At 40.1% G+C, this 144,179-nt stretch overlaps 1 protein-coding gene and 1 pseudogene across 9 annotated transcripts; both read right to left on the minus strand.

The window, feature by feature from the left end:
• Nucleotides 1–6,421: 6,421 nt before the first annotated feature.
• On the minus strand, nucleotides 6,422–13,217 carry LOC309615127 (activator of 90 kDa heat shock protein ATPase homolog 1 pseudogene; annotated as a pseudogene). The gene has a single exon. The product of its transcript is annotated as an activator of 90 kDa heat shock protein ATPase homolog 1 pseudogene (transcript).
• Nucleotides 13,218–19,157: 5,940 nt separating this feature from the next.
• MTDH (metadherin) lies at nucleotides 19,158–74,256 on the minus strand (the record flags this gene model as incomplete). 8 transcript variants are annotated; one of them, XM_082364332.1, is made up of 13 exons in its annotated part: nucleotides 19,158–22,268; nucleotides 22,915–23,071; nucleotides 25,486–25,626; nucleotides 27,824–27,931; nucleotides 32,727–32,851; nucleotides 38,857–38,955; nucleotides 41,143–41,232; nucleotides 43,787–44,023; nucleotides 45,377–45,442; nucleotides 46,841–47,017; nucleotides 47,739–47,823; nucleotides 61,567–61,668; nucleotides 73,876–74,256. In XM_082364332.1, the coding sequence occupies 13 exons, from the start codon at nucleotides 74,254–74,256 to the stop codon at nucleotides 22,198–22,200; spliced, it is 1,839 nt and encodes a 612-aa protein (XP_082220458.1). In that variant the 3' UTR covers nucleotides 19,158–22,197. The 8 variants fall into 8 exon arrangements, 7 of the variants coding, with proteins under 7 accessions (XP_082220458.1, XP_082220461.1, XP_082220459.1 ...); XR_014236521.1 differs by lacking the exon at nucleotides 19,158–22,268 and adding an exon at nucleotides 26,142–26,185 and having other exon boundaries at nucleotides 22,934–23,071; XM_082364335.1 differs by lacking the exon at nucleotides 61,567–61,668.
• Between the last annotated feature and the right edge of the window lie 69,923 nt (nucleotides 74,257–144,179).

Genomic DNA, 144,179 nt, shown 5'->3' on the forward strand with positions numbered 1-144,179 from the left:
TTCCATTATAGGTTATTACAAGATATTGACTATAGTTCCCTGGCTATACAGTAGGACCTTGTTGTTTATCCATTTTATATACACTTGTATGTGTCTGTTAATCCCAAACTAATTTATCTCCCCCCTTCTCCTTTAGTAACCATAAGTTTGTTTTCTATGTCTGTGAGTCTGTTTCTGTTTTGTAAATAAGTTCATTTGGATCATTTTTTAGATTCCACGTATGAGTGATATCCTATGGTATTTGTCTTTCTCTGTGCTACTTACTTCACTTAGTATGATCATCTCTAAATCCATCCAGGTTGCTGCAAATGGCATTATTTCGTGCTTTTTTATGTCTGCAATACGATGTGATTTTTGAGTGCGGGAGCTCTGTCTGAGCAAGAGCAGATAGGTGGCGTTCGTTTCACTGTGCAGTAACCTGGAACCATCCCTGCATCCTCGTCCCTACCGCCGTAGTTCTCACCTGGGCTCATGCAGCAGCCTTAGGGTGACCAGCTGTCCCTGCTGGCCCGGGATAGTGGGTGGAGAGAGAGGTTCCTGGAATGCAGAACTCCCAGTGCTAAAATTGGGAGAGTCCTTGGCAAACCAGGATGAGTGGGTTCCCCTGAGCAGCCTCCTACCTACCTCTCCTTGCATTCAGCTAGCTCCCTTCTCTGATCTGTTTTCCACACAACAGCCAGAAAGATCAGCAGATCTGGTCATGTCACTCCCGTGCTGGAAAGCCTTTGATGGCCTCCTACCATCATTAAAGCTAAGCCCTTTAACCCGGCATCCGAGGTCTTCCTTATGATTCTGCCCAGCTGTCTCCCCGGCTTCCTCGCTCATCGCCGCTCGCACCCCTGCCCTGCCCTCCGGGCTCCAGTGAGCTGCACTGTCCACTCAGCCACACACGCTTCCTTCGCCCCTGCATGAGGCACACCTTCCCTCCCCGGGCCTTCTTCACTCTCGCTGGTCCCCCTAACCAACACTCTTCCCCACCTCTTTGATTTGTCTGCCAGCGTCTTGCCTTTGATGTTACCTCCTCAGGCAAGTCTTCTCTGATTTACCCTATTTGACTTAGGCGCCTTTATCCTTAGGATGATTTTTGGCTGCTCATTACAGAGGCCTGACTACTGTGGCTTAACAGGGTAGAAGTTCGATTTCTCTCTCGTGTGACATGAATGTGGAGATAGACGGTCCAGGGCAGTTTGGCAGCTTTGCAGTCACTGGGGACCCAGGCTCCTTTCTGTACCCCCTGTGCTAGCATGGATCACGTCATGGTCCAGGCTGACTGTTCCAGCCATCGTGTCCACGTTGCAGGTGAAGCCTTTTAGATTTTGTATTTGTCTAACTGGCATCCATTAATCATAAGACAAAACTAACGGCCGAGGTTGTTTGCATCTCCCCTGTGATCCACTCTGAACCATTTCCTTTATCTCACTCTCACACACCAAGCCAACATTTCCCCTGCCCTAATCAACCCGGGGCCAGGTGCCAGACAACTAAGGACAGCCCTTATGCCCCAAAGCCCACTGGAATTATTCAAGGAGCCAACATTAAGCTTGCCTTTCCCTAGGAAAACACAATAAAGGCTGTGGCCTGTGCTTTCCCCTTGCTCCTGCTTCTGCATCCTGACTGAAACTGGTACTTCTCCACATGGCCCTGGTGGCATGTTGTGCCCCCGCCTCTTGGGAGTTGTGAGTAGTAAGTTCTTCTTCCAACGGCATTAGCCTCTCCACGTCATCGCTCAGTATCCTTTATAAACTAAGACCCAGACACAAATCACAAAGTAAGTCAGATCCCTTCAATCAGCCTTCCCTGGCCTACATACCACTGCAGGGTACTAACTAGTCTGCTCCCCACAACTAGCTCCAGAGGAGGCTGGGAGGGCGCAGTGCTGTCCCAAATAAATCGGGCTCTGTCATGGTGACTTGTGCTGTCCTGGCCTGAGCTCACCTTTATCTTCTTGTCCCACCATTACCTGCTTACTTCTGTGATGTCTCTTTAAGGGCAAGTTGGTAAGATGAGGGATTGATTTGTGATGGTACCTTGCTGACTGCTGTATCCCTGCACCTAACATAGCGCCTTGAACATTGGAGGTGCTCAGCACTGCAGAAGGAAAGTGGAGCTGTTGACTGTTAAGTTAGGAACAGAGGCGACACAGGTCTGCATCGTTAGCTTAAGCATACCTTCTTTATAACATGGGTAACACATGTGACATGGATCCCTTTATATATGTAGTCACTGAAAAAAATTTTTTGAGCACCTGAATCAGGCTAATTACTAGTTCTAGGTGCCAAAGATACAGCACTGAGCTAAACAGACGTGGCTGTTTATTCAGTACTATGTTTAGAATAAATTCCTGGCAGCAGATCTGAGCCTTGCTGGGCTCACCTTCCTCTTTCCTTCAGAGTTTAATTCTATGCCTTTTACAGTAAGTATTCAATAGATCTCAATCGAGCCGCTGGTTGAAACAAGAAGGATAAAGCGGGAGATTTTAAATGTCCTCATTATCATCCCAGTTTCCTCTTTAAAATGTTACTTGGTCATTCTTCCCTTTTAAGTTTTACAGCCCTAAAGAAATGAACAATTGTATAATAAGGGCTGGATATAAATTCTTTTTTAAAAATTAATTAAATAATTAATTTTTGGCTGCATTGGGTCTTCGTTGCTGCGCGCAGGCTTTCTCTAGTTGCGGCGAGTGGGGGCTACTCTTTGTTGTGGTGTGTGGGCGTCTCATTGCGGTGGCTTCTCTTTGTTGCGGAGCATGGGATCTAGGCGCACCGGCTTCAGTAGTTGTGGCTCTCGGGCTCTAGAGCGCAGGCTCAGTAGTTGTGGAGCTTGGTCTTCGCTGCTCCGCGGCATGTGGGACCTTCCTGGACCAGGGCTTGAACCCTCGTCTCCTGCATTGGCAGGTGGATTCTTAACCACTGCACCACCAGGGAAGTCCCGAGCTGGATATAAATTCTAATTCTCTTTCCTGGAATGTATCTTTGTAACACTCTGTACTGTTTTCCTTTGAACTTTGGATATTGTAGAAATTTATGCAGAAGAGGTTTTTAGAGTGAGTTGAGCCATGCAGCATCACATAGTATTTTCTCTCCTGGTCCCACAGCGTCAGGTTTAAGGTCTGGCATGGCATGAAAACCCCCAGCCACCATCACCTCTCTGTACAGATTCTTTAAAGACATTTTTCCTAAGCCTGATATCTGAGAAAATAAGTACACCTCCAACTAGTTATTGGAATAAAAGTAATATTTTTCTATTTTAAATCATTTATATACATTTTTCAAAAATGTTTTTCTCTGCTCATCTGCCTTTCTTATGGTAATGGTGACAGAAGTGAATTAAAGCAGTGTGTCCTAACTTGGGGGTCTCTCAGACAATATATTACCAGTTTAATGGTGTCAATGCAAATGGAGTATAAACATGAAATTGAAGGACTTCCCTGGCGGTCCAGTGGTTAGGGCTCCGAGCTTCCACCGAAGGGGTCACGGGTTCGATCCCTGGTTGGGAAACTAAGTTTCCCATGTGCTGCACTGTGTGACCAAGAAAGAAACAAACAAAAAACATGAAATTGAGTCTCTCAAATAAGATACCGCCATTTTTATGCATTAGTGTCAGAGCAGTGGGATCTAAACACAGAATGGTTTCTTTTGCTCCATCCATGACTTCCTTGATCCATTTTCTGTTGAATCTTCCTTTCCTGTCCTTTAGAGACATCCCTGGAAGGTTCCATCATTTCACAGTCACTTTCAGAAATAAAAGTCCGGTCTCATTTATAGCTCCTGTTTAAACTTTACTTGGGAATTCCCTGGCGGTCCAGTGGTTAGGACTCCACCCTTTCACTGAGGAGGGCCTGGGTTCAATCCCTGGTCAGGGAACTAAGATCCCGCATGCCGCGAGGCATGGCAATAATAATGATGAAGATGATGATGATGATGATAGACTTTATCCCTTGTTCCCTCCACTTCCTCTCCCCACCCCCAAGCACTCACCAGGCTTATGGCTTGCGGGTGTGGAGGTAGATGGAGATTGTTCTGTGCTTTCACTTCTTTCCTCTCCCACCTGGAGTGGAGGAGGGGGCTTGCGATCTACCTTGGGGATTCCCCGCCCTTCCCTACTCCAATTTCCACAATGTGTGAGGGTAGCCAGCTGCGAGAGAGACAGGTTCTGAGTCTTTTTCTGATTGCTGATCCTCTCCTGGGGGTTGTGATGGTTAATTTTATGTGTCACCTCGGCTAGGCTATGGTGCCAGTTATTTGGTCAAACACAAGTCTAGATGTTGCTGTGAAGGCAACGCTTAGTTGTGATTAACATTTAAATCAGTGCACTTTGAGTAAAGCAGATTACCCTCCATAATGTGGATGGGCTTCATCCAATCATTTGAAGGTCTTAAGAGCAAAGACTGAGGTCCCCTCAAGAGGAAGGATTCTGCTTCCCGACTGCCTTTGGACTCAAGACTGCAAATTGACTTCTTCTGCAGGATTTCCAGCCTGCCAGCATGCACTGCCAATTTCAGACTTGCCACCTCCCACAACTGCATGAGCCAATTCCTTAAAATAAATTTCTCTCTCTCTCAGAAATGAGCTATCAAGCCATGAAGAGATACGGAGGAGCTTAAATGTATATTCCTAATTGAAAGAAACCAATCTGAAAAGGCTACCTACTGTATGATTCTAACTCTATGATATCTGGCAAAGGCAAAACTATGGGGACAGTAAAAAGATCAGTAGTTGCCAGGGTTTGGGGGTGGGGGATGACCAGGCAGAGCACAGAGGATTTTTAGGGCAGTGAGAATTCTCTGTATGATGCTGTAATGGTGGAGAAATGTCGTATGTGTCTCCAAACCCGTATAATGTATAACACCAGAGTGAACCTAAAGGGAAACTGTGGACTTTGGGTGATAATTAAGTATCCCTTGTCCTCCCCGAGTAAATGTGCCACTCTGGTGGGAGATGTTGATAATAGGGGGGCAGGAAGTATATGGGAAATATATAATATGTTGATAATAGGGGGGCAGGGAGTATATGGGGGACAGGGAGTATATGGGAAATCTCTATACTTTCTGCTCAATTTTGCCATAAACTTAAAATGTCTCTAAAAAATGAAGTCTTTTAAAAAAAATTTATTTATTTATGTATTATTTATTTTGGCTGGGCCAGGTCTTAGTTGCAGCACATGGACTCTCTTAGTTGCAGCATGCATGGGGGATCTAGTTGCCCAACCAGGTATCGAACCGGGGACCCCTGCATTGGGAGCTCGGAGTCTTACCCACTGGACCACCAGGGAAGTCCCTAAAACATGAAGTCTTAATTTAAAAAATTATTTTAGAAGGCGCATATATATATTTTTTCCCTTAAGGCCGTCAACCGATTGGATGAGACCCTCCCACACAGTTACACACACACACACTCTGCTGGTTCTGTTTCTCTAGAGAACCCTGACAAGGGGTTTTCTCTGCTTTTTCTGCCATCACTGACTTGTTTGTGTCAATGGCCTCCTGGTGCAGTACAGGGACCCAAATCTTCAGAAGTGTTTCTCTGGGAGCTCCTCTTCGTTTGGCTGGGGTGGTGGTGAAGGACCTCCACCATCCACCTCACAAAGAGGGCAGGGAAAGCCTGCTCTGAGCCAACAGCTTTCTTCTCTTGTGACTCTTCCCAACTCCCCTCCCCAGTCTTCTTGGGTGGGCTTCGGGGATTGACTTGATGGGAGGGCAGGGACCAGAACAGTGCCCTGGTGATGGCCATTCCCCTTAGAATGCGTGGTACTTAATGTCCTTTGGTCCTCAGCTGGAGGCCTCAGTAGTCGATTCCTCAGTAGAAGTCAACTCAACAGCAATTACAGTAAGTTTCCAGGATGTGACCAGTAATTCCTTGAAAAAAAAAAAAAAAAAAAAGAGTTCCAAGTCCAAACATATTTGGGGACAACTAAGTGAAACAGAGTTTTAAACACTTTTTTTAAATGCAACGTTTCTCTGAAACTCTAATATGCTGATATGAATGGCAGACTACAAAGGGAGGATACAGTATTCTGGAATTCCTAAACTTTGACTCTGGAACACAATTTTGAGATTCAACTAGTAAGTCCCATACAGTGGTCACACAACACTGGCTTGAAAAATACTGAGTTAGCAAGATGCCTGAGATGCCGGTTCAATTCCTTGAGCCCTCACAGCTGGACAGACTCTCTGGGATTTGAGACTATTACTTAAAGTTCCTTAAGTTAGCTTTTGTGAGCATCTGAGATAGCAAACATAAAGCCCCTGCTATGAAATAGATGTTGCATACATGATAGCTATGACTAAGAATAAGATCTGAGATTTGTGGACTTGGAATCAACTCATACTCCATCCTACCATCAGCAAGTGTATTTTACTGATGGTGCTTTTGTTGTAAGAACAATCAAATGTGTGATGTGCTATTAAGTCCAAATTCTAAACTGTGTTTTAAAAACCTTTCTGCTATAATTATTCTTTACTGGGACTTCCCTGGTGGTCCAGTGGTTAAGACTCCATACTCCCAAGGCAGGGGGCCAGGGTTCAATCCCTGGTCAGGGAACTAGATCCCACATGCATGCCGCAACTAAGAGTTCACATGCCACAACTAAGGAGCCAGTGAGCCGCAACTAAGGAGCCCACATGCTACAACTAAGACCCGGCACACCCAAATAAATAAATAAATAAATAATAAAATTATAATCACTCTTTATCTTTCCATGTTTCAAAATTGGTACGTGGATGAAATCTGGTGCAATTTTCCTAACTTCAAGAAGATCTGAATAGCTTTCCTACTGGCCAAGTCAACTTTAAAGAGATTGGTGAAGGCAGGACTTCCCTGTTGGCGCAGTGGTTAAGAGTTCGCCTGCCAATGCAGGGGACGTGGGTTCGGGCCCTGGTCCGGGAGGATCCCACGTGCCATGAAGCAGCTGAGCTCTTGTGCCACAACTACTGAGCCTGTGCTTGCTCCTAGAACCCTCAAGCCACAGCTACTGAGCCCGCATGCCACAACTACTGAAGCCCGTGTACCTGGAGCCCGTGCTTTGCTAGGAGAGAGGCCACCGCAGTGAGAGGTCCGCGCACCGGGGTGAAGAGTGGCCCCCCCACTCTCCGCAGCTGGAGAGGGCCCGCGTGCAGCAAAGAAGACACAGCACAGCCAAAAATAACTAACTAAATAAATAAATAAATTTTAAAAAAGAGAGATTGGTGAAGGCACAGAGAGTGAGTTAAATAGTAGAAAACTCAATTTCCTAGTACAAACATGCAATGAGTAAACACAATTTCCTAGAACAAACAAACAAGGAAAGCCCAGACCTGACAAGCCCTGAGATAACAGGGACTGAAATCTAGTTAGATTGCTTCCCTCCTCTGCCCAGGCCCCATTCTCATTTAGCAAGAGGGGAATAGTGAAGGCGAATTGTTTCCTTCTTCTGGGGGAGGTTGAAAAGGAACTGCCTTGTGATGATCATTCAACACCTACTCAGACCAGGGTTTGGCCAGATGTGATAAAGTCCCTTTATCTTTACTTTTATGCCTTATGAGACAGTATAGATTGGCTGAAAAAAATAGTGTTTTTCATTATTTTGCAAAAACACCTTAGATTTTATGTGATTTACGTGATGAAATATTTTGGGCTCCATCCCTACATTATGGCCAGTTGTTTACTGCCTTACACAGCATTGATGTTGAAAGCTATACAATACTTATTCATCAGAGTTCAAATTCTCAGAGAGCTTCTGGCAAATAAACTATTTAAATTTATGATGATAATAGAGAGAGTGTGTATACACTTTCCAAGAAGGTCTTTTACCTGGAACTGACCACTGTTTACATTGTTGATGACTTCAAGCTCTCTGACTTGTAATATTCTCCAGCCCTTTGTCCTTATGTGAATAATAGAAGGGTAGGGTGTCGGTGCTTTCTCTTTGCACACCTAACATCAGGCCTCAGAGATTCTCAGTCTCTCAAGGATGTTGCTGTTAGAAGTATGTTTTCTTGATTTTTTATAGGTCACCCATCCCCGCACCGTGCGGCATGCGGAACTTCCCGGATCAGGGATCGAACCCGTGCCCCCTGCAGTGGAAGCTCGGAGTCTTAACAACTGGACCGCCAGGGAAGTCCTTGTGTTCTTGATTTTCAAGGCTCTGTCAAAGAAAGAGCTTCATTATTTATTTACTTATTAATTTCTGTGATAAGAACACAACATGAGGACTTCCCTGGCCGTCCAGTGGTTAAGACTCCGTGCTTCCACTGCAGGGGGCAGGTTCTGTCCCTGATGGGGAAACTAAGATCCCACATGCCATGTGGTGTGGCACCCCCAGCAAAAAATATCACAACATGAAATCTACCCTCTACTTTTGTTTTGTTTTAAATTGATTAATTTATTATTTGTTTTTTGGCTGCTTTGGGTCTTCATTGCTGCACGCAGGCTTTCTCTAGTTGCAGCGAGCAGGGGCTATTCATTGCGGTGCACGGGCTTCTCATTGCGGTGGCTTCTTTTGTTGCGGAGCAAGGGCTCTAGGAGCACCGGTTTCAGTAGTTGTGGCGCACGGGCTCTAGAGGGCAGTAGTTGTGGCACACGGACTTAGGTGCTCCGCAGTATGCAGGATCTTCCCCGGCCAAGGTTCGAACCCGTGTCCCCTGCATTGGCAGGCGGATTCTTAACCACTGCACCACCAGGGAAGTCCTGACATTTACCCTCTTAACAAAATTTTAAGTGCACTATACAGTTTTGCTGACCATAGGCACAGTGTTGTACAGCACGTCTCTGGAACTTACTCGTCTTGCATAACTGAAACTTTATACCCATTGAACAGCAACTCCCCATCTCCCCCTCTCTCAGCCCCTGGCACCCACCATTCTGCTCTCTGTTTCTCTGAGTTTGACTAGTTTAGATTTCTCATGTGAATGGAATCATGCAGTATTTGTCCTTCTGTGACAAGTTTATAAATTTTTTTTTTTGATTCAACTGTGCTTAACATTTCACCAGGAAAAAGTATCTTTGTTACTTTTACTAATATCCCTAATGATCACTCTCAACCCAGAACTCACCAGCCTCACCACATTTTTTATCAGCTACCCATAGGGTGCAGAGGAGATGACTATTCAGAACTTTACGTTCACTTCAGTTATTTCTAACAGGATCAAGCTCTAGGTGATAACAAACCAAATCAACCGTCCCCAAGTGCATTTTCTGGTCTAGTATGCAGCAGCAGGATCTAATAGGGAGACCAGAGCTTCCCTGGGTTAAAGCAAATTTATTTTAATAAAACACGTGGTTTTCAACAGAATTTGAACTTATTTCCAAATTGGCCCTTATTTTAAAAGCTTTGGGACTTCCCTGGTGGGGCAGTGATTAAGAATCTGCCTGCCAATGCAGGGGACATGGGTTCGATCCCTGGTTCAGGAAGATCCCACATGCCACAGAGCAACTAAGCCCGTGCGCCACTACTGAGCCTGCGCTCTAGAGCCCGCGAGCCACAACTACTGAAGCCCGCGCGCCTAGAGCCCGTGCTCCACAACAAGAGAAGCTACCGCAATGAGAAGCCTGCACACCGCAACAAAGAGTAGCCCCGCTGGCCGCAACTAGAGGAAGCCCACGCGCGGCAGTGAAGACCCAACGCAGCCAAAAATAAATAAGTAAATACATAAATTAAATAATTAAATAAATAAAAGCTTTGCTTTTGGGGAGTGGTATATAGCCACTCTGGAAAATAGTTTAGCAGTTTCTTACAAAATGTAACAAGCAATCACCGTACAATGCAGTCATTTCACTCCTGAGCATTTATCACAGATTAATGAAAACTAAAAATATGTACACGAATGTTCACTGCAGCTTTCTTCATAACAGTGCAAATCTGGAAATAATCCAAACGTCCTCAATGGATGGATGGTTAAATAAGCTGTATACAAATATGCCATGGGGTGCCACACAACAAAAACAACAACAACAACAGGAATAAACTATTAGTACAATAGTTTGGATGGATCTGAAGGGAATTATGCTTAGTGAAAAAGCCAATCCCCAAAGATACACACTGTATGATTCCATTTATATCACATTCTTGAGATGAAAAAATTATACAGATAAAGAACAGAGTGTGTGTTGCCATGGGTTATGGACAGGGGTGGGGCTGGGAAAGTGTGTGTGATTGTAGAAGGGGAACATTGTGAGACGGGGCTGTTGTGTAGCTTAACTGGTGCTGATTACACAAATCTACGTGTGATTAGATTGCATAGTGTTAAATGCACACACAGAAGGGCATCTAAAACTGAGGAAATCTGAATCAGATGTTGAGTCATACCAATGTCAATTTCCTGCTTGCCACGTTGTGCTGGAGTTTTGCAAGATATTGCCTTTGAGGGAAACTGGTGAAGGGGTCTGTATTATTTCTTACAATTGCATATGAATCTACAATTATCTCAAAATAAAAAACGTTTAATTAAATAAAAGGCTTTGCTTATAAAGTTGAATAATATATTGCCGAGCAAGCAATTCTTTCATTCGAAAGACTATTACAGAGCAAAGAAAGTTCTCATCGGTTTCTACTGAGGAACGGCACACATTGCAAAATAGAACTGTAGGCCTCAGGAAAGTTATAAATCACTTGTGTTATTGAGAAAGCAATTTGGTGTCAGTATTCTCTGGAAGTCAATGCGAGGATAAGAGCAGCATAAAATGAGAGTAACCTAGATAAATTCTCAATAAATTCTAAAAATGAGATTTTAATCACCTTTGTTATGCTTTGAGCTCAGAATTGGACTCTCCACTGATGCAGGTTCAAACTGCAGATTTGCACATGAGCAAATTTCTGTGTTTAGACATTAACAGTTATTCTGGTCACACTTGAAAAGTGTCTATCCAGCGAATGGCTCTCCCATTTTCACTGTGAGGATGGCACGGTGGAGGCACAGGAAGATAATGGACAGAGAAGGTCTCAAAGAATGCAAAGGAGTCGGCTGAGGAAGACAGGGCAGCAGTGATACGGTGGGCGATGGATCCAGGTACAGGACAGGTATAGATGCAGGCCAGGGCCCTGCAGAGGGGGACAGGACAGTCTGTGTGTGTGTGTATAAAAGAGTTAGGGATGAGGACTGAGGAGATCAGGAAAGGATTCCAGGAGATTTAAACTGATCTGGAAGTGACTGCCTATATGGCTCTTGAGAAGGAAATACGATACAATAAATTGAATTATGTTATCAGTTTGGTCCCTCGGTTGCACTCGCCACATTTTAGGGACTCAATAGGCTCATGTGGCTAGTGGCTTCCATATTTGGCAGCACAGATATAGGACATTTCTTCCACTGAGAAAGTTCCATAGGGCTGCACATGCCTGGAACGGACTATGTGTAGCCAGGGAAGGGTATTCTAGGTGAAGCAGGCAAAGAACAGTCAGGAAGGGGTGTGTGCAGGGAGCAGTGGGAGGCGAAGGTAAAGGTAGTTTGGAATCAGATTGTGGAGCGTCCGAAGGAACAGAAGGTCTAGGGGTATGAAGATCAGCACTTACTTTTCTTGTTTAACAATATATCCCGGTGATCATGAGATATCAGGAGATGGAGATTTGCCTTATTCCTTTCTGCAGCCACACAGAATGCCATCACTGCGTGTCACGTAAGTTATTCAGCCAGCACCTCCTGATGGCTCTCTGTGTTCTTCCCAGTCTTCCACTTACAAGCAGTGCCTAACGTCTAAGGCGTTTTGTGTTTTAGGCAGTGTCCTCCTGAACTCAGGGCTTCCAGTGGTGGCCTCCAGGAGCCCAGCCTAGAACCCACTTTTCTAGTTCTTTCTTGTTTGAAAAATGGCAGTCGGGGGATGGGATGGGTATCGTGGTCCGGGTGCAGGTTGGAAGAAGAATTTCCAGACACGAAGTATTTTAGAAAAGAGTGAGTTTATGGAGAACAAAGAACAGAGCAGAGTTAGTGAGGGCGCGGCAAGTACAGCGGGCCGACTTCCTGGTAGACCGGGGAAAGCCGACCCCCTTTGTGGGCTAGTAGCCAACTTTTATAGCCTCAAGACAAAGGAAATTCCAGCTGGCAGGATGGCATTAGGTGATTGGTCAGGATGCTACAAGGTTACTACATGGTGATTATTTTGCCTAATATGGAGTCGGGGGTGGGGGGGGGGCTGTCCGGTTAGATTAGGAGAGCCCATGGCAACCGTTGCTATGGGGGTTCGGTTAATTCTGGAATTTCTGTCCTGTGTCCTTTTTTTTTTTTGGATTTTTGAATTACGTTTATTTAGCGTTATGTACACATAAAAGAGAAATCACCCTCTGTTCCCACTCAACAGAAAACATGCACAAACCCAAGGTATATATGAAGGGAAGGGGTCCCAGCCCCAAGTTAGTGGTTGGGTGGGATGGTGCAATCCTGTAAGTCACAAGCCCCAGTCAGGAGAGGCCCGGACTGAAGTGTTCCGCGGGCTGTACCCCCTGCAGCTGGCCCTAAAATAAGCGTGCGCCATAGCCAAAGGTCTGTTCGAGGCCCTCAAAGTAGTACCGCTGCCAGCCCTGCCGTGTCCTCTCCTCCTCAGGGCCAGGGATGCCTCGGCCTTCCTTGCACAGCTCAGTCTCTCCATTCTTGTCAATGAAGGTCAAGGTGATGGTGGCAAAGAGCCCTTCTGGCCAAGATTTAAACCTCCACTTCATCACAATATGTCTCTCAGGGATCAAAGAGATTACAGCCTTAACTTTTATCTACAGAGCAGATCAGTGAGTTCTCCAGAGACATTGCCATCTACCAGGTGAAACTTGCCCCCTTTGTCTGCTTCTAACATTGCAGGAGCATGGGTAAAGGCCCGAACAAGCTCCTGGGTGGTAAAAACTCTATGGAGCTCCTCTGGTGATGTCAGGAAGGTTTCTCTAAGGGTGTTCTTACAAGTGGGGATTTTGACACCAACAGGTCTGGCCTGGGTTTTTGAAGGAGCAGGCTTAGCCTTGCGCCTCAGTTTTCAGTGCTGGCTGCCCGACTGGGTCTATTGCCTCTCCGTTCATTGTAGGCAAGATCATACCCCGCGTGAGCTCTGTTTTCAGGGTGCTGATGTAAATTCCCATTGCTTCTCTTAGCGGTTTCACCCCTTCTTCCTTCATTAAGGCCACGAGATTCATGTCAGGCTCACCCTTGACAGGGCTCACACTAATCTCCACTTCATCCACACTATTTTCGTCAGACGAGTTGGGGATCTCCACATGGCCCTTGTACTGCACCCCAGACTTAGAGGTACCTGTCCAGTTTAGTTTGACGCTCCACTCATAAAAGAAGATAAGTTTGCCTTTGCGACTGTAAATAGATGCCTCTCCATCAAGCTTATTCACTTCGGTCACCTCGCACTTGCCTTCCTCATCTTGCACACGCACTGCTAGGAACGGTGTTTTCAGCTTATCTGTGGACCAGTTTGAAGCATCTCTCTCTGTCCTGTGGAGACACAAAGGACACTTCTCATTGTTTCCCTGAACCCTTAATCAGCCATGCTGAGCCTCATGGGAGTTGTAGTCTTGTTGACTGACCTGCCGGATAACCGCAGAAGTGTCCTGTGTCATTGATATAGGGTGTCCTTGATGTAGGGCTGTATAGCAGGGGCTGAGAGCATGCCCTGTATTCTAATTACCGTCTGTATTGGTTTCAGATTCCTCCTTCAGGTTTTAAACCTGCCCTGTGGTAATAGGCAATGGTAGGCACACCAGGCCGGAGGGCAGGGGCCAGTCTCAGCACTTACCAGCCAAATTATTTGCTTGGAGTCAAAGATGCCCTTAGTACCTCTTCAGCACCATTATCTTCTCCAGCTTTTACTCTGACTGTAAGGTCTCGACTGTCACCTAGGGTCTTTTTTTTTTTTTTTTTTTTTAACATATTTATTGGAGTATAATTGCTTTACAATGGCGTGTTAGTTTCTGCTGTATAACAAAGTGAATCAGCTATACATATACATACATCCCCATATCTCCTCCCTCTTGCGTCTCCCTACCATCCTCCCTATCCCACCCCTCTAGGTGGTCACAAAGCACGGAGCTGATCTCCCTGTGCTATGCGGCTGCTTCCCACTAGCTATCTATTTTACATTTGGTGGTGTATATATGTGCATGCCGGTCTTAAACAGACTTCCCATTGCTCTGAGTTTGCATTAAAGCCCAGTGAAGGGAGTAGGGTTGTCCCATATTTGAGCTTAGAGTCTCTGTGGGAGTGCATCTTCAGCCATTCTCTCCTACAGTTTTATTTCCCTTTGCTTCCTGCCTCAAAGGACACATAAAATGCCCCTTTATAACAAGGCTAGATACCTTTGTCTTGGTCCCATTCTGCAATTCTCAGAACAACTTTTTATACTTCATACCTTAAAAATCACACTTCTAAATATTAATACCTTGAGTTTATAGCTTTGCTCATGAGCTGCTATCTGTAATTTACTTTAGAATGCTTCAGCATGGAGAGTGTGATATAAAAATGTGTGTTAGTTTAGCTACCCTAGGGGAAGCTGGCTACTCTAATTCCATTGGTGATCAGCTAGCATCATATCAGAAAGATCCTGCTCCAGAGGAAGTTACCATAAATACTTCCGTTTTCCATATCTTTGATCAGCAGTGAATTCGTCACTTGTCTTTCTTTTTTATTTTTTAAAATTTATTTTATTTTTGGCCGCGTTGGGTCTTTGTTGCTGCGCGTGGGCTTTCTCTAGTTGTGGTGAGCGGGGGCTACTCTTCGTTGCAGTGTGCGGGCTTCTCATTGCAGTGGCTTCTCTTGTTGCGGAGCACGGGCTCTAGGTGTGCAGGCTTCAGTAGTTGTGGCACGCGGGCTCAGTAGTTGTGGCTGGCGGGCTCTAGAGCGCAGGCTCAGTAGTTGTGGCGCACGGGCTTAGTTGCTCCATGGCACGTGGGATCTTCCCGGACCAGGGCTAGAACCCGTGTCCCCTGCATTGGCAGGCAGATTCTTAACCACTGTGCCACAAGGGCGGTCCCCAAATAAAGCATTTTGAAAGTTTTAAAAATTGTATACAGTTAAATATGTCTACCTTCTCTTTTACAGCTTCTAGGTTTCCCATTCTTGGTTAAGAACATCTTCCCATAAAAAGTGATATATGTCAATTATTTCTCAATGAAACTGAAAAAAAATTTTCCTTTATAAAAACAAAGAAAGAATATCTCCTCCATTCCTGGGTTGTACATGTAGTTTCCTGCATTGTCTTTTAAGATTAAAAAATATTTTTTTTCAGTCTTTAATCCAACTGGGATTTATTTTCATATAAGGTATGATGGGGCCCAGCTTTATTTTCTTCTAGTCAGATAAGTTGTGCCAGTACCATCTATTAAAGAAATCAACCTTTTACCACAAAACTAAAACACCACTTAAACTGTATACAGAATTCCCATGAATATAGGAATGTACCTCTGGATTCCCCATCCTGTTCTTCCAACTTATTTGACTATCTTTTTGTTGACAACTTATTAAACTGCACTGGTGTAATGCTCAATAAATTCTGAATATACTTTATGCTTGGAGTTGCTCACACAGCCAAAATTCATTGTCTCGTATCCCTTGCTGCTTGACACACATGGATATGACCTTGCCCCTGCCCAACACTAAGAAAGGAGGGGGGAAACAGGAGGCCTGGGCAGAACCCAGTTGTGGAGGCATGGCCTGCAGCAGCAGCTGAGTCAGGAGTTCAGGTCTGGGCATCCTCATGGGAGCTGGTGGGGGGGTTGTTTCTGCTCCAGCAGACTATGAGGCCAGGTGTTACTCCTGGTAGGTTAAGGGAATCTGGATCTCTTGTGCTTCCAGATTCCTTTTCAGCATAAACTAGCCAGAGGGGATTCTGGGTTTTACCACTAAGAACCCTGATGGATACAAGTCATTTTAAATTTTATTCTCATAACTGGTATTCATGAGGTGGGCCCCCTTGCCCTCTCTTGCAGCTGCTCGCTACTTTTTCTTACTTCATTTTTTTCAAATTATTTGTTTCCATAGTCTTTGAGGTACTTGAAAAATCTGTTTCAGTCTAACTGGAATTGAGCTGAATTTATATATTTGGGAAATATTGATATTTTTGTTTTCCAAATAAAGAAGGATAGTTTTTCATTTGTTAGATCGTTATTCTGTCCTTCAAAAAGACTACAGTTTTCATTTGGTCTTGTATCTTTCTTGAAACATTTATTTCTAGATACGGTAGTTATGGAAATTCCCTGGTTGTCCAGTGGTTAGGGCTTGGCACTTTCACTGCCGGTGCCCTGGGTTTGATCCCTGGTCAGGGAACTAAGATCCCACAAGCCGTGAGGCGCGGGCAAAAAAAAAAAAAAAAAATCATAGTTTTAGTTGTGATGTAATTGGATTTTTTTTTCCATTTCCTTTTCTAGGTGCTTATTCTAGTACATAAAATTCTATTGGTTTCGTGTATCTGCCACTTCAGCGTATTCTCTTCCTAGTGCTCATAAGCTTTTTATTAGAATCTCTTGGGTTTTCTAGGTATGAAAACAGGAAAAAATGATTTCTCTCTTCTTTGATGTTGTACCAATTTAAACATTTTTAAAAAATACAGATGGTTTCTATGTTTTTTTAAAAAATATTTATTTATCTATCTATTTGGCTGCGCCGGGTCTTGGTTGAGGCACGCGGGATCTTTTGTTGCGGCCTGCAGGATCTAGTTCCCTGACCAGGGATTGAACCCGTGCCTCCTGCATTGGGAGGACGGAGTCTTGACCACTGGACCACCAGGAAAGTCCCAATTTAAGCATTTTTTTAACTGTTCATACCTAAGACAATGTTGACTAGCAAGTAACCCTGCCTTGCTCTGACTTTAATAGATATGACTTTAGTATTTCACCTACTTCAAGTTTTTAAAATCTAAATTGGAATAGCTGTTGGATTATAATACTTCAGCTTAGTGTCACGATCATGTACTTTTTCTGCTTTAATCTTGCGATTAAATGAAATGTTAGATTTCTTGATATTATTATACCTGTTTTATTCTTTCGATAAATTTCTGGATTTTGATTGCTAATTAACAGAAATGCCCCCCGGTTTCTGGCATTTGGATGCGCCTTTCCTAGTTCCAGTGCTAAGGAAGGTTTTCTTCCATTGTTCATTATTGTGGTCATTTCAGTTTTGATAAGAAATGGGAAATAGCTCCAAATTTTCCCGGCAATGTATTTTTTAAATTATTGAAGACAGTTTAGAAGAGAAAGAAAGCATTCATAATTCCAGGGTCTTAAGTAGCTAACAGCTCTGGTTGTCCAGCCAGTAAACACCCTTGTGGTGTTTTTCAGAATGTCTGCAGCCCCCTCAGCCAACTTTGCAAGGAACCCTTGCCCTAAGGACACACGCTACTCTTCTGAACCCTGGGGGAAGCTCCTGTCTAGAAAAGAGCCTCGCTGCCCTCTTTCCCTGGGGAAACGCTGCCACGTAAAGCGTGCACTACGCAACTCCGAGGGCACTATTCATGTTCAGATTCACTGTGCGTATGCATATTTATTACAACAATTTCCCAACAGATGTCAGTGGAGTGAATCGAGGAAGCAGTAGCAGTGAGGCTGTCATGACACCCTTCCAAGACCAGGCTATGTGTTACCTGGGACCCCTACTCAGTTGTGGCCCCGAAAAGGAGCTGTGCCCCTGCTGGGCACCTGAGAGCAGCTAGTTTCATCCATGCCTCCTCAGCCCGCCCCTACACCCCGCCTTGGTCCTGTTACCTGACAACAACAAACAGCAAGCTCACCCCCAAGATCCCCCTACTGGTAATGTTCTATTTCTTAAGCAGAATGGTGGTTTCAGAGGTGTTCATTTTATTATGCTTTATAATTTATGTACATGTTACATATATTCATTTTGAATGCTTTGATACAATAAATAAAAAAGGAAAGCACACATACAAAAAAGAATGCCATTATCACGGGGATGACCTTGAATCTGCTTAAAATTTTCTTCAGATTAGCCTATTCATGAACCTCAGTATTGTTAATTAAGTAGGTAGCAAACATCTTATAATGTACCTCATATACCTTTTTTTTTTTTTTTTTTTAAACTCATATACCTTTCTTGATGGTAGGATTAGAAATCATTGTGTTAAAGTATTTAGAATAGTAACAGTGCCTTTTAATTTTTTAAAGATTACATTAGACACCAGGGTAACTTCTACTGAAAATTGTTATAATCTATACTTGCAGTGTAGGTGTGAAAGCAGGCTGCTAAGTTTTTTTAAGCCTCTAGGTCTCTAGAATTTCAAGCAGTCACTGAGTGGCAGAAATTTCTTCCACCATCTATTACATGTAAGTTGAAACACTATCAGCTGCTACTCTGAGCAGCATCCAAGAGATTTTAAAATTTCTGCTCGATTGGAAAAGCTAAAACCTGACCTTAAAAGTGACACTTGGCTGCAGGATATACACAACGTAGTCAACCCTGTGACAGAAGACTGCTAGCTGTTCCTGATAACCACTTCTCTGCTGCTTCCTCAGGAATGAATCCTGAAATGTTAATTTGGCCAATGACAGCCCAGGATAAACACTATTACTTCCCATCCCCCTCTGTAGCTAGTAGGATCAAGTGATTGAGTTTGGGTGGATAAGCCTGTGTGGTGTGAACAACTTGTAAGAAGTGTTCTTAAAGGAAGGGAGCAGAAATGCTCAGAGGAGGTTTCTAGCTGGTGCAGCTGTCTGCAACCGTGACATGAAAGCCACATGTTGAGAATGTGGAAGGGCAACACAGAAGGACCTTGGATGCCTGGCCCTGCAGAGTGTCAGAGTAGCCCTGGCCTGCTTTCTCAGGCCTGCTTTCTCTCTCTTTTTTTTTTTTTTTTTACATGCAAGAGAAATAAACTTCTATATTAAGTCACTGTTGTTTAGGACACAGCCATACTAATACCTAATGCCAAATTTGAGTTTAATTTCCTTAATTTAAAAGGTTGATACAAGTGATACACTACACCTGGTGGCAGTTACATCTACTGCTGTAAGATGGAAGCTGTTTCCCATAGAGAACACTGTGTCACGAACAGGGACATTTCAAGAGATGCTTCACTCCAAGTACCTGACTTGCCGGTGGTAAAGCCTGCAAGTACACCTACGGTTTCAGAGCATCAAGAACATTTGAAACGTTTAGAACCTATAGTTTAGAAACATCAAGAACATCAAAAAGTCACTGCCTTTAGACTAGCTTAGGATGCGAAGTGCCCTCCCATAAGAGAACCGTAAGGAGCAACTTAAATCAAAAATGGTTTGTTTTATTTACAATACTCAATGCATTTTACAAATAACATATTTGCATTCCCTAAGTCTTTCGGAAAGTAATTCCAGTTTGTGCAATGAGTTTATAGGAAAGTCTTAAGACATCTGTTAGACATCTTAAATTCTAAATTTTGAAAGATATTTCACACTCTATTAATAGAGGACTGTTTGTAATTAAGAAAAACTAAACTCTGTAGTTAAATATTGCCCTTCAATATCTTTAACCCAAGTACAAACTGGATTAGCCTATGAAATAATACCATTAGATTCAGATGAGTCATTCCCACTGCCCGCCTAATAAAATGCATGCACAAAGTAAACACGGTCAATTACATTAATGACATTTTATTTCAATACTTGTTTTTTGGACTCTCTCAACTACTGTTTTGCTCAATTCAGGATACAGAGAGGTAGGATTCCAGTCTGGGGAAGTCCTAACCCACTACTCCTTGCTCCAGAACAGGGAAGGATTTTCATTCAGTTAAGTACGGGGAGACAGGTCAGGATGAGGGAGAGTTTTCAGTAGTTTCTCTAGGAGGCTTTGTTTGCTAATCAGAACAAGGGTCCCCTCCAGGCCTGACAAAGCCTGAAGGGATCACTTATCTCCCTACTAGTGGTTTGGGGAGCAACTAATCCAAGCCTCCAAAGGACAACAGGCTCCCCTCTCTCCTCTCTCCCCTGAATCACTACCTTGATTTTATTGCCTTCTGAGTTTATGTTGGAAACAGTTCCTCTGTTCAGACGCCAGAAACTGCTTTCATGTCACATAAACAACTTTATGGAACAAGAGCGATGAACAATGATACTTTGTGTAAGAGTTTGCATCTCATGCATGTGTAAGAGAATGAACTTATTAATTTTATCACTCATAGCTGCCATCTCTTAAAACATAAAAATCCATGCCCTAGTTCTTGAGCCAGAGAGAAGGGACAGGTATCTCCATCCTGGATCCACCCCAATTTAGCAGTGCACTTCTCCGTCTCCACACCGAATCTCCCCTCAAAAGATGGTGTTTCTAACACCTGGTGTTGGTGGTTGAATGAGAGATACTAAGCTGGAGAAATAAACTCCGACATTCGACATAGCCAACACAATTCTAAGATAAAGAAATGGTGAGGTAGAGTTGAGAGAGTTCAATTAAATTTTTTGAGCATAGATCTTTTGGCACATTCTAAAATTACACAGACTCCCTAATTCAATTCTCCTTTGTGATACCTTTACAAAGTGCTGCAATGTAGGAATCCTTGGATCTCTTTAGGAAGCATCTATATAAAGCGAACAGAGCACAGTCATTTGAAGAAATCCACTCCTGGCACTTTAGCTTATTTACCCCGATATTGAAGCAAATAAAAACAATGCTATCCATTTGCTGAATTTATTTAAACAAATCAATTTAGAAATATAGAATTAAACAAAACTTCTGACATGTAAACATACTGCCATGTTCCTGAAACAGATGTTAACACCTGATAAAAGTTAATAATCACTTGTTAGGAAAGCTGTCCATTAATAAGGCCAGTCTTCAGCAAAACTAAAAGCATTTTGTTTCTTTAGCTTTCCTAGTGTGACAATGCAATACTATCAAACCACAGTCAAATATAATAAAGACAAGATTGGATGGACAGATCAGTACCATTGGTTACAGCTGTTAAACAGTTTCATTCTTGGCGCCACAGGAAAACAATTAAGCCAATCACATCGAATAAATCATGGCTTTTTTTCTTTATCACAATTCACTAAGTGATGTTAATTATGGTCCTTGTCAAACACGTTGGTAAAGGCTATTTACAGTGTACATGGCTGAGCATGCACTATTTATAGTTACAAAGATACCTGCCAGTTTATTACAATAGAATTACACAGTGCCTGAAAATGGTGAAACATCTCACACATCATTTAAATCAATACAGTTTCAAGCAGGAAACGTTCCTTATTTGATCACGATTGCAATAATTACATGAAAATTCTTATAAAAACACGAATCCCCTTCAAGAAATTGATGCATATTCTACGCACTACAGGTTAAGGCAGTAAAAAAATGTATTCCTGATAACTGGAGGTCTTGACAATGTCAATTAAAGCTGTCTGACTTTAGTTTTTCATTCTCCATCATGTAATCAAAGTGCTGTCTGTATAACTAGTTTGTGAAAGATTTCATTTTTAAAGTCAAAAAAGTATTAGTAATGAAGAAGAGTTGATGCTGGAAAAAAAGTAATTGCTAGGGAGAGGAAAAAATGTAAGGTGGATTTTGCCTGAAAGTTTTCAAATCATCAACAAGAGCATTATTTGTGAGTCTGAACCTTAAAAGTATAAAACAAATACATATAGTTTACCTTTCTTAACTTAAAATATACTGTACTTTGAACAATTCAAGTAAAGTAAGACTATCAAAAATAACTTCATAAGCCATACAAGTGTCAACTGCATTTTGAATGTTTTAAGAACTTTTTAAAAATTGTAAACTAAACCATGACAGTTTAGTTAAACAAATAATAAATGACTTTTTATTTGCACTTGTGATTTCTTTAATACAAATTGCTACCAACAAATATGTAAAGATATGGCAGATTATGCATTTGATCAAAGCACTTTGATTTAAGCATAAAACAGATTCAAATGGTTTAAGTTCCGTGCATAAGATCCAAGAAGCTGCTTACTAATATGTAGGCAACCCTCTCTCTAATCAGAATCCTTTATTCCTCAGCTGCAGATGAGACAGGGCACAATCTGTTGTAAACAGGGCACTGTTGTAAAACCAGGATAATATTCTTAAATTAAGATCGTTGTTAGATTGAAAAGACTTTCCCCAAGTGTCTTCCAATTCTGCTGACCTCTTAATTTCATAAATTAACTTTCCTTTGATTCCATTTTTACGGTGGTTGTGTTCACAGTTTTGTTTTAAAAATCGGTTTAAATTTATATAAAACTCTGTACATGTTCACAAATTATTGCATAAACAGCATAATCTTCAAGACAGTGTTTGCAAACACATGTCCAATTCAGGAAAAAAAATATTCACGTTTCCCGTCTGGCTTTTTTCTTCTTTTTTATTTGTTTGGGAGATTCCCAACTAGTTTCAGACTTGGCTAAAAGGCAAAAAAAAAAAAAAAAAAAAAAGAGAGAGAGAAGTTAGGACAGTAAATACTGTTCTGTTTCAAAAATATGAAAGTATCAATAAAAACATGCTTTGAAATCCACTAATGATGCTTCAAATTTTATGTCTACATTTTCAAGTTCTAGTTACATGTTTTTAGGTTATTCTCTGGCTGCCTTCCTCTTTTCCTTTCCTCTGTATTATTTGGTTTAACGATATGGATGATATTTCATCAGTTTTGACCTAGAAAAACCATTGTTTAAAAGACTCAATCTAAGTAATAAAAGTGAAAGTGGGTAAAATGGACACTAAAGGTAGCTAAAGGGAGAAAAAGAGGTGAAAAAAAAGGGCACAGGACAATTTGCAGTCTCAAGAACATGTGCACAGAAAAAGGGAGGGACTGGGCGAGTAAGGGTAGGCATAGCCCTCCTTTGTGTATGTCCTTGGCCACCTATTCTTGCCTGAAGTGACTTCAGCTCCCTGGCCCTCCCAACTGAGGTCCACAAGGGTCCAAGGAATCTAGGCTTTGCAAAGGAGGAAAGGGATGCTGTAGTAAGTAATCCATTAGACTTCTAAGACAGTAACACTTATAGACAGTACAGAGAACACCAAAAGAACCAAAAATGAGAATTACTTACTCTGTGAAGGAGGCACACTATTTTGCTTAGTATTCGACTTGGATTTATCTGTTTCTTGTAGCATCGGTGGCACTTGGGAAGAGCTCTTGTCAGAATCACTTTTTGATAAAATAACAGATGGCTCGGTAGAAATAGCAGGTGGAAGAGTCTTGATAGGCTATTTTGAAATGAAATTATCTTAGATTTTCATAAAAAATTTCAAATAAAAATAAGTATCATAGTAATACAAGAGGCTGTATAGCAGTAATATGAACATGGTTGCCAAATAATTTATCAGCAGAAGCGCTACAACTCATGCCTGCCCTCTAGTGACATATAACCAAATAAGTCTTTATTTACAATATCCACAAATACAGGTTGGGATAAAAATGGATAAATGTGTAAAATCACAAGATGTTTACTGAATTTCACATAAGAGTGAATAATTCCATTTTCATTAACTTTTACATTTTTCTTTTTCATTACAAGTAACAGGATTTTTTTATGTTTTGGTATTCAATGGTTCTGTCCACTTCCCACTAACTCTCACCTCCTCAAAACCTTTTCATGTGAAGGCAAAAAGAAAATAGCAAATTTCTGAACTACCAGTAGGTGATACTCCCTTTTGTCCTTCTCAAGAGTTAGGGATATCTCAAAGAGCAGCAGCAACAGGTTCAGTTTCCTCTCCAAGGAAAAAGATGGCCTCAGATACAGCAGGCTATGGCTACTAGTCTTATCTATTAAAGCAACAAGTAAAACTCAGGTCCAAATCGTCAGAGTTCTATTGAGTCTGGTAGTGAAATCATAATGCGTAGGGCCTGAACTCTTGAATCTTCCTTCTCCTCTGCAACCTCAGAGCAGAGACGTAAACTAACTGATTTGCCTGAATGAGGCCTGTTTTTTTTTTTTTTTTTTTTTTGCCTGTTAATGAATGTTCAGGACAGGTAACAACAGAAACCCCAACACTTACAGTGCCTTGAGGCTGTAATAGATGAGTAAGAGATCATCTCACCCTTTAGCTCTACCTGTGATGATTATTTTGGATATAGAAACAAGGGTAAGTCATGCTTCTCTTGCCCCTTGTTCTTCCAGGCTCCATGGGTTCAAGAAAGCACAATGGGAAAGGAAACAAGAGGAAGATGTGTGTACCCAGGTAACTACTAGGATTCCTTCTTCCTATTTCAGGTATCTGAAGCTGCAGTTATGTTGCTTGGTTCAACTTTAATAATGTTTCCTGTATTTATTTCATACCCAAAAGTTTTAGTACTCATTTTAAATCTCTTTCCCTCCCCATTCTCTCACTTACCTATATTAAATCACAGAAGGACTCAAATATCCTTTACAAGATGGCTTCTGAAAATGACTTATTAAGTAAAACATCAAAATGTCATATGACCCTTTGCAGTCTATTAAATTTATGTATGTATTTTTTAAAAAAATTAATTTATTTATATATTTTTGGCTGCGCTGGGTCTTCGTTGTTGCACGCAGGCTTTCTCTAGTTGCGGCGAGTGGGGGCTACTCTTCATTGCGGTGTACAGGCTTCTCATTGCGGTGGCTTCTCTTGTTGTGGAGCACGGGCTCTAGGTACGCGGGCTCTAGGTACGCGGGCTCTAGAGTGCAGGCTCAGTAGTTGTGGCGCACGGGCTTAGTTGCTCTGCGGCATGTGGGATCTTCCCGGACCGGGGCTCGAACCTGTGTCCCCTGCATTGGCAGGCGGATTCTTAACTACTGCGCCACCAGGGAAGTCCTATGTATGTATTGAGACTGCATTCTTTTATGTCAAAATACTCTCAGGGAATTAAAAGCATCAAGTCCAAATAGGAAGTATGGTTAAGATTTTTAGTACCAGACTGTTACAAATTCTTTCTCTTAACAGTAATTCAGGTTCTTGTGTAAAGCTGTCTCATTAAATATGTAAGCTCCACAGAGGCAGAGATTTTTTTGTCTGCTTTGTTCTTTGATGTGTCCCCAGAATCTTAAGTAGTGTGTGGCATTGTGTTAGGTTCTCAATACATTTTTTGAATGAGTATATAAACGAACCATGCAGAATTTCATGGTCATTCATATTTCTTATATTTCTATATGATATAACTTACCAAATTAGAAATCAGACTTTAAAGAGCTATGGTCTTTGTGTCACTGGTCTAGACCTTTTGTAAAACGGTCCCTTCTGACATATCAAAATTTTCCACAGATGGCACACAGTTCAAGACACTGTCAGCAAATTTTAAACAAATGTTACATTCTGAGAGGTCGGACCATAGTCACGTTATATTATGTGCATGCTTTTGGGGGAGTGGAACCAGTCACATTTTCTGTAAGGCATCTATCCCTTGTATGCCTAGATATTTAAGAAAAAAATACAGTCTAGTGGCTCTCTCTAGTTTGGCCTCTGATAGTTATGGGACTTGGGCCAACTTATTCAACTTCTCTAAACTCATTTATATAATGGTTTGCACCTTTCTTGTGGGGTTGTTGTGAGGGCAATTTGGTGTATTTAAAATGTTTAGCATGGGCCTCCATAAAATATTACTATTAATACAATTCTCAAGTCATCAAAATTGTATTCCTTACGTATCAGAAAGTTACCTGGCTGTTTCTGATGAGTGCTTCAGCTGGGTCACTAGTGCTTATGGTCTTCGAAGAAAAAGCTTTTTCCTGTTTTGCACGGACCTTAGAGGTATTCACTGGGAGCTCTTCTCTAATCTCTTTTTCTAATTCTTCTGTGTCCTACAGAGAAAAGTAGTGCATTAGATGATACAAATCACTCATTCTTACTAATTAAAATCTATTTGGTTTATAGTACTACTGTCCAGAAGGTATTCCAAGAAGATAATTTTATTTCAGAAACTGCCCAAATGGCTTAAAAGAGCATAAAAAAATAATTATTCAAAGAATTTTAACCATAGGTACGTTTGGAATATACGTTCATCATCCCTGCTTTCCTCAGGGATTTAAATCAACTGTGAATTAAAAAACAACACACTCACATCCCCAAATGGGAACCATTTAATTTACTAAACCAAACAAGTATTTTTTTCCTTTTAGAAAAAGTACACGGGGAATTAGGTGCTACTTTAAGACTTTAGAAATAGCATTTCACTTAATGACTTCTTCAAGGAATGAAATATTTATAGGTAAGTGCATTTTCTAGATAAATTAAGCTTACACAGTAGAAAGGACACAGATAGGAATTTCAATTTTGGCCATGCCACAACCTAGCTAAGTCAAGGACAAATGCTTACATCAAGGACAAATCTTTGATTTCCCCAAACTGCAGTTTCCTCAACTGTAAAATAAAATTTGTGTAGATAATTTTTATGGTCTTTTCCAAGTTTAAACATTTCCATTCTTAGGTCTTCAAACTTTTTAAAAGACATTACGTGCTTAGGTATGTGAAATAAGTATGAATTAGAATATATTAAATAGGACTATCATTGTGAATGGTAAGGAAAAAAAAAATTCCAAAACGTAATCATTTATGCATAGGCTACTCTGTGCTATACACTTTACACAGAACTTCATGGATATCTCATTTAATTCTCAAAGCAACCTATGCAGTTAAGGAACTTGTGCAAAATACAACAAACAAACAAAAAACAACGCAGTAAATGGCAGAACTAAAATGTGAATACACATCTGACTCTAAAACCTGTATACTTATTCACTATATTTAAAAAACAGATCAAACATTTTTTTAAAAGGAATATCAGAATACCAAAGGAACTTTCACAATTTAATGACCTTTGCCAATTAAGTTGAAATTTAAGGAATACATCTACCCCACAAAATTTCCTTGAAAAGGAACTCACCTAATCTACAAGCCAGAAAAGCAGTATTAGTAAAGGCCATAGTATGAATCACAGAAATCCAGAAAAAGTCTGGCTAAATGGATTTCAGATAGTATTACTAACAAAGTATGGCTATCAATAACATTTCTCATCAGCTAGTTCAGCTAACAAGAAAAGCACACCTACTATATAGTTTTTGCTTTTATGTCCATTGATCTTAGTTATGCTAACCTTAATGCCCACCTATTATTACTGAGAAAAAGCTAATATTGATAATGGATTGGTATCATTTATGAAGGGTTGTGCTTCGCACAACAAAACAGAACTGAACACACACTTCTTTACACAGTCATGCAGAAATCTGTTCCAAATAGAATACGTAGGAAAAGTACAATGTAGCCTATCCTCTAGAAGTTTTGGTCATCGCCTACATTGAAAGGAATGAAGACAATCAGCCACATGGTTATAAGGAAGAAATAAGATTTTCATAAGTTGTAATGTAATAGTGATAATGCTTTCAAAAACAAATCCATGCGTATTTCTAGTAATCTAGTACATTTGAAATTAAAATATCTTTGTTTTCCTCTATATAATGATCTAAAAATACTTTCCCAGATAGGAAAGACCAAAGAAAAGAAAAGGAAAATGCAGGAGTGATATAAATAGAAAGTTTCTGTTAGAAGCCAAAAAATCAGGAAAGGATACCAAGTGGAACAGCCAGCAAACTCAGAGTCAAGGGAAAGACTCCACTTGTTATGCGCATGGTTCTCCTAAATGTGCTAAAATTCTAATTTGCTAAATTCCATTACTCAAAGAATTTCTTTCTGTATGTGTGAAATACTGTACCCCCTGTTCCATTTCATCATAATATAAACTAAAATGCATCTAATTTAGAATTTTAGTTATTTGCTTTTGGTTTATACCTTTGATATTTTCTTTAGAGCAATAACATTTTTATTACAGCATGACATATAAAATCTTTAAAACATTCTATGACTTTTCAAATGCTTCTCAAGTAAATTTGATGTCTCACATGGTGTCTTTATACCTCTACACTTTCTTAGCATCTGCAAATCATCTTTTCACAAGTCAGCAGTAGGCGCTTGATGAATGATGTCTGTTGTTTTATACTCTACCTGTGCAGGAGAGTTATCTTCACCTTGCTTCTTCTTTTTCTTTTTTTTCTTTTTAGATTTCCCTGTTGGAAGAGCTCCCTCTCCCTTTTCTTTATCATCATCTGAAACCTGATGTTAAAAGCAAAAATACTGAAGTGAACCAACTGGTTAAGTTTTCATTATTCAGAAAATTATTATGAAATAATTCATCAGGTGCAGTCTTTTTCTCCCAAATTCTGAATAAGAATTAGTAACAATAAAACTGATCTGAAATCACATACTCAAAAAATAACAAAAGTGCATGGAACTTCACTCTTCTATTACGATAAACCCCTTTTCGTACATCTTTCATCACTCACTACATGATCAATTAGACAGCTGTGCAAACCTTGGTTTTTAAAAACTCGTTTCTTAGGTAATTTATTTTATTTAAACACAGAACTATTTGCATTAAAATTGAACTTGACCCTGTTAAGAGAATGACAAGCTACAGAGTAGGAGAAAATATTTGTAAACCACATATCCAACAAAGGACTTGTATCTAGATTATATAAAGAACACTCAAAATTCAACAGTAAACAAATAAACAATCCAATTAGAAAGTGTGCAAAAGATACGAACAGACATTTCACAAAAGACATTAGAAATGTTCTGTATCTTGACTGTATCAATGTCAATGGCCTGATTTTGACACTGTACTATGCTTTTGCAAGATGTTACCATTGGGAGACACTGGGTAAAGGGTACAAGGGATTTTTCTGTATTATTTCTTACAAGTACATGTGACTCTGGGACTTCCCCGGTGGTCCAGTGGGTAAGACTCCGTGCTCCCAATGCAGGGGCCCTGAGTTCGATCCCTGGTCGGGGAACTAAATCCCACATGCGGGCCACAACTAAGAGGTAGCATGCCGCAACCAAGAAGCCCACATGCGGCAACTCTGAGCCTGCATGCTGCAACTAAAAGATCCTGCATGCCGCACTGAAGACCCAGCACAGCCTAAATAAATAAATAAATAAATAAATATTAAAAAAGTACATGTGACTCTATAATTACCTCAAAAGAAAAGAATTAAACAAATTGAATTTGAGAAGGAATGTCATTGAAAGTAATATTCTGCATGACAAGAATAGCAAATTAGAATTGTTAAATTAGTATGAATGATATTTCTTCACACATACCATATAGCTGAGTTTTCTATGGAAAAGTGCTTTTAGCTTATTCTGTACAGATGACAGCCAAGATTCTTAGACTCTACTTAAAGGGAGAGATGATATAGCTAACTTGCTATTTCTCTGCTCAGCACCACAGTCATCAGGATGATTTTGGAGGTCTCATGAACCATCAAAGAGTTTACAGAAATTACTAGCAGATGGAAAAACAAAACCAAACCAAATCCTGCACAAATCCTGCTAAACTTAGCTAAGAGACTTTCTGTCCAAGTTGGTTGCTAGTTGTGGAGAAACTTCCACAGAAGTTTTTACCATAGGCTCACAATGATTAAAATGTCATATGAAAAGATGTATCCTCTGAAGGATATTCAGGTCACAAGGACTCTGGTCAGTCTGCTTCTCAGCCAATTTATAATCCATCCATACTGTCTATGGCTGCTTTTGCACTAGTGCATGGCCTTTTAAATAAAAGTTTGCTGACCCCTGCACTAAAATCTCTCCTATCATTAAAATACAAACGACCCCAACAAAACCCTTCGTCATACTACAGTTTGCTGTTATCCACTACTTCTCCATCCATACCCAAACTTGCTTAAGAAAAAAAATCTTTTTAAAAAAATTATTTATTTATTTATTTGGCTGCGCCAGGTCTTAGCTGCAGCATGAGGGATCTAGTTCCCTAAGCAGGGATTGAACCTGGGCCCCCTGCATAGGGAGCGTGGAGTCTTACCCACTGGACCACCAGGGAAGTCCCAAGAAAAAAATACCTTATTATTTTTTAAGCATCATTTTACTCAACTTACTCCGACTGGCTACTAGAGTCCAAGGTTTCTAATGAAACTGCTCTAAATTACCAGAGAGCAAATGTCTCAGCCTCTGTGTCCCAGAACTCTCCTCCCTCAGTTTCTTTCACGGGCTTAAAACTTGGGAGTTCCCCAGATTTCTATGCTCATTACATTGCTCTTTTCAACTCTATAAAATTTTCTACACATTTCACTCACCCTCAAAGTTTTAACAACCATATACTAATAACTTCCAAATACAAATCTTCTCCCAAAGCTTTAACCCGTTGCAACCAACTTTTCTTAGGCCTATCTACAAAACACCTTGCATCTAACACATCCCAAACTGAACCAACGATCTTTCCCCCAATTAAGTAGCTTTTGCTTTCTCTGTTGGGAGCACCACTTTCACCATCCCAGTTACCTAAGCTACAATTCTGGAAGTCATTTTTGATGATTCTTTCTCCAATCAATTCTAACCATATGTTCTGTTGATTTTGCTTCAATTTATTTTTCAAATCTGTCCTCTACTCTGTATACCATTCTTACCACTACTGTACAGGACTACTAGAACAACCTCTAAACTGGTATTCCTGCCTTTATTCTCATTATGCCTCCACTCCTTTTTCTACATTAATTGCCAGAGTAGCCAAAACAAAAACAAAACCCAAAGAACCCACAAAAACAAAAAAACCCCAAATCAAACCAAAACCAACCAAACAAAAACACCAAAAACCAAAAAGCACACCACTTTAGATTAAAATTCTTCCATTATTTATAGGACAAAATCCAAGTCTTTTTTTAAAAATTAATTAATTAATTAATTTATGGCTGCATTGGGTCTTTGTTGCTGTGCACGGGCTTTCTCTAGTTGTGGTGAGTGGGGGCTACTCTTCATTGTGGTGTGCGGTCTTCTCTTTGCGGCGGCTTCTCTTGTTGCGGAGCATGGGCTCTAGGCGCGCGGGCTTCAGTGGTTGCAGCACGCGGGCTCAGCAGTTGTGGTTCATGGGCTCTAGAGCGCAGGCTCAGTAGTTGTGGCACACGGGCTTAGTTGCTCTGTGGCATGTGGGATCTTCCCGGACCAGGGCTCGAACCCGTGTCCCCTGCATTGGCAGGCGGGAAATCCAAGGTTTTAAACATGACATTCAAGGGCTTGTAGAACCTGGTTTCTGCTTCCCTTTCCAATCTCATTTCTGACCACTCTTTGCTACACATTCTGCTTTTACCTCTGGGATGCCTTTGCTAAAATGCCGAAGTGCTTTCATAATACCTAACACATTATAACATTACTTTTATCTTCCAGTGTGCCTGTCTCCCTCCTCTCCTCCCTAACTAGACTGTAGGCTCCTCGAAGGCAGTAATTGTGTCTTGTTTCTCTGTTAGCACAATACCTGACCCATGGCAGATGCAATTAATGTCTGTTGAATAATAATGGCCCTAGTATCTTCAGAGCCTCTCTGACTTTTCACCCTTCTTTCTATAACCAACCAGTAGAAAAGTTCAATCAGTAGCTTAATGTCTCTTGTAAATAACCACTTCCATTTACTTTTCAAAGTTATCAACTTAGTTCATTATCTCCTCCTGATTCATGCAATCAAAATAGTACAAAATAGCCTCCCAAACCAGTCTTCTCATTTTTGTTATATCCAGCCTAATTTTTCTTTTTCAAAAAATTTATTTATTTATTTATTTATTTAGGCTGTGCCGGGTCTTAGTTGTGGCACACAGGATCTTCGTTGCAGCATGCAGAATCTTTTTTAGTTGCGGCATGAGTGATCTTTTTATTCTTTTTATATATATATATATATATATATATATATATATATATATATATATATATTTATTTATTTATTTATTTATTTGGCTGTGTTGGGTCTTAGTTGCGGCACGCGGGATCTTTGTTGTCGTGTGCGGGATCTTCGTTGTGGCACACGGGATCTTTTTTTAGTTGTGGCATGCGGGACCTTTAGCTGTGGAATTTGAACTCTTAGTTGTGGCATTTGAACTCTTAGTTGCGGCATGTGGGATCTAGTTCCCTGACCAGGGATCGAACCTGGGCCCCTTGCACTGGGAGTGCAGAGTCTTAGCCACTGGACCACCAGGGAAGTCGCGGCATGCGGGATCTTTTAGTTGCAGCATGAGGGCTCTTAGTTGCAGCAAGCATGCAGGATTCTAGTTCCCCGACCAGGGATCAAACCCGGGCCTCCTGCATTGGGAGCTTGGAGTCGTACCCACTGGACCACCAGGGAAGCTCCCAGCCTAATTTTTCTAACCCTAGCAATGATTAGGTTATCCCTAGTTTAAAAGCTGTCAGTAGGTTCTCATTACTTCTAGAATTCCATAAAAATGTGGCAAGGTATATATATCACTCATTTCATCTATTTATTCATTTACTGAATGTGAAGCATGTTTTGTAGCTCTAGTTTATAGAGCTACAAAAATAAAAACTTCACGGTCCCTTTCTTTAAGGAATGAAGCCTAGAAGGGGAAGACTGACATACAAAAACAATTGATCCTACCACCAACTGATTCCACACGTGTATTATACCTCTCCACCAAACATGTTACTTTCCTGCCTTGGTCCCTTTTTCATAAGGTTCTCAGTCTTATCTTGCTATGAAGTTTTCCTTAATTTTTCATTGAGAACCAATCTACTCTTCTCTAAACACACTAAACAGTTGGTAGGCTGTTATAATAATTCTGATGAGGACAGGAATTGTGCGTTTTTTTTTTCTTATCAGTATATAATAGTGCTTTCCACATAGTAGAATCCTCAATAATTTGTGGAAAGAAGAAACAGTAATAGAGAGAAGGCATGCGGACATAAGATGACTGAAGCAAATATGATTAGAATGTCTCTCTGAAGCAACTCTACCCCTGGATATATTTGTAATACGGAATGTAACCCTTAATAATTCCAGTACAGTTGACTGCACAGAGAAATAAACATACCCACCAATCCCTTTACTCACTTTTTGATCATCAGGAATTGGTTCCTGGGACTTCTGCAGTGAAGCTCTTTCTTCACCTACCCAATTTCCCCACTCTTCTGCTGGCGCATTCCAATCAGAGCTGGGATCAGCAGAAGACATACCATCTAAAATTTAACAGTGTGAATTAGGCATCTGTCATTTCTGCCAAAAACTAAATGCAAAACCCAAAATTCCTTATGTTGAACTAAGCTGTAATTTTAAACCACTGCTCTTCTTCCTCCCAAGTACATTTTAAGAGCTAGGAAAAATACCCAATAACATGACGGTAAAAACCTTTACCCAACTTCTGCTGGGCACATCATATGACTAGATGGAATGTCTAAGAAACTCCAGAAAACTTATGAATGAACCATTTATTCCACTCTCGCTACTTCCTTTATTATCAAAGGAAGTTTATCCCCTGAATTTGCTTTCTTTTCACTGTTTATGTCTAACTTCGTCTAGGACTTGGTCATTTTTTCTGATTCTTCCCCTCAGGGTATAAAATGAGTCAGTCTCTAAGAGTAGTGCCAAAATCACGCTCCTCCCCTCCTTATGAACTGTTTAAGATTAGGTTCTTCTTCAAATTCACCAAGTCATGCAAAATAGTCAACCTCTTCTTTTTCTCCTCTTTTTTAAAAAACACTTTACCTTCTTATATTTTTTCAGATTATTCAATGGTACTTTTATCTTTCCAAAATATGTGAGTCACTTTCAGGGCTTCTATCACCCTCTTCTCAAGAATAATTTTTTTTTTTTTTTTAAGAATAAATTTCTAATCTAGACTTCCAAATTCTTTCACTCTAGGAAGCACTGAATTTTCACCTCCTTTGGGAAGCTATCACTGGCTTATTCTAAAAGAGAAAAACAATCTTTGGCTTTACCCTGGTTAGATAAGTAGCTCTCAAAATTAATTCTTCCCTCCTCTCCCTGGACATCATACACATCCATATATACATCTATAATAACTACTTAATGTTAACATAACAGAAGTTAGGCTTTATTTCTAAATGGTTAACAAGTCATTCTAACATTGCTCTTTATTGAAAAAAAATCCAACCTTTCCCCAATTAACGCCAAATGCTACTTTTACCAAATATTAAATTCTTAAATATATACTTCAGTCTGTTTCTGGAATTTCTGTTCCAGTCATCTATTCCTGTCATACAAAATATAACTTGTAATACATTTTATTATCTAGAACAACAAATCTGCCTGCATTACTCCTATTTTCTTCACTATTCTTATTTTTCCACATGAATTCTATTATTTTTGTTTAGAGGGGACGTATTATTATACAACCTCATGAAGACTTTTAAAAAAATCTATGTTTTGGATAAATATATTATGATCTGGGAAAATGCTCATAGAATAAAAATCATAGACAAAATTGCCTGTGCAACATGATCCCAAATTTATAAGAGGAAGAGATAAAAGAAAAGAATACATTAATAATAGATACATCTTAACAATGGAGTTATAGGAATTTCATCTTATTAAGTACTTATTAAATACTAGAACTTGAGCTAGACAGGTAACAGAGGTACAAAAATGAGTATGAAATAATCCCTCCCCACATGGAGCTCACTGTCTACTCAGGGATGAAGATAAGTACAACAATTAAGTACAGAGTGACAGATTCTGTCATGGGAAGTGCGAAAAGGGAGAAGAGGGGCTAAACCAGTAGAGGATGGGGAGAGACTGAAAACATCATAAGCAAGAATTCATGGTCCAGTAGAGGAAAAACATGGAACAACTGAGTACAAGTGTGAAATGTGTTACAAAAAAGGAAGTCCCTTCCTATATTTCTAAATTTACTACCATGAGCAGGTATCCAGAGCCAGTATTACATAGTAACAGCATAGAGGTTAAGAGCATGGACCTCAGAGTCAAACAGACCTATATCTGAATATTGCTCTACCACTTAATAACTATGTGATTTTGGTCAAATGTCTTAATCTTAATTGGCTATGTACCAACTTCATAGGATTGTTGAAAGGATTATATTAGATACATGTAAAGCAGTTCAGAGCAATGCAGTAAGTGCTCAATAAATGGTACCTACTGCTTTTAATATATCACTGATGACATTAACAATAGAAAGACAGTTTCTAAGCTATCAGGCATACACAATTAAGAATTTATTTCTCACAATCCTGATAAGTCTCTCCATAAGATACACTTGGTTATGTTTTAATGTAGAAGTCATTTTTATAAGTAAATATGTATGTAGCATGAGACCTCCGGTACTAGAAGTATGGGACTTCCCTGGTGGTCCGGTGGGTAAGACTCTGTGCTCCCAATGCAGGGAGCCCGGGTTTGATCCTTGGTCAGGGAACTAGATCCTGCATGCACGTCGCAACTAAGAGTTCACATGCCACAACTAAGAAGTCCGTATGCTGCAACTAAAGATCCCACATGCCGCAAGGAAGATCCCGAGTGCCGCAACTAAGACCCAGCACAGCCAAAAAAAAAAAAAAAAAAAGTATCTAGTAGATGTCTGGAACCAACCGCTCATCTTACACCAAGCATTTATTAACAATATTATTAGGAGATTTGAATGCCAAAGCTGTCAATTGTTTTGCTTAAACCTCACAAATAAGACACCCAGATTTGGAAAATTGCTGTCCATAAGCCAGGTCTCTTAGGGCTTCCTGTCGGAAAAAAACCTTTGTCAAAAAAAAAAAAAAAAAGTTTAAGGAAGTGAATGGGCACTATTTAACATACAAACTCTTTTCTTAATAAATATGGTGGTGGTGGTGGGGGGGGTTAGGGATAAAAATCTAGTAAAGTACTCGGTAAAATTATCTTTTTTTGTAGAAGTCTTAGACAGCCATAAAGTTTGAGGAGTAACTGTAGCCTATGTTTCAACTTCTATCAGAACATTAATAGAAGCATAAATCTCTACAGGCTTTATAAAGCTTTATGGTGATTTTTCCACGTTTATTGATTTCAGGTTGGTTTTTATATAATTTTTAAATTAACTGGGATCAAATAAAACTACTCCCCCCCGCCGCCCCTCACCCTCGACCTATGGGATTTTAGTTCTCCGACCAGGGATCTAACCGGGGCCCTTGGCAGTGAAAGTGCAGAGTCCTAACCAGGGAATTCCCCAAATAAAATTACTTTAAATCAACAGATCAATCAACTAAGCCTAAAAATTGTCACCAGGAGACAACGCATAATTCTTAAGGTTCATGGGCCTCATGAACCTTAGTTTATTAGCACCAAGTATACATATACTTGGTGCTAATAATCTTCTTAGTTTCCTGGAAACTATGTAGTACAGTTTCATTCATAGCATAGTTCCCTCCATTTATAGAGTAATTTCTCATTTCTTAAAATTCTCCCATTAGTTTGCCAAAGTCTTTCCAAAGAGCTTTGTATTAGCTGTCTTTTCAAAATGGTAAGGCATTTGTCTCTCCATTGAATTTGCTTGTGAAATAATGTTTTAGGTTTAAGCATCCCATAGCTATTTTCCTTTTTATCTCAGTAAGAAAATGGTTGTCAGCTGTTTCTGGTCAGAACTTAACTCAGCATTAACTTTAATAAAATAAAACAAATATGACAGAAAGAATTTCTCCAGTGTTTAAACAGATAATTTACAAATTAACCCCACTGAGTAGACTAATTATGCCCCTAGAAGAATATCATCAATAGCATCACAGCACTTACTGAATATTTACCATGTATCAGGCAGTGTTCTAAGGGCTTTATAAATATTATGTCACTTAATCCTCTCAACAAGTCTGTGGGGGAAGAAATATTATATTTACAGATGATGAAACTGAAGCACTGAAAAACAATGAAGCTAAGATTCGAACCCAGGTAGTCTGTCCTCAAAGCCCATGCTCTCAACCCATTCACTATGCTGCCGTTAATTCTTTCACCCTGGTGTGCCAACAAAAACAAAATTCTATTCAAAATCTGACTTTTTACAGGGGTTGTGATGATATTGTTCCTTTATGGTCAAGATAATTGAATGATTAACATCTGTCTTTAAAAAACATTACCTTCTGTACTTTAGCATCTTTAACTTTATTTAAAAATTGTTTTTGGTCTCAATGCGCGGCATTCGGGATCTTAGTTACCCAACCAGGGATCAAACCTGTGCCCCCTCCAGTGGGAGCGCAGAGTCCTACCCACTGGACTGCCAGGGAAGTTCCAGCATCTTAACTTTATATTCAAGTGCTTGGGTAAATTCAATGCCTTTCTGCTAGATAATGATGTTTATGCCTCAAACCAGAGGGTCAATATATTAATCATATCACATTGTTAAATGTAAAGATAGTATATATATACTTTGTGGATTAGTAATCTCAAATACTTCATGCATTACTATAAATTTAGAAGGAATAACTAAATTCACTGAGTACCAAAATTAGCGACATTAAAGAAGATAACACAAAAAATAAAATTCACAGAGAAAATGAGGTTAAAGAGTAACTTTGGACTGAAAAGACTGCCAATACAGCATAACAAACAAAAAAGGCGTTCTGATACTTATTACTTAAGTACAGAGTCCCATGGATATGTTTATTTCAGTCTCTTATTTATCAGCCAATTGTGTTTTTCATTATCACAAGAATAAAAAGATAAAAGTAGAGCTATTCTTTCCAAGCAAGGAAGCCTAGAGCCCTGTTTGCTCCATTTTCCTCAGCTTCAACCCACAGCTGCCCAAGACACCTCAGTGCTATTTTCTTACAATCACTCCTCAATTCTATTTTGCACATAGCAGATCATTCTTCCGGAAGTACACTGTTTCCTCCCCCGCCCCCCACAAAACAGTGCTTTCACATCCTTGTAATACTTTGTATTTATCTGATACTTTATAATTTTCCAAGAGCTTTCATGTTCATTCCCTCATTAAAACCTCACAACACTCTATGGAAGTAGATAGGAAAGATTATTTGCTCTGTTTTACAGGTCAATTAATCTAGATTCCAAGATAAGTGACAAAGTCCAAGACATATGAGGTACTACGCTTTAAAGTCAGGACGAGAACTGGGATCTACCTTCTGAACTAGTACTCTGACCCTTGGCTCCCTAATACTTAGCCAGCAATTCAAGGCTCTTCACAATATGGTCCTTCCTAATATACCTTTCCAATCTCACCTCCCTCAACTGTGCTTCAACTAATCTAACAGAGACTAGTCTAAGACTAATCTTTGGATTGTGTTGCAAGCATACCTTCATGATTACAATCATCATCGAGGCTGTACCATGCAGTGGTTAAGAACATGAACTCCGGGGGCCAGACTACCAAACTTTGATACCAGCTCCTCCACTTAACTGTGTGGCTGGGGAAGATTAGATAATTTTTCTTTACCTCAGTTTCTTCAACTGGAAAGTGTGGGAAAAAAATAATACCTACCTCACAGAATTGTACTAAACAAGCTAATAACATGCATAAGACTTAAACCATCTAGATCAGTGCCTGGCACAGTCAGGTGTTTGCTTTTATTATCATTATGACTATTGAACACCTGTGTATAAAACACTGCAGTAGGTACTGAGGATAAGGAAAGTCAATGAGAGTTCCTGTTTCCAGAGGGTTTTAAATTCTAAGATTTAATGTTGTGGGGAAAAAAAAAAAAAAAATCTGTCTTTTTTTTTTTTTTAAATGAAGATGGTATGAACTTTCTGAACATGAAAACCATATTCTTCTTTTTCCCTTCCTCTTTTTTTGTGACTCTTGCCTTTAACTTTCCTATGCTTCTACTGGAAATTAGACTAAGAAAATGGTTTTCTACCAATATAAAAACGTGCATACCTCATGAATTCAAAGCCATTCCCATATATTCTATTTACTCTATTATATTAAAACTAGGAAAAGAAATAGAACATTCATTTAAAACAATTTAAAAACTAGACAAACTACAGAGCAATTATAAGAAAACTTCATGTTTAAATATTGCCTCAATCATGAAAAGTGAATTTAGTTTTAATTCTACAGGTATTCAATAGTCAGTTTACAAGTAGTACACATTTGGTATTAAACTATATTACTATGACCTAAAAGGTGAAAAATTAGGATTAAAATGAAAACATAAAGCATGAATTAGGGTGCTAGAAAGAAAATTCTGAAAACAAAAACAAAAACAAACTGATAATTTTTAAAAGGACATACTTAACCCAGACCATTCATCATCGATATAGGGTTGATTACGGCTAACATCCCACTGATAATCAGAAGTGGTAGACTGAGAAACTGGCTCAGCAGTAGACCCTTAAATGAAAACGAATGCAATAAAATTAAAAATGGAATTTTCTACTGATGTTTCATAACAATAGTTCTATACTTTGCACACGAAGACTTAATTATTTTTTATTTCTCCTAAAAGGAAAACTGCAGACATTAGAAAAAGAGTTAAGATAAAGAAAAGCAGAATTGAGGGTAATTTTAGTTTAAGCACGATAATCACTGGATTGAATTCACTGATCAGAAATATATTTTTTCCCTAGTACCAATCCATTAGATTTTGTCTTTTATAATATATACTTCAAACCGGGTATCTACAAATTTCAAGAAGTCAAAGAAAGTTGTTTTATTTTTCTTCTTCATGAAAAATAATAAAGCATAAAAGAAATACTGGAAATTTCAGGGTATGCCTATATCCTTAGAACCCTGAAGGACACAACTAGAAAATGTCTGAGCTTGCTAGAACCTTCTGCCTAAGAAAAAATAAAAGAAATAGATGACTATCTAGAGAGGTGAGGCAGAAAGAAGCCAAAGAGAATAAGACAGTTGTGCTGGTGGTTTAGAGACCAAGGTAAGTTCAAGTGCACTTAAAAACAAGAGAATATTATCTTCTAAATGTTTTCCGTTTTTACTTTTTTGGGAGGTGGGGAATAGATGGGGTAAGTGGGGTCACACAGTCCTTTAGCAATATGATGAAAGCTGTGGTTGGACTACTGTCCAGGACTTACACAAAATTTTGCATATAGTTTTTGGGGCATATAAATTAAAGGATGCCAGGTCAAAAATCCTTGGCTCTATAGCCATAAATTCGTTTTAGAATAGAAATGTAAAGCAGTGGTTTTCCATCAGGTATTTATATACCCCAGACCTTCTGAATCAGAATTTGCACATGTTTTGGAGTCCTTCTTAGGTGACTGTGATATTCACTTTGCATTCAGAGCCAGTGATAAAGAAAGGGTTAAGAAGAATACCTGTTAGTATAAAAGACACTTCCCCTCACAAAAGTCCTTACTCACTTATAAATTTTCACTTGGTTATAGATGATCTTACTAGCCTTCCACTAATATGCTTGAAATATACTCAAAACAGTTATATATTTTAAATATAAATTTTGACAAATGGAGTAACCCTATAAAATTCATATATAAATAGCACATTAGCTGCTTAGAAAGACTACAGTAACACTGTTGCTATTTCTTTAGCAGCTTTCTCTGAATATATGAATAGAATAGCATCTGTGTTGTACAAAGTCACCAAATGAAGGAAGAAATTAACTTGTACCTCTGGAACTAAAATGTAGCCTATGAGACCAAGAGTTGGCAAACTACAACTCATAGGCCAAATCTAACCATCCCTTTTTTATATCGCCCATGAACTGAGAACAGTTTTTATATTTTTAAATGGTTGAAAAAAAAAATCAAAAGAACAATATTTCAGAACCAGACACACTCATTTGGTTTATGTATTGCCTCTAGCTGCTTTCCTGCTACAATGGCAGAATTAAGTAGTTGCAACAGAAGACAGTATGGCCCACAAAGCCTAAAATATTTGCTATTGGGCCCTTTACAGAAAAAGTTTGCTGACCTCTATTCTAGACTCGGTGACTCCAGACACTGTGGAACTACAAGATTAGTACTGGGTCCATGAATTCCAACGTGAACCAAACATTACAAAACTAAATGTGTCCCATGTTTACGTAGTATTTGTTAAGTATATATAGCGTCTATATTATTAATAAAAGGCATATCCATGTAAGTAATGCTGAATTATAGTAGTTTAGTAGTAATAATGAATTTTCTAACTCAACAGATACTCAGAGGGTCCACATAACCCGAAAGCTATAAACTCATGATGAATAAGGGCAGATAGAAATAAAATGCCAAACTGCAAGTAGAATTATGGTAGGGGTAAACTAGTAACAGAAGAGTGTCATGACCTTGAAGGGAAGGCCTTCTATTTGCATTCGTCTGTGTGCCAACACACTTTCAGTTAAGTTAGGCCACAGAATCTTCCGATCTCCACCACAGAAAGGAACTAAGCCACCTGCAGGTAAGAATTTAGGTCTTTCTTTATTAAGGCCTCTGCTACTTTATACTGTATATCTATAATTTATGTGGATAGCAGTACTTTGACTCTGATTATTTTTTCAAATAGCAAGTGCTAAAATTAAACAAATTTTTTTTGTTAACTAAATGAAAGACTGTTTTCACATACCAGAAACAGCAGAGTTAAGTGTGAGAGATGCAAAAGAAGCAGAATTCTGTTCAGAGGTATTCATTCCCCTATCCACACTAGACCAAGCAGCTGTTAAAATAAAGAACGTCACTTGGAACCTTCAATTTGCAATGAAACTTGAAAGATACGTACAGATTTATAACTATGATAATAATATTTAAAGATATCCTTAGAAATCAGAACCACCTAATATGGCAATAGCTACCATTTATTGAACGTCTATTATGTACTGGGCTCTTTACACCAACTACTTCTAATCCTTAGGGCAGCCCTGCTAGGCAAAGTGTCAGAGCAGTTAAGTGACCTGCTGACAGAAAACACCCGAGTCATGACTGGAACTTAAACCTACTTTCCAAGCCCATGTTCTTTCTCTACTATAGCAAGCTACCGGATCATCTACCACAAGTAAGCTACCAGTTTGGATCAGGCACTGAAACTTGGTACTTCACACTCATTATAGCCAATCCTTACAACTACTTGAATATGGGATTCACATAGGTTAAATAACTAGCCTAATATCTTAACAGTTTATATGTGGAAAAATAGGGATTCATACCAAATAGGTCTGTCTGAAGTAGGAACAAGCTCATTCCACTACACCATGATATCTTCTCAACATTTTAAAGCAATTGCCTACTTACGTATGAGTATTTTAAGGAACATATATACATCCATGAGACAAGTCACATCTGTCTCTTCTCAGTAACTCACTGCAAACCTCATTTAATATAGTTCCCTTTCAATTTCAATAAAGGTCCTAATCCATCTAGGCAGGAACTCTAATCTGCTGCTTTAAGTTTGTCTACAGCAACATTAAGCAAGTACTACCAACTAATTTATGTACTAATTATGAAAATGCTACATAGGTTTTATAAGTAAATTGCAAATATCTCAAAAGGTCATGGTTCTTAAGATTACTTGATAAAATTTGACCATTTCTTTTATTAAGTGTGAAAGGATGCTTTATAGCATAGAAATTTATGCTTTTATTACTGCTGAAAACGAGGCTAGGAATTTAGGAATTGTCTCTTCTTCCAAATAAATTTTGATATTTCTACACAATTTTTGGACATTGCAGGGGAAGAGGGGAGAACAAGCTGAAGAACAATATTAGCAAATGATATAGAGCCTGCTTCTTAGGGATGTTAGTCAACATAAGTTTTTCTAAGCTTAAAAGTGATGGGAAAAGCAAGTAACATGCGAAGAAACAGTTATTTCTACTTAAACACTAAAAACTCTGTAATGTCTATTGCTCCCCCAAACTAAAATAAACCAAGCAAAACATATCTGCAACAAGCACAACAGAAAAGATTATATGTTTAATGCACAAGGAATTACAACTTAAAGCACAAAAAACAGAGGCCATTACACAAATGGGCAAAGAACATGAATAGACAATTTACAAAAGAAACAGAAATGATCAAGAAAGTTGTGAAAAACACTCAACCTCATTAGTGATTTTAAAAAGTTAACCAAAACAATTTATGTATGTTTTCCTTATCAAATTAGAAAAGATTAAAAAAATAAGAATACTCAACCTTGGTAAGCATATGATAAATGGCACTCATACTGATGCTGACAGGATAAATTAGAACTCTCCTAGAAAATACTTTGACAACATGTCGTAGAGCACTGTAAACATTCATATTTCCTTTAATCCAATAATATCACTTCCAAGAATCTATCCTAAAGAAATAACCCCCAAACAAATATATTCAATGCAACGTCATTTACATTTCTTTAAAAAAAGAAGTTACTTCTCTGATAATAGGGGAATAGTGAAATAGTTTATGCTATGCTTACACAATGTATCACATGGTCATTAAATAAAATACTTACAGAAAGTAAAGAAAATGTTTGAGGCACAATATTAAGTGAGGGAGGAGGAACACAAAAATGCATGTATGATTTGGATTGTGTAAAAAAACCAAATGAAACCCACAGAATTGTACACTGGAAAAAAAAAAAAGGACCATAAGGAAATGTAAAAAACAGTGGTTGTCACTGGGTAATGTGATAACAGTGGGTTTTTCCTTCTCTTTTTGCAGTTTTCCATATTAAATATGGATTTCTTTTCTATAACACATGCACACACAAACACACCTGAAATTAAGTTGCTTTTAACTCGATGGCTCTCAACAGAAATAAGCTTCTCACTACTAGTCTTTATCTTTAGAATCCAGGGGAAAAATTAATTACAAACAGGCATTTTGTAGACTGTAAAATAGTACAGACACCACATTGATGCTACAAACTGTACCTCCATTTACTATTTTTATTTAAACTCAATAGTAGAACTGTTGAAATTAATCAAAAAGTCTGCTCACACATTACTCTTATTACATCACTAAAAACACACAATTATATCAGTTAGCTAAACTGATAATCAAATGTGATAAAAGCAAGTGAAAGAATTAAATAAAGAGTAAATAATAAATGCTATTATTCACTTATTTAGTTCCCATTTTGCTCCATGTGAAGGATCTGAGATGAGCTAATCTATATTCTTTCTGTATAGCATGACTAATTTTTCTACTAATGGATCTGTTTTTCATTCTTGGAAAATTTTAAATGTACCAGATAGGCATTTTAAACAAACTTAAAATTTTCTAACAGTTCTTACCAATGCCAGAAAATATTGATCGGTCACTCCAACTCCTTCCCCAGTCTTTTCCATTTGCATTAGCATCTCCACTGTCTTGACCCCAAGCAGATGGTTCGGTTTTCCTCTTGCCTGCAGAAGCAGGTGAAACAGAGTTCCACTTCTCCTCACCTGCACTGATCTGTGAGGAGAGTTTTACAGACTTTTCATTCCAGCCTCCTCCATTTACAGTGAGGTTTTCATTCAATCCTGAAGAAACTTAAAGAAAAGAAAATAAAGATTAAAAATCGATACACGACTCCTTGTTAAAACTGGGATATTTTCAAGTTTCTATAATTGCTTGATTTATATTTATATTTTTATTTATCCTCTAAATAGCTCAAGCTTTAAAGATAAAATGAAGAATTTAAAAAGTGACATGACCACCATGGATGACTTAATTTAAAAACTACGAGTAGGCTTGAACTTAATATATATACTAATAATGTTTTCAAAAGCAGACTGACTTGCTCAAAAGTACAAAGAAGAAAACACATATTCTGGTATACTCACCCACTAAGAACATAAAGACTTCTCCTTAGTTACATGCTCTTTCCTTAAATATTTATATATATATATATATCTATATCTATATATATATAAAATGTATAAGGCAGTGATTCTAAAACCTGGCTGCACATTAAAATCAAATGAAAAATTTCTTAAAAGTAGACACTGGTGCCTCAGCCCAAACCAATCAAAATCAGAATCTCTAGGGACAGAGTCCAGGCATCAGGATGTTTGCGTGTATACATTTATATGCAGGTATATGTACACATGTGTATGTATGTATCTGTGTTGTGTATATATATACACACATACATAAATACACATAGGTGTGTGTAAGTAAGTACATGTTCCTTTTTATATACGTGTGTGGTTTTCTAAGCTTCCTGGATGGCTGAAATGTGCAGCCAGGATTGAGAACCATGAGAATGAAGGAAGCTGACAGTGTTAAGAACAAGCCTGAAACGAGAAGGTGCTTCTTCATTTGTGAATTTACGTTTTACTACACTTTAGTTTTTAGGTAAGGTATATCATTCTCTACTTAATTCAATCTTTATCATAAACTAGTAAAAAAAATATATTTTCTGTTTGTGAAGTACTGTATAACTCTATACTATAGTCCATTTATTATGAAATATTTGATACTGTTCAGGAAGCAGTTTAGAAGATTATAGGTATTAAGCCTTCTTATTTAATTTCAGGGGTAAAGTCTTTTATCCCATATATGCCTATATCAAACCCAAGTCCAGAAAAAAAAAATCTTTTTCTCTGTTAGCTTAAACAATGCAAGCAAGAATCAAAATTGCATATAAACTATTAACTAAAAGAATGTTTTTACATATAGGGGAGAGGGAGAAACAACCAGAATATACCAAAGACTGTTAGAGTGATTTTTCTGTTTATCTATTTTCCAAAATCTCTGAACTGTGATTATGTTACTTTAGTAATTAAAATCATTTCTAAGCCTTTTTTTTCTTTCTGTGTCATTCATGTGAGGAAAGAGACATACATATAAGTTTCTATCTTGATGGGCCTTCAATTTAAGTTACATGTAATTTCTCTCACCCTGAAGTGTAGAATCTCCTTTTCCAGATTTAAAGTTGCTAACTTGAACATTTAGATGAGAATCACCTGGTTGAAATAGAAATAAAATTTATTTAATACTAAATAGGCCACTATGCACATTAAGTTAGGAGTAACATATAAATTAATTTTTACTAATTATTTATAATAAATTGTTCCTTTAAGTACTAAAGTCTTACACTAGAAAAGAGTCACTTTTTACTCACAACATATTTCACATGTTCTTAAGGAACAGAGTTCTCTAGTTATCATATTCTTAGTCAACTACAATGCCAAAAAAGGACCTGGAAAACTGCCCAAGTATATATAGAGTCTCCTGTTCTACAATGGTTATCAAGATTCTTTAAAGTAGGAATTGGAGAACTGGGCTCTGTAATTGGATTCAACTTTGCCACCTCTCAGCAATACCAGCTAGGTGCCTTTTCAACACTCCTGGAAGCAAACACATCAACTTAGAAGAATTTTGCCAATATTTGGAGCAGGACTTAGGAAATATGGCAAGCGGTAAGACTATATGTTATAACAAAGATACTATTTCTCTGACACTGAAAAGCATAATGATCACAATGTATCAAAAACCCAGCATGACATAGCATTCTGCTAGCGAGGAAGGCATGCACAAGACAGTGAAAAAGAGTCACCAACAGAAACACTACAGCATGGCTAATATGTGACAGTGAAAATGGATAAGCAGAAGTCACTGCTGTACCACAGCAATAAATTCCACCACATCATCAAGCAAAAAAGTAAAAGACACCAAGGCTAAGACAGAGGTTTGGAGACAAGTGGGAGGTGCTAGCAATTAATGAAAAGGTGAAGGAAGAAAAGTCAATGCCTGAAGCAAGATGAACAGCATCACTCCGTAGACTGATGTCTCCAGGGTAAAAATGATGGCAATGTAAGAACTACCAAGAAGCCATCAGTATTGGATAGTTTGAACATTTGAAATACTTGGGAAGAACATTAGCTCAATAATGTTTGCAGTTCCAGTCTAGCTTTATCAAACACCTATAGCATTCTCAAAAAGTTGGGGTGATAAGAAATGCAGATAGAACCTGCATTATCCAGAACATGCTTGTTTCATCTTGGAATGAAAAGAAAGGTGACAAGTCATTTCATTTAATGAATGTCCACTATAGGAAATGGAGATGTTAGGGAGTTGGGGCAAAGCAATACACATGAGAAAAAAGCAGCAATCATTTTCTCATGTGACAAAGCAGAAAGGCAATTTAATTTAATAGGCCATTCATTAGGCAGCATGTAACAAGTAACACTGCTGGTATCAGGTAAACCAATACGTGGTCCACAGTGCTCTCACGAAGAAGGGTATATCAGCACAATGATGTAAGCAGTTCAAAATAGCCAGATTTTGACGTAATGATATTTTGTACATCTGATTAAAAGGAGTTGGATTTGATGTATCACTCTTATGTTCCACTAATATACCTTTATTCTTCTTGGAACCAACAGGAAATGATGCAGTTGTAACTTGCTCGGTGGTAACTGTGATGGTATTTTCTATCCCAGGGATAGTTGAATCCAATGAACCAGAATCAGACTGCACCTTATCACGTTTACGCTGCTGTCGTTTCTCTCTGTGACTAATTTTAGTTTCCCAGGCTCCTGACATAGCCCCAGAAAAAAAAACGTTATTCAGTAAGGGGAAGACAAAAAAGTTGTAGTTTTGGGGGGAAAACATGGTGGTGCATCTGAAGTATCATAATAAATTTAGATATTAAACTAAAAACCAAGAGTGCTGATTATACTAATTTATCCTATGAATTTATTCTAATCTCGCTGTATTAGACAGCTAACTGCCATTATTTATTCTGGTAATTTTTATCAGATCTGTCATCTATGGTTTAGAAAAAATTGAAGTAAGTTATCTTGTATATTTTTTTATCTTGCTGGATAGTACTAGTAGGGGAGTGTTATATATACTTACTAATAAATGGGTTTATTAGGTGAGGACAATAAATGGCTTACTTAAGAATTTCGTACCCAGCCTTCTAGGGATGGTATATTTAAGAACAATGGGAAAAAAACCAAACCACGTTTCTAGGAAACAAAGACAAAATGAATGGCTTTTAAACTGCTCAAGATACTGAGCTAGACCTTAAATTTCAAGGCAGTTCTCTTCAAGGAAAGCATTGTTAGATCCTTAAATAATTTAGGGGAAAAAAGTGTCTCCTAACAATGTCACAGATGTGTACATTAAAATCTATAGTTATTAAAAAGAAGAGCTAGATAAAAGATTAAGCGAAACAAATGCAGCTTTTATATAATGCACCTTGGTAAAAAAGGATTAAAAATTTTTCTACAGTCCTTTCACTTGCTCAAGTACCTTCATCAACTTCCTTTCCATCATGGCGTGAACTGTTTTGCACTGCTTTAGCATCTGACTTTGATTTCTTCTTATTTTTCTTTGACTGAAAGTAAAATAGAATGTTACTTAATATTTCATTATGTTTTTGAAAAGGTAGGAGTCAGTAAAATACATAATGAAATGTATGATGCTGACAACCAAAAAAATTTGTTTGATTAAAAAACTTAACATATTAAATGGCAATAATAGTATGAGGTTACCATTTATTCAGTGGTTACTATATAAGTACGTTACATTCAATTCTTTATTCCTTAAAACAAGCTCACTAGAAAGGTATTATTCCCATTTTAGAGATTAGGAAACAAAGACTTAGAGATGTTAAATATTAAATAGGCTGTCTGGGTTGCATTAAGTTAATAAATTAGGAAATAGGTCTAACTGGCTCCAAAGTGTGTGCCCTTAGACATCATGCTATCCTAACTTACATCATAAATAAGGCACTATAACATGATGTTTTCAGAGCAATAAAACGAAAACCTATTGCTAGTGGTCAGAAGGAAAATGATGTACTGATTATTGGTTTTTTGATTTCGTAAAGCAGATTGTTGGCATACTCTTCGCATAACAAATTAATGAGTCAACTGTACAAAATAGACAATATTTTGTCAGTTTCCAAGCAGTGTGAAAATACCTAAGATTTGTATATGGTAGATGTATAGTAATTCATTAAAGAAAAAACACCTACACATGTACAAGATATGGACATTTTTGGAATGGCTTTCCAATTCCCTTCTGCTAACATTTTCTCCTCTCAAAAGTTTGCTAAAAACTTCATAAAGCCATGATTTCTATATTTAGATGTTTCCAGAAGAGAACTAATATTTAAAAATATAGATTTTATTTATACTTTGTATTCACTCATTTAACTATTTACCAAGATTGGCTATGTATGTATTATTGTGCACTATCTTAAAGTTAAGTTTACAACTAAAAAGAAATAGGGTAAGCAGTAACTGACAGTTTGAGTAAGCAATAAATGACAGCTAATTGCTTCTTATCAAGAAACTACTTGCAAATATTCTCAAGTGGCATGGGAATACATAAAAACTATTAAAATGTTTTCTTACGTTCCCCATAGTTGATTTGCATCTGTTTCTTTGCATGTTCTCATTATCATTAACATGTATCATGTTTAAGGTACTGGTTTATTACCTCTACCAAACCAGGCTCATATCCACTTAAAAAAAATTGAGATATCTTTTTCAGTGTAGTTCAGCGGTTTTCAGTATCTTCAAAGTTGCACAACTATCACTGGTATCTAATTCCAAAACATTTTCATCATCCCTAAAAAGAAACCTGGGACCCATTAGCAGTCACTCCCTACTACCTTTTCCCCACCGGCACCCACCACTAATCTACTTTCTGTCTCTCATATCCACTCTTAAGTAAAGATGTAACACACTGAGCATCTATCAGTTACAATCTAGAGCAAGGGTCAGCAACCTTTTTCTTTCTTTCTTTCTTTTTTTTGGCCGTGTGGCCTGTGGGATCTTAGTTCCCCAACCAGGGATTGAACCCACGTCCTCGGCAGTGAAAGCGCAGAGTCCTAACCACTGAACCGCCAGGGAATTCCCAGCAAACTTTTTCTATAAAGGATAAAACAGTAAATATTTTAGGCTTTGCAGGCCGTATGGTTCTATATGTAGCAACCAAATAATTCTGCTGCTGTAGCATGAAAGTAGCCATATACCATATATAATTAAATGGGTGTGACTGTGTTCCAGTAAAACTGCATTTCTAAAAATAGGAATCTGGCTGAATTTGGGGGTCAGAGTTTGCCAACCCCTGGTCTAGAGTAGTACTGTCCAACAGAATATAATGCAAGCCACGTATGTAATTAAAATTTTTCTAGCAGATATTAAAAAGTTAAAATATGTAACATTAATTTTTATATTTCACCCAACACATCCAAAATACTATCATTTCAAAATGTAATCAATATTAAAAACTATTAATAAGACAGTACAAAAAAGAATGTTAAATAGCCACATGCGGCAAACAGCTACTATATTGGACAGTGCACACCTACAGAAACTAACTAAAGTAAGTATCCCCGCCTTACAGATAAGGAAACCTGAGGCCATAAAGAGATTATATAAATTGCCTAAGATATAGTGTTAAGTGTTGAAACCAAGACTAAAAGCCAGTTCTGACTCCAGAGCCTTGCCTCACAAATACTTTCCTTTCTGACTCTCTACATATAATGCCAAATATAAATTCAATCATGTATTAGCTATGTGATTTAGGGTTGAATCACTCTAAACCCTTTTCCCCAACTGTCATATGGGACAAAAACTCCTACTAACTTCACGTAAGGTTCTTTTAAGGATTAAATAAGATGTGAAAGCAGACTGCTGACTACAAAGCCGCATGCATAAATCAGCTTATTTATTTATTTATTTATTTATGGCTGTGTTGGGTCTTCGTTTCTGTGTGAGGGCTTTCTCTAGTTGCAGCAAGTGGGGGCCACTCTTCATCGCGGTGTGTGGGCCTCTCATTATCGAGGCCTCTCTTGTTGCGGAGCACAGACTACAGACGCACAGGCTCAGTAATTGTGGCTCACGGGCCCAGTTGCTCAGCGGCATGTGGGATCCTCCCAGACCAGGGCTCGAACCCGTGTCCTCTGCATTGGCAGGCAGATTCTCAACCACTGTGCCACCAGGGAAGCCCCTAAATCAGCTTATTTTTAAAAGAGGGAAGCTATGGAAAAAGGACAGGAATTACATTCACACTGAAATATACTATGATTTGTCATTAAAATAAAATCTGCAGAAAAGGGAAATTATCTTGATTTAGGCTTCCATCTTGTTTGATTTTATACTATTACCTTTAAAAGTAACCTCACTTTAAAAGTAACCTCTCACTCAGATGAGACTTAGTAACATAATATACTATAAAAAGCTTTAAAGTAAATATGTATACACACTACTAATTGACCCAGCCATCCTACTGAGGTGAATGTCTTACTTCTGATCAGCTCCATTACAGCTAACAGTTGAAGGAAAACTGAGAACGTAAGTTCTGCCTTCCTGTTACCCATAGTTCTTCCCCCCCGCATTGTTGTCAGGCTTCACCATGGAGCTGGGTGGACTATTAAACTAGCCTCTCTTGAATGGTCTTCATACAGTCAAGATTTATTAAATACCTACTGTGTGTCAGACATTGTTTTAGGAGCTCAGTATATAGAACTAAATAAAACTTTCTACTTATGGAAAGTGTTCTATACTAATCTAACAGGAGAAACAGACATGTAAATGAGACATTAGGAGAAATTCTTAACTTCAAGGGCTTCCCTCCCATTGTTCATCTCCCAACATATCTATACCAGTCCAATTAATTTACATTCCCATTTAAAAAATCCCTATCATTTTCTACCATCTATAAAGTCTAATATAACTTCCTCATATGATACAGGTCTTCCACAAATTAATCTCAACCGTATATTCTTTTATTCACATATATAATCATTTGGTTCCAACACGACTGTCATCTCTAAATATTCTTGTCTTTGCCCAAACTTTACTGACCATGAATTTTCTTTCAAAATAAAGTACGGTAGCCTGGGTGCTTAGGGTGACTTTCTCTGTACCCTTTACCATGTACCCCCTCCCTCTACTGATGTCCAATGCCTAAAATGATGTGCATTATTTTTTCTTAACCCAGCTCAAGTTCCACCCCATTTGCTTTATCTCTGTCATTTTCCTCTCCCCAATTAATTAATTAATACCTTTTAACATCCTAAATAAGGATGCCAATGACTATATATAAAACATGAGTAAAGCTTAATATTTTGATTAAAAAACAGTATAAATAGAAAGCCTAATCTTTTCTTCCTTCATCCCAATGGATCTTCTTATGTATTCCAATTTGGAGAGTACAGTCTTTAAAGCACATGCTAAAGTAGTTCTAAGACTATGAATAATTTGCTCTCAAATTCACAGAACTTAAAAAAAAAAAAAAATATATATGAACTGGTTATCAAAGAAAACACACAAAAATAACTTCCATAATTAAGCTCATCTTTTAATCTTAACATAAATGAACACTCCCTAATATTAGACAATACCCAAATAAGTGCTATCATTTATTAGAGTGGCAAAAGGTATACCTTGACAGCAAAAGCAGATCTATTCAAATGGCTAACTGCTCTCTTAACAGATACTGCTATTTTAAAGAACTGCAAAGTATAAAGAAAAGCAGAACAGTGTCCAATTAATGCTTAAAAGATTAACTTAGGGAGTATAATCTAATATTTGCATTGCAACAAAACTATCAGAAGACGAATACTGTACAAATTTTTAGTTAAATGATACTTTATTTTGCAATTAGCCAATTACACACAAGGTAAGTTGCCAGGTTCTGAACGTAATCCTTATTCAATTTATTAATTCTCTAATCTGGAAAGTACTAGTCCTTAAAATTTGGGGGAACTGACCTCTCTAATACTTACAGCTCTGTAATCATCTAAAGTCTCTGCTGGTAATGTCAGGAGTGATAAAGTAAACAGAGCATGAAAAAGAGGAATGCTGAGTATTTTCTAAAGGTTAGAAATGGATACTAGAGTGCTCTGGTCTGCTGACTAGCGGCTGGTGTATAAGGTTTTTCATTAACTCATGGCAAAAACTTTTTTCCGAGATTTTTGTTCTTCTCCCATTGTGTCAAAATTCCTTTCTTTTTTTGCAATGGTGACAGTGGTTTTAAAAATGTACTTGTATAATATCGCCTATATGTGGAATCTAGAAAAATGGTACAGATGAACTTATTGGTAAAGCAGAAATAGTCACAGATGTAGAGAACAAACTTACAGTTACCAAGGGGGAGTGGGGGTGGGACAAACTGGGAGACTGGGATTCACATATACACACTACTGTTGTATAAAATAGATAACTAATGAGAACCTACTGTTTAGCACAGGGAACCCTACTCAGTGATCTGTGGTGACCTAAATGGGAAGGAAACCTAAAAAAGAATGGATGCATACACGTATACGTACACATACACGTATACACATACATATACATGTACGTATAACTGATTCACTTTGTTGTACAGCAGAAACTAACACAACATTGCAAAGCACTATACTCCAATAAAAATTAATTTTAAAAAAAACAGCAAAAAAAATTAACAAATTAAAAAAAAATGTACTTGATGGGATTTCCCTGGCGGTCCAGTGGTTAAGACTCCGCGCTTCCACTGCAGGGGGTGCGGGTTCGATCCCTTGTCAGGGAACTAAGATCCCACATGCCAGGAGGCGCAGCCAAAAAAATAAACAAAAATAAAAGTGTACTTGACAAAATTAAAAGTTGTTAGTGAAATTTATTTTGAAAAGTTTTAGCAATTGCCACTTGAAAAGTCTGAAAACCATTGCTTTAGGATCAATTTCATCCACCTCCTGCTTAAATGTGGCAAGTCCCTAATTTTATACTGCTCCACATTTTGGCACTATTTATTTTTCTCACTTGTCTCAAACATACAGATGAGTTGGGCATGGTTAAATGGCAAAGGATGAATGGCCCAAGAGGCATACGAATTCCATTTCTCTACTCTGTCTGAACTAGCAGTTCTTCACCTTAGTAACTTGGTGACACAATACCAGGATGAGATTAATTATGAAAAGTATCACAAACCTTTTTAAAAGTAGACAGGCTTGCAATTGATTTCCCCCATTTTGGGGAGGAGGTATGATTTAAACTAGACTCAGCATCTCTCCACTCACCACTATTCTGATACATTTTTTTTGAATGGAAGGAAGGAGTAGAGATGCAGGTGCAAGGAAGTGCCCACAATTAGCACTTTACCTCTTTCTCCTCACCCTGGTTAGTTATTTTCTTTCACAGCATTTAACACCACCTGACCTTAGAGACTATACTTGCTTGTTTTTAGTTGTTTTCCCCACTAAACTTCATGAGAATAGTGACTCTTTTATCAACCATTTTATCCTGTTTTATCAACCATTATATTCCTTGTGTTTAGAATAGTATATCCTGCACATAGAAGGTATTCCATTAATATTTCGTTAATCAATGAAAGAGCCTAAAATTAGACTGCATTACATATAGCCCTGTCTTCCCAACTCTCATTGTCCCCCCAAATAAAATCTTTGAGCTATTACATTTGTATACTTGATTCACCATCCAAGCCATTAAATTATTTAAATGTTTGGTGTGAGCTCGTAAGTTATGGAACACTGCATAAGCAGCATGGTTATCAACTCATAATCTTAAAAAATTCACAAGAAACATTTCTTAAGAACTTCTTTTATCTAGCCCTGAACTCTTTCCCAGATTTGGTTCTCACATTTCCAATAGCCTAAACTAATTCCACTTGGAGATTCCACTTTCATTCTCACTTCAATCATAGCATTATAAAATACAAATTCACCATTTCACTTTTGACCCCCTCTTGCCACTTCCTGCCTGATACAACCATAGTATCGTGGAAAAACGATGGGTTAAGGCAGATGTCCTAGTTCTGGTCTCAGTTCCACTATTCATTAGGTGTTTAGACAGAAAAGTCTACGGGCAGAAATGAGGCTTCTCTGGTAAGATATTACCACTTTTATTTAAAAAACCACTTGGTTTACCTTAAAGAAGTTCTTGAAAACTAATTCCTTGGGTGAAACCCAAGAAATCACAAAGCTATAGACTGCGGCACAAGGGAGCCTGGAGAGTCAAGAGTCCAAGACCTAGAGAATCAGATGATATTAAAGCACTCCAGATAATGAAACATTTTAATGAACCCAAAACACTGTATCAGGAGTTTAAAACAGGGGTTCAGCAAAAAAAGGGACCAGATACTAAATATTTTAGGCTTTGTAAACTATAAGGCCTCTCAACTTTGCTGTTGTATTGCAAAAGCAGCCACAGTCAATAAACAAATGAATAAGTGTGTCTGTGTTCCAATAAAACTTTCAACAATAGGCAGAGAACCTGATACGGCCAGAAGGTCATGGCTTGCCAATCCCTAGTTTGAAACTACAGTTTCTAAGATGTATTATGGAACATAAAAAACAAATGTATGTAAGCTCCCTGAGCATGCAGGTTCTTCTCTATTTTGCTAACTGCTAGAGTTTATGCCTGTATAAAATCTATGCTGCCTCAGAATAATTTTGTCTTTGGTCTTCTAAACACTAATCACTCAAACTTCTTGGTCATAGGATACTCTTTTCTACTCTTAAAAGGTATTGAGGGGACTTCCCTGGTGGTCCAGCGGTTAAGAATCCGCCTTCCAATGCAGGGGACGCAGGTTCGATCTCTGGTCAGGGAACTAAGATCCCACATGCTGCGGAAGAGCTAAGCCCGCGCGCCACAACTACTGAGCCCGGGAGCCACAACTGGAGAGCCCACGTGCCACAAACTACAGAGCCCATGTGCTCTGGAGCCCGCATGCCACAACTAGAGAGCCTGCATGCCACAGCTAGAGAGACGCCTGTGCGCCGCAATGAAAGAGCCCACACGCCGTAACGAAAGATCCTGAGTGCTGCAACTAAGACCGGACGCAGCCATAAATAAATAAATATATATTTTTTAAAAAGTATTGAGGATATCAAAGAGCCTTTGTGTGGGTTCTATCTTTTGATATCTACCATACTGTAAATTTAAACTAAGAAATTATTTAGCTATGTATTAATTTATCTCAAAGTAATAATAAGCTAATTATAAATTATACCTATATAAAGAACTATATTTTCCAAAACAAACATTTTAGTGAGAAGCATGTCATGTTTTACATTGTGCAGATATCTTTTATGTCTGGCTCCATTAAAAAAACCTGGACTTGCATATCTGCTTTTGCAATAATTTGCTATGATATATTACTTGATTGAAGCATATGAAGAAAATATGGCTACACATACATGTGGATATGTAATTGGAAAAGGGAGGACTTTTTCAATAGTTTTTTTCAGATAATTGTGATATTCTTGATAGTACATGAAAGATTAGCAATTGCCAAGGGGAGGAGAGGGGAAAACGGGGAGCAACTGCTAACAGGCACAAGATTTCTTCTTGGGAAGAGGAACATGTTTAAAAATTAGACTGTGGTAATAGTTGTACAACTCTGTAAACACACCAAAACTGTACACTTGAAAGAAGTAAGTTCTATGGTATATCTCAAAATAAAGCTGTTTAACAAAAAAGAAAGAAAACCAGGGGACTTCCCTAGTGGCACACCAGTTAAGAATACACCTCAATGCAGGGGACACAGGTTCGAGCCCTGGTCCGGGAAGATCCCACATGCTGCGGAACAACTAAGCCTGTGCACCACAACTACTCAGCCTGCGAGCCACAACTAGTGAGCCCATGTGCCACAACTACTGAAGCCTGCGTGCCTAGAGCCTGTGCTCCGCAACAAGAGAAGCCACCGCAATGAGAAGCCCGCGCACCGCAACGGAGAGTAGCCCCCACTCGCCGCAACTAGAGAAAGCCCGCGGGAAAAGACCCAACGCAGCCAAAAATAATAAAATAAATAAATTAAATAAAAAAAATAGAAAGGAAAAGAAAGAAAACCAAAGTGTCTGGAGCTTAGAGAAGGTAAGAGGTAAGAAAAGAGACTTGAGCCACAGTGCCATTGGATTATGTTCAAGATTGTCGAGTAATAACAACGGGAAATCATGAAGGATTTTAGGTAGAGGAAGGAAAAAATATTACATCAAAACTTGTCAAGTGGTAGTTTCTTAAAAATTGTTGCAATGTGGAATCTGAAACTACATCAATGAGCTTTCTATACTTTACTACATTAAAATCCATTGGTCTACCTTGCACCTTAAATGAATCTTTTATACTTGTCTACTTTTGTAACACGCAAGCATTGAGCGTTTGGAAAATATTGATTCACTGAGTTACATACATCTTCCAAAAGGTTAAAAAACATTCTGGGGGGCTTCCCTGATGGCGCAGTGGTTAAGAATCTGCCTGCCAATGCAGGAGACACGGGTTCGAGCCCTGGTCCGGGAAGATCCCACATGCCGCGGAGCAACTAAACCCGTGTGCCACAACTACTGAGCCTGCGCTCTAGAGCCCATGAGCCACAACTACTGAGCCCGCGCGCCACAACTACTGAAGCCTGCGCGCCTAGAGCGCATGCTCCACAACAAAAGAAGTCACCTCAATGAGAAGCCTGCGCACCACAACGAAGAGTAGCCCCTGCTCGCCACAACTAGAGAAAGCTTGCGCGCAGCAAGGAAGACCCGACGCGGCCAATACATACATACATATATACATAAATAAATAAAATTTATAAAAAACAAAAAAACAAAAAACATTCTGGGGACTTCTCTGGTGGTCTCCCAGTGGTTAAGACTGCGTACTCCCAATGCAGGGGGCCCGGGTTCGATCCCTGGTCAGGCAACTAGATCCCACATGCATGCCCCACCTAAGATTTCACATGCCACAACTAAGGAGCCAGCGAGCCGCCACTAAGGAGTCCGTGAGCTGCAACTAAGGAGCCCGCCTGCTGCAACTAAGACCTGGCGCAACCAAATAGATAAAAACAAACAAACAAACAAAAACCCCAATCCATTATATACAATATTAAAAAAAACCAACACATTTGTTAACATCACTGCTGATCTCATCAGCAATTCATTAAGTACTGGGATGTTGTCAAGCTCATGGTGGTAGACACAAATTTTCCAAATTTCTAATTTTCACTTGGCAACAAATCATTTTATCATTTGTAACAGTACTATCAGTTGTTTTCCTTGAACTGTCTTGATTACTTTTGAGAAAATGTCTACAAATACCCAACTCAAAATAACCATGGCCTCTCAGTTGTTCTCTCAAGTAAAAATGGAGTAACAAGAAATAAGTGGCTAGTCCAGCTTGCAACTCAACTGCACAGGTGTTTTTCCTCAAGGCAACCACTGTTTTTCAGTACAGAGCATACTTTATGCATACTTCCCATTTCATCATACAGAATATTAAACGGCATGTATTCAGAAGTCAATATTTAATCAAATGAATAATGATCATTTTTTCAGATTCGTCAAGGATACTCTTAAGTGGAATTAGCCTTTTTATTTTTTTTTTCCTTTTTATTTTTCCAACTGTAAGTGGATTGCAGTAAAGAATTCAACTACAAGTAGCTTGGTGTCACTGCCTTTATTTGTACTAAGGAGTCAGTAGTTTTACTCACTACTGCTTTTGCACCATTAATGCAAATATTAACACAATGGAAAAGACAACAATGTCTTAATTATTCTGAAAACACTTTTGTCTTCTGGGACCCAACAAAAAGGTCCCTGGAACCCCTTCACAGGGGTCCACGGACCACACTTTGAGAACTGCTACCTCAAAGAAATTGAGAGAGCATTACTTACTAGCTATGTGATCCTGGGCAATTCATTAAACTCTTTTCAATAAGCTGTATAAAAAAAATGATAATACCCTCCTCCCTGTGCATTAGGATTAAGAGATGTGAAAATATTTTGTACTCTGTGTAGCATCACCAAAATGTAAGAACTTGTCAATATTTATAATGAATATTTCAGTAGGACACCACTGACTTTGTCCGCAACAACCTGATTGTGACCAAATTTTATACATTTTTGCTTTTGCTATTTTTCTTACTAACCATCTTTACACTTCTATCTTAATTCAGACCTTTACAATCACAGATGCAATGCTGATCTGTTAATCATAAATGTTGCTGCCAGCTGAGCATATCTAAGTTTTTATCATACCCCACCCCACTCTGACCAGTCAAACCTGTCTAGGGCTTTCCCTTGAGTCTGAATATGTTGTTTTCTTTCAGCTGAACAATGACTGACTGTGTTCATTTGTTTCTCTCCCCTGCCAAAATTGGCCTCCCCACTTCTACTCACTGAAATACCATCCCCATCCTCAAGAGTCCAATTAAGTCAATCTTTTCTGGCTACCCAAATAGGATAATCTTACTTCTCTGAATACCTGGCACTCAAGGCTGTATGTTACCTGGTATCTTCTCTTATGCTTGCCTTTCCTTAACTAGACTGTAATCTCTCTGAGGGTAAGTACGTCTTACATTTCTCCTTATTCTCTTCATCATCAAATAGCACAATGCATTCAGCCTGGCTAATGATCCAGTGTATACTCTACTAGAGACTAGCATCAATGAAGCATTAACCTTCATATCCAAATGGACCTGGTAGCTTAACTTGCTTTATAGACCCAATATCTATAGCTCTTGTCATATACGGTTTTTAGGCAGTTTTATCTATAAGGCTTACTCAAGTGACAGGACAAGGTATTCAATATCACTGCATAGAGTGCAACTGCTTTACGGGCAAACTGTATTTCTTAAAGTGCCTAACGTGGCTCTGAGAGGAAAACAAATACATAATAATACATATTAAGGTGCATAAGTAGACCTAAGATGTTTATTTACGAAAAAAGACAGTAAGAAGTCTTAAAAAAAAACCCCACATATTTAAAACACACAACAGCACACAGCACAATAGCATAAAAAGTTAACTGAAATGAGAGTCACCTGGACTGAACCAAGTTAAAAAGCATAAATTCAAGATGTAGGATTGCGAAAAGAAACATTAAGCATGAGTGGTAGCATTTATTATTATGCAAAAAGTCAAATCAAATAGGCGACAAACCAAAGGTAGAAGCCTTGCACTAAAAAAGCAATGGCAACTGAAAGGAGGTGGTTCTGTCAAGTGATTAAACAGCACATGGGCTTTGGCATGAGAATGAGCTGGGTTCAAATCCCAGTTCAGAAACTACGTATGAAATCAGAGAAATCACACAATCCCTCTATGCTTCAGAGCCCTTATTTGTAAATGGGACTAATACTATTTGCCTGGAAGAGTTTTTGAAAGGATTAGAAATAATACAGAGCAGTGAAAAGTACAGACTTTGGAGTGATGGGTCTAGGTTAGAACTGACTGTACTTTTAAAAGCTTAGGTAACTTAAGCCTCAGGTTTCTTATTTGTAAGATAGGTATGATACCACCTCCTCAGCATTCTTGCGAGGATAATTAAAGTAACATGTATAAATATTCTATAAAGTCTTAAAAATACACCCAGTAAGTGCTCAATAAGTTGTCCCTACTATAAGTAAATATATTTACTTATAATTAAATAAGTAATTATGTACGAAGTAAATATGTACGATATATACACATACCTCACCTTGCACAGTGCCTGCCATGTTATAGATACTTAACAAATGTCAACCATTATAATTACTTTCTAACATAAGAGATTTCAGAATGATTTAAAACGTTAAACTATGGTTTTACATCCCGATACATACAATCTATATATAATTAATCAATCAGAGATGAATGGTAGTTGATTAATTATTCCAACTACAGATTTTTCAGGATAATTCAGGGAGTGGAAGCAGGAGTTAAGTATAAAATGCTCACTAGTAAAGAGAAAGCCCAGGAACAAGGAAACACTAGATGGGAGAAGTATACATCTACATTATGCATATAAACTATTCACAGTGTAAATTCACAATCCCTAAATTGTATGCTTATTTGTTAATAAAAGTAATTTACTATTTATTTTTCTGCCAAAGGCAAAGTCGGACATATATTTATAGGGCGTTTTTTTTTTTTTTAAGATTTTTTTTTTTTTAAGTGGACCACTTTTAAAGTCTTTATTGAACTTCTTACAACACTGCCTCTGTTTTATGTTTTGGTGTTTTGGCCCCGAGGCATGTGGGATCCTAGCTCCCCGGCCAGGGATCGAACCCACACCCCCTACATTGGAAGGCGAAGTCTCAACCACTGGACCACCAGGGAAGTCCCCGGACATATATTTAATTCTTTCCCACAACCATCCTTCATTTTAAGCCATCCTACCTGCAGCTGTCTTGGCCCTAGACCAATTTCACCGGGTTACAGGGCAGAATTGATCTCACCAGTTCTTCAGTGGTATTTTGATATTATGAGCATTAAGAAACTGTACCAAGCACTTCACCACTACGCTACGGGGCTGGAGTTGTGGCACCCTGGTTCCTAGAAACCACTTACCTACCTGTGGTTGTTTTTTTGTTCGTTTTCCCTGAAAAGGAGTCATGCATGCAAGGGTTAAAAAAAAACGGGGCGGGGGGAGAGGTTGCAGTTTTTAATGTACCAAAAAGAATTAAATAAAAAGTCTCTCGCCCACAGCAGGAGGTACCACTGTTAACAGAGTCTTGTACATTTTGCCTACTTACAAACTAAAGTAAGTCAAATAAAAACGCGTTGGTTCTAACACTGGCAACTGGAAAATGAATAAAATCCCAGGAATGTACCATTAACGGGGTATAATAGATTGTCTTATTTGAAAACTTAAGAGTGCACATCCAAACCTTTTAATAATGACCTGAGTACAGAATATTTTCCTTTGTTAAACAAATTCAAATTGTATCTAATAAGTAGATGATTATGTCGCTGTCACAATAGAAATCTATATTAACACTTAATACCATAGAACAATTTTGCCAAGCTTTTCATGCCAAAAGTGCACTATTAACAAAGGTATCACAATTTTGTTTTCCAGTAAGAGGTATGTTACATATCTGGAACCTTACTCATATAAAAGATGTTCAAGTCATGAATAAATTGTTTCTGGCAAAATGAAAACTTAATAATGTCACGGCAATGTTTAAAATACTTGGTGATACATCCCTCCTTAAAAAACGAACAAACAAAACCAACTTACTTAAACCTCCACCACCCATCCATCCGCTATGATAAATTCAGATTTTTAGTTTTCCTTAAATGGGGGTGCACATGTAACACTTTATATGTCACTCTCTTTATTAAGAGCCTTGCATATAATTTCACATGCTCCCAACTGACCTTTTCATTTTTCTTGTGTGTCTCTAATGGCTGCTTAGCTGCTGCACTCCGAGGAGTTCGGACGACCTCTTCCTCAGCCACTTCGATGGTCCGTCCGTTTGGCTGCACAGCGACAATAACGGATTCTGTTATCAAACTGCTTGGCAGAGCAAATCAAAGATTTGTACTCAGGACACAGAATATACAACAATCAAATTCTACCCCCGACCCAAATTAAAGACTTTTGTACAGCTGTGTTATCGAAGACTACTGTCCCTAGGAACTACATCTTGTAATATAATAAAGAATGAACTTATAAGCAAAACTGTACCACAAATTTATTTTCTGATTTCACCCAGGCATCAGTACCTCCAACAAAAAATAGTGGAATGGAAGCAGGAAAAAGAACTAAATTGTATTTGCATTCTGACCATCAATTGGCTGTGTAATCTCAGAGTATTTCACTCGTTATCTTTGAGTCTTGTTTCTACATCTATAAAAATGATAGGTCTGATCTATTCAAAAGTCCACAAACTTTTTTGGTAAAGGGCCAGATAGAAAATATTTTAGGCTTTGTGAGCTATGGAGTCTCTGTCCCAACTACAAAACTCTGCTACTGTAGCACAAAAGCAGCCACAGACGATACATAAAGGAATGAGTATGTCGGTGTTCCAAAAAACTTTACAAACACAGGTGGAGGGCCAGATTTGGTCCATGGACCACAGTTTGTTGGTCTCTGTATTAGATCATCGCTAATGTCCCCTGTAATCCTACAATCTAATAGCTCTACTATTCTAGGATTAAGAAGCTTTACTAACCCGCTGCCACAGTTTAAAAAGGCTACCTCAGTTTTCCTAACATCCCCAAAATAAAATGACAGCACTTAGAGGTATTCATGAGTAGAATTAAGTCTGTGAACACCAATTCTGGCTTTTAATCAGAATCACTAGTTTGGGTTTTTTTTTTTTTTTAAATGAAGCATTTCTGAGCCCCATCACCAGAAATATACTTAGATTCAGAACTTTGAAGAAAAGGGCCCAGGTATCTCCCAGGTATCTGTATTTCTAACCTCTTCTTTCTGGATCTCACTACTTCTTTTCACTTGCCCATTCTTCTCATATTCAACACAGTAAGTTAGCAAATCAATATACTAGTTTAAATTGCTTTATTTCTAGTTCTTGCAGAACAGATTTCCACCAGATTACTTATTACAGCAGACCTATAGCCATGAAAACAATATGAATGTTCAAAGTTTTTCTAATGTGACATTACCTGCATTTGTGCAAAATTATCAGGGATATGCAGTTGGAAAGAGAAACCATTAATATTCCAAAACCCAATCTGCAGTTTTCCCAAAGATTTATGGCAGAAAAATCCAAACAAAAGCTGTCTTTTAGCTGATTAAATTCCTAATTAACTCAAATTTAATATGCTGAGTCTTAAGCAACTTGTTAAAGTCAGACAGCTAATGTTGAAACCAGGTGTCCTCACTCTCGGTTTGGTTTTCTTTCCTCTGGGCTGTTTTGCCACTTTAATGCTGTCTCTTCTCATTTCTCTGTGTTTATGTATATTGGGGGGGCGGGGAGGGGTGGAGGAGACAATGCACTGAGAAAGGTCAGAAACCCCAGAAAGGAATTTGGGCTTAGAGCCATATCCACATCAGGAATATAACTTTATTTAATCCTACTTTCCAGTATCACCATCTTACTTGTCAATTCTCATATGCCATTTCTTATTTCAGACTAGTCAAACTTACTTTTTCTGATTTTCTGGGGTCGTCCTCACCTTTCCATGTAAGCTTTACTCCAACTGACCAATCTTACAGCTCTAAGTCCACACAGTTTCCCTCTCTTCACTTGTGGCAGCTCACAAACCTCACATCTGTGAAACTTCATTTAACTAATTAATCCCTTCAGCAAACTATCATAGTCACTTATATGATACCTCCATTTTACTCATGTAAATGACTAAATTGAGTCATTTTAATTTATATACTAACTGTAAAAAGGTGAAATTAAGTGGTTAAAAACTATCTTAAAAACCGCTAAAAAGTTCAATGCAATTTCTTTGAGACAACTGCAAACAATGCTGATAGAGCCTCCCAAATGAAAGATGAAACAATCTTTCCTTCTGGACAAATACGAAGTCTGAAATCCTCAATCAGTGACCAACAGAGGAACACTCAGTCTCCATTTCATAGGCTCTGCGATGATCAGCAAGCCAAAGGTGGTCCCACGTTCCAACCTGTGCCAATTTTACTTGCTTCTTTGCAACAACTTATGTAGTGGCTAGAACTGCAGCTGTTCCCTCTGGTCTATGCAGATTTCCCAATTTTCCACTAACTTTTGGGCTTTATATAGGTCTCGTAACTATTGGGGTTCCATAAGTCATCAACAGCTCCCCACAAATGCCTGACACCATGAAATAATAAGCCCCCTATCCCAAGGGAAAAGTCAACAGCATTCTTAGGTAGCAGGAAAAGAGGATACACTATGGTGGTTGTGCCTCTCCTACCTATCAACAGCACTAATCTGATCTCTACTAGCTGGTCAAGGAAGCCTTGTCCTGGTAAAGCATTAACCACATTTAAATTAGCAAATCCCTAAATGGAAGCATATTATGCAGATCTGCTCACACGCAAACTAACACTTCAAATCCAATGTGACTTCCATGCTGGGTTTTACATGAAAGTATCTTCTCTGATCATAGAGACTTTATAATATATATGGTGTTGTTTCTATAGGTTAGAATTACATGGGCCTCTTGCTGTACCCCGCTTTAAAATCCTCTGGAAAATTTTGAGGTGTTCCCCTCCAGGGCCAACCAAAGTTAATTTTATATATAGCATGCAATCTATATTTTAAATTAGACCACCCCAAAATGTCCTTCAAATTTGGTGAAAATCAACCAGTAACAGAAAAATGATATAATCATTTCTTACAGGGATAAACTTGTAGACAATGCCATGTCAGTCTTATTATTAAACATTCCCTCAACTCCCATCCCAGATCCTTTTAAAAAATACATTCACAAAAGAACGTGTGTGTGTTGGGAGGGTGATAAGGCAGAATGAAGACACCTAGCTGACAATCAGGAAAATAAAACGGAGGAGGGGGCCACACAGCAGGGGAACAGGGTCTTATTTGATAACTACTCAAGGAAATAAAATTCTTCACGTTAGTCAATCTCCAATTTACTAATTCCATAAACATTTATTAAGTACTTAAGCACAAGCCACCTCGCTAGGGACCTCAGGGACGAGGACATGTGAAAAGAATCTGCCCTCTGGGAGCTTTAAGGTTCAGAATAAGAAGATATGCTTAATAATAGACTTCTACTCCAATTGAGTGGCCTTTATATATCTGTTAAACTGATTCTAAAATGCAGAAGAATCTATAGCTAAGGTAAGCATAAACAAGGTTTAACATTTGACACTTCTAAAATGAAAGCATTTAGAATCCTATTCTCACTTAGTTATATAAATTTTATTTTTAGCCACAAAATGTAAAAACCATGACTTCAAATTACTTGGAAACTTCTTAAGTTTATTTATTTATTTTTTCTTAATTTTTAAAAAAAATTTATTTTATTTAGTTTTGGCTGTGTTGGGTCTTCGTTGCTGCGCACAGGCTTTCTCTAGTTGCGGCAAGCGGGGGCTACTCTTTGTTGCGGTGCATGGGCTTCTCATTGCGGTGGCTTCTCTTGTTGCGGAGCATGGGCTCTAGGCGCCCAGGCTTCAGCAGTTGTGGCTCGTGGCTCAGCAGTTGTGGCCCGTGAGCTCTAGAGTGCAGGCTCAGTAGTTGTGGCACACAAGCTTAGTTGCTCTGCGGAATGTGGGATCTTCGCGAACCCGTGTTCCCTGCATTGGCAGGCGGATTCTTAACCACTGCACCACCAGGGAAGTCCATTTCTTAAGTTTAGAAACTAGAAGGGCAGTCTACTAACTACCAAAAAAAGGGGAAATATGAAAAGACTATGGGCTTTGGAGTGGACAACCTGGGATTAAGGCCCAACTTCCATATTTAATCACCGTGACTTTAAGCATTTTCCTTGACTTAACCCTCAACTTCATCATCTGTAAATACGAAGAAAATATGTAACTTGTCTTATGTAACTTGTTAAAGTGACAGTAAATGAGAAAACATGTGAAAGCATACTTTACTTGCTCAAGAAAGTTTCTTCCCTTCAATATCCTTTCCTCTCCAAAGCTATGATGGCCCATATACTCAACCCATGTTCCAGCACTCAAGTCATTTTTCATACTAGCAAGCTCAAAATAAATGTTAAGTCCTGGTGGTCAAGAGGGCTAACAAACTGTACATGTATCCAATGGGCCCAATGCTCCAGACAGAAATTCTTTTGGGAAGTTAACAGAATACAAATGATGAGTAAATGTATCCTCTCAGAGGCTAGAAATAGTCCAGGCTTGCTCTAGAGACATGTCATACTACCTTTCTTTTTTAAAAAGCTGCTTATAGTTTCACTGTTTTCTAGAAAAATTACACAATATTCATTCATGTTCATTCACTCAACATCCAGTAAGTGAACTCAGTAGAGTAATATGCAGAACCCTTAAAACCTTGAAACAAAGACAAGTGAGGCACAATTCCTGCCCTCAAGAAGCTTAGACCAAAGCAAAGGAAGAACACAATAGCACACACTAAAATACCAGACAAAAGATGTACTCTGCCTCCCCCCACCCCCCCCATCCCGTCCCCATTCCTCAGCCTCTTAAAGGAGAAGAGTATGAGTTTTGAAGGCAAGCTGAGACCACGGTTGAATCCCCAAATGTCTATCACCCTGGACAAGTTACTACTTCACTGGAGTCTCAATTTTCTTAGCTGGAAATTATACTGAGCATACAGGAAGCGTTAAGACTACATATTATGTCCATGATAAAAAAAAAATAAAGGCAAGACATCATGGAAATTCAAGAGATATCATCTTTAGCTGACAGACCTAATAATTTCCAAGTATTTGCCATGTGCCAAGCACATGCATTATCTCATTTAATGGACAAGACTTAGTCTTGGTCAGTTTCTTCGTTTTAGTTGTGAAGAGTGCTGATACATATTCAAGACAGAACAATTTCTTGTCATTTATCTGAAAACACAAATGGTGTGTTTTTTCCTGCCAAATGTTGTGCACATATCAATTACATAAACTAAACATACACATAAACTACAGCTTCAGTCACAGTAATTTACCAACTTATTTTTAAATTCAACCCCAATTTTAAACTCCTAAAAACTAAGAGGATAATCTTACAAATATGGCCTATAAATCAAATTTGCAAAATCTCGCTATATATCCTGAGATATTTCCTTTAGGGTAAAGATCCTTGTGCCTTCTCAACAGCTAGCCAAAACTAAATCCTCTTCAGGGATTCCAAAACATCTCTTTGTTGATTGCATCAGGGATGCTCAGGGCTACTTTTTTAGGTTAGAGAGATGACATTCAATACCTATCACATGGCCAAATTATTCTAAAGATGATTTTTGAAACACTAAACACAGCATTGGTTTTCAAGGTTTTATGTCAGATGGGTACTGAGGTAAGGATTACAGGTGATACAGCAGACACATATCCATGTAATTCTTTCTCAGATCCTGATGGATGCCTTCTGGAACACTGGCATTCTGTGGAACAGTTTGAAAACCACTAGCATAGTTGGAGAGAAAACAGAGTAAATTTAAAAACTGGACAGGAATTCCCAGGTGATCCAGTGGTTAGGAACTTGGTGTTTTCACTGCCAAGGGCCGGGTTCAATCCCTGGTGGGGGAACTAAGATCCCACAAGCCATGTGGCGCGGCCAAATAAAACTGGTCAGATAACACCAAGTCCTCACAGAGATCTTATGATTTTGTTTGAATAGTAATAATAGTAACAATCATTTAAAAATGCTTTCAAGGCTTTCACAACCTTAAGAAGTAGTACATTACTCAATAAAGCCAAAGTGCAACAAAAACAAGTGTTCGGAGGGTTTATTGCTGCTCTTGGTATTTAAGATGAGCACGACTATTTAAGGTCTTTTCTGTCAGAACTATTGAAGGTCTTTTCTGCAAGGCCTCTGGCAGAAGAAAATGACAGGATGAAAAAGTCCTGTCATGTAACCAAACAAATGGAGCCAAAATTCTGGAGCTTCTGTAAAGGTCATTATAATTTTCAGCAGAAACTTCTGATTCTAAAAGTAAAATTTAAAAGCAACAAAGTTGTAACTCACTGAGAAAATTAGATTTGTTCTCTGAATGCAATATAATATCCTGGAACATGCTATCAAAATGAGAGGTTACAAAAAAAAAAAAAATCAGAGAGGTATAATGGAAATAACAGTGAGTTCTTAGACTAGAAATCAGGGTATTGTTTTGCCTTTGAAATGCCTTTGCTCTATGACCTTGAATAAGTCACTTAATCTCTCTGAATCTCAAGATTCCTTTTTGTAAAATCAGGAATGTTTGTTTTACCTATCACTCAGGATTTTTAAATCAAATGAGTATTCTTCTAAGACTTAAAACTAAGAGGACTAGTGACTTAAAGGGAAAAAGAAAATCCTGTAGATGACACGAAACTTTAGTAATACCTGGGATGACATGGCAAAACCACCACCTATGAATAAAAGACATAATTCTATTGAGAATATCTTAAAAAACAAATTTATTTAGCCCAATAACAGATTAGATTATTCAACTAAACAGTGAGATGTCATTTTAGATACTTCATTCAGCATTTAGTTTAACAAATAATGATCAAAGGCTCTTATATGCCAGTCACTGCTTGCTATCCCATATCAAGGCTTACAATCTAGCGGAGAGAAAAGACACCGAGCAAAAGTAAATGAATAAGTTACTAGACAACTTACAAACTACAAAAAGGAAACACATATAAGAGGTTAAGACAGAAAATAGAAGGGGATGCCTATTTCAAATGGGGTGATCAGGAAAGCATTTTCTGGGAAGGTGAGTTTTAAAGTGAGATCTAAAGGCTGATTAGAACAGTGCGGTCAAGATGGTTCCAGAAGTGTTAATAACAGCTCACATAAAGGTACTGGGTTGTGAGAGTTTGAAGAACTGAAAAAGATTACTATAGGTGAAGGTAGCAAATGAGAGGAAACCAACTCAAAATTGCTTAGAAAAAAAAGCAGGTGCTGGGCCATACAGGAAAGAAGTTTAGATTTTAAATGCAAAAGCTACTGAAATGTTCGTTTTAGACAAGATGGTGACTTGTTTTTAAAAAGACTCCTTACTAGGGTGTTGAGGAAGGACTGGGGGCAGCCAACAGAAGCTACTGCTGTACAAGTGAGTTAAGGTGATAATAGCTGGAATAAATATACGTTTTGGAGATGAAACTGATGGTACTTCCTGAAGGATTAGGATATGAGGTGAAGATGAGGAGGTAAGGAAAAGAGAAGAACCAAGAACGATTCTTAGATTTTTGGCTTGAGTAACTGAAGGAACGGCAGAGTCATTTACCATTTACAGAAATGGGGAAGACTGGGAGAGGGCAGGGAATTATAAGCCCTGTTTTGGCGATGTTAAAGTTTTTGAGACAAACATCAGGTTTCTAATTGAAGAAACCCAGTGTACATCTAGACATGAGGTTTTGGAGATGAGAGGAATAGTCCAGTTACAGATACAGGCAAATAAACAGTTGATCACCACTATTTGAAGATTCCATATTGGCAAATTTGCTTACTCACTAAAATTTATTTCTAACCCCAAAATCAATACTTGTCATTCTTGGACATGCACAGAGCTGTGAAAAGATCTGAGTCATCCCACAAGCACATTCCCAGGCAATGCTCTGCCTTCTTGTTTCAGCTCTCATAAAAAATATAAAATAAACATAAAAAAGAGAGACCAACTCTAGCTGGGGAGCTAGAGAAGGCTTTATAGTAAAGGCAACAATGTAGCTGGGTCTCGAAGGATAGGTAGAAATTGGTAGAGATACAGAAAAAATAGGCCTTTCAGAAAAAATAATATGAATAGAAGAAGATAATATGAATAAAGAGACAATGACATCTAGCTAATGGTAATGTCTTAGGGGTAATGGTATGAGATAAATCTAAGATGGGGTTAGATCATGAAAAGGCTTGAGTGCCATGTCACTGGATCTTATTCAACAGGTGCTGGGGAACTACTGAAAAGATGTGAACTTGAAAGTCACATGATCAGAGTTGGGCTTTAAAAGATTTAGCTGGCATAAGTGGGTAGAAGGGATTGGCAACAAAGGGACTGGAAGCATGGAAACCAGTTAGGATGCTGTAGGACAGCCTAAGCAAAAGGTAACAGTCCACAAGTAGGGCAGCGGCAGTGAAACTGGAAAAGAAGTAATGACTACAAAAGACACGGCATACTATTAGAATGATTTATTGGCTGTATAAAGATGGACCTTACAAATTTTTAGCCAGAGGAGGCAAACACAGCCATTTTCCACTGTAAAAATAAAAAGGTGGCTCACATGGAATTTACTAGGCATGAAAAATAGGAGTATGTTGCATAAATACTTTGGTGGGACATCTTACTATATTATGCGTTCAATAATTACTTATTGACTGCCAGCACCGTGCAAGGTTATACAGTAGCAAACAAGACAAAACACTACTCTTTTATTTACTGAGCTTATAGATATTAACAATTGCACTATGGCAAGTCTTTATGAAAATTCCTAAACTAATATGAAAAAAACTTGTCCACTAAAATGAATTTTCTTTGACGATGATCTTGGTTACCTGCTTCCAGCTGAAATTCAAAGCAACAATTGTTAAAGACCAGTTATCTGAGATCTTACATCCATCCATATCCCTGCGCAGATTAAGTCAAGCGAAAGATATTTACTGAGTGCCTATTTAACACTCACAATGAACTAGGTGTCATGAAAAATACATGTATGAAAACAATGTTTTCCAAAAATGCCAAGAGCTAAGCCCAGTGAAAAGTGCTGCCCCCTTCATCACCCCCTTCACTTTTAACAGGGGAACGAACTGCAATTCATGCCCCCCAAAACTTATGGCAAGAAATTAGGGGATAAAAAGCAAACCGATATAAGAATTAAAAAAAAAAAAAGCTTATGAATAGATTTTAAAAAGCTAAACGACATCTACTCTACAAATAAAAGAAGGCAACTAGAAACAAATTTTGAAAATTCGAGTTGTAAAATTTGGAATGATTTAAGAGAAAACTAAAAAGGATGGACTGAAAGGACAAAAATAAAATATTTAAACAAATATGGAATGTCCTTTTAAAAAACTGTAGTAGTTGACATCACTGATTCCACTTGAACCAGAATTAAGTATATCTTAAAATGTTTATCAGAATGATGTAGTAATAAAAGATGGATCATAAGATTAAACATGACTCCATTTAGAAATCTCTCTTATACTATGGATCTTATGGCCCTATTGCAGTGAATGATTTTCAAACTCATAGGCAAGGGAGCTTGTTAAAAATGCAGATTCCCTGAACCCAGTTCCACAGATTCTGAATTTACAAGATCTGTAGTAGGACTCAGGAGTCTACACCATCTAACAAGCATTCAAAGTAACTCTATTGCAGGGACTTCCCTGGTGCTCCAGTGGTTAAGCCTCCATGCTTCGAATGCAGGGGACGCTGGTTGGATCCCTTATCAGGGAACTAGGATCCCACAGGCCGTGTGGCACGACCAAAAAAAAAACCAAAAAAACAAACAAACAAACAAACAAAAAACACCAAAGTAAGTCTATTGCAAGTAGTTAGGGTTAACACTCTGAGGAATCCTGCAGTGTTTTAACTCAACTAAGATCTTCAATTTATAAACAAGATAAGCTAATCGGAGCATGGTTAAATGCCTTACTCAAATTTAGAGGTCCTAATTCCTGCCAGGCTGACAGAGTTAAGTCTTCCTCCCCTGAGCCATGGCTGCTTCTTTAGTCTCTCCCACTATCCTGCTCCTCCCCACTTTCAAAGTCAAATTCTGTGATAAGGTTTTTCCTGGCCACCTGGGCCCACACTAGGGTTTTTCTGGTATCTTTTTCCACAACTGGAATAAGCAGCTCCCTGGGGAAAAACTAAGCTTTTACTTTTGTATTCCCTTCACTGTGAGACATATTCCTTTTTACTGCCTTCAATTTGCAAGCAGTATCCTGCTTTTCCCCAAGTAAATATTTAGCACAGTGCAACCCATATGAGTACTAACTAAATAAATGGAAGCTTATATTTCTTAACCCTATAAAGCAGTGTTTTTCTAACTGTGGGTCACGCCTCACAATCAAATGTGAAACCAATTTAGTGGGTCACAAATATCATTAAAGAAAAACAAATATAATAGTTTGATACATGTGTGGGGGGTATTGCAATGTAAAATGTTTTCAATGTAGGTTGCAAAAACGTTTGAAAGCCACAGTTTTGTAAATGCTGATGAACTTCTCCAACACAACTTTACCATTAGGTAGGCAAATACGTTTTCTCACGCCATTCTCCACTCCCCAAAGCTAAAACTGGATTTATTTATTCATTCCCCTTTCCTTAACTCAGATGAAAAGGAGAAGGAATAAGTACTAAGTTTGATAAGCATTTTTCACAGCACAAGTTCCACAGGAGCCTGTCTGTGCTCCTTCTTCAGATGGGTCGTCCAAGTGTTGTGATGCACTTAGGGTGGGCTCTCGGAGCACCTGTCTCTTGACCCAAGTCTATCTGAAATTCCAGACGTCCCAAACAGGGTTTTGAAATGTTCACATCCTGCTTCATCCACACTGGTCCTAGGCTTATTAATGTATGTGTTTTTTTCAAGATCACCTTCTTTCCTGTCTTGGAGCCAGGTTCTTTATTTCCACCATAACATTACTTTCTGGTAGTCCTTGATACTCTCTACAAGTTTAAATATAATTACCTATGTTCCAAATCACTTGTATTTTCTCTTCTCCTAACCTAAGGTGGTATTCATACTGACAAAGTTGTATCCTTTCCCAGGTCTTGCATGTATCTTGCATCCTCTTAATCAGCAGGTCTAATCTAGACCTAATAATGCAGTAACTGTGACCTGTCACATCTCTACTACAGCCTTATCCTTTGTACTGTTACCAACCATACTCTCATTGCTTTAGCTTCAACTCAGATCTCACTTCCTCCAATAACTTGCCTAAATCCCTCCAATGGAAATAGTCTCCCACTCTCCAACCCTCATTTATACTGCTCACACCTCTATAGCACCTGTCAGTCTACAAAGTATTAGAATTATTTTTGAATCTGTCTCCTGTATTAGTTTCCATGACTGACTTTAACTCTCACGTGTATACTTCCCACTGTCCAGCAAAAATCAGAGCGCAGTTCACACAGTATTGTACTTTATCGTACTGAAAACGGGGAAGAGCTAAATCCAGTGGCTATAAAAATAGGTTAGGAGCTGTTTCTCATTTTGCACACCCTCCATACCCTGCTCAACTGCACGGTATTTTTTTAAAAAATGAATAAAACCATGAACGTTCCAATGGGAGAACCGTGGGGAAATGGCCATAAAGGCCGCAGAAATAAAACGCGAAGGCATGATAAAACGGCTGTGATGCTCTCTGCATTTCCACACGTGGCCCGGTAAATCGGTGCCGGAACGCCTCGCGCAGCCTGCGCCTTTCTGCTCTGTCATCCCTTTACTCTATTTCAAAACCGCCCACACCGCTCCGCCGAACTTGCCTGAGCGCTCTCTCGGAGGGCCCCGGAGCCCCGAGTACCCGAGAAAACAGACCCCCTCTTGCCTTGCTCCAGGTCCGGCCTCCACTTGCCACAGGCACCGGAATGAGAGGGGGCCACCGTCTCCCTTCAACAGTCCCAACTAAAATGGAAGCGCGTCCAGACCTGGGTACCTTTAAGCCTAGAGTCAGCCCCGGAGTCTGCAGGCCGCCGTATCTCCCCATCTCAGTGTGACCCGAGCCAGGCTCTGCCTCCCCGGCGCAGTCTTGCCACAACTTCCCCACCGTCAGGTCCCATCAGCCTCCGCACACACATGCAGCCGACCCAGCAGGCCCTCGGGGACGTTGGCATGTCGTTCCGGCGGTCAAGGTTCCCGAGAACGACCTGACCGCCGGGCGCTTCTATTTAAACATACCTCGCACTGTCTAACTTCCTTCCTCTAAACTCATCTTCCCCACCGGTCCCATACTTCCTGAGTTTCCACCGTTCTCCAAGTAACGTGTCCACCGATCACCTCCTCCGCCTGGGGAGACTGCGTCCCGGCTCTCGACTAACCTCACTCTTTTCCTTTCCCATTCCCGGCTGGGACGGCTCGCGTTTGGCCTCCCGCAAGCTCGAGGGGCTCCACGCTGGCCCCTCGCCCCTACTCTCCCGCCGCTCCTCCCCTACTCACTTTGGGCTTCTCCGGCAATTTCTTCCGGTTCTTCTTCTTCTGCTCCTCGCTCCTGAGATTCTTCAGCACGCCTAGGTCGTCAGAGGCCGGGCCCGGCGCGGCCGCCGCCTCCTCCCGCTTGCGGGGCGGGCTCCTCCGCTTCTTGCGGGCGCCGGCGCAAGCCGCGGCCCAGCCGTAGCCGAGCAGGAAGAGCAGCAGGAGCCCGAGAGTGCCCATGCCCACCAGGATCACCCAGCCCGGGTACCGTTTCGGCTCCAGCCCCAGGTCGAGGCCCAGCTCGGTGCGCAGAAACCCTAGGCCGACCGAGAGCATTTCCTGCAGCCGGGCTGAGCCCTCCTCGGCCTGCTGGGCCAGCTCGTCCAGCCAGCTCCGTGTAGCCATCTTCCCTCCCGTCAGGGGCACTCGCAGAATGACGCCGGGGCGCAGAGACGCCGTGGAACAGTCAAGGGAAGCAAGGAAAGGCCGGGCCGGACAGCCTCAGGCCGAGCGCATTGCGGCCGCCCCTCGCGCCGGAGCCGGGGATCGGCCGCTGCCGCCGCCAGGAGGACAGGGGGCTCCCAGTGCCCCCCGTCAGCCTCACTCCGCCGCCGCCAGGAGGAGGGGGGCGGCGGGAGGGAGTGTCTCCAGCGGCGGCCGCTAAGCGGCGTCTCCGCGCCAGGGCCAGGCCCCGCTGTCCTCCCTCGGCGGAACAATGGCGGCTCCGGCCGCGATCCACGCAGCGAGCGTAGACTAGGAGCAGGGCAGCGGGTCACGTGGGCGCCGGTGGGCGGGGCGTGGGGTGTCACGTGGGCGCGGGCGAGGCCGGGCGGGGCTGGAGCCGTTGGAGCTAGCGCGCCGCGGCTGCAGTTGGCGGTGACCCTTTCGGGCCTGGTGGCGGCGCCGAGCCTTGGGGATCGGTGACTCTGGGCGGGTGGCTGGGAGGGGTTAACCGGAGGAAGTCTTTGCGGGATGGCTGGTGGCCCGGAGCTAGGAGACGTGGCGCTTTGAATGAGTCCAGGGGAGGGGCTCTCGGCGAAGCCTGGGGGTTGGGGGGTGTGGAAGAGGGCGAAGAGCGAGGAACCGGGTCACGGGGTCTGGGTCAAAATTGCCCTAGTAGCTGTCTCTTTTCTCCATTCTTTTTCTGGTAGTGGTGTCGGGGTGGAAGCGGCTTTTTCTCCCTGGGTCACCGGTCGGCTAGATGCTTCCAGGTGGGCTCAGCCGAGTCTGAAACCGGTCACTCTTCTTCCAGCTCATAGGTTTAGTTCACAAATTGGGTTTGTCTCTTCACGGCCAACTTACCCACATTGCGTGTCTACCATTTGCCTGCCTGGCTAGGGCGCTTTTGCGTGGTTTCTCGCCTTCGCTCTTGCTCTCGCTGCTATTAGTCGCCAGAATTCAAAAGTTGGAAAGTCCGTGGGCAGTATTCTTTTCCTACTCGTTTGTAGCTTTAATAAGAAATAATAAGAGGCATACTGGATTGTGTTTTACATGTAGAGATAGATTCCTTGTTGCGTTTTATTTTAAGCTTTTGGGCAAGATCACAAAAGGAGTTTGCAAAAATTCTGTTTTTATATGCTGTGTTGACCTTATCTGGGTAGCGTTAGTAGGAAATGAATTTTCAGATCTTAGTTACAAAGATGATATTCGGGGCTGCCGTAGGGTTTTCAAGTTACATTTCCCTGTAAGGAAACTGGGTGTTTTATCATTAGGTGATAATTAGCATGTAAGCAGGTGTCTCAAGTGAACTAAAAACAGGCTTTCTCAACGAATAGAAAGGGGGGTAATATTAATAAGTACCGAATCCAAAAATGTATTTAGGAGTATTTTGACCTACTTTGCAACTGTGTTGTAATGCATGTTGTGATTAATGGGTGGAAGGGAGTTTGGTAAATAATAAATAATAAAAATAAACTGCTACTCTTGCAAAGCTTTATACAGACTTATAATTAAAGGTTGTGTAAATTACAAGGCCAAAAACTTAGAAGATGTCATTGGAACTACTTCATCTCTAAAAGGTTCCAAATTCCACTTATATTTATGAAAGTAGATTTATCATTCTACATTTATGTTTTGGTTCCAGAGACATGAAGGATGATGACTTTCCTAAGAAGTTCCACTGCCCATTCTAGGTTAACACCTGTGGATTCATGAATTAAGCTATTACACAATAATAGTAGCTGGGTTTCCCTGTTCCTCTGGCAGCCTAGCAAGTATTGATTATGTAAAATCCTGTCACCTTTCTTCTTTCTTTTTCTGTGACTCTCCTTTGATCTTAAAAAGAAAATGTTTACTGTATTTTGGTAATACAGGTATAATCATTTTTCATGTATAACTTTGTAGTCATCTTTTTAAGTTTTTATTTTAAGAACAAAAATGGAGTCATACACTATTTACTGTTTTGCATTTGATGTGGTCATGAACATTCATGTCACTTGATAAAGCCCACCTGATAAAGCTCACCAGGAACATACCAGTAGCCCCACAAAGTTAGGTTTATTAACTTGCAGCAGAATGAAGTTTAGGTAAAATTTAAACGAAAGAATGCTTTGAAAGACAAAGCAAGCTGTGTCTAAAAGAGTTAATATCAGCCCTAGCCTAAGTAGACTCAGAATCCTAATTCCCTGGACATGGCAAAGTTAAGAGACATATAAAAGGTCATTTCTGAAACCTCTTTCCTGGAGGCAACTGGGTTGGGAATGAAGACTGCTTATCCTGAGAGTCAGAGTGACCCATACAGTGGAATACCACTCAGACATAAATACATGCAGCAACATAGGTGAATCTCAACATAATTACGCTGAGTGAAAGAAGGTGAAAGAAGCCAGGCAAAAAAGAGGATGTGCTGTATGATTCCATTTGTATAAAACTAGAAAATGCAAACTAATCTATAGTGACAGCAAATCAGTGGTGACTTGGGGAGGGGAGTGGGACCAAGGAGCAGTGGGAGGGAGGGGTTTAAAAGGGGCACCAGGAAACTTTGGGGAGTGATGGCTATGTTATCTTTATTATTATGGTTTTATGGGTCTGTGGGTTTTATGGGTTTATGTATGTCAAAACTTACCAAATTGTATACTTTAGATATTGTAGTTTATGTCAAATATACCTCAATAAAACAGTTCACAGAAGTTTTTTGAAAAATGACCCATGTGGAACAGCTGTGTATAGGCGTGGCATGCTCCATGCTCGCCAATAGGATTTTTTTTTTAATGATATTTATTTATTTATTTATTTATTATTTGGTCGCACCTTGCGACTTGTGGGATCTCAGTTCCCTGAAACCAGGGATCGAGCCCTCGCCCTCGGCAATGAAAGTACGGAGTCTTAACCACTGGACTGCCGGGGAATTCCCACTGATAGGATTTTTAACAAAGTTTTTACCAATCTATGATTTTAAGGTTTCTCAGCACTATCTCCATTTATTTATTTATTTTTGGCTGCATTGGGTCTTCGTTGCTGCGTGCGGGCTTTCTCTAGTTGCGGTGAGCGGGGGCCACTCTTTGTTGCGGTGCGCGGGCTTCTCATTGCGGTGGCTTCTCTTGTTGCGGAGCATGGGCTCTAGGTGTGTGGGCTTCAGTAGTTGTGGCTCACAGGCTGTAGAGCACAGGCTCAGTAGTTGTGGCGCACGGGCTTAATTGCTCCGCGGCATGTGGGATCTTCCCGGACCAGGGCTTGAACCCGTGTGCCCTGCATTGGCAGTCAGATTCTTAACCACTGCACCACCAAGGAAGTCCTCAGCACTATATCCTTGATGTTAATTATCAAAAAAGTTTTTTTTTTTTTTACAGGTTTGCGTAATAAATATTCACTTATTCTATGATCTGGCTCTACTGTAATTTATTTAACATACTTTATTGTTGGATAGTTAGGTTATTTACAAGGTTTTCTTTGTTTTTTTGCCATTAAATGCAATTCTGTCATGAATATGCTTGTAATTAAATAGCTTTGCGAATAGCCATAGTAACTTTTTAAAATCAGTTTTATTTTATTTTTTAAATAATTAATTAATTAATTAATTAATTATTTTGGCTGTGTCGAGTCTTAGTTGCAGCATGCGGGATCTTTCCTTGCAGTGCACGGGCTTCTCTCTAGTTGTGGCTCTCAGGCTCCAGAGCACATGGGTTCAGTAGTTGCCCCACGGCATGGAGGATCTTAGTTCCCCAACCAGGGATGGAACCTGCGTCCCCTGCATTGGAAGCCGGGTTCTTAACCACCAGACAGCCAGGGAAGTCCCCATGATAAGTTCTTTTTTTTTTTAGAAAGATATTCGCCATGTATTTCTTATTTAGGTCTTTTTTTTAAAAAAAATTTATTTATTTATTTATTTATTTATTTTATTTTATTTTTTTTTAAATGTATTTTTTAAAAAAATTTATTTATTTATTTATTTATGGCTGTGTTGGGTCTTCGTTTCTGTGCGAGGGCTTTCTCCAGTTGCGGCGAGCGGGGGCCACTCTTCATCGCGGTGCGCGGGCCTCTCACTGTCACGGCCTCTCCCGTTGCGGAGCACAGGCTCCAGACGCGCAGGCTCAGTAGTTGTGGCTCACGGGCTTAGTTGCTCCGCGGCATGTGGGATCCTCCCAGACCGGGGCACGAACCCGTGTCCCCTGCATTGGCAGGCAGATACTCAACCACTGTGCCACCAGGGAAGCCCTATTTATTTATTTTTATATTTATTTTTGGCTGTGTTGGGTCTTCGTTTCTGTGCGAGGGCTTTCTCTAGTTGTGGCAAGCGGGGGCCACCCTTCATCGCGGTGCGCGGGCCTCTCACTATCGCGGCCTCTCTTGTTGCGGAGCACAGGCTCCAGACGCGCAGGTTCAGTAGTTGTGGCTCACGGGCCTAGTTGCTCCGCGGCATGTGGGATCTTCCCAGACCAGGGCTCGAACCCATGTCCCCTGCATTGGCAGGCAGATTCTCAACCACTGCGCCACCAGGGAAGCCCCCCGTGATAAGTTCTTGATGGTAAAATCCTGGCACTGTCATTGCCTGAGGCATAGCCCACAGTATGTGATTTAACGCTTAGTTTGGAAGTTTTAAGAGACCTGAAGATGTTCTACCTAAGGCCTCTCACTTCATAGAAGAGAAAAAGGAAGCTTCAAAGGGTTAGGGCTCCTACCGCAGTGTCAGGGTGGCTGAGCTCATAGTAGAACCCAGTCTTCCCTGTTCTTGACCCCTTGGTTGCTCCTCTTCTTCATATACTCTGTGATCAATTCTTGGGATTAGTGTGTGGTTGTTTTCTCCGACTGCTATAACAATATTCCATAGACTAGGTAGCTTAAACAACTGAAATGTATTTTGTCACAGTTCTAGAGGCTGGAAGTCCAAGATCGGGTGCCAGCATGGTTGGGTTGTGGTAAGGGCTCTCTTCCTGGCTTGCAGATGGCCACTTTCTTGCTGTGTCCTCACATGGTGGAGAGAGAGCCAGTGAGCTCTCTAGTGTCTCTTATAAAGACGCTAATCCTCTCAGATCAGGGCCCCACCCTTATGACTTCATTTAACCTTAATTGCTTCCTTAAAGACCGTATCTGCAAATACAGTCATGTTGGGGTTAGGGCTGCAACATATGGATTTGGAGGGGGGACACAAACTTTCAGTCCATAACAATGCAGGAAGCTTCCATTCAAGTAGCTTATCTTTCAGGGCTGATGAAAGAAAAATGCTGATTTGGGTCTTTAAAATGGAGGCTATTTACATTATGAACTCCTGGGTCACAGGATTATATACCTAGGAGGATGATTATTTTTTAAAATTTCTTTTATTTTTGGCTGCGTTGGGTCTTTCTTACTGCATGCGGGCTTTCTCTAGTTGCAGCGAGCTGGGGTTACTCTTCATTGCAGTGCACGGGCTCTAGGCACACAGGCTTCAGTAGTTGTGGCGTGCAGGTTCAGTACTTGTGGCGCATGGGCTTAGTTGCTCCGCGGCATGTGGGATCTTCCCGGACCAGGGCTCGAACCCATGTCCCCTGCATTGGCAGGTGGATTCTTAACCACTGCACCACCAGGGAAGTCCTAGGAGGAGGATTTTACAGTAAAGCAGGGAATACAGTTGAGTGTGCCAAGAATTTGGAGATATAGTCAGGAAAGGGTTACCCTCAGAATAAATTTTGTAAGAATTAGTAAATAATAAAGTTCTCTGCAGATGTATCCTAACTAAGCTGAAAGATAGTTTATGAGTGTGTCGCTGAAAGGGCCAGGATACTTCCAAACCTCTTTAAAAGATTGGAGAATTTGCTAAGAACCTGTGTGGAACTAAAAACTGGTTGGGGCATGAGGGCAGGGGCCAGGGGAAGCAGAAAAGACGGTGAATATGGTAACAAAAATGAAAGTTGTGGTGTATCCATTCAGTGGAATGCTGTGCAGCAGTGAACATGTCCAAGGACACTCATTGCGATACCATGTATGTAAAGTTTAAAAAATAGATTTACAGATAAAGATGTAAAACCATGCATGGGAATAATGAACACCAAGTCAGAATAGTACTTATTTGTAGGGAGAGACAGAGAGAGAAATGGGATTGGGGTGAAGTATACACGGGGCTACAAATGAATCTATAACGTTTTTATCTCTTAAATTAGGTTATGGGTAAAAGAGTGCCCCTTATCTCTACTTTTTGTATGCCTGAGATACTTTGTAATTTAAGTGACAAAAATTAAATGACAAAAGCAATAGTTTGCACAGAGGCTAGGCAAAATAATGGAGGCTCCCCTGACTATACAATTGTGGGGTTGCTGTGATCTTATAGTGGGGAAAGGTATATTATACCATATCAATAGATATCCCCTAAGGTCATTTAACCCCCTTTGCTCTGATTTCATGCTCAGCACACCATACCCAGCTTGTAATGAGGCATCTCCTTTACTACAGGAAGATCTGACTTAAGTAATCTGATCCTCTTCACAGTTATATTTATTAGTGTAAATCATACATTCTCAGTAAAGCAATATTGCTCCCATGTGGGTGAAGAGTATTGGTATTGGGGGCAAAAAACCCTTTTTTAGTGTATAAAGTATAGATATAATATACTACATGTGCAGATTGATACAATATATATGTGGCATTAAAATTTCATAGGAAAAAATAGGCCCTTAGAGGAGTGATAACGAAAAAATGAGTGAGAAACATTGGTGCAGAGGAAGAAATCGGCACTCTGTTTCGTCAATTAGGCTCCTGTGTGTTTGGTTAATCAGTTTCCCTGGGTCATTTATTCAATCATTTATTCACTGGACTTTTATTAAATCCCAGCTGTTTGGTTTAAATGCATGCTATCTGTCCTCAAAAATCTCAGAACCTAGTGAGGACAATGGACCCTTTCTTAAATAGCTTTAATGCAAGAGAGTATTGCCATAGTAAGTTGATTTGAGCATGAAGATTGTACTGGGTGCTATGATGTACCTCCCAGGTCCCGCTTCAGTAATGAAGAACTTATTCCCCAGCTCTGGGAGTATTACCAGAAGACATCTCTTAGGTGTCAGTCTTTGGGGAAGATTACTGAGGAAAACTTCCTCAGTCAAGGTCATGTCTCCTTTCAGGGACAACCCACATCCAAGGACTCATCAGCCTGGGCTACACAGTCCTGGCCTTCTTGCCCCAACTTGGGTCAATTTTGAAAGACCATCCCAGCCCCAGTGTACTCCTTGAGCTTGGCTGAGGACTGTTGGTACTATATCTCAGCCCAGTTCTCCTCTGCTCAGTCCCACTTCCTTCTCCTCCTTCCACTGGCATTAGTTTCAAGAGCACTTCCTTATATGCTGATCTGTCTCAAAGTCTACTTCACAGAGAACCCAGTCTATAACACGGATGATGAGGTATTTACAAAGTGTTTGATATAACCAACAAGGGAAAGGTTATTTCTGCATAGGGGCAGTGGAACACTTCAAATACAGTATGTTGAGGTTCAGTCTAGAAGGATGAGTAGGATGTTGCTAAGAAGAGAAGGAAGAGAGTGGAGAGGAATTTCCAAGCATGGGGACCAGCGAAAGTGAAGGCTTTGGGACATGAGAGAGCAACGTATGTCTGGATAATAGTGAGCTCTACTCTGTGGCTAGTGATAAAGTCTTAAGATTTTGGCGAGGGATCGAAGAAGAAGGAATTGTCAACAATGACTCCTAGGTTTCTCACTTCCAGTTGGTCAGATGGTGGTGCCATTCACTGAAATGGGGAATATTGGGAAAGAACTAAGTTTGGCCAGCGAAGATGAGTAGCTTGGTTTTATACACATTGATTTGGAGAGTACAAATTATCCAGATGAGATATCAAATAGGCAGGTATACGTGGATGTGGACTCCAGATGAGAGATGAGAGTTGGAGGTACCTCTTGGTTTCCTTGCTCGGATCACACTTTCACTCCTTATCATTTGCAAGTGAGACTTCAGGTGAGACCCCAGCCCTGCTTATGCCTTGACTGCAGCCTTGAAGGATCCAGTTAAACTGTGCCTGGACTCCTGAGTCACAGAAACTGAGATAATGCATGTGTTTTAAGTTGCTGAGTTTGTGGTAATTTGTTACACAGCAATAGAACTAATTGCTAAGAAATTGTCCAAAAGAAATAATTGGACAAATACACAGAAGTAGAATCGCATAGTCATTACATTGTAGTTTACAATCTCAAAAAATTGGAAGCAACCTAAGGAGGTGATTGTTTGAATACATTGTGACATACACAAGGACAGGAATATTATGAAGCCATTAAAGAGTATGACATATATCTATGTATATCAATTATTCATTGACATGGAAAGCCACACTGCTAAGTGAAAAACATCAGGTTACAGAATAACATGTTGAGTATTAGATAATTAAAATTTTAGGATATGTATGTGGGTATACATGGATAGAGAGGCATCTGGAAAGATATTCGCCCAAATCTTTACAGCAGTTTACAGTAGCCACATATGGGAAGTAGGATTTCAGGGTGTTTTTAAACTTTTTTCTGTATACTCTCCTGAATTGTTTGAATATTTTGTATGAACATATACTATCCTTTTAATCAGAATAAGATAAAGGTTTTGTTTTGTTTTTGTTTGCTTTGTTGAAACTTTACCTACAGGGTGACTGCAGCATTCATATAAACAGTCTCAAAAATCAAAGAAACAGCTTCTAAGGTTTCAGTTAAATTTTAAGATGTTTTTCTGAACTTGTGAAAGCTTTATTACTAAAAGGAAAACTTCTTTAGAAGGTGGTAAGTTACCTCTGCAGGACAAGAGAAAAAAAATAATACCTGAAACCTCATTTGAGACCTAATGTTTGTAAAAATGAGTAGCTATTCTGGTGACTGAGCAGAAGGGAAAGACACAGGTGTCCTTGCTGGGAAAGACCAAAGTGTTTAAGTAAATTAGTAACCTCAGATACTCAAAAGCTGACCAAAGAACTGATATTGTAATCGAAAAGGTAAACTTGGCAGTTAATAAGTTTATTACTCCCATGTGGCCTTGCTTCATCTAAGAAATCCTAAATTTGATGAATTACTTGAACTCAATGTGTTTTTGTTTGTTTGCTTTTGTTTTTGCTCAGAATATGGTGCAAGTGAACTGCAATATGTAAAGTATGGTTACTACTTGGACAAATTCCTTTTGTCTGTGTTGTGACCCATATTCCTGATGAGCCATTTTGTGAATACATGTGAGAGCTTTGCTTGCTTCAGTACAAATCTACCTCCTTTACCAAAAAAGGACATTTTTGATAAACAATGTATCTTTTTCAGATAAATAAGTTAGAACACATTTTTTCCTGAAAAAATAAAAACAAAAAAACTGTAATATGGAATACCTAATTACTTTAAAATAGTATTTCATAGCTGTGTCTAGTTTTTGGTCAAGATAATTGTCAGCTTCCTACTGTTCTGTGGGCATCAGATGAAATCTATGTATGTGAAAGTGCTGGACAGATGTTAATGTAACAAGCAAGCAGTTAGTTTATATTTAATGATTCCTATTCTTAAGAGGTGTTTAGTTCCGTGTGTGGACTTTGTCTGCAATTGGAGTAAGAAAACCCCCATTAGTGCTTTAGTTATGGCCTCCTGTTCCAAACAGGCTTCAATCATAGGTACAAGGATCTAAGAGAGAGATCAACAAACTTTGCCTATATTTATGCTTTAAGAAATAATGGCGTTCTTTATTAAAACAGTCAGGAGTATTGATGATGAGGAGTAACATGGTTAAAGGTTTAAAACAGAAAAGAAGATGTGTGTCTTTGGAGAATTTTGCTTCCCTGGAGCTGAGGGCTAGTATTAGAGAACAGTGCCTGTCTGGTGAGAATAAGAGTAATAGGATTTCTTAGTCAGCTTGGGCTGCTATATAACAGAAGACCACAGACTGGATGGCTTAAACAACAGAAATTTATTTTCTCAAAAATCTTGTGACTGAAAGTCTAAGATCAGGGTGCCCTCAGGGTTGGTTTCTCCTGTCTACTTGTCTGGTAGACAGCTTCCTTCTCACTGTGTGTTCACATGGCCTTTCATCTGTGTGTGTGCAGGGGGAGAGAGAAATCTTTGGTGTCTCTTCCTCTTCTTATAAGGACACTAGTCCTATTGGATTAGGGCTCCACCCTTATGACCTCACTTAACCCCAATTACCTCCTTAAAGGCAGTATCTCCAAATGCAGTCACATTGGGGGTTAGGGCTTCAATGTAGGAGTTTTAGAGGGGACACAATTCGGTCTGTAACACAGGATAAGACCTGGGATTGTTCTATAGAGCAGGGGTCCCCAACCCCTGGGCCATGGGCTGATAAGGGTCCACGGCCTGTTAGGAACTGGACCACACAGCAGGAGGTGAGCAGCGGGCAAGTGAGCGAAGCTTCATCTGCCACTCCCCATCGCTCACGTTACCGCCTGAACGATCATCCCTACCTTCCCGCCCCCCCGACCGTGGAAAAATTGTCTTCTATGAAACCGGTCCCAAGTGCCAAAAAGGTTGGAGACCACTGGGGTAGAGTCTTTAAGGGCAAGAATACCATAAAATTGATTTGCTGGTATCCCTGGCTAGAACATAAGCTCCATGAGGGCAGGAAGGGCATCTTACTTGTGTACCGTGGTATCCCTAACACTTACTGCACGGCCTATTATTATTAATATTTGATCAACTGATGAATTAACAAATGTGGTGATTGGAGAGTAGGGTGGAATGGAGGTTGTTGCAGTGGTCTGGGGTGTGAGGGACCAAGTGCCTAAACCCAGTGGAAATGAAGTGAAAGTGAGACAGTGAGTGACAGTAAGAAGGTGAGATAAAGGGGAGGGAAGAATCATGGATGACTGGCATTCTGTTTTTGCGTGACGTGATGATCACTGTTCCATTAGTGGAAAAAGAGAAGTTGAGAGAAGTTAATTTATTACCATGAATCCTCATTTTGCACTGAGATACCTCTTAAGACTTATTCATAGTTTGTAAAACTGAAAGTCCTCGTAGTTTCTTCCAGATATTCCTTACGGCTTCTTTGAACTCTGTGATTTCTTTCTCATCCATCAACATTTAGGGCTTCTATTTTCTGACTTACCTCTCTCACCCAATTTTGGTAGCCCAAAAAAGAATTAGAAGACTAGAAACACACATTTCTTCTCCTCTTCTAATAATACTACTTCTATCTTCACTGTCTTTTATTTGTGGTAGCCATAGTAGAAACAGAAATTATGGTCTTATTGGGCATCACAGTGAAATAAAACTTCTAGCACTAGTGCTCGTTATTTCAAAATTATTTCTCTTTTTCTGACTGCTTCCTTATCTTTATAATTCTCAAAACTTACTTTCTCGCTTAGTTCTCTGACTGAATTATTTATGAGTGCAAATTTGTGTCTCATAGCAATCTACTTTCTGAAATTGCTTGTAGTTACAACAATCTCAGTTTATATCAGAAACTTTTTGAACATGTCTATTATCTCTTCTGAACAAACTATTCTTAGCTAACTTTAAAACCGAAACTGAAAAGGTTGTTAAATATAGATTTAGAGTAATTTGTTTGTATCTCCTAAGAGGATTTAGCAACAGGAAATCATTTATCTTGAATGACTGGAATGCTTTCTTCTAGTTTGTGCCCTAGTTGTTCCAACAAGAACGAAGTTCAATATTTAGGTGCACTTTCCCTAACTATGTTAATGGTTCTTTGCGAGTAGACAGCACTGTGCATAACCTTGAGAATAGGGTTTGTTCCCTGAATTTGGATTTTATAATTGGCTGATAAAATGACCATTTTGAACTATCACATGATGTTAACATCTACCAATTTTAGCAAAGTTACCCTCCCTCTTTGTACAGAAATGTGTATAGTTCTTTGAATGTTTTGTTGCTCCTTGATTGAAATGCTCTGCAACAGCTAGAGAAAATGAAAGAGCAATTAGTAACCAAAAACATAAATTCTAAATGTAATACAAGTGAAATTGTAAAGTGTTTCAATTAGGATACAGGATGAGCTGCTTTAACAAAGACTTACAGGGGTTTAAACAATATAGAACAATATAGAATTTAAGTCTGATTAATTCCTCACATAATATTGATATGTTGGCTCCTTCCATCCTGCAGTTCTACCAGTGGCCCTAAAATATTAGCCTCATCTGCTTGGTCCTCGATGGCTTGTCAACACGTCTAACTTTTAGGCACTAAGATGGGAGAAGGAGTAGGATAAAAAGACACATTTTCCATTTAAGGGGCGCAACCAGAAATTGTGTATGTCACTTCTGCTCATATTCTGTTGGCCAGAACTTAGTCATATGGCCAAACTTAGCTACAAGTTTTACAAGCTAAAACTCAGGGTTTTACTTCTTAAGGGAACGTGAGAAGATGGATACGGCACGCCAAAAGTTGTGACACTTCGGTCAAATGAGCACTCATTGGACTAAGCTGGTTGACTGTGGATTCAACTTTGAAGGAAAAAAGAAAAACAAAATTATATATCATAAGCAAAATGTAGACAATATGTCAAAAACCGAGTCTAGAAGATGAAGTTTAATTAGCTATTTTATATATCTTGTGGGTCTCAGCAATGGAAGTGCTCCTTCCAACTTGCAAGTCTATTGTTTGACTTTCAAAGATTTGGACTTTGAATTTATTTAGAGTAACACACTTTGTATGAAAACAATGAACAACCTATGTGTATGGAAATTTCTGGCTGTCCTTTGTTCTGAAATATTATGGTTGAATCAGTGTTACTGAGTGAGCCAAATGCTTTGAGTAGCCAAGTTTCAGTTAAGAGTATAGTGTGGTGGGTTTCACTAGCTGGAGCTTCTCTGTTGAACCTTAGAAAATGCCTTGACTTTGTGCACAGGGAAGACTGTCGTCAGGCGTCGTCAGCGTCCACCTTAACCAGAGCTGCTCTGGAGGCAAGCAGCGTTCTCTGGTCTCCTGGCCAGTGCTCTGCTGTGGTTCTGTGAGCCTGTCCGGGAAGAGGGAGAAGAGAGCAGGCTGAGAGCAAGTGAAGTGCCAGGAAAGCATGGGGCTACTTCCCAAGTAGACCAGAGAAAAAGATGATTAGAAAGGTTAGGGGTCCCACCTCAGTAGGGAGAAGAGTCACATGATGCTTCCCTGCTCTGGTTCCATTTGAGAGCATCAGAAGCTCAGCAGGTGGTGGGGGAATGACCAGTGTTGGCCATCTCCTGAAACACCAGAGTCATGATGGCTTGAGAGGTTTGATACCAGACCAGGACTAAGTAGCCATATGCTCGGGCTTCTTTGAGGATTCCTCCAAGTCTTACCTGGACGTATTTCACTTAGTAGTCTATGACAGCCCTTGGGGACCTCTGAAAGTTTGAGATGCCATAACTTCCTTCTGGCTCCCGTGGCATGAATTTTCTACCACTGAAGGCATTCCTTTAGGTTAAGCCGTAGAGGTGAAGATGTTGTCTGTGAAAGCCACAGTCTCTTATGTCTTCTGGGAGGGCAAGGAAGTGGGATGTTGTACCTCTGGTCTTCAGCTCATAACCAGTTATAACTGACCTGTTTATCTCATTAACTGGTTGCACACTGGGAGTAAGAGAAGTTTGACTAAGTACGTCGGCAACAATATAGTCTGATGACCACTGGCTGTTTTGAGGGCATTAAGCTAAGGAGGGCAGGGCCTGGGTGCTGCGTTGTATAAAGGTGAGTTCCTGGTGGCTGTGCATCAAAAAAGTAGGAATGGGGCTTCCCTGGTGGCGCAGTGGTTGAGAGTCTGCCTGCCAATGCAGGGGACACGGGTTCGAGCCCTGGTCTGGGAAGATCCCACATGCCGCGGAGCAACTAGGCCCGTGAGCCACAACTACTGAGCCTGCGCGTCTGGAGCCTGTGCTCTGCAACGAGAGGCCGCGATAGTGAGAGGCCCGCGCACCGCGATGAAGAGCGGCCCCCGCTTGCCGCAACTGGAGAAAGCCCTCGCACAGAAACGAAGACCCAACACAGCCAAAAATAAATAAATAAGTAACAAAAATAAAGGAATTCCTTAAAAAAAAAAAAAAGAAAAGAAAAGTAGGAATGGCACAATGGCACACAAGTTTTATCCAGTGAAACATATTCTCCAAGGCTGCTCCTGCTCTGACTTCTTCTAGGCTTAGAATGTCTGGGCTGGAAATAACGTACATTATTATGGTAGTCATGGTGGTTTAATATGTTAAATAGTTTTCCTCTAAGGATCCATAATTTCTTTTAACTAGTTATGTCACTGCAGTTTTGATACCATAATCTTTAAAAAGATATATTGTGATAATTATGAATTTGGATAAAACTTTTATAGTGTGGGTATGGCCAAGAGCAAGCCTTTGATGAGCTTAGTGTATCTCTATGAGAGACCTATGAACAGCAGTATAGATCTTCAATGATATGTCTCTTTATCCAAACTAAACAAGTTAAAAAAACCCTACATTTATTTATGTATAAATACTTTTATAAACCTTCATGGGATTAGAGATGGTTCTTTAATAATGTAAGCAAAGCTGCCAGTCATTGGAAAGTTCACTGGACCTAGATTCAGAGTTCCTAGGTTGTTGTCACAGGTGTTGCTGAAATGATTTTGTTGTGTTTTTAATGGATTGGTTACCTGGTTAATAATTTACAATGAGAAATACACCTTCAAGGCGTTCATATCTATTGACCAAGAGCCTAATCAGGGTATTTGGGAATAGGTATAATATTATTTCTGATGTAGTTTCTCGTGATCTTAACTCATTTTTTGTAATATTAGAGGTTTGGATAAACCTTTAGGGCTCCTTTCAGTTCTAAAGATTCCTATTGTATGTTCTGCATTATAGAAAGGAGAAGCCCCACACAGAACTTAGAAAGTAGATGGTTCAGTGTCAGACACTGTGATAAGCACTTAATGTGCATTGTTTCATTTAATCCTTGCAATTTATGAAGTAGGTGTTATTATCATCCCCTTTTTATGGATAAAGAAACTGGAACCTTACAGGCTTTACATAACTTGTTCAGTGTCCTACAGCTAGTGAGTGGTAGAGTCGAGATTTTGAACACAGGCCTGTGGGACTCCGGAACTTGGGGACTGCAGTGTACGCCTCTTAACTATCATACACTAGCAGTTTTAAGGAATGTTTAATTACCCAAGAGCAATAAACAGTCTGACCAAGAGTTTTTACTTTTTAACAAATTATGCATCAGCAATATCTCTCTAGATATTTTCTGTTCATTATTATAAGTTTATAAGATTTGAAAATAGGGTAAATTGACCTCTGAATACAATGGCAAGATAAATCCAGATTAAACACCCTTCCTCCAAATCTAATGAAATGAACAGAAATAGTGAAAGAAAAAAAAAAAGGCAACAATTTATGAATGGCATCCAAACAAAGGAGAATAATTTTACATCATAAGCTTCAAGAAGTGATGGCTAAGGACAGTGTGAGAGGTTTTGGGGTAGCTCTTTTCTTCACACCCACTCCACAGGAGTAGTATTGAGAAGTCTGATAATTTTTATTAATGCCTTCCAAATGGACATAAGCAGTCTGAGGGAGTGAGTAGGTAACCCTGGGAAAGGTAAAGGAAAACGCCTCAAGTGTAGCCAACCCTACTTACCCCTTTGGGACCTTGACAGAGGCAGGAAGGGCCTCCATGGCATCTGAAGTTCCAGGTCCCTGTGGGGAGCTGGATGAATGAGAGAAATACACCCACAGCTGGGTGGGGTGGGCACTGGTACAGGATGTTTAACTGGACTTCACAGGAGAAATCAGAGGCTCCTCCTGACCCAGTGTGGGTCTCCCCTCACATATTACCCACCGTGACCTCAGGCTAGAGATAAGTGGATTGAGAGCAACTCCAGTGCATTAAATTATCTCCAAATGGGGCAGACTGACTGATCCTAATCAGGACAGAGCTATCTGATGAAAAATGAAAAGAAGTGGAATGGCAAGTAAGCAAACTCATTAGAGCGGGAAACAGAAGGAAGAAAAGAATGAAAAGAAAAAGAACAGAACATGGTATAAAAAAGACAGACGTTTTAAGGGGGGAGAATGGGTTTTTAAATAAGAAAACTATACCCTCTCCAAACAAACAAAAAAGATTTCTTGGGAGTGCTTTAAGGTATAGAATAACTTTATAATACTTTTTTATTTATTTTTGACTGTGTTGGGTCTTCATTGCTGCCCGCGGGCTTTCTCTAGTTGCGGCGAGTGGGGGCTACTCTTCCTTGCGGTGTGCGGGCTTCTCATTGCAGTGGCTTCTCTTGCTGTGGAGCACGGGCTCTAGGCACGCAGGTTTCAGTAGTTGTGGCACGCAGCCTCAGTAGTTGTGGCTCGTGGGCTCTAGAGCACAGGCTCAGTAGTTGTGGTGCACGGGCTTTGTTGCTCCGTGGCATGTGGGATCTTGCCGGACCAGGGCTCGAACCCATGTCCCCTGCATTGGCAGGCGGATTCTTAACCACTGAGCCACCAGGGAAGTCCTGAGAATAACTTTATAATACTATTATTTTATAAAACTAAGTCCCCCAAATGAGATAATAAAAAAACAGAATGAAATGAATGTGGAAATTTCTGTGCTAAGGAAACTGAGACCCTACAGAGCACCATAATACAGTTAATATATAATTTAGGAAGAGCAAGGAACAGGATGGACAGTGGGTGAAAATAAAATTAGTGACATGGAGGAAATGCTTGCAATAATCAGTGAATGCAGAGGAAAAAGACCAAGATTAAAATATGTAAAAGACAATATGGAGGACGGAGACCATCCAATATAGACAGCAAATGGAATAGGAAAAGTAGCTAGATACTTAAGAAATAAACTTTCTCTGAAATTAACAAACTGACTCCTTAGATATGAGGGCACATTGTATGCTAGAAGAAATTGGTACAGCATCATAAACATCAAGACATACTTTGGTTAAGTTATTGACATTCAAGGATAAGAAAAGAAATTTTTAGCTGTTCAGGAAGACAAAGTAAAAGTCACCTATAATGAAAATTAGGCTTGCCTTAGACATCTCAGCAATATCCAAGGGCAGAATGCAATGGCACAATATTTATAAACTTCTGAGGAAAAGAAAGTGTGACCCAGCCGAAACACTGGATATAAAGTCAACAAGTAGGTTTTCTCAAATATGAAAAAGCACAGGGAAAATAGTGTTTAGAATCTAGTGTGTAAGAGATATAAAACCTGTGAGTCCTCAAACAAACAAACAAAAAAACCACTTGACATTGAAATTCAGCCAAAGAAATGAATGAAGATCAAGAATTTAAAATTGGGGGAACTTCCCTGGTGGTCCAGTGGTTAAGAATCCGCCTTCCAATGCAGGGGGACATGGGTTCGATCCCTGGTCAGGGAACTAAGATCCCACCTGCTGCGGGGCAACTAAGCCTGTGTGCTCTAGAGACCATGCGCCACAAATAGAGAGCCCGCGTGCCGCAACTACAGAGCCTGCGTGCTCTGGAGCCCCTGCACTACAACTAGAGAAAAGCCCTTGAGCCGCAAGTAAGAGCCAGCGTGCCGCAACTAAGATCCGACGCAGCCAAATAAATAAATATTTTTTAAAAAAGAATTTAAAATTGTTTAAAGAACCAGAAATGAGCACTGGATCCATTTTTAAAAAGAACAAAGACTGAATAACTAGGAGTACCACTGTTACAGAACACAATGTGATGGTTAATAACCTGGCAAGGTAAAATGTCTTATAAGCATTGAAAAATGGAATGAGGGAAAGTGTAGGTAGGAGAAAACACAGGAGTGTATCATCTCATCTTTCACAGCAGAGAGTCATGCTATCTAAAATTTAACCTCGTAGTTAAAAAAGCGTTTCCAAACCTTTGATGACTTTTATGATCTCTTTGCTTAACCTGAGAGCCAGCATGACAAGCCGGCATATGCGTGCCAGAATCACCTCCAGCTGTATTTTGGTTTTGTAAAGGATGGTTCAGTGTTTTTAAATATTTTAAAATTTGAATATCTTTAGGTGGGGGCAAACTTACCAGTCAACCCTTATTTTCCACCTTCTTATTTCACACATTTAGGGGCCTTCCTGGCCCTGCTGTTGGAGGAGTCTTTAGGAGCTAAAATTTCCTGTAGTGAAGAATCATTTATCTGAAGTTCAGTAATTCCTAGAGTAAGATAAAATAATAATTGACCAATAGATACATTCTTCTCATTTGTTTTGTAAAACATGTTTGTCTCTGGCATCACAAATGGTATTTTCCCTACTCTATAATGCCAGAAATCTGTCTCCTGGCAAATGGAAGCACTACTGCCCCACTTTTTTCTTATCTGCACCGCAACCAAGTCTTTGACTCCAGTGCAATCGTGAGGGATACACAGGAAGTGATCACCGTGTAGGAACACTCCAGGGAAACTCCTTATGTGGTGTCTCACTCTATTTAAAGCCACATGGGCTTAGCTGCTGTCACCTCCTAGCTATTTCTTTGGCTCGGTTTTAACTTTCAGCCCTTTAAATAGTGTACAGATTGAAACAGCCAGAAGAAAGAGCTGATTGGCTGTGAAGGCCCCCCTTGGGAGCTTCTGGAGCTGGCCTTAGAGGCTGAGTTGGTCATTCTAAGAAAAACTGTGTGGACAGCCCCAGGGTCTACTCTCATGGCTTTAGGAGGGGCATCTGATGGACGTTGGAAGGACTGGTACTCCAGCAGGCGACCATAGATTAGGCACTGAAGAAGAACTGCAGGATTCATAAGTTAGAATTTCCATATACAGGTACTGTAGTAGTTCTTCAGCAATCTGCTGAAGACAAAAGACACTACCTTCGAAAAGCAAAACTAACCTTTTATTTAAATTAAATCCTGCAGTAATCAAGAGAGAGATGCCTGCCTCTCATAGAGTTTTGAACTTCTAAATATTTCCATATTTAGAAGATATTTCATGGGAAAGAGGGAAGACTGGACTGTATAATAGCGGCAGTGAGAATTGGCATTGGGGGGTAGGGAGTGGGGCAGGAGGGGGTAAGTATGAGCCCCACCCCATTCTCACTGCCATTATCATACAGTCATAACATGTGAAAAGAAGAACCAAAGGCTCATACCATGTGAAAGGCTCCATTCTATATCAAAGGAAGAACCAAAGTTTGGTTCCTGATTGATTGGATATGGGAACAGAGAAGGAATCAAGCTTGATCACTTGAATGGCAGGTAACATTAAGCATGAGCAAGTTGAGGGTTTTAAACGCAATGTGTTCTCACTTGCACACTTACTGCTTTTGCAATAATACCATTATAGTCAGAGCATTTCCTCTGATGAGATGAATTTCCTTTGTCTCAGCAGTGCTTACAATGACAGGTCTCTTAGGATAAAAGCACCATCTCTGAAAGCACCATGACAAATTATCCAGTGCAGATGGGCTTCTTGTGCTTAACAATTTTGTTATGGAAAAAAAGTTCATGAATTTGTGTAAAGCTGACCACACTTAACCTATTGATTAACTTAAAAGTTCAGCACTGAGAAAGGTAAATTGCTTACAATGCTTCAGGCATATATATGGAATGATATATTTTTCAACTGTTTGGATGCTGAGAAGAAATCTCAACGGAAATTTTTCCCTCATTCTGTGTGCCATCTATGACATCCTTTCAGTTTATACCTGAGTGCTATCGTGCATGGAAAGTACTATCCACATTTGCTTGTATTTAAATAATGTCCAATTTATTATAAATTGGGAAAATTCGTTTTTCTTAAGCTTCTAAATCCAATTTGTTATTTTGTTAATAAATCTTGTGAATTTTTATAAAAGTTAGGAAAAAATCGCTTTCACTTGCTTTTTAAATCGATGTTCCACTAAATTACAAATTCAACAGATTAAATTCCCCTAAATAAAACTAGTTTATTGCGCTTCCTGAGACATTTCAAATTACTATTACAAGTTTAATACCATCGAATCTATGATACCATCGATTGTGAGATGGACCATTATTTCATGTAGTATCATGAAAGGAAAAATACTGCCAATGCTATCTTATCACACTGATTGTAGGTCACACTCAGGTTGCATATTTGTTAAAATGAGAAAAAAAGTGCATCTTGGAATTGATAAACTATTGTATATCTGAATATCTCGAATAGTACAAATGCAGGGCATTTCACTTGTGAGGTTTGAAACAAACAAAATCTTTCTAAGCATTTAAGCAACTCTCGTAAATCTTGTAAATACATTAAATTAATATACATGCTATGGCCTGAAAATTTGTTGCCCCCTTCCCCCGACAATATTCATATGTTGAAATCCTAACCGCCAAGGTGATGGTATTAGGAGGTGGGCTTTTAGGAGGTGATTAGGTCATGAAGGCAGAGCCCTCATGAATGGGATTAGTGCCCTTGTAAAGGGGGCCCAAGAGTCCCCTTACCCCTTCCATCTGTGAGGACTCAGCAAAAAGTTGGCCATTTACAAACCAGGAAGTAGTCTCTCACCAGACACCTAATTTGCTGGCACCTTGATCTTGGACTTCCTGACCTCCAGAACTGTGAGAAATAAATGTCTGTTGTTTATAAGCTACCCAGTCTGTGGTATTTTTGTTATAGTAGCTTGAACAGACTAAGCACAGATTTCTAAATGTAGTATATCATAAGTGTTTAAATACTGTTTATAAATGTAAACAAATTCTGTTATGTTTTCTAAAATAAGTAAAAAAAGACAGATGGAGGGACTTCTTTGGTGGCCCAGTGGTAAAGAATCCGCCTTACAGCCGAGGGGACGCGGGTTCGATCCCTGGTCAGGGAACTGAGATCTCACATGCCCCGGGGCAGCGAAGCCTGCGTACCACAACTGCTGAGCTCGTTGCATGCCTCAACTAGAGCCCGCGTGCCCTGGAGCCTGGGCGCCACAACTAGAGAAGAGAAAACCCCGCACGCCACAGCTAGATAGAAGCCCGCACACCACGACGAAGATCCCGCATGCTGCAACTAAGACCTGATGCAGCCAAAAATAAATAAAATAAATAAGTAAATAATAAATAAATCTTAAAAAAAAAGAAAGATGGAAAATTTCAGTAACTCATAGGGCTAATATGTCAGTTTCTGTAATATGTCGGATTCTCTTAAACATTTCAAACACCTTAAATGGCAAATACACCAAGATTTTCTTGATGTTTAAAAACCTATTCCTAAACTTAACACAAAAGAATTAATAATGGTTTGGTTACTTCACATCATTCTTCTTATTTCAGTCCCTTCATAGTATTATCAAATCACTTACCCAGTGAGCATATTTACCATCTCATTTGGGCTGGGGTTACTGGTTCTCAAAACACCCCAACTGGATTATAAATTAGATCCAGTGGTTCTCAAACTTTTCGGTGTCAGGACTTTTTATACTCTTAAAATTTATTGAGAACCCCAAAGAGATTTTATTTATGTGGTTATAACTATCAATATTCACTATCATAGAAATTAAATGTGAGAAAAATTTTTAAATGTTACTGATTCCCTAAAAAATAACAGAAATAATCCCATTACATGTTAATGTAAATAATACATTTTTATGGGGAAAACTATTTTTTCAAAGCATAAAAAATTCTTTAAAAAATTAGAAAGGTGGCATTGTTTTACATTTTTATAAATATTTTAAATGTCTGCCTTAATTAAAGAAAATTTTATTCTCATATCTGCTTCTGCAGTGATATCACAGGTCATGTAGCCTCTGGAATACTTTACTGTATACTAGTAAGAGAATGAGAGAGACAAAGGCAAGAACTTATTAGTTTTATTATAAAGATAGTTTTGACCTTAAATCCCCCTGAAAGTGTCTCAGACACCCCTGGACCACACTTTGAGAACCACTGAGTTAGATAATAATGAGTTAAATAATCAGGCCAGGACTTGGGTGCTACGTACCAGGATAATTCTACCGAAGCCACAGGTTAACAGGCTGAGCTTCCTGTCACAGTAGATTTGTCTGCTGTGTCAATGGAGGTAAGTCTGTATCTTTCATCATGTGTCCCTTAGGCATCTTTCAGTTTTCATCCCTCCTTAATTTTTTTCAACTTTTCATCAGCTGATTTAGGAAGTTGGAAATCTTTTTGCTGCATGATTAGAACTCACTGACCCCTGAACTCTCTCATCTAGATTGTAATGCTCTCCTTTGCTGTCTAGTTGGACTGTTGACCATAATTCTGTAGTCAATATATTGCTAGGACCTAAAGTGCTATTCTCTTGCAGGTAATATCAAGCATCCAAACATCACTATGTTGTGTGAATTCAGCAGAAGCTGGATGACCATGTGTTAGAGAAGCTGTAGAAGTAACTCCTTCATTAGGCAGGAAATGGGACTAGACCAATGATCTCAAAGATTCTGTGCTACTGTTCTTTCTCCTATCAACCCTGAAAAACTGCAGGCTGCTCTGAGGACCACTAGAGATCAAGCTGTCTGTTCTCTTCCCTGGTATTCAGTCTCTCCTTTTCCCTTTGTAACAGAAACTCACTTGTGTTAGATCCTTACTGTGTCCAGTTAAAAAGAAAAAATTCCCTGGATCCTTTGCAACTAGGGGTGGCCTCATGACCTAATTCTGGCCAATGAGATGTAAGCAGAAGTGCATGGGTGAGGGTTCTGGGAAAGTGAGTATTTCCCTTATGAAAAAAAGAACACACTTAGAAAATTTGTGTCTTTTTACTTCTTCCTTTCCGAAAGGTAGACGTAATACCTGGGGATGGGGTAGCCCTTGTATGACCATGAAGAAGAAAGCCACATGCTAAAGACTGAGCAGGAAGCTAAAGGAGATGGAAGCCTTGATGATCTCCTTGAGTCAATGCATGAGGCCTGGTCTACGTCCTTTTGGACTTCTTTAAGAAGAAGAGTCCTTCTTTAAGACACTGTAATTGAGTTTCTGTTACATGCAGGCTAAATGTGCTCTTATTTGTCTAATCCATTTGCTACTTGCTAGTTGTGGCAGCTGGTGCTTTAGCCTGTCATCTCACTACTTGAGTGTTCTTGAAGAGGTTAATACCATGGTCCAGGGCAAAGAGTGGCTTCGGCATCCACCAGAAGAATCCTGACTCTGTATCAGTGGCCATGTGACCTCGGGCAAATTACCTAATCCCTTTGAGTCTAAGTCTTCTTATCCATTGAAATGAGACTGAGATTTAATATCTCCTGGTTTTTGTGAGGATTAAATGAGGGAACAAACAAAATCCCCAGCACAGTGACTTATGGGCCAAGGTAGGTACTCAAAAAGCACAGGCTCCATCTCTCTCTTTCTGTTACAGTAGTAAATCAGTTCCATTCATAATATTCCAGACCTATCTCCTACTAGTTTGAAGCTGAATAACAAAAATAGAGCAGGATTTTGATATACTGATACTTAGGCAAATATTTGTACAGTAAGTCAGATAGGGTGGACTTGCCTGTGACAACTGGCAGGCTGTGCAGATGGCAAAGGTGGTGTCCTGATGATCTGTGAAAACACTGAATGGTGACCCTTCAAGGGTAGGAGATTAATAAAGATGATGATAGTAGCTAATATTTCTTAAGCACCTACTAAGTGCTAGTCACTGTGGTAAGTGTTTTATATGCATTATCTCGTTTTTAACACTCAAGAGCTATAAAGTAGCTGCTGTTATTATCTCCAGTTTATGGATAAAGAATTGGAAGCTTAGAGAGGTGAAATAATGTGTCCAAAGTCACCCAGTGGTAGAGTTGGGTCTAGACTTCAGCTCTGTCCAACTCCAAGGTCATACTGTTAACCACAGCCTACTGATGAGATGTAAATCAGTGGTGAGCTGAAGTTGGTAGTGAGAGCATATTATGCACATCTCTTCTCAAACCTGTGTTCAGTGAAGTCACATTGGTAGCTTGAAGTCAGCCACGGTGAGTGTATTTATACCACAGAAATTGGTAAATGCTACAAATCAGGTTTTTCCTCAACTTCCCTGCCCTAAGAGCTGATTGTTATGCATTTACCAACACATGGCTGGATGTAACATAGCTGTTTTTAAAGCATTGAATAATTGAGGGCAGGGAAGCCTCTTGTACATTTGTCCTGAGTTGTTTGCCAGGTGAGATAGATTCCTGTGAACAGGGGAATGGGAGAATGAATGATCCTTGGAGCTACAGAGAGAAAGGAGTCAAGCGGTAGTGAGGGTCTGAGGATCTCAAACAGAAGTATGCAATGTATATTTCCCCACTTATTCCTTGATCCTCTTTTTGAGTGCTGGTATTTCTTATGTGTCACATATAGGAACATAAGTAAAATAGAATCCCTTTTCTTGTGAAGCAAACACGTACACAAATAATTACAATGTAATATGAGAAAAAGTAATAAAAAGCTGTGCGCATCAATTTTTAGTGAGGTGGGAATTTATTTGTCAAAACTACTGCAAGTAACCTTTTTAGTGCTTCACGGATCTTCTGCGGCTCCTTTAGTATGATGGATTATGTTAAAAAAAGCCCCAGGTTATACGGACGTTGTTGTGTTCTCAAGCCATGATGTTAACGTGAACAGCAGTAGAGACCAAGGTACCCCATGAACATCTGTTTGTCCAAGTAAGTTGGTGAAGACGGTCAATTTTAGCTTTTTGAGGGTAACTTTCTTCTCCCTTTCAGTAGCTTTCATGTTTTCTTCAGGTTGTCAACTGGGAAATTATCTCGTATGTCGTTCTTAATGTTTATTGACAGACTGCATGCCTATCCCTACTGTGTACCATTTCTGTCACTGTGTTGTTTAAACACACTTTCAGTCTTTTAACTTCAACTTTTGAATAAAAGGATTTTTCTGCTGCTAAAGGGACTTCAGCAAACTGTAATAAGCCATAATGGAAAAGAATATGAAAAAGAATATATATTTCAAGAATTTTGTGAGATAATTGTTAAACACAGCTATTACTAAAAACTTAATTATACTCATGTATAATTAAATTATATTAAAACAAAGATCATAAATATTCAAAGTTCCTTGCTCCCTAGGTTTTATTTTTTAAATCTTCTGAAAATATTGAAAATATAGCTACCTGAAGGCCTGTTCTGCAAGTTTGTCCCAGAGAATAGAGTGCCTCATTCCTTTATTTATTTATTTCTTTGATGTGGACCTTTTTTTTTTTTTTCACACACTCACACTGTATTTTATTTTTACAAGAGATAAATAAACAGACACCAAGCATTGTAAATGGATGACCACAACAAAAGCAACAGTGATTGCAATTACCAAACACGAAACACACTCATACTATGTCATAATATTGACATTCAGTCCAGTAATCCTCCACTGTAACAGCTCCTTTACTTTGCAGTGAAAATTGATTTGTATATTTTTTGCTTCTGAGTCCTTGTGGGATTTTTTTTTTTATTCAAACAGAAAGTCACAAAAATTATAATCATCCTCATCAGTTCACTCAGTCCCATGTAATTAATTTTTTTTTCATCTTGATCTTTTGTTAGCACTTTTATGAATTCATCAGTTTTCCATTAGAGTTCTGAAAATGTTTATTCATTCAGTTCAGCAGTATAGTCAGTTACCAGAAACCTGTACTTGTCAGAGGATGTGGACAAGTTTTTAAAGTCTTTATTGAATTTATTACAATATTGCTTCTGATTTATGTTTTGGTTTTTTAGCCCGGAGGCATGTGTGATCTTAGTTCCCTGACCAGGGATCCAACCCGCACCCCCTGCATTGGAAGGCAAAATTTTAACCACTGGAGTGCCAGGGAAGTCCTGCTCCCTAGTTATTTTACTACATTATACTATTATTTATGCTCCTGAGCTTATTTATGTCCGTTATGTCTCTATGGTGAAAAATTAGATTAACAGTGTGCTACTACTGCACATCTCTTTCCAACTCAACTCTGTTCTCTGTGTACCAGGATGTCACACTGGTAGCTTGAAATTGGGCGTGGCGCTCTCATGGAAATTTAGACCACAAATCTGCAAGTGCTACAAATCAGGGCCTGATTTATTGTTTTGTTGATTTTTTTTTTGAATTTTATTTATTTTATTTTTGGCTGTGTTGGGTCATCGTTGCTGTGCACGGGCTTTCTCTAGTTGCGGTGAGCAGGGGCTACTCTTCATTGTGGTGCGCAGGCTTCTCACTGCTGTGGCTTCTCTTGTTGCGGAGCACGGGCTCTAGGCACGCGGGCTTCAGTAGTTGTGGCTCGCAGGCTCTAGAGTGCAGGCTCAGTAGCTGTGGCGCACGGGCTTAGTTGCTCCACGGCATGTGGGATCTTCCCGGACCAGGGCTCGAAGCTGTGTCCCCTGCATTGGCAGGCGGATTCTTAACCACTGAGCCACCAGGGAAGTCCTGTTGATTGTTTTTTAAGCATAATTTCTGTGAGGATATGGCCGAGGAAGAATAGGCATGTTGTAGTAATGAATGAACCTCAAAATCTCAGTGGCTTAGCACAATGAAGTTAATCTCTTTCTCACAGGAAGCTTGATGAAATTGGTGACTTTCCAGGGTACTGTCCTCCTTGTCGTGATCTGCCACTCCAGGCTGCTCCTCTCTTGTGGAACTTCATCTCATGACCTCCATGACCAGCATGGCAGGGGAGGAAAGAGCTGGAAGGCGGCGCTGTCTCTTATATGCTTCCTCCTAGAAGTGACACATTTCCCCTCTCAGCCCATTGGCCAGAACCAATCACATGATCCTGTCTAATTGCAAGGTCGGGTGGAAAATTTGGGAGACAACATGGATATTCTATCAATACTAAATATCTCAGTGAGTTTTCTGGTAAAATAAATACCCAAATTTAGGGTCCACTTTTATATTCTCTCATAGCACCCTATACTTTCCTTTTTAGGAGTTATCAGAATTGTCATTACATTAGTTCCTAATATCATATTATGGTCTGATTGTCTGTTTAGTAACTTGTCTCTCCCAAAGCTTCATGTAGGCAGAGGTCATCTGTCTTATTCACAGTTGTATTCCCAGTGCCTAGCACAAAGCTTGCCATATAATATTTTGGTTTGTCAAGTTTACTGCTATATTTTTTAGGTGAATGAATAAATATATAATCTACATTGCTATAGGAAACGTACATAATCTACATTTCCTATAGTAGGGAAGAAAGTTATGTGAGTGATACATAAGTGCTTTTAAAAATTGAAAATAAAGATGACAGCACTTACATGATCAGTAATCCCACAGAGTGATGGTGGAGTTGATTTGCTGTTATAGTTCTTTTAACAATTCAATGTCTATTATTCCTCTGGTTGCGTACAAAATATTGACACATTCTCTTTAGTGGAAAACACTGATAAAATAGAAGATCTACTACAGCAATTTTAGATGTTCTAATTTACCTATATTTATGCTACTGTATGTTTTCTCAGTTTTCATTAAAAAATTTTTTTAACCCCTTTGGGTACTATTAGAGCATCTATGTGGGGTGTTTTCCCTCTAAGTTTTTTATTTTATTATTATTTACTTTTTATTTTTTATTTTTTGGAACTAAGATCCCATAAGCGCCATGCGGTGCTTATGGGATCTTATTTCCCTGACCAGGGATTGAACCTGTGCCCTCAGCAGTGAAAGCACCGAGTCCTAACCACTGGACTGACAGAGAATTCCCTCAGGTTTTTATTCTTTACAAAGAGTATTTGAATTAAACAGTGATTGATTCTGAGTTTACTCTTTTAATTTTTTACTTTTTATTACCATGTGACAGACTTGAAATTCAGTAAAACCATGATAAAACAACTCTGGTTGTTTATCTTTCACAATGGGGAAAGGGCTATTGAAAATCTATACCGCACACACTTTCTCCATGAATCTAACGAGATTTAAAAATCATCTTTTTGGAACGAAATTGAGTTATTTGTAACGAGGTGGATGGACCTAGAGTCTGTCATACAGAGTGAAGTAAATCAGAAAGAGAAAAACAAATACCGTATGCTAATGCACATATATGGAATCTAGAAAAAAAAATGGTACTGATGAACCTAGTGGCAGGGCAGGAATAAAGATGCAGATGTAGAGAATAGACTTGAGGACACGGGGTTGGGGGGAAGGGGAAGCTGGGACGAAGTGAGAGAGTGGCATGGACATATATACACTACCAAATGTAAAATAGATAGCTAGTGGGAAGCAGCCGCACAGCACAGGGAAATCAGCTCGATACTTTGTGACCACCTAGAGGGGTGGGATGGGGGGGTGGGAGGGAGACGCAGGAGGGAGGAGATATGGGGATATATGTATATGTATAGCTGATTCACTTTGTTATACAGCAGAAACTAACACACCATTGTAAAGCAATTATACTCCAATAAAATGAATAAATAAATAAAAAATCACCTTTTCATGATCAAATATTTTATCTCTGGTGTCTGAGGAATCCTTGTGATTATTGTAACTTTGTTTCTTAGAAAAGAGTAAAGAATTAGGCTGGTTTCTTACTGTATAAAAAGCTATTTCCTCCCAAAACAGAATGTTTAGGAGAGATAACAGTTTTCAACCTCAAACCTATATATTTATGTCAGAGACTTAATGTCTGGGTCGTTAAATACAAACAGAATCATAAAGATAGCATTCCCAAGTTACATTCAGGGGAAAAGATAATATTGGCCCTAAATTAGACCAGGGATAAGCTCCAGACCAATTTTTAAAAGCTTGGTAATAAGTCATTCTAAGCTTGATTTACTCTTGTTTCTGAAAAGCCTTTCTTAATATCTCGAGGAGACACTTTAATTCCTTTGAGGTCGTGGGTGATTTGGAGTTGATGTTACTCCTCTTTAACCTTACTAGTAGTTCCACAAGTACTATAAAAATGGACAAACAATCCAGTGCTGGTGTCAGCCTGATCAGTGTGTGGCCGACACTTATCTTTCTTCCAGATGGTCTCACAGGCGGGCCAGCTGGGCCATTGCCAGCATCTTCTGATTGCTATTGGAAATGGACCAAACTTTATACATCAGGGGATCTAAGAAGCAGACTGTTCTCCATTGTTCACATTCTTCTATTCAAATTCATATTCCCTTAAGGACTATATGTCCTTTTGCCTGTCTACAACTATTATGCCTGTTTTTTCACTCCCTGAAAGGCTCAGTAATACTTTTGGGGGGATAATGTGTTGGCCTAAATAGACTTTTTATTGAGAATAGAAGTAGTGATACATTTTCCTTGACATGGCTTGGACATGCTATTGTTTTCCCAATTATTTTTGTTATGTATTTTGAAGATTTTAAATTTTTTTAAATGACTGAAACCCAGATGTTTGCTGTCCCCAAGGACTACTTCTGTTCTCATTTCATGCAAACCCAGACACACAACTCAGCAGCATTATACAGTCTTTAGAAAACCCACTATAGGATGGTGGTTATTAGGGTGAATTCAATCTGTATTCTGGCTGTGGGACCCTCAATATGTTAATTACCCTCTCTAAGCCTCAGTTCCCTTATCGCTAAAATAGAGATGATGGTAATAGTACTCACAAAGTTGTTGTCAACATAAAATTTAAAAATTCATGTTAAGTGTTCAATAAATTGTGGCTATTTAGTAGTGGGCAGTACAAAGTTTAGAAATATTTTTTATTAAAGAATAATTGAAACGTATAAAAGTGGAGAGAAAAGTACAGTGTACCCTCATGTACTCATTTCCTAGTTTCAATGATGATTATTTCGTGGTCAATCTGATTTCATCTTATTTCCCATTCCTTTCCCCAGTATTCATCTGAAGCAGATCTCAGGTTTCATATCTTTTTACCACTAAATATTTTAGTATATGTTTCTAAAAGATAAAGAGAAGCCTCATGTCTTTAAATATTATCAGTAACCTCATAAGGTGATGATGGGCTTGATCTGCAGCTGTAGTTCTTTTCCTTTAGCAATTTGACATCTATTATTCCTCTGATTGCATACAAAATATTGACACTTTCTCTTCGGTGGAAAAATTGATAAATAGAAAATCTATTTTCTATTTAAAATGAAACCATAATAACATTATTAATATTGGTTAAAATTAATTAAATTTATAAATTTTTAATAAATTCCATTAAATTAATAAAATTAATAAATTTAATGTCATCAACTATCAATCCACGGTTCAAGTTATTAATTTGAACTCAATTTTAAAAATATCAGTTTAGGGCTTCCCTGGTGGCACAGTGGTTGAGAATCTGCCTGCTAATGCAGGGGACACGGGTTCGAGCCCTGGTCTGGGAAGATCCCACGTGCCTCAGAGCAACTAGGCCCGTGAGCCACAACTACTGAGCCTGCGCGTCTGGAGCCCGTGCTCAGCAACAAGAGTGGCCACGATAGTGAGAGGCCCGCGCACCGCGATGAAGAGTGGCCCCCGCTTGCTGCAGCTAGAGGAAGCCCTCGCACAGAAACGAAGACCCAACACAGCCAATAAATAAATAAATAAATAAATAAAAAATAATAATTAAAAAAAAATCAGTTTATTTGTTTGTATCTGGATCCAATTAAGGTCTACACATTGTTAGTGTTGATATTGTTCCTAAGTCTTTTTAATCCATGGTTTTCTTATCCTCTCTTTGCTTTTCCCCTTGCAGTTTAACTGTTGAAGAAACTGGTCGTCTGAATTTTGCTAATTGCTAACACCTAGTGTGTAGCATGTTCCTTTGTCTCCTATGGTTCTTGTGAACTGGTTGTTAAACCTTTTTTTTCTTTTTTCTTTTTTTTGAATTGAAATATAGTTGATGTACCTTATTGTGTTAGTTCCAGGTGCACTACATAGTGATTTGACATTGGCATACATTATGAAATGATCACCGCGATACGTCTAGTAACCATCTGTCCTCACACAATGTTATTACAATAATATTGGCCATATTCCTCATGCTGTATATTATATCCCCATGGCTTATTTAGTGTATAACTGGGAGTTTGTGCCTTGTAATCCCCTTTACCTATTTCACCCCACCCCTACCTCCTCCCCTCTGGCAACCACCTGTTTGTCCTCTGTATCTATTTTCTTTGTTTTTTTAATATTTGTTTATTTATTTAATTTTATTTTTTTGGCTGCATCAGGTCTTAGTTGCAGCATGCGGGATCTTCCATTGTGGTGCTCAGGCTCCTCGTTGCGCCGGCAGGCTTCTCTCTAGTTGTGGCCTGCGTGCTCAGTAGTTATGGTGTGTGGGCTTAGTTGCCCTGCAGCGTGTGGGATCCTAGTTCCCTGACCAGGGATCGAACCCACATCCCCTGCATTGGAAGCAGGATTCTTAACCACTGGACCACCAGGGAAGTCCCAATTTTCTTTGTTTTTAATTTAAAATTTTTAAATTTTATTTTATTTTTTGTAAAATAACAGTTTATTAAAAAAATTCTTATTGAAGTATAGTTGATTTACAATGTTGTGTTAGTTTCTGGTGTATGGCAAAGTGATTCAGTTTTATATGTATGTATATATATATATATATATATATATATATATATATATACACACACATACATACATATGAATATATATATTCATATTCTTTTCCATTATGGTTTATTGCAGGATATCGAATATAGTTCCCTGTGCTATACAGTGGGACCTTGTTGTTTATCTATTTTATATATAGTAGTTTGTATCTGCTAATCTGAAACTCCTAATTTATCCCTCCCCCCTTTCCCCTTTGGTAATCATAAGTTAGTTTTCTATGTCTATGAGTCTGTTTCTGCCTTGTAAATAAGATCATTCATATTATATTTTAGATTTCTTACATAAGTGTTATCATATGATATTTGTCTTTCTCTTTCTGACTTATTTTGCTTAGTATGATAATCTCTAGGTCCTTCCATGTTGCTGCAAATCTTTGTTTTTTAGATTCCACATATAAGTGAGATCATATGGTATTTGTCATTCTCTGACTTATTTCACTTAGCATAATACACACTAGATCCATCCATGTTGTCACAAATGGGCAAGATTTCATTTTTTAATGACTGAGTAATAATATTGCATTGTGTATATATACCACATCTTCTTTATCTGTTCATCTATTAATGGATACTTTGGTTGCTTCCATATCTTGGCTATTATAAACAATATTGCAATAAACATTTGAGTGCATAAATCTTTTTGAATGTGTTTTGGTTTTTTTGAGTAAATACCCGGAAGTAAATTTACTGGATCACATGGCAGTTTTATTTTTAATTTTTGAGGAAACTCCATACTGGTTTCCATAGTAACTGCACTAATTTACAATCCCAACAACAGTGCACAAATGTTCCCTTTTCTCCACATCCTCGGCATCACTTGTTATTTGTTGTCTTTTTGGTAATAGCTGTTCTGACAGGTGTGAGGTGATATTTCATTGTGGTTTTGATTTGCATTTTCCTGATGATGAGTGATGTTGAGCATCTTTTCATGTGCCCATTGGCCATCTGCATGTCCTCTTTGGAAAAATGTCCATTCAGGTCTTCTGCCTATTTTTAAATCAGGTTGTTTGTTTTTTTGATGTTGAGTTGTATGAGTTCTTTGTATATTTTGGGTAATAACCCCTTATTGGATATATCATATGCAAATATCTTCTCCAGCTGCATTAAAAAAAAATTTATTTATTTATTTATTTGGCTGTGCCAGGTCTTAGTTGTGGCATGTGGGGTCTTCGTTTCAGCATGTGGGATCTAGTTCCCTGACCAGGGATCGAACCCGGGACCCCTGCATTGGGAGCACGGAGTCTTAGCCACTGGACCACCAGGAAAGTCCCTGCATTTTCTTTTTTTAATTTTTAAATTTATTTTTGGCTGCGTTGGGTCTTCGTTGCTGCGCACAGGCTTTCTCTAGTTGCAGTGAGAGGGGGCTACTCTTCGTTGTAGTGCACAGGCTTCTCATTGTGGTGGCTTCTCTTGTTGCAGAGCATGGGCTCTAGGTGTGTGGGCTTCAGTAGTTGTGGTGTGCGGGCTCAGTAGTTGTGGCTCGTGGACTCTAGAGCGCAGGCTCAGTAGTTGTGGCACAAGGACTTAGTTGCTCCATGGCATGTGGGATCTTCCCTGGCCAGGGATTGAACCCATGTCATCTGCATTGGCAGGAGGATTCTTAACCACTGTGCCACCAGGGAAGTCACTCCAGCTGCATTTTTGTTTTGTTGATAGTTTCCTTCACTGTGAAAAAGCTAAAAGTTTGATGTAGTGTCATTTGTTTATTTTATTTTTTGTTGTTTCCCTTGCCCGGGAAGACATATCCAAAAAAATATTGCTAAGACTGATGTTGAAGAGTGCACTGCCTATGTTGTCTTCTAGGAGTTTTATGGTTTGGGTCTTACATTTAAGTCCCTAATCCATTTTGAGTTTATTTTTGTAGATGGTTTGAAAAAGTAGTCCAGTTTGATTCTTTTGCATGTAGCTGTTGAGTTTTTCCAAGAGGAATTATTGAAGGGGCTGTCTTTTCCCTGTTGTATATTCTTGCCTCTTTTGTCATAGATTAATTGACCAGATAAGTGTGGGTTTATTTCTGGGCTCTCTATTCTGATCCATTGACCAATGTGTCTGTTTTTGTGCGAGCACCACACTGTTTTGATGACTGTAGCTTTGTAGTTTAGTTTGAAATTGGGGAGCATGATACCTCCAGCTTTGTTCTTCTTTCTCAAGATTGCTTTGGCTATTTGGGGTCTTTCATGTTTTAGTACAAATTTTAGAATTATATGTTTTCTGTGAAAAATGCCTCTGGTAGTTTCATAAGGATTACATCGAATCTGTAGATTGACTTGGGTAGTATGGTCATTTTATTTTTTTTTTATTTTTTAAATATTTATTTATTTTATTTATTTATTTGGCCTCACCGGGTCTTAGTTGTGGCATGCGGGATCTTCATTGTGGCATGTGGGATCTTTTTTTTTTTTTTTTTTTAGTCGTGGCATGCAAGCTCTTAGTTGTGGCATATGGGATCTAGTTCCCTGACCAGGGGTTGAACCCGGGCCTCCTGCATTGGGAGCATGGAGTCTTAACCACTGGACCACCAGGGAAGTCCCTTCATTTTAAAAATATTAATTCTTCCAGTCTATGATCATGGTAGATCTTTCCATTTGTTTGTCTCATCTTCAATTTCTTTCATCAGTGTCTTATAGTTTTTTAAAAATTTAATTTAATTTAATTTTTAAATTTTTTGGCTATAGCACACAGCTGTGGGATCAAACCTGGGTCCCCTGCGGTGGAAGCGCGGAGTCCTAACCACTGGACTTCCAAGGAATTCCCCTGTCTTATAGTTTTCAGAGTACAAGTCTGTTTCTTTTTGGTTAGATTTATTCCTAGGTATTTTATTCTTTTTGATGAAATTGTAAATGGGATTGTTTTCTTAACTTCTTCTTCTGAGAGTTCATTGTTAGTGTATAGAAATGCAACAGATTTCTGTATATTGATTTTGTAACCTGCAACTTTACGGAATTCATTAATTAGTTTTAATAGTTTTTTGGTGGGATTGTTAGGATTTTCTATATATAGTATCATGTCAACTGCAAACAGTGACAGTTTTAATTCTTCCTTTCCAATTTGAACTCCTTTTATTTCTTTTTCTTGTCTGATGTCTGTGGCTAGAACTTCTGATACTATATTGAATAGTTGAGAGTGGGCATCCTTGTCTTGTTCCTGATCTTAGAGGAAATGCTTTCAGCTTTTCACCATTGAATATGATGTTGACTATAGGTTTCTCATATATGGTCTTTATTGTGTTGAGTCATGTTCCCTCTCTACCCACTTTGTTGAGTGTTTTTATCATTAATAGATGTTGAATTTTGTCAAAAGCTTTTTCTGTATCTATTGGGATGGTCATATGAATTTTATTCTTCATTTTCTTAATGTGGTGTATCCTGTTGATTGATTTATATGTATTGAACCATCCTTGCATTCTTGGAATAAATCACACTTGATCATGGTGTGTATGTCTGTTTCCTTCCCCAGGTTAGGGAAGTTTCAACTATTATTTCTTCAAATAAGTTCTCTGCCTCTTTCTCTCTTTTCCTTCTGGGTCCCCTGTAATGTAAATGTTAGTACACTTGATGTTGTCTCAGAGGTCTCTTAAACTATCCTCATTTTTTAAAATTGTTTTTTCTTTTTTCTGTTCAGTTTGGATGATTTCTACTACTCTGTCTTCCAGATGGGCTGCTCCTTTCCTCTGTATCATATAATCTACTTTTGATTCCTTCTAGGGTATTTTTAATTTCAGTTATTGTATTCTTCATCTCTGTTTCTTCTTTTTATTTTCTCTTTGTTGAAAGTCTTCATGTGTTCATCCATTCTTCTCCCATGTTCAGTGAACATCTTTATGATCAGTACCTTGAAGTCTTTATTGGGCGGGTTGCTTTTCTCCACTTCACTTAGTTTTTCTGGGGCTTTGTCTTGTTTCTTTGTTTGGAACATACTCCTCTGTCTCCTCATTTTGCCCAATTCCCTGTGTTCCTTTCTCTCTCTTTTTTTTTTTCTAAAACGCTTCATGTGATGGAAACCACAAGGGCTTCTCATTGTTCTTATTTATTTATTTATTTATTTATAAAATTTATCTATTTATTTATGGCTGTGTTGGGTCTTCGTAGCTGTGCACGGGCTTTCTCTAGTTGTGGTGAGCGGGGGTTACTCTCCATTGTGCTGCGCGGGCTTCTCGTTGCGGTGGCTTCTCTTGTTGTGGAGCATGGGCTCTAGGTGTGCAGGCTTCAGTAGTTGTGGCTCGTGGACTCTAGAGCGCAGGCTCAGTAGTTGTGGTGCATGGGCTTAGCTGCTCTGTGGCATGTGGGATCTTCCCGGACCAGGGCTCGAACCCGTGTCCCCTGCATTGGCAGGCGGATTCTTAACCACTATGCCACCAGGGAAGCCCCCCCACTGTGTTTATTTCTATGTGTTACTTTAAGTTACGTTTCCCAGTCATGGAGATGTGGCCTTATGTAGGAGAAGTCCTATGGGGCCCAGAAGCATGTTCCCCTGTGATCACCAGAGCTATATGCTCTGGGGGCGCCCTCTATGTGAGCTGCATGCACACTTCTGTTGTGGTGGGACCAACTACTGTGGGTGCACTGGTCGGTGGGGCTGGCCCCCAGCCTGGTTGGCTGCGAGGTTGTGCCTTGTGCGGTGGCTGCAGGCCCACCGGTGGGCAGGGTAGTCTTCCTGCATGGTTGGCAGCACAGCCGCAGTTCCAGGGTGGGGCACAGGACTGCTCCTGGCCTGCTGATGGGCAGGGTGGGGTCCTGAGCAGCTCTCTTTGTGGGTCTGGGAGGGCTTGGGGCTAGTGTTGACCTGCTGGAGGGCAGGCCTGTGTCCCTGCACGGCTATCTGCAGAGCTGAGGGGGCTTTGGGCTGGTGCCAGCCTGCTGGACGGTGGAGCTGGGTCCCTGCACGACTGTCTGTGCAGCCTGGGAAGCTCAGTGGTAATTAGATTTTGAGACTTTGTCAGATTCAGGTTGGAGTTTTCAGCAGGACCACTTTGTAGATCACATGGTCCCTCTTACCAGAGGTACCTGATGTCTGGTTGTCTCTTTGGGATGACATTGATGGTTAGTGCCTAGATCCATTAATTCACTTGGAGTTGCAGAATGGTGGTATTCTAATTCTGTCATTCATTCTTCCTTTCTTAGCTGGAATACTATTTGGTTACACAGTGGTACAGTTTACATAGGAAAGTCAGGATAAATGCTTGATTCTCTGTCTTTATCAATGTTCAAAATAATAAGCCAGTTCACTAGTATCCTCCAGTAGTGACCAATATGTTTTATTTTGCTTTAATATCTTTACAAACTCATGAAGTCAACATATTTGTTGTATTTAAATCCTTTTCCATTATTTTTTTGTATTGATGCTCAATGGTTCCATCTTTGGTCAAGTTGACGCCTGAGACCCACTGACATGACTCTAGAGTCTTTGACAACTTCTCTGTTGTCTGACAAGATGTTGCAAGCTCATCCTTTATTTCTCTGCCCCTAGAATCAGTCCTTTCTAAGGAGCCCTTATTTCTTTCAGTGAAAATAGTGTTTCAAGTTCACAACTGGGGCACTAGTGTGCTTATTTCTACTTTTTTTTGGTCTTTTGTTTCAAGAAATTCTCATCAGACAGTGCTGGGAAATATAGTTTTTGTTTTAAAGATAAAATGAATCATTTGTTCATACTGATACTTCATATTCAAATTCATGACTACAGGATTTTTACTTAATCTCTTCTATCTAATTTATTTATTTTCTGTTCATGCTAAGATCCCCAGTTCTCAATAATGCTGGGTATGAGAGAATTTTTTTTTCAAATTTTAAAAATTAATTAATTAATTAATTAATTTATGGCTGTGTTGGGTCTTTGTTTCTGTGCGAGGGTTTTCTCTAGTTGCGGCAAGTGGGGACCACTCTTCATCGCGGTGCGCGGGCCTCTCACTATCGCGGCCTCTCTTGTTGCGGAGCACAGGCTCCAGACGCGCAGGCTCAGCAATTGTGGCTCACGGGCCTAGCCGCTCCGCGGCATGTGGGATCTTCCCAGACCAGGGCTGGGTATGACAGAATTTGAACATTACATAATTACTCTCATTTGCTTTATCCCAAGTTATACACACAACAGCCTCAGACACTGACTGTTCATACTCTAAAACTTTAAAGATTTTCATATTAGTTTTTGTTCTTAACAGTCCCTTCTATCCCTAGGGTGTATCCCACAGGGGATGTCAGTCAAATTACTGTGTTTTTAAGTCATTTAGAATAGTCCCTCTCTGGTGGTTATGCCACCATCTGGATATACAGTTATGTTCATTTTTTCCTTTCATTTTTTGTTAAGGATTGATTGCTTTTTCTCAATTTAAGTATCAATTATTTAAATATTTACATGATCCTAAAATTAAATCTACCAAACAAAGTGCATCTAAAGAAGTCTAGTTTGTGTTTGTTTCTTCTCTACCTCATTTCCTCCTTCCTTCATAGGAAGGAGGTATTATTATTTTTATTTTATGATTATCCTTTTGTTGTTTTAAAATATAATCACATATGTTTAAAAAATATAAGCAAATGTATTTTTTATACTGTGTTTCCTTATGAGCCTAGCGTACTATTCTTCTCTTAATATATCCCAGAGCTTATGATAGACTTCTAGAAACAGGGCTGCTAGATATAGGAACTATAGATTTGAAAGCAGTAGGATAGAGGTTTTTCTCCTCTCCCCAGTACCTTCCTCTGCCCCAGTAGAAGCACTCTGCAGGCTCCAGGCTCCCCACTCTCTACTTGCTCTTTTTATTATGCAGAGCTCTTAGGGCTCACTCCCTCCTCCCTCCAAAGCTCCTGACTCCTCTATCCAGCAAAGACTCAGGTATCAGGACCCTACCATTGGAAGCCACTGGGAAAATAAATCCATAAGTAAACAAACAAATACATATATATATTTCAACTGGATATATTATATATTTCAAACACATTTTTGATCTTTAAAATGTATAACAGCAAAACTCAAATTGTAATGCCAACGTAAATAACCAGTAGAGATAAACATCTCTACAGTTTAAAACTTTTGTGTCTAAGCCATTGAAATCTGTGGACTTGGCTTATAGAGAGAAAAATTATTTTTTAAAAATGTCTAATTGATTGGGAAGTAGGAATATTGTCCTTTAAGCAAACTCCATAGAAAGAAATCAAGTTAAGAGTGATCACTCACATCAGCAGTTTTCAGCTTTCTTGTTCCTCTTGAAAATCTTCCTCTGGCTAAACTAATTTGGTTGCCATCCTAACCAGGAGTTACTTGCTCATCTCGATTTCGGTGCCATGGACCCTCGCTTCCCACATTTGGAATGTCTTCTGTTTCCATCCACTGCTTTCATCAGCAGTTGGCTTAAAACTCACATTCTCCAGGAAGCTTATCTGACCCAATCCACTCTATTAAGATCCTTTCTGTATCCCACATGCCTCAAATTTAGAGTTGTCAGATTTAGAAAATAATAATGCAGGATGCCCAGTTAACTTGAATTTCAGATAAAGAGCAAATACTTTTTTCCTCTTCCTTTTAGCATGGGACATGCTTATACTAAAAATTCTTTGTTATTTATAGAATTACAATTTTAACTAGGGGTCTTGCACTTTATCTGGCACCTCAAGTTTAAAGGTCTTAAAAAACAAATAATCTCCAAATATTGTTACACTTGATTATTATGTTGCTTTCAAAATTTTCCATGAGTTACTTTATGTGTGTGTTTTGCTTTCTAAGTAGACGACAGACTCCTTGAAAGTGGAAACTGTGTCTTCCGCGTTTGTAGTTCACCTCTCCCGCACTTTGCTCCCCACACTATGCTAGTCATCAGTTCTGAGCTAATGTTTGATGAATGAATAAATCCTCAGAGTGAGTTTTGTTTTTGATTAAAGAGAGGAGTCTTTGAGTTAAACATAAAATACTATAAAAATAATTTAAACTATTTTAAAACCAATCTAAATTCCTAAGGTTGATTTAGAATAAAATCAGAAACTATTATTAACATTATTATTATTATTTTTTAAAAATTTTATTTATTTATTTATTTATTTTTGGCTGTGTTGGGTCTTCGTTTCTGTGTGAGGGCTTTCTCTAGTTGTGGCGAGCGGGGGCCACTCTTCATCGCAGTGCGCGGGCCTCTCACTGTCGCGGCCTCTCTTGTTGCGGAGCACAGGCTCCAGACGCGCAGGCTCAGTAGTTGTGGCTCACGGGCCTAGTTGCTCCGCGGCATGTGGGATCTTCCCAGACCAGGGCTCGAACCCGTGTCCCCTGCATTGGCAGGTGGATTCTTAACCACTGTGCCACCAGGGAAGCCCTATTAACATTATTAATGATTTACATTCTAAGATTTTTATCAATGAACTTACATGAACAACTGTTATTACACATATTTATAAAAGTTGGGTCAAGTTGTGAGTTCTTTGTGTGAGTAGAAGTTATTTTCATTTACTGTATCTTGTCCTTACAAAGTTGTACCATTATCTTACCTGCAATATACATTTATATTAATTAAATTTGGTAGCTGCTTCTTGCTTCACTTAAAAAAAAATTGTAGTAACAGTTGCTTCTAATCTCTTTAATCACTAAAAGTCAATGCAAAAAATTGCCTTCTGCCAGAATCAGTATCTGTTGCGTCATATTCTCAACATCAGCAGTGCTTCGGCCCTTTTGAATCATCAGAGGGAGCCAACTCCAGTTTTGCTGCGAAGTCACTGCCTTCTAGTTCCAAAGGTGCAAGTGTAGGGGCTACTATGTGAAGGCCATTTATTTGTTCTTAGTATCGAGAATGAGGGCATAGATAAAAAAGCTAATTGAGATAACTCCATAACCAGTAGCAAGTTTATGTTGGAAATTGAGGGGGGTGCAGTTAAAGCTAATGCCATGAATTACGGTAATGAAAGCAGTGTCATTTGCTGTTAATTCTCTAAACAAAACAATCCCATGCATGTCAGGATTTTGACACTTTAATCTTGGTTTCTGAAGACGCTGGCAAGGTTGTAAAGAGAAAACCTAAGGGGAGGCATGTTTCATCACTGGGACAAAGGATACAGAGCAACAGACAAAGAAAAAGGAAGGGGGTTTGAGGGGTGGGCGGAACAAGAGAGGAGCTCTTCTTTTTATCTAAAAGGAACAAAAAGGGAAATGGTGTTTAAACACACACACACACACACACACACACACACACACACAAAACAGAAACAGTGTGACCGGAGGAAACCTAACAGCGGAATTCAGTTTTCTCTAACAAGGAGTGGTTTGGGGCCAGTGGAAGAGGAAGTAGGGATTGAATGGAAGGAACCCTTTTTAGTCCACCTGGAGGGCTGGCAGGGGTGGGGAGGGGTGGGAAACCAGCACAACCAGGCGAGAGCAGAAAGCAGTGTTGACTGCAGCCTTGGACTAGCCTGGGCTGGGGAGGATCCTGACAACAAGCTAGAATTAAGGGTGGGTATAAAAATAAAAACATTCAAAACAAGCCCTGGTGAGGTGAGAGGTGGAATCAAATTTAAAAAGAAAGGAAAAAGGAAAATTATTAGAGAGATACGCTGTAGACTTTATTTTAAAACAGTGATTTTTTTGTTATTAAATAAAAAATTGAAAAATTATTTTTCCTAGAAATGTGGTATGGAAGATTATAGTTACAGATCTCCATGCATTTGAGCATACAGAGCCATCATCAGAATTTTTTCCCCCAAATTGCTAAGAGCTTTAATTAAAATATCACCTGTGATCTCACCACCCCAATATTATAATCATTGTAACATTTTGATATGTATCCTTTCGGAAAATGCATGTGTCCACATATAGATATATTGGATATTTAAAAAAACAATGGTATCACCCTATATGTAATAATGGTAGCTAAGGCCTGTTGAGAGCTTAGTAGATGCTAAGTGCTGTTGTCAGGGCTTTCCCTGTAATATTGCATTTAATCCTCACAACAACCTGGTGAGGTAGTAATATCATTCCTATTTTGTAAATGATGCCCAGAGAGGTTAAGAAACTTGCTCAAAGTCACACAGTTTATAGTTGGTACTTGATCACCGACCATCTGACTCTACAGGCTTTTAATGTTTATAGCAAATTATCTTCCATATCAGTATTGGATAATCTGCTTTCTTTTCACTTAAAAATAACATATAATGGACATCCTTTCCTGTTATTACAGAACTTCATCATTAATAAGTCATCATAATGTATCAGTCCTCCACTGATGGACAATTTAGGTGGTTTCACATTTTTTGCTATTATATACATACGTCTCTGTTCATTTATTCCATTATTTTAATAATTTACTCCTAAAGGTGGGATTTCTAGGTTAAATGCTTTTTTGGGGGTAACACTGTGATTTCATTTTGAGAAAGAATTTCAATGAGTATTCCACCAGCATTGAGTTCTGAAGGCTTTGCGAGCTAACCTTGAAGTTGTACTCACATGTCACAGACTCCCTGTTGCCACCTAGTGGCACCATCTCTAAATTGTTAGTAGCAACCTTGTGTGATCATTCAAGAACTCTCCAGGGAAGACCTTGAGCAAAATGTCCTCAATTTTTCATTATTATAAATAATACTGTAATGATTAAATGTATTCATATTTAAAATCACTTCCTTAGGGAATAGAGTCATAGACATTCTATACATTGTCAAAAGGTATAAACATTAATTTTTTGTCTTATAAATGTAATACAGGGGCTTCCCTTGTGGTGCAGTGGTTGAGAATCTGCCTGCCAATGCAGGGGACACGGGTTCGAGCCCTGGTCTGGGAAGATCCCACATGCCGCGGAGCAACTGGGCCCGTGAGCCACAACTACTGAGCCTGCGTGTCTGGAGCCTGTGCTCCGCAACAGGAGAGGCCGCGATAGTGAGAGGCCCGCGCACCGCGATGAAGAGTGGCCCCCGCTTGCCGCAACTAGAGAAAGGCCTCGCACAGAAACGAAGACCCAACACAGCCAAAAATAAATAAATAAATAATTAAATAATTAAAAAAAAAAGTAATACATATTATAAATATAATAAAGAATGAAAATTACATGGAATTATAAGAAAAAATAAAATGACCTGTAATTTCATCAGCCAGAAAAACCACTTTTTAGGGGCCATTTAGGTAAATTTTATTTTAATATTTTAAAAAACAAAATTAGTGTTATAAGTGTCACAATTTAATAACCTGCTTTTTTTTAAAGTTCATTTTTTTGGGGGTTATATCTTACTGATCTGACTGCCTCCTGGGGCTCTTAAGATCAGAAACTTTGCCTTATTTACTGTTGTATTAGTAACACCTGCAACAGTGCTTGACAAATACTGGTTGACCAAGCAAGTTTTGCAAGAGCTGAAATTAGCATGTATTTTTCTTTCCTTTTTTCCTCCCCATTTTTATGAGGTTAAGTCTCCCAGGCTATGGAATGCTTGATCCCACCTTAAGGGGAAATAGTTTCAATATTTTTTTTAAAGATTTTTTTTTTGATGTGGACCATTTTTAACGTCTTTACTGAATTTGTTACAATACTGCTTCTGTTTTATGTTTTAGTTTTTTGGCTGCGAGACACGTGGGATCTTAGCTCCCCGGACCAGGGATTGAACCCGCACCCCCTGCATTGGAAGGTGAAGTCTTAACCACTGGATGGCCAGGGAAGTCCTTATTTTCAATATTTTAATTTGCTGATTATTTCGGGCTATTCTTAGCTCTGCTCTCCCTCTTCTTTTCCCTTACTGCTTTCAGTAGTCAGGTGGCATGAGAGACAAAAGGAGCTCCCAGATGAGTGTAGTTAGAAGACTTGCTGTGAGAGAGAAGTGGGCAGCCAGGTAATTGAGTGGGGAGAGCCTGGGGCTGGTGGGGAGAGCCTGGGGCTGGAGGTTCAACCAATATGTCCCCGTGGTTGCCCCTTAACCAACCCCTTGGTTGCCTGGGGTGTAAAATGAAGGGGCTGGCCTCTGGGGTCCTTTGCAGCCTGAAGGGTGTGGGAGTCGAAGATCCTAATGTCTGCTTGTGGCGGGCTCGGGGGGACGAGTGTCATCTTGAAGATAGAGGCAGATGGGTGAGGAATGAGGCACCAGCAGAGAAAGGGGGGGCAGGGCCGGCTGTGTGCGTGTGTGACCTGCTCTGTGACACAAACCCCTACTGCACGCAGAAGGACCCCTGCTTGGTTTACTTTAAGTTCTGCTTTGGCCATCTTGAAAATTTTTAATCATTTTTGAAAAAGGGACCTCACATTTTCATTTTGTACTGGGCCCTGCAAATTATGGGTGGTGGTCCTGGGTAGAGAAAAGGATGGAGGCGGAGGGACAGAAGACAAGAGAGATGTGGCATCGAGGGCAGAAAGAGCAGAATGTGAAAAGAAAGGGGCATGGTACCCCCCCATCTAGTGGCTGCCACCCAGGTGTTGCGTCCCCAGAGTCCCCCACCAAATGCTCCACCAATTACCTGAATCCTGGGGTCCCTTTCAGCCTCCTTCGTGTATCCCATAACCCCTCATCAGCCATACTTTCCAGTATCTACTGTTCTCCCCCTTCACAGAAAATTATTGTCAGGCAGCCTTCGTTAAGAGTAGTCACTTTTTTTTTTTCCTGTGAATTCAGCAGAATATGCACCTTAATCCACTAAATATTTTGAGGTATAAACTTATGTCTACTTTGCCTGACACTTATGCTCAGGCCTGAAGAATCGGGAAGTTAGAAAACATCTACCAAGTGTGTGCACCCTGGCTGAAGGCAGAGAAGCCGCTCCCACCTGCTCAGGTGTTCTTTGTCTCACCAGGCACAAGAAAGCCGGGAGAGAATCCAAAGGCATGCTTTCAAGAGTTTGTGGCAGCTCGCTCTTTGCACAGGGAGTGAAGCTATGCAGGCTGGGTGACAGCAGCCTGGAAGTTAAAGTAGGCCTGGAAAGACACAAAACATGGTCTCTAAATTTAATCAGTCATTTTTTACAGAATCCCAGACATTTAAATCTCACAGCTGAATTGCCAGATTACCTGCGGGCATTGCAAAGAATTGAGGGGTAAGGTACCATGAGGTATTATTAATTTACAAATAAGTATTATTTACTTACCTTCAACAACATGCCAGGTGCTGTGGTAGGAGCTTTAAGTATTTTTTTGCATATGATCCTCATAACAACCCAGTGTGGTAAGTAGTTACTGGTTTCATTTTACAGATTTTAATCTCGAATACAGAGATTAAAAATATGTATTAGATCTCAATAGTAGAATCAATATACAGAGAGCTTTTTGAAGGCAGGGAAGGTGGTCCTTAAGGGATATGGAAATAGCTATATTCCCATTTATTTGATTCATTCCTAGACAAGTAAAATGACTTATTCGAGTCTTCAAGGTCCTGCTCTGGCCATCGAGTTTCCTCTGACCTTATGTCTGGGAGTCAGGGCCCTGGAGGTGAGACTCCTTAGACCGCTCATGTTAGACTTCTCAGATTTCCCCCATCTGAGACTTCCCATCTGCAAAAGGAACAGGTGGAGCAAGATGGTCTGTAATGGGAGATCATTATTACCTCTCTTTCCTCATTAGCCTCTAACAGAAATTCAGTATTTCCTTCAATTACAAATACAGGCCACAAACCACAGTTTTATTAGCAGTATCTGAGACTTAAAAAAAAATTTTTTTGTATACATCATTTAATTAATTTATTTATTTTAAAATTATTTATTTATTTTTGGCTGCATTGGATCTTCGTTGCTGTGCGTGGGCTTTCTCTAGTTGAGTGGAGCGGGGGCTACTCTTCGTTGTGGTGCGCGGGCTTCTCATTGCGATGGCTTCTCTTCTTGCGGAGCACGGACTCTAGGTGCGCGGGCTTCAGTAGTTGTGTCACGTGGGCTCAGTAGTTGTGGCGCACGGGCTTAGTTGCTCTGCAGCATGTGGGATCTTCCCGGACCAGGGCTCGAACCCGTGTCCCCTGCACTGGTGGAGCTTACATTCTAGTAGAGAGGAGGGGAGGGATAGACAATAACCAAAATAAAAAAAGTGCACTATATAGCATATGGTGACAATGAATTCTGATAAAAAATGAGGTAGGGAAGTGCTGTTGGGGATAGGTTGTAATAATTACTACCAATGGGAAGCGGGTTGACTGAGGAGCGAATTTGAGGAGGAAGTACACCGTGGGTAGCAGAGACCCTTCTGCTGCCTTCCCTTTGCGGATCTGCCTGCCAGCAGAGAACATTTGTTCCCACTTGTTTTCGGCCACGTGTAAACCTTAAAGGCCCAGTGGTGTGGGGAGCACTCCCTGTGGTGATCCAGCGTCCTCCGTGACTTGACTGGATGAGTCTCCAGGGGGACTGGGGCTCCTACATCTAGAGCCAGATTCTCTGTATTAGCTTGGTCAGTTTTCTTATTTTTTTAAATTAAAAAAAAAAATTATTTATTTGGCTGTGCCGGGTCTTAGCTGTGGCACGCGGGATCTTTGTTGCAGCATGCGGGATCTTTTTTTTCAGTTGTGGCATGTGGGATCTAGCTCCCTGATCAGGGATCGAACCTGGGCCCCCTGCATAGGCAGCGCAGAGTCTTAGCCACTGGACCACCAGGGAAGTCCCTGTCAGTTTTAAAAGTGATGTTTTGGTCTCCACACGTGGATACTTTAATTTCTTCGTTGCTTTAGAACATTGGCAGGGAAATGGGATGCTATTTGTTGGTGTTCCAATCAACTCCCTCATTGTTTTTGTATTTGGGTTTTTGATGCATTTCTTCCCTTCTGAATGTGAGTCCTCCAGGGCAGGAAGGATATTGGCCTTTTCCTCTGCCTGGGATATCCCTACTGCCTAGGATATCCCTACTGCCTAGGATAGTACTTGGCACAAAGAATGTGCTCCATAAATCTTTATTTAAGTTTCATGTAAAGTACAGTAGTCACTGACTTTTGGCTGTGGATTCGTCGGAAGCTTACTGTGCTATAGGTCAAATGAACTGTAAGGGCAAAGGCATTTTTTGTCTGAAACTGCCCCTATTAATCTATAACTTATTTAAAGGGATAATAATACTTTCCATGGAACATATATTTAAAACAAACCCTTAGACATTATGAAATCTTTTCTAAAAAGCAAGATATTAGGTGATTTTTTTTCCACACAACTCATGTTAACTTGACAGCTCCCACAATTAACATTGTAATTCACTTGTGAAGTCCAAGGTGAGTCAGTATTTAAGGTTTCTACCAACATAGCATTGAGTATAGCCTGGAATGTAAAATTGTACATGTGCTATTTCAAGAGCTTCAGATATTTGACAACCAATTATGTAGCAGACATGATGCAACTACTGTATACACACACGACACATTGTGCTGGACACGGGCTTACACAGAGATAAATAACATACACCCTCAACCAGTGAGCTCCTAGGGACTAGGGTTATGAAATAATATTAGGGCTTATATGTACCTACACTATCTTAAAGGCTTTTCTTTTTTTTTTAAACACATTTAATACAACAACCTGGTAATTTAGCTGCTATAACATTCCCCACATTTTACTGAACATGTAGCAGGCAGCCTTGGGAGATATACTGTCTCCCTCTGGAGCAAAGAGCAGTTTCCCTGAACTCAGGGTTCCTCTCCTGTAATCACGCTGCATGTGCAGGTTTTTGCATCTCCCTGTGGGAACCGGGGCTCAAGGAACCAGTGTAATACATGCTGATACTCTGGCTACTGCAGTTGTCTTCAGTAATAGACCGTCATTCATTTCTGACCCAGGAGTTTCGTGTATTCTGCCAGCATCTATGAAAGTATGGCAGGCTAACTTGCTAGTTTGCAAGTAGGGCAACATCTCAGACCCTTCCCAGTTCTTGATGTTCATGAAGGGGGAAATTGAAAGACAAATGGTTCAAGAACTTGCCCAAAGTCACTCTGCCAGTAAGTGGAGGAGGTGGGATCCAAACTCTTGCAGTCTAGGGAAGCTGATGGGCTTACTTCCAGGCATATGCGGTTTGAGGTGCCTTGGGCCATCTAACTGGTGCTATATCCAGTAGACCTTTGATCATATATGGAGGAACCCAGAACGTAGATTCACATTTGGGAACCGGTCATATTAATGTTGTTGCCGAGATGATGAAGTGGGGATTGAATGTATGGATTCCTCTAAAATCTTGGTTATGGAGAGACAGAGATAGCTTGAATGCTAGAGAAGGACATAGAGGAAAAATCACTTATTTATGAATTTTTAATTTGAGATAGACCTGAACATGTAAAAATACTGTTGGAAAAGAACCACTAGCCGGATGAGATTGAAGGTAGAGGAGAGGAAAGTTGGTGGAGTCAATGCCCTAAGGAAATGGAAACTGATGAAACCCAGATCATACATTTTCCGCTGAGGTGGAAAGGAAGGAGGGAAAGATAGGTAAGGTGCTGATAGGTGTGTAGATATCTAGATGGTGTAGGGAGTTGAGGGAGTCCTTCTCTAGAATTGGCTAGATCACTGCTAAGAGGAATGAGGAAGGTATTGGGGTGGGGCTTCAGGAGAACAGTGTAGGCTAGAGTGAGGAACAGAAGATGGGGCTGTCTGTAGACCATTGACTCTCCTACGTTTGGCCCAATGCCTTGCACATAGTCAGTGAAATTAAATGAATTGAATTAATGAGTAGACACATGTAGAGGGAGTCTTAGGCAATGCACTGAAGTGCTGGTCGAGGTTGGAGACCACCTTTCTGCAAAGGCTAGTTTCTGAGATGCCGAGTTAGATGGAGTTATGGGCAGGGAACAGTCTCCTATTTGGTGACTGCCTGCAGCCGCTAAGTGGGTAGCACCCAGCCCACCTGCTGAGAGATAGCAAGACAGTCAATCCTGGGCCCCAGGCAGGGCCAAAGTGGGGATCAGCTGGGATGGGGAAGGACTAGTACAGCTTGAGTTCTCCCCTTTGACCACTACGGATGCCAAGAGGTTGAAGCCTGGTCATGCCTGGATTCTAAGCATATTATAGAGCAAACAAGAATTATTTGTCATGATGTGCTCTGAGAATAAATTCAATGATATGACCTTGTTCCAAATGGGATCAGTTTTTATTTTTAATGTATTTATAGAATTGAGGTTCAGGCTTCCAAGGGAATGAGATAAAGGGATAGAGGTCAATAAAGGGGGTGAGAAATACAGCTCAAAATGAGCCAAGGGGCATTCCATTTTAGAAGAAATGTGTCTGTGACCAGCCAGAAAATGATGATAATGGTTGTAAAGAGAAGACAGTCATGAGAGAAAGATTTTAAGTAACTTTCCATTACTTGACCATGTTTTTAATTTGGCTACATCTGACACCAAGAGGTGAGGGAGAAAGCCAGCCCATAATTCTAAAACTAAATTAAAACTGCTCCTGAGGCATCTGAAGATTTTGATTTTGGAGAATAATTGGTTTTTGTTTCAGTTCACACAAGTCAGCAGGCAGGGTGAAAAAAGCACTGACCTGCAGCAAAGCATTAACCTTCCAAGCAGTGGGTCTTGGTTTCCATAAGTGCAGTGTAGGAAAAAACTCTACAAACCTTCTACATCTAAGCTGAATGGGTGCTGTACAATTTAAATGTGCAGGAACCTCCACCCACACGCATTTGGCAGGTGTCCAAGGATACAGCAGCTCATGGTCTTGACTTGCAGTGAAGGACAGAGTGACAGTACATCTCAAGACAGCTATTTATAGGACACTAGTGCATGTCATTTTCTTTAACTATCATCTATTCTTGATGTTTGGGGGCTCTGCCATTTATTTCAACTTTAAATTATAGGTTTTAAAAACTAGACCATTGTGCCTGACCATCCAGTGGTTTCCTATTACTCACCTGTCACGGCTTGGGAAAGTCATCTGAGGAAATGTAATGAGATCACTGGGGCAACCCCTTTTCCAGGCTAATTATTCCAGCCCTCCGTATTGCATTGTTATTTTTAGCTTACTAACATTAGCTTGTTTTCTTCCTAAGGAGACTTGAGTCCACTCAATTTCCCTAAATGTCAAAGATGCAAATCGCAATTTTATTTATTTTTTCTTATTTCCTCGGAAACTATAACCCTCATGTCCAGCCCCATTTTCTCTTTTCTCTTTTTTTGGATTTTCTTACAGAGCAGGGATTAAATCTGATCATTGCAAGATGACATTGCAAGAGCAGGCTGGACACATTTTCAAGTGGCCAGGCTTTTGCAGGGGAAGGCTGCTGGGAAGGGTGGCTTCCATTCATTCAGTGGGGCAACAGCTCTGAACTCCTCTTCCTGCTCTGGCCCTGACACCTCTCCAATCTATTCTCAGTCCAGCAGCCAGGGTGATCCTGGTAAGACATCAGTGGATCGTAAGAGTCCTCTCCCCCAAACCCTACCCCATCTGTCCCCCCATTCCCTCCTCTCTTCGCTATTTTCCCTCCCTCACTCTGCTTCCCCCTGGGACTTTCTTACCGTCCCTCAAACACACCAGGAATGCTCCTGCCTGAGGACTTAGCCCTTGCTCTTTCCTCTTCCTAGAATTCCCTTTCCCCAAATTCATATTTTTTTTTCACAAGGAATGTGAATAGTTTTATTTTTGTAAATGTATTAAAAATTTTTTATTTTATATGGAGCCTAGAATTTGAAAAAGAATAGATACGTGTATATGTATAACTGAATCATATTGTTTGCTGTCTCACATCCTTAAAGTCTTTACTCACCGAGGCCATCCTTGACCATTCTATTCTTAAATTGCAAGCCCCTCCTCCAACCCTCACCTGGAAATCCCTCTTTGCTGTCCCTGTGTTCCTTTTCTCCACAGCACTTGTCACCAACTATTACTACGTGCATTTCTTTTTTTTTTTTTCGTGTCTGTTTCTCCCCACTAGAATATAAACTCCTAGAAGACAAAACAGTTTGTGTATTTTGTTTATTGTCGTGTCCCTACCACTTAGAAGAGAGCCTTGAATGAATTGGTAAGTATGTTGCCTAACTAGTGACATGTTTCAGGAAGCCTACTAACATTTTATAAGGTCATCCCTTAATACTGCCTGGAATCTCCCTTCCCTTGGTGTGCCAGTGGTATCCTTCCACAAATAGAAACCACAAATGCCCATAACCATCCCAGAAAAGAGACACAGAAGAAACACAGAAGCACAATGGATTGTTAACATATGTCTATGTTTCTGAACACGTGGAGAATAGGTCATTCATAGTCTTTCCCATATAGTTAAGAACTCTATTAGCACCATTAGCAAGTTATTGGCAGTGAGTTGGAACTAAGTATGTGTGTCATAATCTTTCCCCAAATAAAGGGTACAATTTTAATAGCTCTGAAAGATGTCTTTGACTGAATTTGTTCAACTTGGCTTTATTTTTTGCAGAAGTGATTTTGTATCAGGGATCAATTTTTCAACTCATTCAATATTTATTAAGCATCTTCTATTCCAAGCAACAATATCATGCACTGTGTTGTAGTTATTTCATTTATTAACTTCTATTAGCAGCCTTGCATTGGGGTATTTGGTTTCTGCTGAGCCAGGCCCTTGGTAAAGGTGTTAATTATTTTCCCTTTTAAGAATCCCCAGGAGGTTACACCTGTTAAAAACAAGACAACAGGCCCAAAATGGAGTTGCTTATGCTAAGCCCCACATCATCAGACTGAGACTTGACTTAGTTACAGTTTTAGCTTTCCCAGAAATGGAATCTTTTGTTTTAAATTTAAAAATTTTTGTCTTCATTGGGTCTGTTGCTGCGCGTGGGCTTTCTCTAGTTGCGGCGAGCGGGGGCTACTTTTCATTGCGGTGTGCAGGCTTCTCATTGTGGTGGCTTCTCTTGTTGCAGAGCATGGGCTCTAGGCATGTGGGCTTCAGTAGTTGTGGTGCAAGGGCTTAGTTGCTCCGTGGCATGTGGGATCTTCCAGGGCCAGGGATCGAACCCGTGTCCCCTGCATTGGCAGGGGGATTCTTTTTTTTTAACATCTTTATTGGAGTGTAATTGCTTTACAATGGTGTGTTAGTTTCTGCTGTATAACAAAGTGAATCAGCTATACATATACATACATCCCCATATCTCCTCCCTCTTGCATCTCCCTCCCACGCTCCATATCCCACCTCTCTAGGTGGAAACAAAGCACCAAGCTGATCTCCCTGTGCTATGTAGCTGCTTCCCACTAGCTATCTATTTTACATTTGGTAGTGTATATATGTCCATGCCACTCTCTCACTTCGTCCCAGCTTACCCTTCCCCCTCCCCATGTCCTCAAGTCCATTCTCTATGTCTGTGTCTTTATTCCTGTCCTGCCCCTAGGTTCTTCAGAACCATTTTTTTTTAGATTCCATATATATATGTCAGCATACGGTATTTGTTTTTCTCTTTCTGACTTACTTCACTCTGTATGACAGACTCTAGGTCCATCCATCTTGCTACAAATAACTCAATTTTGTTTCTTTTTATGGCTGAGTAGTATTCCATTGTATATATGTGCCACATCTTCTTTACCCATTCATCTGTCAATGGACACTCAGGTTGCTTCCATGTCCTGGCTATTGTAAATAGAGCTGCAATGAACATTGTGGTACATGAGACTTTTTTTTTTTTTTTTTTTAATATATTTCTGTTTTTTTTTTTAATTAATTAATTTATTCATTTATTTTTGGCTGTTAGGTCTTCGTTTCTGTGCGAGGGCTTTCTCTAGTTGCGGCAAGCGGGGGCCACTCTTCATCGCGGTGCGCGGGCCTCTCACTATCGCGGCCTCTCTTGTTGCGGAGCACAGGCTCCAGACGCGCAGGCTCAGTAGTTGTGGCTCACGGGCCTAGTTGCTCCGTGGCATGTGGGATCTTCCCAGACCAGGACTTGAACCCGTGTCCCCTACATTAGCAGGCAGATTCTCAACCACTGCGGCACCAGGGAAGCCCACATGAGACTTTTTGAATTATGGTTTTCTCAGGGTATATGCCCAGTAGTGGGATTGCTGGGTCGTATGGTAGTTCTAATTTTAGTTTTTTGAGGAACTTCCATACTGTTCTCCATAGTGGCTGTATCAATTTACATTCCCACCAACAGTGCAAGAGGGTTCCCTTTTCTCCACACCCTCTCCAGCATTTACTGTTTGTAGATTTTTTCATGATGGGGCAGGCGGATTCTTAACCACTGTGCCACCAGGGAATTCCCTCCCTTTTTAAACATAATCAACATATATTCAATTTCATTCATTCATTCTAGTATAGTAGTTAAGCATGTGGGCTTTGGTGTGCCAAGTAAAATTTCCAGAACATTGAAAATCTAACTTTCATACAAATATAGAATGAACATGTGCCACACATTTAATTAACTCATTAATGAGGGAAGTAGCAGGATGGTAAACCTGGTGCAAAGGATTACAGTTGGGACAGAAGTATTTACAGTCATTGAAAGAAAGAATGCTGGAATGAGACTGCTATATTAGATGCAAAACGAGCTAATCTCCTAGAGAACAATACAACTGTAACCTCTGCAGTTATCTTTTTCACTAGAGAGAAGCTCACTTGCCCTGCTATAGGTCAAGAATCATTTGAATCACCCTCAGCTTTCTACAAGTTAATATCTACTCTTACAAAGTTGTAGACTATCCTAATCAATAGTAAAGAGCGAGTCATTAGGGTAAACCCCCTAGAGACTAGGATAATTCTGGAGTGGCTCTGTAATGGTGCAGCATGACATTGAAAAGATGGGCAGCCATCCTTTGTCTGTTTCCAAGTTTTGGATATTTTTGTCTTCACAGTAGTTAGGTTCCCTGGATTCAAATCCTAGTTCCCATTTCCACTAGCTGTGACCTTGGCCTAGTTATTTAACTTCTAAGTCTCAGTTTCCTCATCCATAAAGTAGGGATAACAATAGTTTCTACCACATTAGGTTATTGTAAGGTGTCAATGAACTGATCTGTTTGAGGACAATAGAATAGAATAGAATAGAATATAGTAAGTGCTCAATAAAGCTTAGCTACTATTATTTATATGGGCACTAGGCTGAGCTGCAGGTAATCAGGGCTTGTGTCCTCTATGTCCTGGCCTTATAAAGGAGAGAACTGTGACCCTAAGGCCATCACAGATTTGGTTGTAGTGGTCAGAAGGAGTTCATGTCATTTAGGAGTTTCAGGGAACTGTCTGCTCCAGCCTGGTCAGAGTGGCTATTGGCAGTCCAGAGCAAAGCCTTGATGGAGGCAAAGATGGGGGCCCATGTGAGAGAAATAAGAGGTGGAACAAACAGAAAAGGAGAGCTGAGGGCCTGGTATTACTCACAAGTGGGGCTACTGAGCTAGTAGACATCTGAGTTTTACTTTCTTCCTTTACCTTCTTCCTGTTGAAGTCTCCATTGTATGTACTAGGTACTCTTCTCGTACTTTTCTACTCTTCAAAGTTGAATATGATATAGTCCCTACCCTTAGGGAGCTCATAGACAAGCTCAGGAACCAAATGTGACCAACTGTTACCGTATGTATACAAAATGCCTGCCTCACATGAGAGATGTGTCTGCAGAAGGAAGGCTTTTTGCTTCCTCAAGGTTGTTCCAGCAGGTGGCCTGGACCACAGAAGGGTGGCAGTGGAGTTTATGAATATATTAGAAGAGCTCTAGCAATTGGGAAGTATTATGGGTTGAGTTGTATACCGCCAGGACATATGCTGAAGTTCTAACCGCCAGGACCTCAGAATGATCTTATTTGGAAATAGGTTCTTTACAGATGTAATTAGTTAAATTAAGATGAGGTCGTACTGCAGTAGCGTGGGCCCCTAATCTAACATGACTGGTGTCCTTATAAGAAGAGAAAAATTTGGACACGGACATGCAAAGAGGGAAGATGATACAAAGGCACATAGGAAGACAACATGTGAAGATGGAGGCGGAGGTTGGAGCTATGCAGCCACAAGCCAAGGAATGCCTGGGGCTACCAGAAGCTGAAAGAAGCCAGGAAGTGTCTGCTCCCAGAGGCTTTGGAGGGAACGTGACCCTGCTGACACCTTGATTTCTGACGTCTAGCCTTCAGAACTGTGAAAGACTACATTTCTGTTGTCCTAAGCCACCCAGATTGTGGTACCTTGTTACATCAGCCTTAGGAAACTAAACAGCTTTTTTTGGAGGTGATGTTATTTATAATTGCCTCAAAGTTTGCATTAAAAAATCATAGAATAGGTAAACATTGATATAAGATTTATAAAGCACAACTGACACACTCATTTCTAGAAGGGTTTGGTCAAAGAGGAAGATCCATGAGACCAAAATGACAAAGAACACGAGCTGACGTTCATTGAAGGCTTGTGATGCCCACACTCTTCTAAGTGCTATATACAGATTAATTAACTTTCCTTTTTAACAACTCCTATGAACTAGGTATTATTATTATCTCTGTGTTACAGATGAGGAAACTGAGGTATGGAGAGACTAAGTAATTCGCCCAAGGTCACAGTGCATAAGTAACAGGACTGGGATTTAAAACCAAGCCGTCTGGTTCTGGAGCTTATGCTCTTGACTGTGACAGTGCTGGAGTCCTTTACCTGGACTTCAGGGACAGGGGAAGGGACATAAAATCGCCAGCAGCATTCCACTGCCCACTACCCTCATAGTCATAGCTGTTCCTTCCTGAACGGCTGCCCTCAAACCCTCTCCCTGCAAATGCCTCCTGGAGCTACCTCTTCTTCTTTTCTTTTTCTTCAACTGATTTAAAGAAAAAAAAATTGAGATGAAATTCACAAAACATGAAATTAACCATTTTAAAGTGAATTCAGTGGTATTTAATAAATTCACAATATTATGCAACCACTACCTCTATCTGGTTCTGAAACATTTTCATCCTCCCCCAAACCCGGTACCCAAGAGGTGGCCACGCCCCACTCTCCCCTCACCCAGGTCCTGGCACTCACCAATCTGCTTTCTATCTCTATGGATTCACCTATTCTGGACATTTCATATAAATGGAATCTTAAAATATGTGGCCTTTTGTGTCTGGTTTCTTTCTACTGGCATAATGTTTTCGAGGTTCATCCAGCATGTATCCACACTTATCCTTTTTGATGGCTGAATAACATCCCATTGTATGTATGTACTGCAGTCTATTTATCCATTCATCTGTTGATGGACATTTTAGGTTGTTTTTAACCTTCAGCTATCATGAACAGTGCTGCTATGAACATGAATGTACACGGTTTGTTTGAGTATCTGTTTTCAGTTTTTTGGGGTCTATACCTAGGAGTGCAATTGCTGGGTCATATATTATTTCTATGCTTAGCTTTTTGACCAAGTGTCTCTTCTTGTTTCTCATTTTTCCATGCTGATTCCTTATCACAAAACCCTACTCGGAGTGTGGGGAAGCTGAAAATCCCACAACAGGCCAAAGAGTAAGGTCAGGATTAAGGAAAGGCTAGGAACACGCCCACATTAATCATCCTTTATTTCATCTGTCACACTTATTATGTGGGACTATTTTCAAGTTTTGGGAAAACAGACTAAAAGTTTGCTCTTTAACATTGAATCACAGAACTTTCAGGCTGGAAGAGACCATAGAGATTTTCCAATTTGGTGAATTTTCTAACTTTCCATGGCTGGCTTCTCTCAGGCCTCATGGGGAGGGTCCTGGGTTCCTCCCATCTCTCATCCACCCCTTAACCATACTGGTTAGTTTTTATTTCTCTTACATTTTGGATTTCTGGGTAAGATTTCACATGAAGAGCAGAGGGATAATATTTTAAAATTTAAGTTGTTTTTCGTTTCTGGTGTTTCTTTATATCCCTGGGTCCTTGACCCATTCAGTGAGCTTGACTTTCTGTGTTCATCGCCTTAGGAGAAGACGATTCAGAGAAAAGAGAGGGACAAAGAATGGAAAGCATTCTTTGGTTGTAAATTTCAAAAGCCTGGGCTTCCAAAAGGGCAGATTCCTGTGTGTAGAACAGAGATTTGGGAAATGAGGAAAGGCAAAGACTCCTGCCTGAGGAAGGACTCAGAGCTGGGAGAGGGGGAAGAGGGGTGTAGTGAATAGTGGGAGGTCCCTGGGTGAGGGACCAGACTCTGATAGGTGCAGAGTCAGTCAGCATCTAGTGACTGCCAGGCTCCCCTGGCACATAGCCATGGATGAATGGCTCACCTGTGTTAGGTATCAAAGGAACCAAGTCTCCACTGGAGTGAGCACTGTGTCCCCCATAAGGAGGAGCTTCCATAATGGATTTCTTGGTGTCTGGCGAGGACTCCCTTTTGGACAAACATGTGCATATCATCCAGTGACTAGCACGAGGACCTCCATCTATGTCCCAATACTTTCTCATCCCTGTGGCATATGTGGCTAGCAGCCTATTCAATTTCCATGCACCTCTTTTTCCTTGCTGCTGTATCTCCAATTTGGTTCGGGGAGCAATGTGCCCATCAAAAAATTCCCAGGCTTCCTTCAGTGTCATGCGGATAGTTGTGGCCAATGAGATGTGAATGAAGCCTTCCATATTCCACTGGATGAGGCTTCCAGGAAAGCTATTGCTTTCCTAATAAAAATGGACAGACTCAGCTGCCATGGGCTCTTTGCCCTCTCCTTTCCCTCCTTTTCCTGCCAGACACGGAGACACGATGCCCAGAGAGGCTACAGATACTTTGCGACCCCTTGCTGAGGATGGCAGAACAGAGATGTAGAAGGAGCCTGGTCCTTGAGCAGCTACATTTGAGCTGGGCACCTGCTACTCAGTTTCCCTGTTACATGAGAGAAATAAATCCCTCACTTAATCTACTGTTTAGCTTCTGAAACAGGTAACCGAGCACACTTGGGCCCCATGACTCTGACTTCATGTGGACAACTCCAATGGGAACACCTGTCCCACATGCATGAGCCCCATTCCCATGACTGATGGGGGTCGTGGTTCTGGAGACCTGGAGAAGTGGTACGGTGTGGAAGGGAAAACCCCCTGAACTTGGGTGAATCCAAATGGAACCCATTTGCCATCTCCCTAGAGCCAGGACATTGATAGACTTTCCCCTTCCATTACAGAAGAACAGGTTCACTTAAAAAGAAAAAGTAAAATCCTCTGCGCCAGTCTAGCCCTCTCTCATTTTATGAGGGAAGAGAATGAGGTTTAGGGGCAGGAAGTGACTTGCCCAGGATCCCACAGGTGGCTAATGGGGATTGGAAGGTAGGTCTCTCCCACACCCATCCTTTTCCCATCAACAGAGTGGTTCCAGTGCTAAGTTCCTTTATATTTTGTTTTGTTTTCTACTAAGGCGATTAGCTGAATATCTGGTGTGCCAAATTAGTGAAATTTGAGGGCTTTTGAATGAAAGTAAACAAGGATTAAGTAAATCGAATAATTTACAAGAAAGAGATCCAGATGGTAATTAAAAGGATTAATCGTGGTATTTCTAAATGACAAATAGTTCTCTTAATTATTAATTGCCAAATTAAATGCAACAGCCTCATATGTTCTCATATTGTTCTGATTTATTCATCATCAATGTACTTAAGAGAAGTGGAAAACATAAATTAACCTTATGTAAATTTCTGTATTCATGAGCAGATGCAACAAGACAGGTCCCACTAGTGCAAAAGGGCTATAGCTGACATAGAACTCCAGTTTGGGGCAGTGTTGATCCCATGTGACTCTTTGCCGCTAAGAAATGGTGTCGTGATCCGGAAAGCTAGAGCTGAAGATACAGTGTTTTCCCATGGAGTACAGTTTATGGACAATGGGTTGGGAAAACAACCATGAAAGCTTTGAGACTAGCCCTTGGTAGGTCTTCAATGTCTGAGCGTTTTATAGGGAACTCCCTGAGGGAGTGCCTTTGGATTTTGGTAGAGTACCCTCTGGTGGCCAAATATTTTCCTGCAGGTTTTTCCACAGGAAAACTAAAACAAAACTGTATGACGAGAGTAATTTTGGAACCACCATTTTTGTGGTGATTCTGTACCTCTTTTAGGAAAGCATTCCACTGTTTCAGATATTTTATGTTCAACAAAATTTTGCTAAGTCTCAACCTGGATTGCCTTTGATGCTGTTTAAATTCTCGACTTGGTTTTTCTTCAGTTGAAGAAGGTAGTGATGCTTCTCCAAGCCCCTGAAATTCACACTTTCAAATTCTGCATTTAAAGACCAATTTAGTGGACCAATTGGAAGGAAGGAAACAACTTCTCCTAACTGCAGTCAGTGTAAAAGGAAAACTTGCTACCATTCCTGTGGTCAAGTTTTATTTTCTGGATTAATTTAATCTAAAAATGATTTTCAATGTATGCGAGAGTACTTGGAAAACTGTAAAGTTCTGCACATATGTAAGACTTACCTGCATCTCTGTCGTCTGTCTCAAGAGGCTAGGAAACAGGACTTCCCTGGTGGCACAGTGGTTAAGAATCCGCCTGCCAATGCAGGGGACACGGGTTCGAACCCTGGTCTGGTAAGATCCCACATGCCGCGGAGCAACTAAGCCCGTGTGCCATAACTACTGAGTCTGCGCCCTAGAGTCTGTGAGCCACAACTACTGAAGCCCATGTGCCACAACTACTGAAGCCCGCACGCCTAGAGCCCGTGCTCTGCAACAAAGAGAAGCCATTGTGATGAGAAGTCCGTGCACCACAACAAAGAGTAGCCCCCGCTCGCCGCAACTAGAGAAAGCCTGTGCACAGCAACAAAGACCCACCACAGCCAAAAATAAATAAATAAATAAACAAATAAATAAAGAGACTAGGAAACAGTCACCGAGCTCAATTGTAAAGGCAGAGAATCCTCAGCCAGAAGGTTGGAAGATCATTCTTTCATTCCCTCCTCAAACATTTATTAAGCACCTGCAGTTAGCAAACACAAAGAAGTTCTTAAAGAGTAGATAGTCTAGTGAGGAGAGACAAACATCAGCAAATAGTTACTGTGAATGAGTGCTTTTCTAAGACAAATTCCCTTTACATTAACCATAACACAAAACCACTTTTAACCCATAGAATTGGGACATACTGTCTAAAGACATATGCCACTTGGTAACAATTACACATATATATCACATAAAGGAAAAAGAACTCACATCTGTTAATCATGGAACAATTCATTGGTTCAGATCATACCTTAAAATTTCCTTCTATTCTGCCATTTTCTGAAATAACAAAAAAGAATACTGACATATCAAAAAATGAAAGAAGGAAAAAAAGAAAAGGGGAAAGTTTCCGTGGCAAGCTCAGTGTCTGGCACACAGTAGAGACTCAACAAATATTTGAGAAATGAACAAGTATATTAATAACGAGATGGGGGGAGGGACTGTTTTGAGTGGCTTCTGTAGCTGGTGACTACAGAAGGAGACTGGGCCACATCTGTGACCAGGAGCCCTTTGGAGGAAAGGTTTTGCTTCTTGTCTCTCAGGGTGACGGATGAAAAGAGTGACCGGTGGTCTTTGGACGGGGCTCCTCTGCTGAGCCAGGGACAAAGTTCACACGCTCTACACACAAACTCACACACCTGTCTTTTCCCATTGATCTAATATGATAAGCTCACAGTTTGCCTGGCTGGGTACAAGGTGCAGCTGAGAACCAATGGCTCCTTCTGGGGTGAGGGTGTAGCTCCTGTGTTGCTTTTTCCCTGCTAATTTACACAGACCAGGTCCATAGTCCCTATTCAAAACCCCTGGGTCTGTCTCTGTTTTGGCCTTCAGCTGCTGTGGGTTTTAGAAAAGTAAAGCAGTGCACATGTTATATATAATTTAAAGCCCTCAGCACAGTCTGGGGAAATACCCCTTGATCTAACACATTAATATTTGTGCAGAAAAATATGACCATTCATACTCAGCAGGATCGATAAAAAATGTACAGAGCCTCCTCCATGTCACGTCAGGTTTTGCCAGCAAATAGATTTTGATGCCAAATGGATGCCAAAAAAAAAAAAAGAAAAGAAAAAAGAAAAAGTTTTCAGAGTTTTTTGCATTTCAGAAATCTGAATAAGGTTGTGGGCCTGTGTTCGGTCTTTCTAAAAGTGCCACCTTCCAAAGGTTCATTATTCATTTTACCGCAGAAGCCCATACATGTAGCGCTTCACGTTCTTCACGGTAATTTCACATTCTGACATGTTTATTCCACATGCAAGTCCTCACCACACAGCCTAACACATGTGTTAGCGAGTTTTTGTTAACTAAATAAACAACAGTCTTGCAAGATAAAAGTTATGATAACAGTATTTTACGGCTGATAAAACCAAGCCCCAGGAGGTTGAGGGTCTGGGCCTAGGGTGACTGGCGTCTTGAACCCCTTGTGCCTTGTCCTCACATCCCTGCTGGTTTGCACACAGTGGGCCTGATGGGTTGTAAATACACCCAGGTTTTAAAAGGAAAAGAAGCTGGGTCTGAAGCTGTGGTTCTCGGCAGGGGGCGATTCTGTCTCCTCTCCTGGGGGCCGGGTGGGGGAGGATTTAGCAATGTCTGGAGGTGTTTTTGGTTGTCACAACTTGCCGGGAGTGCTACTGGCATCCGGAGGGTAGAGGTGAGGGATGTTGCTAAACAGCCTAAAACGCACAGGACAGCCCCAGTCCTGAAAGTTAATAGTGCTGAGGTTGAGAAACCTAAAGTTTCTAAAGTTTCTAAAAGTATCACCCAATCAAGCTTAATTCAGAAAAAGCCCTAATCAAACCTCTTGAATTAGGAGAGCATCCGATTCCTGTTGGTGTCAAGGCCTCTCCATTACTTTGTGCAAACCCCTTACCTGCCCCGAGGCACCAGGCAGGAACTCGCCCACCCCTGCTTTCTTTTGTTTTGTTTTGTTTTTGTAAAACACCTCAAATTTTACTAATGGTACAAAAGTATTTAATAAGCACCACGTTGGTACAGAAAAACACATAGCCTATAGCTCATCCTTTAAAACCAGAATAGCCAAGTGAAAAGTCAGTAGAGATTCTTATTTTTACTTGAAAAACAAAAATAAAAACAACAACCACAAAAAAACTAAGGTGCACATTGGGAATTGAACTACTATGGTTTTTCTTTCGAGGGATGTGACATCCATGTTTTCTGGTCAGTAATGTTCTATCAAACATTGTACTAAACCAAACCAATCCAAGCAGACAGATGACCAGTGAAGCTGTTTGTTATCTCCTACTTGTGCTGAGCTAGACCAGCAGAACACTATCTTGGTGGGATTATTTTGACAGCGAGAAGGAAGTGCAGAGCCCCTATCCCAACAGGAAACCTAAGGAGCTGATTTACAGAGAAAGGGTTTTAAGCAAACCTGCACAAACGCTAACATGCTCTAAGAAAGGAATACCTTTTAGACTACTTCCAGCATATATTCATTGTTGCCCAGTAAAATAGGAATATCAACATAGAAAGCATTTTTGCTTTCATAGCACTAACAGCTAAAAAGCATACAGCATATAATACTTTGATCTTGAAGTGGGTAATCAAAGAAGTTCCAAGATTATATCCACTAGGTTAGCCTGTGTATTCATCTATAAAAATATTTTTTCAAAAACACGTAAATGAGTTATAGAAACAATGGGACTACATCAGGACCAGCAGAAGACAGTGATACAAGGACTACACATAGAAGACTAGAAATTGATTTTCTTTTTTAAAAAATAAATTTATTTATTTATTTTTGGCTGCGTTGGGTCTTTGTTGCAGTGCATGGGCTTACTGCGGTGGCTTCTCTTGTTGCAGAGCACGGGCTCTAGGTGCGCAGGCTTCGGTAGTTGTGGCTCACAGGCTCTAGAGTTCAGGCTCAGTAGTTGTGGTGCACAGGCTTAGTTGCTCCGCAGCATGTGGGATCTTTCCGGACCAGGGCTCGAACCCATGTCCCCTGCATTGACAGGTGGATTCTTAACCACTGCGCCACCAGGGAAGCCCAGACATTGATTTTTCACATGTAGCTTTTAGGTAAAGGACATCTCTCTAAGTTGATTTCTACAGCCAAGACTAGCTGTGAGAGTAGCATTTTCAGAAATCTTGAGATGGGCAGCTAGCTTGAGTTAAACTCTAGATTAAATACTCCCAGCCAAAAACCCCATAGAGGCTGCAGGACTGAAACTCTGACCCATATAAGCTGTGAGTGCACAGAAAGCCCTGGTGGGACACGCAAGGCCCGCTGGGCAAGAGGGCTGGTGATGGTGCGTTCTCCCAATGTGGACACGTTAACAGGTATGCTGGGGAAGGGCCCCCCAGGTGGAATGCTGGGCTTGGGCTTGCTGCAGGAGCCAGACTCAGAAGCCCCTGAGAGAGGTGTCTACTCCGGGAGGAGTACTAGGGTTACTGAAGACAAGAACGTGTCCCTGGAAGGTCAGGTAATTTTCTTCTGACCCATCAATACTTAACATTAATGAAGGGGTTGCAGAACAGTCAGTCTTTCCGAGATGTATTCTTCTGACATCATTAGCCAAAGCCTCTCCCAGTCTATTCGGCTGGTGATGTCCAGAATGATCTCAATACCTGGAGGTGGGACTTGGGGCCGCATACTGTTCTGGGAACCTGGCAATGAAGATGATTTGCACAATGAAGTCACCACTAAACCGCAGCTTAAGTCCAGTCCTCGGCCTTCTTTTTCTGCTTGAGAGTCCAGAGACATTTCCTTAAAAGCCAGAAAATCGGGGCTTCCCTGGTGGCGCAGTGGTTGAGAATCTGCCTGCTAATGCAGGGGACACGGGTTCGAGCCCAGGTCTGGGAAGATCCCACATGCCGCGGAGCAACTAGGCCCGTGAGCCACAATTACTGAGCCTGCGCGTCTGGAGCCTGTGCTCCGCAACAAGAGAGGCCGCGATAGTGAGAGGCCCGCGCACCGCGATGAAGAGTGGCCCCCGCTTGCCACAACTGGAGAGAGCCCTCGCACGGAAGCGAAGACCCAACACAGCCAAAAATAAATAAATAAATAAACAGAATACCATGGCCAAAAATTAGTAAAAATAAAAAAAAAATTAAAAAAAAAAAAAAAAAAGCCAGAAAATCCGTAAATGTGAGCAGCATGTCGAAGATGTCACCGGCCACTTCATCTTTACGGTGCTGTAAAGTTGTAGTGAAAGCCGCCATGTTGAATCCAGGAATCCGCTCCAGCAGCTCTTCTATATACTTTTTTTTTTTTTTTTAACTAAGAGCTCAGTCTTTTATTTATTTATTTATTTGGCTGTGTTGGGTCTTCGTTTCTGTGCAAGGGTCTTCTCTAGTTGCGGCAAGCAGGGACCACTCTTCATCGCGGCGCGCGGGCCTCTCACTATTGCGGCCTCTCGTTGCGGAGCACAGGCTCCAGACGCGCAGGCTCAGTAGCTGTGGCTCACGGGCCCAGTTGCTCCGCGGCATGTGGGATCCTCCCAGACCAGGGCTCGAACCCGTGTCCCCTGCATTGGCAGGCAGACTCTTAACCACTGCGCCACCAGGGAAGCCCTCTTCTATATACTTTTCTACCAAAGAAATACATTCATTAAAAATAGGCGTGGAGGTGAGCTTATTCTCTTCCGTGTCTTCAAACTCCCAGTAGTAAATACTTGTCCATGAAATTCCTCTGTAATAAACGGAACTCATCATCCATGATAATGTCCTCTAAATATCCAACCACAGCATCAAATTCTGCATCAGAGACGGAAGAGAAAGCGCGAAGCTCTCTTCCTCTAGGGCGTCCATCGCCGCCGCCACTGTCTCATCCACTGGGCGCGGGCGAGCAGCTGCCCGTGGGCCTTGTACCCCGCCCGCGGCCCGGGCCCGGGTGCAGCCTCAGCTCTGCTCCACAGAGACCCAACCGGCACCGGGGAGGCCTCGCCGCCGAGCCCACAGCTGGCTCACGGCCCAGCCGGGTGGCGCCTGCGCGCGAGGCCCGGGCCTCAGGCTCCCCGGCTGCGGCCACGCGCCGGCCTCCAAGCCCGGCCAGGCCTCACTAAGCGCGCCGCTGCCGCCGGCCACCCCTGCTTTCTTACACCCTGCAAACCGAACCATCCTCCTTCTCGCCAACTGAACGAATTCCTGACTTGGGAACAAGCTATTTTGAAGTCCCAGCCCGAGGACCGGCTGTGCTACTGGCCCAAGAAGGAAAGTGAATCAACAGACTTTTCTCTCCTACGCTTAAAGTAATTCAAAACCCAAAGTAACAAAACGAATGGCTTTATAATCAGAATGATGAGTTTTTATTTCTTGTTTCTTCATCACTTTGTTTTAGGAAGCCGGGAAAGAAAAACTCTTGCCCTTGGTAGCTAACTTTTGAATCACCAGCAGAGGGCAGGCATTGCTCACCTAAAGGAAAACCGAAGTTGCCCGTCTGCGTTCAAGTACAGACTGAAATGCCAGTATCCGCAGGAACCCGCTGACTGATCAACTCCCATCTCCTGGTCGTTTTCTTCCTCCTTGTCACAAGTGACACGATTAAAGTCGTCTCACGCAGTTATAATTCTGTATCAGGAAAGATTTGATTTCTTCTCCTTTTTGGAGACAACTACGTTGAGGTGATGTGAAAATCTTACTTGAAAAAAAAAGTATTATTTTTCCTAATTAAAAATAAAGCATAAGCATTGAGGAAAATTAGAAAAAAATATAAAAGCACGCAGGGAAGGAAATTTTCACCTCCCAGAGATGATCCCTGTTGGTTTGCTTTTTGGAGCTTTTTCTTCTAATCTCTTTTCTGTGAACACTTCTGAAATGTATTTGCAGCAATAACACATGAGGGGTCCTAGACACACTGATAAATGTTTAAACATGCTGTGCTTTCTTGCCTCTGTGCCTTTGCTCACCCAGCTCAACTGGAGACGCCTTTACTAATCTCTGAAAATCCAAATCCAGGATAGTTTTTAATGTCAAGCTCAAATGTCTTGCTTGATTCTCCCCAGCTGGAATCGATTTCTTTTCTCTGTATTTTTTGTGTCACTCTGTTTATGACTCTCATGGCAATTACCACCTTTTGCCTTGTATAATGATTTGTATGTACAGTTGAATCTTCCTACTAGTAGGTCTAAATCTTTTGAATGTGAGAATATCAACTTCATCTTTCTACCCTCCATAGCAGAACATAGAGTTATCACATAGTAAATATTCATAAATATTTGTAAAAAGGAGGAAGAAAGGAAGGAAAGATGGAATGCCATTTATAATGCCATTTGGTGGAATTTTTCTCAGAGTAGACGATTCGGAGTTGAATTGTGTCCTCCAAAATGATATGTTGAAGTCCTAATGCCCTGATACCTGTGAATATGACCTTGTTTGGAAATGGGGTCTTTGTAGATGTAATCAAGTTAAGATGAGGCCACACTGGATTAGAATGGGCCCTAGACCCAATGACTATAAGGAAAAGGATATTTGGTCACAGAGACCCACAGAGAGGGGGATGACCCTGTGATGACCAGGCAGAACTTGCTGTGATGCATCTACAAGGCAGGGATTGCCGGCTACCACCAGCAGGTGGAAGAGGCAAGGAAGGATTCTTCCCTGGAGTCTTTAAAGAGAGCATGACCCTGCTGACACCTTCATTTCAGACTTGTAGCCTTTAGAACTGTGAGAGAATACATTTCCGTTGTTTTAATGTGCCCAGTTTGTGGTAATTTGTGACAGCAGCCCAAGGAAACAAATGCATCATGTTCGGAACTCTTAGTGACAACAGGCTGCCCAGGAGTGAAGGGAAGTTCTATGAATATTTGGATGGAAGTCAGAATTCCAAGGAGATATAAGGAGTTCTTGGTGAGAATCAGACAGAAGTGGGTTTTTAATGGGTTCAAAGATAGCTTTCAGTTGTTTCTTTGCCAAAATTTTAGCACAGGCACTCTGTCTTTTCCCTTCATTTATTTTATTTTATTTTTCCCCCCTTCATTTATTTTTGAAGGCATTTGGCCTGACTGAAGGTCTTTGAAAAACATGGCAAAAGTGAACCATCTGATTTCTTCTGTGTCATCAACGGATTATTTCTAAATGCATGTAATGGTATTGGCATCTTCTTATTGCCTAAGTAGTTTCTGTTGTATCATGATATATTTGAAAGGATGATGTGAAAAGCTAAAATATGGTACCCACCTAGCTCAAACTCTTAGAAGGGAAGTCTGGATTTTCATGTACTGCAGCCATTCATTTATCTGTTATCATCCTAACTAAGGTTCTTATGGATTCTGAGGATTAAATTATAACTGGGAAAATATTGCCAAAGCAGGGGAATGGAGTTTCCTCTCTGAAATAAGCCCAGTTGTTCCTTGTCACCCCCACGACTCAGGTAACTTAGATTTTATGGTCCAAGATAGATAGATCAATTCTTAGAATAAAGTGACTTGCTGGGAGGTATAAGTGAGACTGCTTGGTATATATCATCATCTCTCCCCATGGTAGGAAACATATGTCAGCAGACATCTAGATGACTTTCCTTGGGTTTCCATAGTGACCTTCACATGCCTCCAACATGGCAGGAATAATGATGAAGATGATGGTGGATAGTGTGGGATAACAGGGATAACAGTGTGTCATCACTGGAACAAAAACAATAGCAAACACTATTTATTCCAGAAAGGATTTTAACCTACCAGTGTCTGGCACATAGTATCCACTCAATGAAAGTGCTTGATGAAAGGAAAACATGAATGAATGAATCAGAGGAATTGAATCCCTTATAGCAGTGCCCTTTATTGCTTTGCGACTGAGTTTATTTCTGTAATTTCCTACCACGACGTCTGGGAGTGAGGGAGGCTCAGTAGATACTGACAATACATGGCCAGAGCTGTTAATTTCGAGCAGTAATGAGTTTTGGTTTTTCTATATCATCTCCTGTCTTTTCAGGGTCACTGGCTCCTGAGCATATTAGGGCTGGGATTTGATCCTAGACAAAGATTTCAGGGCTGCTGTGATGCATTGTCTACAAAACCAAAGGCAAGGGACTTCCCTGGTGGCGCAGTGGTTAAGAATCCGCCTGCAAATGCAGGGGACACGGGTTTGAGCCCTGGTTTGGGAAGATCCCACATCCCGCAGAGCAACTAAACCCGCGAGCCACAGCTACTGAAGCCCGCGTGCCTAGAGCCCGTGCTCCACAACAAGAGAAGCCACCACAATGAGAAGCCCGTGACCGCAATGAAGAGTAGCCCCCGCTCGCCGCAACTAGAGAAAGCCTGTGTGCAGCAATGAAGACCCAACGCAGCCAAAAAACAAAAAAACAAAAAACACCCAAAGGCAACTACATTGGTTAGCAATGCCCATGACATTTCTGCTTTCAGTTTCTGGTAAGTCACTGGATTAAGTTTCTATTGGCTAAAAATAATATTGCCATTTGAGTATTTCTTGATCTTAGGATCAATCTTAATTGATTTATTCAACAAATATTTTTTGGGTACCTACTATGGGCCAGGTGCTTTTAAGGCATTGAAGATTTTTTAGTGAACACAATGCCTCCATGGAGCTGAAATTCCAGCAGGGAAAGACTAATAATAAATAAAAGTGTAAAACAATGTCAGGTGTTGGTCTACTATGAATCAGAACAGCAGAATAAGAGGATGGAGAATGTTGGGGAGGCAGAGATCTCTATTTTATTTTATTTTTTTAATTGAAGTAGAGTTGATTTTCAATGTTGTGTTAGTTTCTGGTGTACGGCAAAGTGATTCAGTTATACACATATGTATTCTTTTTCATATTCTTTTCCATTATGGTTTATTATAAGATGTTGAATATAGTTCCCCATGCTATACAGTAGGACCTTGTTATTTATCTGTTTTATACATAGTAGTTTATATCTGCTAATTCCAAACTCATAATTTATCTCTCCCCCATCCCCTTTCTCCTTTGGTAACTGTAAGTTTGTTTTCTATGTCTGTGCAGGGGTCTCTATTTTAGACAACATGGCCAGGGAAGGCTTCTCTGAAGAGGTAACACTTCAGCAGAGACTTAAATGAAGTGAGAGAGTGAATTGTGGGAAAATCTTTGGGAAGAACGTTCAGGCAGAGGGAACGGCATGTGAGAAGACTCTGAGCTAGGAATGAACTCGAGGTGTTTGAGGGGTGGTGTGGCTAGAGTGAAATGAATAGGTCTGAGAGTTTAAGGAGATGAGGTTGCAGCATACGTGGGGGCCTATAGAGCGTAGGAAAGAGTTTGGATTTTATTCTGAGTGTGATTGGGAGCCACTGGAGGGTTTTGAGAAAAGGTATGACATGATCTGGCTTATATTTTGAAAAATAAAAATCCCTCAGGCTGCTGTGACTGTAACAGAGAAGATTTGAAGCATGGAGCTTAGCCAGGTGGCCACTGCAGCAGTTCAGGGAAGAAATCAAGGTGCTCAGACCAGGGTGGTGCAATGTGGTCTGTTTCTGGGCATGTTCTGAAGGTAGAGCCAGTGGGACTTGCTAACGAATGAAGTGTGGGATGTGAAGGCATAAGAGAGATGTCAAGGAAGATTTCTAGGGTGTGGGTGGGTGTATACTTTACAATTATGGGGGAGACAGGGAGAGACACATTTTGAGGAACAAAGTCAAGATCTGTTTTAGCTATGTTAAATTGGAGATGCCTATTAGACTTCTGAATATCATGTTCTCCTGATAAGAGAGTTATAGATATGTGTGTGGGTGTGTGCATGTGTGTAAAATGATATGAAGAAATGGGATGGAGTTAAGAGAGCACTGGACATGATGTCCGGAAGCCTGGACCCAGCTGTAGGAAAAAGAAAAAAAAAACTATGTGGCAGTAAGCATGTAACTTAATCTTCTTGGGTCTTATTTTATCTTTAAAATGAAAAAGTTCATTAAGATGATCTCTTTGTACTATTTTCAAATCCTGTGATTCCGGTTTGTGGTATTTCTACCATATAACTCTAGGCCCTTGGAGAGTAGCTTCCCTGTTGCCCTAAGAAGGTTATCAATGTCCTAAGCTTTTCCTGAAGGCATGCTTGTCTGGGCAAAGGAGACAGTGCTTTGACCCATTTATTCATTCTCCATCACCAATAGTTGGAGCATGGTGAATCCATGATAAAGAGAGTTTGTTTTTTTTTTTTTTTTTTTTAATGCTATTCTTGTCTGCTTACATTCTTTTTTTTAATGTATGTATGTATGTATGTATGTATGGCTGTGTTGGGTCTTCGTTTCTGTGCGAGGGCTTTCTCTAGTTGTGGCAAGCGGGGGCCACTCCTCATAGCGGTGCGGGGGCCACTCTTCATGGCGGTGCGCGGGCCTCTCATTGCCAAGCACAGGCTCCAGACACGCAGGCTCAGCAATTGTGGCTCACGGGCCGAGTTGCTCCGCGGCATGTGGGATCCTCTCAGACCAGGGCTCGAACCCGCATCCCCTGCATTGGCAGGCAGACTCTCAACCACTGCGCCACCAGGGAAGCCCGAGAGTTTTTAATTAGTGTACGTTCTAGTTCTTACATAATGGGTGAGTTGTGGTTGTCCTGTACTTAAGATGTTACACTGTGGACCGGTTATGAGGGAGGCCACCTCCACTGCATGGGAGGAAAGGTTTAATCTCAAGAGTGAAATAATGCATTTAGACGAACACCACATCCCACCTCTAACATTTACTACGTGGCCCCCACCTTAATTGTGAACTCCAGTGGGCTTGCCTCAGTTTCATATTAGTTGACTGCTTTATGTACATCACTTGGCATTGCTGCTGAAGCTCTCATTGAACTGCTTCCTTCATTGCCTTCTGGATCCAAACAACCCTCATTCTCTGCTTACTTCCCTGATCCTTTCTTTCCTGTGTCATTGTCATTTGCTGACCTTTCCTTTTCCTCCCCATTCCTTGAATAAAGGACTCTCTCCATAAGGTTCTGTTCCTGGTTTTGTGTTTCTTCCCTTTTCTTTCTGCACATCCTTCCTGGACCATATTATTTTCTGCCTTGACTTCCTCCACCACTTGGATAACATTGATTCCTAAATCCTCAA

Source organism: Balaenoptera borealis (genome assembly GCF_965194805.1).
Source record: "Balaenoptera borealis genome assembly, chromosome: 17".
NCBI lineage: Eukaryota > Metazoa > Chordata > Mammalia > Artiodactyla > Balaenopteridae > Balaenoptera > Balaenoptera borealis.